We start from the raw sequence: 140,290 nt of genomic DNA, 5'->3' as shown, positions 1-140,290 counted from the left end.
TACAACTGAGAGACTGACCTAGTGATGTCTGGTGTTGTATATTGAGAGATGTTAGGTTTGGTGTAAGAGAGGAGAACTGAGCGTGGAATGCATAGTAAGTATCTATATAGTTGTGGCTTGTCTGGCATTGAAGAACAGATGTTCCTAGAGAAGGGTAGAGTCTGTAAGTAGGCCACACAGGTATTTTAGTCAAAAGACCTTTGCGGTGAGATACACAAGGGCATTGTGAAGCACATAGAGAGGTAAGTATATCATCTTTAAGATGTTTATACAGTCCCTCTACGGACAGTGGTAATTTAGCCAAGTCAAAAAGGTCAGTTATCTTTAAGGAGATGATAGGAGATATTTCTTAACAAATATTGTGTACACTAGACATTTTCTCAACAATTGTGTGGAAAGAAGAGCCCTTATTGATTTGTGGGTTTCTAATGAGTATAGCTAAGGGTTCAATTACTAGGACAAAAAGGATGGGTGAAAGGGGCATCCCTGCCTGGTACATCATGTCAAATGAAAGGGGGGGAGAAATACCAGTGACTCTGATTCATGTTGTTGGCTTAACCCAGGTGATACATTGCTCACCAAGGCCAAATCTCCAAAGGCCTTCCTAGAGGTACAGACATTTTATTGAGTCAAAGGCCGTGGCTGAATCGAATTTTGTCTTTTTTCAGTTTTGTAGGGGGATCTGCAGAAACTGGTAGACTGAGCCACTAAGTTTAGCAGATGAGATTTACTGTAAATGTAAAGCTATGTACCTGGGATTTAAACATGTGCAAGCATCCAAAGGGTCTAGTTGTAATTGTTTTCACTGGAGGCACTTAAGGGGGGATATGTATAAATATAAGGAGACCATATACAACTCTGATGGTTTATTCTACATTAAACCCTTCAAGCAGACACAAAGGCATCCATTAAGATTAGAAAAAGGGGGATCTGATCTTAAGATGTGAAAAAGGTTTTTTTTGGAATTCTCCCCTGAAGCATTTTTGCTGGCAGATACATTGGTTTCAAGAAAAAGTTACATGCCTTTTCAGAAAGTGAAAAAATACAGGGTTACAAAAATTAATTCTTAGTACATAGTTGATCCGGTTACCCCTTAACACATCTTCAAAAGGTCACAAATGCTGCACTACTTATATGTCTTAAACAATACAAAAAACTTATATTCCATACTAAAAGTAAAAGGTTAGCAGGTGGCAGGGCCCCCGTGAGAAAAATCCTCATATTACCTGTGGTTGCTGCTAAAGGCTGATGTCCCATGGAGAGATTTAGTTGCCCACCATAGATCTCTGCTACCAAAGGCGACTAATCTCTCCAAAAAGCCTTTCCACCAGCAACAATATGAATCGCTTCTGTTTTCCAAAGTCACACAAAGTTTCCTTCTGAAGGCAACTTTGCATGACTTGGGAAAACTGAAGCAATGCGTAAGCCTTTCCACCAGTGATTCATATTGTTGCTAGTGGAAAGGCATTTTGGAGAGATAATTGACCTACTGTGAGCAATTTAAGTTAATAGGGAAAAAAAGGAAGGCATTTAAGAAATAGGGGAGGGGACAAAAGCGGCATTTAATGAATATAAACACTATAAGTGTTGTAAAACAGTAGTCCAAAAGGCAGAAAATGAGGAGCGCCATTGCAGCAGAGGCTAAAACTAACCCCAAAATTCTTTTAAGTATATTAATAGTAAAAAATGCAGGTTGATAATGTGGCCCCATTGAATTGTGGTAATAATACGGTCATTCTGATACAGAAAAGGCAAATGTGCTAAACCAGTTCTTTTCTTCAGTGTATACAGTAGAGGAGCCAGAGTGCCAAGACCTACCCAATAGCTGCAATGTTGGCTCAGCTCATTCTATGGTGAACTGAGCCACATAAAGGTTTACTCAGAATTAATGAGAACAAGGCACCAGGGCCAGATGGAATACACCTTCGGGTACTGAGAGAGTAGATTCAGCATTACAGCAGCCTCTGTTTCTAAAATTCTCAGACTCGCTTTCATTTGGTATGGTACCTAGGGATTGGAAGAAGGCTAATGTCATTCCTTTATATTTAAAAAAGGATTACGATCTCAGCCTGGCAATTATATGCCAGTAAGTTTGACATCCGTGGTGGGCAAGTTATTTGAAGTCTTCATAACATACAAAATTATGCTCTGAAGAATGCGGTTATAAGCAGTAATCAGCATGGCGTTATGAAGTACAGGTCATGTCAGACTAATGTGAATGCTTTCTATGATGAGGTAAGTAGGAAGCTGGACAGTGGGGGTGCAGATGTGATCTATTTGGATTTTGCTAAAGCATTTGATACTGTGCCCCTCAAGCAACTGCTTTCTAAACTAAGGTCTGTTTGTCCTAGTGAAGTAGTTTTCACTTGTATAGGAAACTGGCTACAAGATCACATAGAGGGCAGTTGTTAATGGTACATTCTCTACTTGGAGTAAGGTTGTCAGTGGGGTCCCTCAGGGTTCTGCAATGGGTCCACTTTTGTTAACTTGTTCATTAGTAGCTGCAAGGGCAAACAAGGTTTTGAGCTGTATTAAAAGGGGCCTATATTCATGGGAAGAGGGGTTTTCTTCCACTTTACAGAGCACAGGTAAGGCCCCATTTAGAATATGCCGTGCAGTTTTGGTCTTGAGTGCTCAAAACGGGACATACAGTAAGTGAGGGTACAGAGAAGGGCAACCAAGCTAGTAAACGGTATGGAAAGTCTTAGTTATGAAGAAAGACTCACTAAGTTAGGGTTCCTTACACTGGAGAAGAGGTACTGAAAGGGTGAAAGATGATAACTATGCATAAATATATAAGCGGATCATATATTAATCTCTTACCAGTAGGTCCTTCCAACTAACACAAGGGCACTCATTCCAATTAGAAAATTTGGAAAGGGTTTTTTTTTTTTTTTAAGTGAGAGCTGTGAAGTTGTGGAATTCTCTCCCCGAATCAGTCATGCTGGCTGATACATTATACAGCTTCAAGAAGTGGCTGGATGGCTTTTTAGCAAGTGAGGAAATACAGGGTTTATTGGAGATAGCTCTTAGTACAAGTTGATCCAGGGACTGGTCCGATTGCCATCTGGATCAACTAGCAGTTAGGCAGGTTATATATAGGCATTAAAGGAGAAGGAAAGGCAGTGTCACTTGGGGGTGCCAAAATTTTAGGCACCCCCAAGTGACTTCAATCGCCTACCTTTTACCCCGGGCTGGTGCCCCTGTTAGGAGAGAACAGCACCAGCAGTAGCAAGGAGGAAGTGCTTGCTACAGGTACCCCGGGGCTGGTGCTGTTTTCTCCTAACAGGGGCACCAGCCCACGGTACAAGGCAAGGGATTAAAGTCACTTGGGGGAGCCTAACATTTTGGCACCCTCAAGTGACTGACTTTCCTTCTCCTTTAAGGTTGAACTTGATGGATGTGTTTTTCAACCTTTTGTTTTCTTTTTCAATATGACTTACTATGTGGGCAACTAAAATCTCTCCATGGTATATCAGCCTAAGAGAATCCTGGGAAAATGCTAGCACAGGAAATTACTCCTTATTGCTGCCTAAGTGAATTGTGACAAAGCCTAGATCTAGTTTGTGCTAATTTAACTGAGCAAAATATTAGTTTGCATTCAAATTTAAAATAAAAGGAGACAAACATTGCTTGTAGGACTTTATTAAAATATTATAGAGAAATGATTAGGAGACAAAAAGCTATTCTCTAACAAAATCATTTTCTAAGTACTACAAGTGGAAAAATTAAAGTATTGCAGTCAGACAAATAAAAATAAAAACAAGAAAAAAAAACAGAACACTTGTTTACAGACAGCTTTTCAATGTTTCACAGTTTTAGCTATCCAGCTGAAAAAAGGCATATTGTTCATTGTCTACAAAAATATATATTTCTGACACTCCGAGTAATTTATAAAAAGCTGGTCAGCTGTGCATAACCTGTAACAAACCAACACAAGATTGACCACACAACACTGCACCTTTAGGACACAGGGTCACGTCTCAGCTCAGTCCATGCAGGGTTAATACAAGATCACCCACTGCAGATGTGGGGCCACTGCACAGGGAAATATACTCTCTAATATCCTCTCCATGCGGATTGGGGATGCCACCAATGACAGTAAATTACACCAGACAGTAACCCAAACATAACTAAGTGTCCCTGTACAAAGAAGAAGAAAACAATGGAGGTGCAGAAGGGAGAATTAATGCAGAAAAATGTCAAGATAACGGAATCCCAGATAAACAGGGAACATAATGGAACAACGGCCTTTTTGTCTTCTTAAAATGAATTAAAGCTACACGCCAGGTATTTCATTTAGGGACAGCAAATGCACACATTATACACAATGGTTTCCCTCCCCTACTAAAACAACTTTTAATGGGATGTCCATCCAAAATCTTTTTTGCATAATGTAGAAACATGTAATCCTAAGCAATTTTTCAATATACCATAGAAATGTAATTTCTTTAAATGCAAATCCTATTAAAGAATGTATTTATTATATCAGTCTTGCTGGTTCTGACTTCTGACACAATCCAGCTGAATAGAGAAGAGCTGATTTCTGCTTCATTGTTTCAAGGGTCAGATCCAGAAAGGGAAACTCAGAATGATTTCAATTGCAAATACATCTACAAATACTTTAAAACCTTTCAATATTATTATAAATTGGAAGGTTGCTTAGAATTCCATTTTCTTTCATTATGCAAAAAAAACAAAAATTTTTGGGGAGGAGATCCCCTGTAATTGGCAACAAAAAAAATGTATTAAACCCCAGTTACGTGGAAATACAGTTCTGAAGAAAATGAACCTGTTTGCATTTTGAACCGAGGCACAGAAAAGTCTTGCGTTAAGCTGATTTATGAAGCTGGTTTTAACAGTATAAAATAAGGCTCCTTTTAAAGGAGAGCGGATAAAATACATGTCATTTCACAGGACGTGGAATTTTTTTTTTCTGTGTGCTGGGTTGCTGACCAACTGTAACTCCATTACATTGATTGGTGTTTTGCTTCCTTGACATCCCAGTTAGAAATCATTACATCCGCACTACCAACCATTCAACTTTGGAAACTTCTTATCAGGCGTGAGTAAGCCTGCAGTCCTCCAGATGTGAAACTACATCTCCCAGAATGCCTCTGACAGCCAAAGGCTGTGGAAGGGGGGGGGGGGGGAGTGCTGGTATAGTTCAAAATATATAGAGCACTACAGGTTGCCCAGCATTGGTTTACAACATTGCCCTCAACAATGTGCCACTGCCCTTTCTACAATACAAAAAGGAGGTTGGTGATTGTATTAGATTCTTAAACCATCTCCATTTGCGAGTGTCCTGTAGTTTATCTGCCAAACCCTAAGCATTTATTTTAACATTTTTTCAGTTCATGAAAATAAAAACAATCAAGTTATAATTATAAAGCTTTACACATGACCTTGATCCATCCCCCTCCTGTATAAGCTTCAAATGAAATCCTAAAAAACAGAAGGAATGACGTATGTATATAATTTATGCCTTCTTCATGAATATTTAAAAGACTGAAGTATGGCAGTGCCAGAGTATATCTCTACCTCTATCAACTGCAACATTTAAAAGGAAAACTATGGCTTAAATACATGGCGCACTTGTGTGTGCATTTTGGCTGCTCAGTTTCCCACAGAGGTAACTTTAACCTTTTGGTGCAATATTCTGCTTTATGACAGAACAAAGGAGCACAACTAAAAGGGGAATAATTACAAAATTGAAAGTTTAATAAAAGCCTTATCTTATGAAACTTTCTAATCATACTCAACTGAAAATGTTGTACAGTTTCCTAATTTATTATCTGCACTATTCCCCTCTCAGGAGTCAGAGAGTCCGGTACATCACTGGGGTTATCGACTAAAAGATGCAAAAGAGCTCACTCTCAAAATAACCGACTCTGACACAAACCCTTTCTTTCAACATAAAAGATTTGTGTCAGAGAGTAATTCTGAAAGAGTGAATGCTAATACAACATATAGGAAATGGAGTGCTACCCCCTCAAAAAAAAAAAAAAAAATCTTACTACTGCTCAAAGAGAAAGATTTCTGAGGGGAATAGTAAAGAAAAATTATTTCAGAAAGAGTGCAGGTTATTTTTATCACATGTTCATTTTCGCAACATAGTGCTCAACATCATGGATCAGTTCATCAGTTAATATGACCAGGCCACTGATAAAACTAAATGGCCTTAAAATATGTTTGTGAGGTAAATGTATTTAAAGTCACAATGATATCACCATGTCTAGCAATTCATAGCAATTTTTTGTTTTTACTTCCTAACAGGTGACTGATTGGGTGCTCCAGGTTACACTGATTTGGATAAACGCTGCAACTTTTACTACATATTCCACTTAGAATCCTGAGTATTCCTGCACTTCCTCTCTGGGACTGATAAGACAAGCTGAAGTCCTTCACAGCACAGAGAACTGCTGCATGAAATTTAGTGTGGATTTCTAAAAACTGCAGTGTGCGTGCCACTTTGCTCTGCTTTAATTTCCTGAGTTGTCATTGCTCCCGCAATATAAGGCCTAGTATTCATGAAGTCTGCACCAAGATCCCCAGAATTCAGCTTATTCTCTTACGCTTGATCTACACATTCCCTGATATGGCACATTGCAGTGAGAAGCTAATATAGAACTGCCTTAACGAGGATGGTCAAGGCCCCAACTCTACTGCCAGTGTTTCAAGAAGGCTTAAAGAGGTAAGCTTGCCTTAAAATAAAACTTTAAGCGTGGTATAGGCAGCAGTAATTAAAGGAACAGTAACACCAAAAAATGGAATGGTTTTAAAGTAATTAAAAAATATTGTACTGTTGCCCTGCACTGGTAAAACTGGTGTGTTTGCTACAGAAGTGCTACTATAGTTTATATAAACAAGCTGCTGTGTAGCCATGGGGGCAGCCATTCAAGCTGGAAAAAGGCACAGATAAGCTGTATAGAATATAACAGGGGTTTATCTGTTACCTGCTAAGTAACCTGTGCCTTTTTCTCCTTTGAATGGCTGCCCCCATGGCTACACAGCAGCTTGTTTTTCTAAAGTATACTAAGAACTTGAAGCAAACACACAACTTTTACTAGTGCAGGGCAACAGAACATAATTATTTTTATTCGCTCATTTCTTGGTGTTACTGTTCTTTAAGTATTATTTTTTTCTTTTTAGGTGTCTTTTTTCTGCTGCTTTAAGCCAATTTACACTGCTGCCAGTTTGATAGGGCAATAGTTTGAAAGTGAAAATGGGATATAACTATCAGAGGTCTGAAAATAAGTGCTTACAAACACAGCAAAAAAGCTGAGCCTCTTGGGCAAATTGTTTCTGATTGCTAGGGTAAGTGTACCCGACAACCAGACAGCAGATTAATTTGTAGACTGTAAAGATATAAAATGCTAGAAATGCATACTAAACATTAATTCAAGGGCCTGCTTCCCCTTTAAGATGCACACAAAATAAAGTTAGCTATACATGGAAAGATGTGTTCAATTGGCAAGAATGCCAACAAACAGATTAATGCCTGATTTGGTTACCTCAGGACCTATGCAGACTCATCAGTGGCTTCAATGGCCTGATGCAGTCCTCGTCTATGGGATTCTCAAATCTGTCAGACAGGCAACAACTTGGCCCCTACAGAGGCCGTTAAGCAGCTGACTTGGAGTCCCTGCGTTTCTATAAAAATACAATATGCAGCTAAAGCTGCCAATCTGGCTTCTCCTTTTGCCAAAACCTAATGTTGCTTAGCAGCTTTTAAAATTCATTTGTGAGCCTTTTATATTTCAATGTAGATGCTAGATTAATTTGACACACATATAAAATAAAGGAACAGTTTGGAATTAGGAATATGCCCATAGCCAGGCCTTGCTAACCAAGAAAGGAAACATTATATATTCCAAAGTGGTTTACTTTGATTTAGAGAAAAATATTCAATGCCACTGCAGGCATCCCTTTGGATTTACATTCCTGTGTAATGGTGCCAAACTAAATCAGTACCCCTCAGCACTTTACTATATAATCTAATATAATTTACCTTTTCCCATTCTTACAAAATAATGACTCATCACAGGCTAGCAAAAAATTACCAGCAACATTTTCCACTTATTTATATTTAACTGCATTTATGTCACATGAGGACAAATATGCCTTTAAACTTATTGCTAACAGTGCGTTAAGTGCATTGATGTGGTATGTGAAACCTTCTTTAGTATAAGCCACTGGTTTAGTCTGCAGTACAAAACCTTTACCTACTGGATAGCATTAAATAGAAATGTAACATAACATAATCCCTAGCTTGGCCTACAAAGTTCAAACAGAATAGTCACCAATTAAAGGATATTTAGATACAAGTGCTCAAGCCACCCAAATGCATGGCTGTGTTTCAATGGCAAATGAAAGCCCTGATACATATTAACTTTCAAGCACATTAAGCATGACACTAAAAGGCATGTTTACAATAAAATTGGTTGCCGATCCGTAAGCAGTTTGGTAATTTTCTAATCACAGCTCTACAATGATCTACAAGGTCTGGCTCCTAAAAACCACTGACTATTAAGCCAAATTCTACGCATGTATGGGGACATACACTATAGGCCTTTGGATTAGTGAACTAAACAGGCCTAACCACTAATATGCTACAAATCAATCCATGAGTCAACCAGATAACCTGTAACTTGTGCATGGCCAGCTGTAAACAATCACACTCCCATAGGAACAAAATCTAAGGACCACTTTATTCTATAAGGGACTATTACATTTCAGTATACTGACTAAATACACAGAAATGTGTTAATTGCATTAAACAAATCACTATTACATGAAAGCTTATGTTGTGCAATAAGGATTACCCATACAACCTAAAGCCTTATTTCTGTGATATTAACATCTCCTGGAACAGAGGGTTCCAGCACAACAAAATGATGCTGTCTTTTTCCAAACAGGTTAACATAGCTCACAAACACCAAAAAGTTAAATACATTTTTTATTTTCCCTCCATCAAAAAATATCTGCTGATACACTAAAGATCTTTATAGAAAAAACAGTAACCCCTAAAACAACATTTAACATATCAAATGCTGTAATGGGTACATATAACTTTTTTATGTTCTTATACAAGTAAAGCTTATGATTTATATTGTGTTGTTCAGGGCCTGAGTCTCTTCACTTAAATCACATCACAGGTCAAAAAAATAGAAAGATCCAAGCAGCTATGGGAAATCTGTCATCTTCTGGGCATGAGCAGACTATCGAATTTTCATATCCTGAGTGTGGATGTGCAGCAAAAAAAATAAAATAAATAATACCCCAAAAAGTTTTGCCTCAAGCTTCCTTCCAAGTAAACAGTCACTCGGGTTCATGCATGCCTGGCACTGCACAATGCACAGTGTAGTGTGCAATTATAGGAAGAGTCGATATATGAGCTGACATGTGCCTCCAGTTAAGTAACCAAGGAGAGAGAGGAATGGAATATGCACTGCAAGAGAAAATTATGCTATAATGGATTTAGATTGACTTCTTACCAACATATTTTTTTTATAGAACTGGTGATTTACAGTAGTAAGCTAAACATATATTATGTCTGCTTTACCGTGTCTTGTCAGTAAAAAATACCTGATACTTGTACTACAATAGGGAAATTTAAAGGGAAAGTTAATAATTTAGTATGACAGTTTCATTCTAAGACCTTTAGGTATTTAGTTCTATAGCTCTACAGTTACTGATAAAAAAATATATGGCTATAAGGCTTACTGCATTAATCAGGTGTTTGATAAAGTACAGTATGTCATGGAGAGTTAATGCTACAGTAACCACCTTCCTTTTGCTATATTTACAGCTAACTGCAACATTCAGCACTATTTCACTGACTCTAGTATAATGGCACACAAAGCATTTTCAGGTAATGTAGAATAGTTATCAGAGTGAAACTAGAGCTACCCAGAGTGAAATGTCACTGTTCTTGAATAGATTTTTAGGAACATATTTAAGGGTTATCTCTTAAGTGAATGGGGAGCTGCAGAATTTCACTCTGGCAGACTATGGTGATCTCTTGTTTCTGTCGTTGATAAATGTACTGTGTGTCTCTGACTCCTCCCCAAGCAAAAACAGGTGAAAAAGGCAGAGAAAAGTTTACGTGAAATCACCTTGGTCACAGCATATGCAAGTGACAACAATTTGATTTCAACATCTGGGATTTTTTTTTTTTTAATACATAAGGGTCAGCATGATAAAACATTGGGAAACACCCCGTGCCTTTAACCTTTGGAAAGAACAGAACACAACTCTTGTTTTGCTTGACCAATGTATGTAAGCACTACATACTATTTGACAACATAGGCTTTCATATAAGAGCAGTTTGCTTTTAAATATTACTGTTCCATAAAATAAGCATCTTTGTGCTTGTTACCATTCACACCACAATCACTAAACACCTTTAGTGAAATAGAAATAAATAAACTGAATTTTAATGTATACGGATAAATAACTCAGACACTATGAAGGTGACAAAGGAGTTATAAGAGGAAATATTTGCAATATTTTACAACCTAATGCTACGCAGTTGCCTCCCCTCCCCATTATATATTTTTTTGTTCTCTAGTTTAACCAGCAACTCCTAGAGAAAGGCCCGAGTAAGACAATCAAGTGAAACTGTGAAAGGGCTAAGGTACATTCTAGACAAGTAGACAGCTATTACTGTTAAAATTGGCCATGCCTCAGCTCCCTGAGACAACCGAGCCTGTCTTTATTAGCCAAGGGATGTCCAAACAGTGACTTTCCAACAAATGAACTACAAATTCCAAACTTCCAACTTAAAGAATTTCGAGATTCGTAGCAAAACAAAAGGGCAACAGGATGGACATCCCAAAACTAGTGGAAGCAAGTTAGATCAGCCTGCCCCCAGCACACAGAAAGAAGTATAACCCACCCGTATTGTATTTTAATTAAAACTAAATAGATTAAAAAATATTATCTGTTGAAAGGCAATATCTAAAGGTTTCCAGACACTGATAAGAACTTTCTCCTTTTCGGTTTTAGGAGAGATGATGCACCTCAGGGTTTGCAGCCTGATTCCATTCTTCACCACAGTAAAGCTGCTGAAAAGACCTGGATTCCTTTTCTCTCCCCAGAAGTGGAGGGGAGACAGCATAAATATGGGAGTGGTGGTTTGGATAAAAATAAAGAAGGAAAAAATGGGCAGGGGCAGTTCAGGAGAAAAGGGAGGGGGAATGGGGATTCAAAAAGTAGAGCTAATCTGCTACTGATCAGTAGGAATTTCTCTGTCTGGGTCAGGTTTGCTGGTCTGTCCAGGAGAAGGGGTGTGAGAGACAGAAGGTATAAGTGGATGCGAGGAGGCAACCAGCCCTTCTATTGCAGATGGGTGTCCGGTGGTTGTTACACCCACAACTCCTGGGGGAAACCTGCAAAAAGAGAACATAGAATTATGCAGAGCTACATGCGCAGACATTAGGACTTTGCAACACAACTTTGTTACTAGATGCTCAGACAAGTACAGACTTTCAATAATGCGGGCCACACATTTCTATCTACATTTAAAAATTAAACTTACATTGGTCCATATTTTCGGCCACCAAGAAACCTAATAGCACAAACAACTTATATTGGGTGAACATAAACCTGTTTATTTTTAAAGGGCTAGAAATACTAAAACTAAAATAACCTTTATGCATTTACGCTTAGTATTTATTAAGCATTTAGGAAATCTATCATTTATAAACAGGTCAAGCAATTATTGCTTGAAAATGCTAGCTAATGCATATTCAAGTGATAACTGCTTGACTTGAAAGCACAGTCAACTACCCAAGGAACAAACTGGGGAGATTACAAACATATTGTCACCCAGAAGGAAAATGCTCATGAGACAAAAGGCTATTCCAAGATTCCCATTTCACCCAGTACGTTATAGGAACCAAGGGATTCAGTGCATATGACGATGGTCAGGCAGCTCATCTGCATGTAGGAAAGTGGATGCGGAAGCACACACTAGAAAACCAAAACTATTAGCTACTTTAGGAAGGGAGTCTAAGCACATACAGCAAAATTAAAGAAAAAAAAAAAAAAGTACTTTACCTGTAACTGCCAGCTCCATTAAGTTCAGGATGAACGGTAGCCTGTTCCATCCCTGACCACTGTACAGCTGCTAGCAAATATTCCTTATTTACACAGTTTCGTAAAGCATCTGGAATTGGACCTGCACAAATACATATTCAATTTAAACAATATCCATTTAAATATGATCCAGAAAACTAGAGATTCAGATATAACTTGAATAATTTATTAAACAATAGATCTATAATGGTTAGAACTGCATATTTATGCTCACAAGAAGTTCCAAGATTGTCTTTAGTCATTATCATTACCTGCTATAGCCCTGCGGATTTCTTTAGCTGCCTCTTCTCTGGCTTCAATTGAAGCATGCTCACTGTACCAAGCAGTGTGAGGGGTGCATATCAAATTTGGAGCATCTTTCAGGGGTCCCTGAGAAAAACTATGGAGAAAAACAACAAGTTGTGTTATAAATATACTTAATAAAGGTTGCTAACATTTTTTTTTGTTTCCACAGAATTAATACCTGAATGGTTCAGATTCATGTACATCTAAAGCAGCCCCACGTATACGTCCATCTTTTAAGGCCTGAGCCAGTGCCTTCTCATCAACCAGCCCTCCACGAGCTGTATTAACCAAGAAGCAACCTTGGCGCATCTGAAAACAAAATCAAAATCTCACTAACATCTATGTAGATGCCATTAGCAACCTGGCAATTCATGAAGGATGACTGGAAGAACAGGAGAGGGCTTGAATAATGTTCACCAGTAAGAATGAAGAGATTATCACTGGGAAACATTTACATGCAGTGTGTAATGAATGCAGTGATACTTGCTGATGGTACGGCAGAGAAGCATTTGCCAAATGAGCGGACAGAATGCATTTTTTTGTCTGGCCCCAATTTCTCAATAGCTATCAGAATTACCAAATAATGAATTTGAACACTTACCTGTTTTATAGTGAAGTCATTAATGAGGTGATGGTTATGTTCATTCAGACTGCAGTGCAACGTTATGCAGTCACTGTGCATTAGTAGCTCTTGAAGAGTCGCCATCCTCTGCAAACCCAGAGAGCGTTCAACTCCATCCGGTAAATAAGGGTCATAAAAGATGACTGTGAAGTTAAATGCTTTGGCACGCAAAGCAACAGCTTGCCCTATCCGCCCTGAAAATTTAAAAATGAAAAAATGTGTTTAAGGAGCATGGCAATATGGCATGCCAGATAAGGATAATGGATATCATGCTGTTTTTGGTTTACCAAGTCCTATGATGCCTAAAGTTTCTCCACGAATTCTGGCTGCTCCCCCAGCTACTTCTCGGATCTGCTCCACACTTGCTGGTCGGTTACCCTCTCTCATAGCTTGGTGCAGCCATGTGACACGTCGGTACAGATTCAAAATATGGCATAGAGTTGAATCAGCTGTCTCCTCCACAGAAGACGAGGGAATGTTGCATACAGCAATCCCTAAATAAGAAAAAATCATTATTGTAAAGTGATAAAGAATTTATCCAAACTCATGGTAGAAGCGATAACTACCATACCTTACTTACAAAGCCCTACTAAAACTATTATGCATTTCTACATTTATTACTGTATACAGAACATCTGGGACCTAATTTTATATTTTTAAAATTTTTCTGCTGTCCAACTGGAAGCCCACAAATCTATCATGTGCAGCTTACACATTTAGGGTGAAGACATATGGAGCTACAAGCATCAGTTACTTGCCATGGTTACAAAAATAACAATGCTGATCATTTATGGATATTTGCCTCTATGTGTGTTTTAGCAGAGGCAATTCGTAGCATTGTCAATGGCAGGGTATTTTCTGATGGTTAGTAGCAATGACAAGTAGCTGCTACTAAGTAGCTCTGTGTGTATTTACCCTTAAATCTGTCTGATGTGACTGCTTACCTTGTTTAAACTTTAAAACTTATCACCTCACTTGCATAGTTAGCACCTCAGACAGACTGTAGGAGCAGGGCCGGCACTGTGTCACTGTAAAAATAGGTGTGATGTATGCAACATCACAAGCTTGCCTGTAAATGCAGCTGTCCCTTGCAACTGACAGCACTTGGGTGATCCTGATCAGTTTTCCTGTCTCCTGTTCTATGCTGCCTGTACACGCCTCTGACTGCCCTACCGCACACCTCTGAAAAAAACAGGTTAACCTGATCTGGGGGTTTGTGAACATTTGGAACGATTAGTTATAGTGGGTCCCTAAGGTGTTTCTTTGCATGCTGGGGTTGCTGTGAGCACTAACCATTTGTTTTTTCAGTGGTACTCCTAAGTAAAATCTCTTATTTTACTGAGAGGTGATTATAAAGTTATTACTTGAGAGAGCGAGAAAAGAAGAAAACACCTTTTAACTGTGTATTAAGGGTTTTACGGTATGGTCTTAAGTTTTTGTGTCAGCAAGGGCGTGGTTTAAAAACTGGGAGTGGTCAATACTGGCTTTCATTATCGGCCCACCACCACGTAGGACAGCACTGATTTAGAGTATAATGCCTTAAGTCTTTAAGTGTATGTAGTAGCTTTCAGAACATCAACAGATAGCTGCTTTTCCCATTGTCACATAAGGCTTAGAACTAAACAACTTTATTTGTGGTAAGGAAAGGGTTTTTTTTTTTCTTTACTTACCAATAAAAATAAACCAAAAAAATCAAACTTTCAAAAAAGTTATCCCCTTCAACAGAACATGAGCTTTATGAAACAGTATTGCCTTTTGTCTACTGTTCATGAAGTATTTATGGTTTTTTTGCACTAAAGGCCAAAATCTGAAAGTACAATTCTAACTGTACTGCAAAGCAGAATCAAAGCAAATTAGCAGTCCACTGAGAAGCCCTCTGTATAATATCTGCAGTAGTAAGTCAAATCAACTGGGCTTGCCACTTGAGAAAACAACCTATGTCCCATTAGCCTTAGTGCTAAGAAAGACAGCAACTGAAGAAAAAAAATATACTACGGAAACAATAGAAGGCAGTAAAAGACTGGAATGGAATAAAGCTATGCAGTAGAAGGAAGATGACATGTTCCAGATTTAACCAAATAAGTCATGCTCACTACACCTATGAAAAACAACCCAAGTCTTACGTTCTGAAAGTGACCACAATCTGACAGACACAATACAGCTTCTCCCAGCACTGTCTTGAGAGGCAAGTCTGGCTTGCAGGCAAGGAAAAAACATGACAGGTACTGTTCACATTTCACCTACAAACTATTGTTAATTTGCCAACCACACCCCCACCTCAAGTCCAACGTCACTCCTCAGAAAACACTTTGGAAAGCAGTGACACTGACTGACACACAGGTCAGTAAGGGGAGCTAGGGGTCAAATTTTGAACACAAGGAAATATAGGGAGAGATATATTGTATTTTACTACTTACCTAACTCAGCAGCTGACTTAATATCAATATTATCATATCCACTGCCAATCCTTATGATAATTCGAAGGGCTTTGAATTTTTCTAGGTCCTCACGGGAAAGAGAGATAGTGTGATACATTAAAGCACCCACAGCTTCACTTAACACCTGTTTTGAGAAAAAGGAAGTTTAAAAGCGACTCTCACAGACTCATTTTCAACAGTAATATCTTCATGCCTTTCACAAAAACTAGACAAATGCAAATACTTTGTGAAACTATGAAATAATGAAGCTAGACCATGCAGATCATCACTACCTACTTTCTCGTGTATTTCCTGTGTTGACTGAGCATCACAAAATGCAACTGTAGCAACATCCTTCAGTATAGGCATTTCAACTGTGCAGTCCCGCCCATCCAAAAGGGCCACCAAAGGACGGACAGGCATTGGACCATTCAGAATTGGTGGTCGAATTCCTACATAAATAAGAGTATAATTAAAAGACAACTGCTACATTCCCATTTGAATGGGTTTATACATGATGTGCACGAACCCATGCATCAACTTATAAGAATGCACAGAAGACAGGAATTCATTTACAGGGAAACTGCAAAAAAAAAAAAAACAAACAATGGGTTGACTGCAAATATTATATACTTTTGTCAATTATAACATTTTTCACTGCTTCATTGCAAAGGTCAAGCTTTTTTCCCAAACTTGAGCAGTAGTGTAAAATTCAACCAGACTTACAGAACCTCTAAAGCTGACTAGACACACTAAGTCAGTTACTGCTTAAAGCGATACTGACACAAAAAAACTACAAACCGGATTCCAAAAAAGTTGGGACACTAAACAAATTGTGAATAAAAACTGAATGCAATGATGTGGAGGTGCCAACTTCTAATATTTTATTCAGAATAGAACATAAATCACGGAACAAAAGTTTAAACTGAGAAAATGTACCATTTTAAGGGAAAAATATGTTGATTCAGAATTTCATGGTGTCAACAAATCCCAAAAAAGTTGGGACAAGGCCATTTTCACCACTGTGTGGCATCTCCCCTTCTTCTTACAACACTCAACAGACGTCTGGGGACCGAGGAGACCAGTTTCTCAAGTTTAAGAATAGGAATGCTCTCCCATTCTTGTCTAATACAGGCCTCTAACTGTTCAATCGTCTTGGGCCTTCTTTGTCGCACCTTCCTCTTTATGATGCGCCAAATGTTCTCTATAGGTGAAAGATCTGGACTGCAGACTGGCTATTTTAGTACCCGGATCCTTCTCCTACGCAGCCATGATGTTGTGATTGATGCAGAATGTGGTCTGGCATTATCTTGTTGAAAAATGCAGGGTCTTCCCTGAAAGAGATGATGTCTGGATGGGAGCATATGTTGTTCTAGAACCTGAAAATATTTTTCTGCATTGATGCTGCCTTTCCAGACATGCAAGCTGCCCATGCCACAAGCACTCATGCAACCCCATACCATCAGAGATGCAGGCTTCTGAACTGAGCGTTGATAACAACTTGGGTTGTCCTTGTCCTCTTTGGTCCGGATGACATGGCGTCCCAGATTTCCAAAAAGAACCTCGAATCGTGACTCGTCTGACCACAGAACAGTCTTCCATTTTGCCACACTCCATTTTAAATGATCCCTGGCCCGCCTGAGCTTGTGGATCTTGCTTAGAAATGGCTGCTTCTTTGCACTGTAGAGTTTCAGCTGGCAACGGCGGATGGCATGGTGGATTGTGTTCACTGACAATGGTTTATGGAAGTATTCCTGAGCCCATTCTGTGATTTCCTTTACAGTAGCATTCCTGTTTGTGGTGCAGTGTCGTTTAAGGGCCCGGAGATCACGGGCATCCAGTACGGTTTTATGGCCTTGACCCTTACGCACGGAGATTGTTCCAGATTCTCTGAATCATCGAATGATGTTATGCACAGTTGATGATGACAGATGCAAAATCTTTGCAATTTTTCGCTGGGTAACACCTTTCTGATATTGCTCCACTATCTTTCTGCGCAACATTGTGGGAATTGGTGATCCTCTACCCATCTTGGCTTCTGAGAGACACTGCCACTCTGAGAAGCTCTTTTTATACCCAATTAGTGTTATTTGGTCTTCCAGCTCTTCATTATGCTCAAATTTACTTTTTCCAGCCTCTTATTGCTACTTGTCCCAACTTTTTTGGGATTTGTTGACACCATGAAATTCTGAATCAACATATTTTTCCCTTAAAATGGTGCATTTTCTCAGTTTAAACTTTTGTTCCGTGATTTATGTTCTATTCTGAATAAAATATTAGAAGTTGGCACCTCCACATCATTGCGTTCAGTTTTTATTCACAATTTGTTTAGTGTCCCAACTTTTTTGGAATCCGGTTTGTACTTTTTAAAATATGAATCTACATAAAAAGTTACCTATATGTCATGTTGATAATTTTTCACTGATAGGGCTGCTTTTGTGAGTAATTGTTACTTAAAGTTCCTGAACCTGACTGTTTTGCCAACCTGACTGTCCCTTCTCAGCCTGTCAGTTATAGCTTCTAGTGCTAACGGACCACTGCTGCACAAATATGGCAGCCCGCTCACAGAGGAACATGGGGGATCAGATAGGTAATGTAAAAGCCTCAGGAAATACGTTTATGGCAAAAAAAAACAACTTCCTAAACGTAACAATTCATATGTTGGCATTAAAAGAATTTAGCACTGTCACGTGCCATTTTCTACACCAGAAAAAAGCTGATATGTCCCTGTGTGCACGAACTAGCATGTATAGCATTCACCTGTCACTGTGCACATGGGGAGGACTTCAGCCAGAACACATGGATTGGTAGGGTGCCGTGTGTTTTCTCCAAGAGCAGCCAATTAATTGGACAAAGTAGCAATGGCCCGCAGTTAACGCACTGAGATACAGCTTCTCTTAACAGCCAGAGTTTCTGACTTAGGACAGCCCTTTGGATAAACAAATAAAAAGTAAAAATGGAGCTTACCTTCACAGATTCTATCCAAGCGTTGCCTCTTCACTTTGTGTTTATCCATTATTCTCTCCTTGCTACCTAATAGGGCCAAAGTAAGCAATTTATTTGCCAGAAATAAGACAGACTGACAAGATGTGGAGTAAGGGAATGTAAAAAACTTGAGAGTAATGTCACTCTAAGGCAACAGACAAAGCATGGAAAATCAGCAACATAAAGAAATCTACAGTACAGATATTTAACCTAAAGCACAAATCAACTTAAAAAATAGCAGGCCCTTGACTGGTACATAAAGGGTTACAACAAAACCATATTTAGTACTGAAAAAAGGGAATATTTCAACTTTGGAAATATTTGCATATCGTACAAGCCAGTGCATCTGCTGTTGCACTATATTTGCACAGTAATAAATACACCCACAGATAAGAGAGGGAAGTTAAAACCTCGTATCAGCGAACAACTGAAAACTAGCATACTTGCCAATCAAGCATGGACAAAAGCAATATGGCAATGATGTTGCACAAAAATGAATGAAAAATATAACTGTGGGTGATTTAGTATCTGATCAAAGTTATGAGCACAACAGACCTGTCCAACCTATGTGAATAGATATATAGAAATGAGAGTATATTTTAAATGACAAGGAAGCCCTATTTCAATGTTTTCTTTTAAGGCTATTTGTAAATGATTTGGGTTTTTTTTTTTCATCACTGGTGGCATTGCCTCCACAAACAATGTGGCCCATTATCACAATATCAGACCTGGAGAAAAACTGACTTCTGCTACATTGTTTCAAGAGTCAGACCCAGGGAACAGAAAGGGATGAACAAATACTGCTTTGAATCACAATTACATTGTCACATAACAACTATTTCAAATGTTGAATATATAAAAGAAAGTTAAGTAACCGTATATTTTAATTTATTAAGAACCAATAACCCAATGTGAATAGTCCTAGAGTGGCGCAACTACAACTCCCCGCATATGCTCCATCAGCCGATATATGTGCTGTGGATGGAGGCAGCAGTAGTTTAATGAACAATTGCTGAAGAGAGTCAGGCTGATGACCTCTGCCCTATGCAGACAAGGGACGCGGGGGTTTCAGCGGAGCCATAGGCATCAGGGACGCCGCGGCAATACAACCACCATCACCCTTCCAATGGAGCGACTACGCCGGACTGGAAATTGCAGTTCGATGAGAGATGTGAAGCTGCCTATTGATGTACGGTGCGCTAAGCAAACGATAAACCGTGGTTACTAAGGAAGGCTAACAATACGCAGTGTAAATACGTACGAGTCCCCCTCTTTCCCAGTCACTATTTACCCCTCCTCCTCCCTCTTTTTCTATCCCTGACCTTCTTTCCACCACCCTACACTAACTCAGCCTACCCCTAGCATACTATCTGGTCTGTGTGAGTTCAAGCTGCTACCCTACCCCCGCACATCTCTCTCCTTTCTCACCTTCGCCTCCCCACCTCCGGACCCCGTCGCGCTCTCAGCCGCGGATGGAACAGGAAACAGGAACTGTTCGCTAAAAATCATCACTGAGTCGCTTGATTTACGCAAAGACCACGTTACACTTTAGCTATAGCGACCCCTGTCGAGCCGCCAGTGGAAACAACGCCTATAGACAGGCGAGTGGTGTCATTGCGCGCTGTAGTTTTGGGCTACAGCGCTCTCTAGCGGTATTTTAAAAGCACTGCCAGCGTCCGTAGAGATAAATAAGGCGGAATCCTAAAGGCTGTGGGGTTTAACCATTTAGTAATCTTACATTACGTTTGCGTCAGACATAGAATTAAACTCTATTAATATTTCGGCACAGTCTTGCATCACAAGGTCAGAACGCTCTCTAATCGATCTTCTGCTGCTGCTCCTCCCCTATTTACATAGTAATTTTAAAGGACCAGTAATATCAAAAATGAAAGTGTTTCCCATATATTAGAATAAAACGTATTTAACCCTGCACTCATTAAAAAATGTGACTGGTTCGAAAATGCAAACTCGAGCATTTTCTGGATGCAATCCATTCTATGTTCACACTGACATGTGAATGCTGTTCTGACTTGGTTAGGACTGGCTGGTGGGACACTGGGACAAAACCCATTTGGCCACAGCTGTCATGGACCCTGCCAACCCAGGCCCATTGTGTGCCTATAATATGTGGTAGGATTGGTTTTGAGGTTGCAGCCTCAGGTAAACCCCAGCCATCCCATTATAGCAGTGATTCCCAACCAGTGGCTATGGGGCAACACGTTGCTCACCAACCCCTTGGATGTTGCTCTCAGTGCCCCCAAACCAGGTAGTTATTTTTGAATTCCTGACTTGGTGGCAAGTTTTGGTTGAATAAAAACAAGATTTCCTACCAAATAAAGTCCCCTGTAAGCTGATAATGTGCATAGAGGCTGCCTAATAGCCAATCTTAGCCCTTATTTGGCTCCTCCATGAACTTTTATGCTGCTTGTGTTGCTCTCCAAGTCTTTTTACATTTGACTGTGACTCAAGAGTAAGAAAGGTTGGGGACATTATATAGTTCTGTAAATAATGGGGCCAAACCACATGTAATTCCTGGCACATGATATTGCCATATCACAGAATTACACAACAGAACGTTGTAATCCAGGGGTACCTATAAGGCTCAGTCTTTTTCATTTTATGTAGCCTTTGCGAATTGCTTGCATGCACGCCTCTTTGATGCACCAGAATCACCAATGTTATTTGGTGAATTTGAACTTGAATACTCTCAATAAAGAAAGAGCTATTGGCAGAGGAAAGGAACGAACAGCAAGGAACATGTTGTTTGGAATGAACGGCAGTGGGGTCTGCAGCAGGATGGAGGATTAAACTAGCAGGGTGCTGGGGTGGGGGTTGGCATTGCTGAATAAGTTCTCAAGGGTGCTAACCCCTTTGATAAATATAAAATTGCTTACAGGGCTCTTTTGAGATGATAGCAACTGTTGGTATAGTCGTTTCCTATAGGGGACTGGGGAGACTGAGATCATTGTGTGTCTCTTAGCATCTGGCATTTAATCTTTGTAAGTGTGCATATTTATTGCAGTGTTTGTTCACACTGTCTGTTCTATTAATGCAGTGTAAAGATATACATGCACAGATACTGTAGATGACAGATGACATCAGCAGATCGGCACATCTTCTCAGCCAACGTCTCCCTGTTATGGATCAGCGGAGCTGCTTAAGCACCCCCTGCAGTCAATCCATTGTCTCTCCCCTTTGTTGCTGCTCTTTGATTAGCACAGCTTCTCTCGGCATAAACGCAATACCTTCATAGCCAGCAACCTAAAAATTTCACTAACAAGCTCAGTGGTTCCTTCTTTACGCTAAATGTCAAAGACCAGAAAGCTTGGAATATTTCTATGTAGTTAGCAATTAAAGATAACATGTTACTATTGTTCCTGTTTTTGGAACTATATGTTGGTGGTATAGTGTTACCTACTTTGGGGAGTATTTATTAACATTGGGCACAAACATCACCGAAAACAGAAGCAAAGATCTGATTGGTTGCTATTGGAAGCATCACCAGTTGATGTTTGTCTCCAATGTTAATAAATACATAAGCAGGGATTTTTTCTTTTCTTTTTTTAAAACTCCGATTAAACTAATCTCTACGAATGGAAGTCATTTACTAAAAAATCAAAATTGAAAAAGCACAAACGAAAGGGTTATGGAAAAAAAGTGAACCCTGCACCTTTTTAGACTTTTTGCATGAAAAACGACTTTATTGTGCTAGCATCAAGAACCCCCAGAAAACCTCTAAAAGCAAGAAGCAAAGAAAGATCTTCCAACTGTAAAAGGGACATCTGCCATTGACTTCTATATGATCTGGACAGGTTATAGCTGGTGTATTTTAGCATTCAGAATTGCCTTTGTTTAGCATGATAAATTTGGGAAGACGGGCAGCATTACTTACCACCCAGCGGGCAAGGCAACTCAGCAAAGGCTATGCAAGCCATTTGCACCATGCCGTAAGCAGAACAAAGGCAAGGGATTGCACAAAGAATCTACCACTATTCATTTTTGTGAAGAAAGGAGGAAGCACACAGCTAGGCACCCACAAGTGCCATGAAACGGGGGTTATTTTTTTTGGTGCATTTGCGCTAGGGTTGCCACCTTTTCTGGAAAAAAATACAGGCCTTCCTGTATTTTTATCTTTCTTTCCCATTACTAATATTGTCATTAAGCATCACTTTTACCAGCCAGGCCAGTAGAATACCGGCAAGGTGGCAACCCTAATTTGCGCAGTGCTGAGGCCTACACATTAAATAAAACAATGCATTATATCGCACATATAAAAATGGCTTCATGTGCACGTAGGCAGACCATATGACAATGTAGCTGAGCACTCTAAAAACACGAGACTGCATTGTTCTCCAGTAGGTTATATTACTACGATAAGTTAATAGCATGTTGGCCCATATACAGCATGCTATTGACTTGGTGCCCAACAATCATGATTGCAGGGAGATCAGATGCAAAATGTCATGGTCCATTATTACGAAATACACATACCAGGTACCATTCTGTTCTGAAGATGCAGCTCTGCACAGCACCTAAATGTTGAAACAATAAATCAGTGAATTAAAGGTAAACACATTATGGCATTACAATAGAGTATTTTTTCACTTGATTTAGTTGAATGTTATTTGGAATAATAGTATAGGGTTAGACTTTCTGTAAATATATCAGTCACCTGAACACTTGGGTGCTGCTGCGAGATCAGGTTGTTGCTTGAAAATGTACTGTTTTCCATTGCTCTTTTGTATTTGTTTACCTCAGCTAAGCATCTAGCATCAAATTCCATTGTTTGATGATCTGTAGAATTGTATCAGGTGCTGTTTATGTGTGTGTTTCCTGGCTGCACACGTCATGGTAAAATCAAAGTTCTCATAAAGGGTTAAAGCCAAACGACTAAGGACTTGAATTATTCTGAGGTGGGTTTCAGCTGAATCCAGGATTCTGGGCCTCCCTATATTAAAGTGATACAGCTTAAAGGAAAACTATACCCCCAGAATGAATACAAACAGATAGATCATGTCATATTAAATGTCTATTAAAAAATCTTACCAAACTGTAATATATATATATAAAAATAATCAGTAAATATTGCCCTTTTACATCTTTTTCCTTGAGACACCATTTTGTGCTGGTCTGTGTGCTCCCTCAGAGATCACCTGACAGGAAGTCATTGTTTGTGTAAAGGACACAGCCCTGTCCATTAATTGGCTGATGTGACCAAACACATATGTGCACCCTTGGTTGTTTGTATGTGCCATGAAACGTATGGTCCCAGGGGGTGGCTCCTACTACTTAAAATGTAAATTTTAAATTAAGGATTAACCAATGGCACATACTACAAAAAAAGGATACTTATATATAGAGCAGGGTTTCACATATGAGCTATTTTATGCAATATATTTTTCTAGAGACCTACATTGTTGGGGGTATAGTTCTTTTTTAATAAAAGCTACAGGTATGGGACCTGTTATCCAGAATGCTCGGAACCTGGGGTTTTTACAGATAAGGGATCTTTCCGTTATTTGGATCTCCCCAGTTTAAGTCTGCTAAAAATAATTTAAATACTGAATAAACCCAATAGGATTGTTTTGCCTCCTATAAGGATTTAATATACCTTAGTTGGGATCAAGTACAAGGAGCTGTTTTATTATTACAGAGAAAAAAGAAATAATTTCTAATGATGCAATATGGCCTTTCTGTAATTCGGAACTTTCTGGATAACGGGTTTCGGATCCCATAGCTGTACCAGCCAATGTGAACTCCACAGGTCATCAGTAAAAGAGAAATCAATACATAATTATTATGATAAAAATATGAAATGTAGGGGTTTGTGTAGTGTAACATGTTGGGCTGTCATTAGAATGTAAGCTTTCAGCAAAAGCTCACAAGCAAAAGTTGTGTAATACATAAAGAGAAAGACTCCCCCCCCTCCCCATTATCAGGAGACAGCAGACACAAAGCACACAGTTACCAGGTAGAAAGAGACTAGAGACTAGAACATAAATAAAATATATATTATTTAGTTCAACATGAGTAAATGCAACACAAGGTTTAAAGACACACATTGTTTCTTCTTCTTTGATGGTGCCCTACTAAAGTCTTATGGGAATGAATAACCTCAGTTTTAAAATTACCTTTTAAATGCGGATTCAGCAGTAGTTTCCAAGAGTATAAATAAAAAGAACCAGATTAATACAGACTGATGAATTACTCCAATAAATTGATACACAGACAGTTAAATATTTTGATGCTGTTAATATAGACTTTCATATGTAATAACCCCAAAAATTAATGTGCCTAACACACCCAAACAGTACACTTTGAAGCTTGCTTTATTTTGTTTCAGAAGACCATTTCACACCAGAATCGGAGATAGATTTATCAACATTTTGGACTGATTTTAGATCAGTAATTGACAGTTTGTCTTTTTTTTGTTTTTATAAACCAAAAACTTTATTTTGTTCCAGTAAACACACTTAAGGTGTCCAAGATTTGAGAAACGTGTCATTTAACCACATACATTAATTTTACAGAAACATTTGTTAAAAATGCTCGATTTGCAGAATGTCTTTTTTGTCCCACAAAGACAATATTTGCTTGGTAGCCTGGCTGACATTGAAACCATTTCCCCTCCCCAAAATAAACCTATAGCAGAAGAGAAAGAAACCGCGGCATGTCTCCACACCACAGGGAAAGATGCCCCGCACAAAGACCAACAAAACATTTTATTGCAGATCTGAAACACAGATGACCAAAAATTAGGCTTAGAATTAAGTATAGTGGCATGTTGAAATACACTATCACCAAGGATAACACTTTGCAGAAGTGAAGCAGCTGTAATTCATATATTTGGGTATAATATGTTTCCCACAATCCAATGATCCTACTGGATTTGGCCAAGCAACTCTACATCATGCTGCCAACCATTCCAGCAAGCAACACATTTTAAAAGCACCTTCTTCCAGATGGAAACCCCCCACAAACAAGCTCACATATTTTTCACTGCAAATTAGTGACTGCTTTAGACTAGGAGTATATAATCCAAGGGTAAAATAGACATATACCACTAGATAGCACTGTGATTGATGGCTACAGTATACAGATCAGATTCCAATGGCTCTTTCTTACTGTTCCACCATAAAAGGAGGTTGTAACCCTCTACTTTAGTTGCATCTGCTCAAAGCTAGCCCCTGTGTATTTTTGCAGTTTACTTTTTTCTAATTCATGAAAACATTTCAATGAAAAGATGCCCATGAAACCTACTGGCACATGGAACAAGCATCCATTAACTCATTTATGGTGTCTCTCAGAACAAAAAACTTTACTACAAACATTGTGGTATGGCACCAGTCAGTCTGTTGCAATGCTGGGTTTAGTGGAGCAAGGGACTGACTGGGGTCAGACTGTAGCCTATGCACTAAGGCTTCTTATTGGAGTAGCACAGGCCTCTTAATCCCTGGGCCAAAGGTAGCTTTGCAATTAAAGTGTGAACATCTTAAGAACAGTTTTTAGCACTTTAATGTCATTTGTTACTATTCCTTTAATAAGTGACAAAAAATGTTTTCTCCAAAGCTCAAGATATACCTATTTTCTTTAGCTTGTTGCCTGCACAGACCAATTTTTATTAAACTTTGAAAGTCACTTTCTCTAAAGAGAACATTACAAACATTGTGGTGAATATGTGTAATGTGTTTGTGAGAGGAATTACATTTAATTACCAGGAGAACATTTGATTATTAGTAAAACATAATCATAGTCAAGTTCATTTTCCAGCCAACATACAGCTGTCCTCTGAGCTCAAATCAACAGCATGTCCCTGCACTAAAGGCCTGCAGCCATTGGCACCGGGAAATATTCATTTTAAAGCTCACAAAAGAGTCTCATATCAGAGAATAGCACTCTGCATTTTAAAATACACACTTTTTCATGTGTGCCATGAGGCCAATACTGACAACAAAAAAGCAATCGGCACCTGTTTCACCAAAAAGAATATCGCCACAGTTTAACAACCCCTTTGGCAAGTACCCTAAATATATTTCTGGATGGAAAGCATTGTGTAAAAACATATCCTTATGCAGGAATAATCTGAGGAATGATTTCTAATGCTGAATACTCAAAACTCCTGAATAATAACTTAATACATTTTAACTTCCAAATCAAATTTTGATATTCAAGAAAACACTCCTTTTTAAGATTGGGCTTTCTATATGCACAAAACATTTGTTTACTACATATTTCTATATCTTTACATTACAGTTTGCTTTCAATACTGGCATTTAGTCTTGTGTCAATTTTGATGCATTGGCTGCGATCGTAGCAGGCAATACATTCCCTGGCGACCACACTGTTGCTTGAAAAATGCACTTTGAGCACTGCACTTGCGGTAAGTAAACTGGTAGCAGTATCATTTAAAATCTGCAAGGCAGCATTTTGCTTTCTTTAGAAAACCCAGGGTTTATGTGAGGTGCAATGCTCTCATGCTCTAGAGTACTGTTTATATGTATACTCCAGCCTATATGAGGATGGTGTCTTCCCAAGCAACCAACAATTCTGGTGGAATGACACATTGATGAGGAAACAATTCTCCAACATGTTTTGACAGTAATGACACATTTTCTATCACTGCTAGTAACACATCACTCTACCTTTAAGAAAAAAAAACACTAATGTAAGTTCAAACATACCAGTAGGGGTTGATTACCCATCAAGAGGGAAACACACTTTGCATCTGAGCCATTAAGTGAAAAAGAAACCTTTGGTTAAAAGTACTATTACCTCTTATCCCCTAATTCCTGTTGGTCCCACAATGCAAATTATGTGATGCTGTCAAATTACACCTGTTGAAGCAGGTGCATGTCTGCATTTTTTTTCTAAACCCTAAAATATAACTTCTCAGTGGTCATTATGATTTTTTTTCATTTCCTAGTCAAAAATAACAATTCAGGTGCAAGTGCCATAAAAACTGAGACATTCTAGTGGTCTTTTTATATTATTGTGTAGGATAACCAATGGTCTCCAGAAAAATAAAGCATCTAGGCATTAATTTACAAATGAAGCAGCATGTTGTTTGTAATTTAGCATGAATATGTCTGCCCAAGAATATGCCTTGGTTCTGTCACTCTAGGCCTGAATAACCAAATATTAGGTTTCAAAAGTAACATCAATTTAGTGTGGGAAGAAGCATCCTTCAGCCAATCACTGTTGCCAAAGTCACTCTGCTGGAAGGGGTGGGAAGTCAAAGGTCTGCCCCTATCCTTGATGTAGTGTATCACTAACATTATGACAATACATGTGAAATAGAATAGGACCACCAACAACTATGTCACACTTAGGGGCAGATTTTTCAAAATGTGCGATAACAGCTTACTAACAAAAAGAAATCACCCAATTTATATTCATCCCTATGGGATTTTTAGAAACATATTTATCAGTAGGTGAAGTTTGAGTTTACCATTTGATAAACACGCTTCTAAAAATCCCATAGAAATGAACAGAAAAGTGGTTGAGCTTTTCTGGAGTGAGCTCTGATTTTACACTTAAATAAATTGGCCCTGTCATTAATCCGGCAAATCCTTAAATTCTAAAACCTGACTAAGTAGCTATTAAGTAATAGGTTCATACATGTATAGGGGTCCACTGTATGCTTAAAATTCTCCATGGATTTAAAAAACATGCACACACACAAAAAATTAGCCATTTGATACTTCCTTAGTAAAGCTAAATCTTTAGCACAGGTCTTTAATATACTCCAGCATACAGATTGATGAGAAGGTGCTTTGGCAAGTGTTTCTTTAGCCTGTAAGGGATATATATTATTTTGCATGAGTAACCTTAAATAGCTCTGAAGGTAGTGGATTCAAAGATAAGGACAACAGGACACTGAAAAATAGTATGCTGTCCTGACATGCAAAAAAGGACTTTGGGGGCAAACAACTGAAATGCAGCCGAGACATAAAAAAGTCAAAGTACTACGCAAACGTCACCTCCTGAACAATGCTACAAATCAACATAAGTTACAGAATGAAAAAGAAATTACCAAAAGGTGTGTGTTATTTCCAAAATGATTTGAGCACAGTTTAAGTTAAAAAAATAATAACAAAATTCATTACATTTTCCAAGCAGATAATACCCAAACCTCACAGAGGATGAGCTCAAAACAATGGAACAAAAGCTTGTACCAATGATATGTACAAAAACAAAATAAAGAACCGAAACATCACAAAGAAGAAGGGACAAGAAATTAACTCTAATGGGTATAACAATCTATGTTCTGTCTTGCAAAATAGAGCCATATGCATATTTAATACATAAAAAAATATACATAACACGCTCCAGAACCACTCACCAAAACAGTCACTGCTTAATGAAGAGTTACAGTTTGGCAGCTCCTAAATCACTGCATTTGGAAAGCATTGTGTGGACCCTACTTTAAAAGGTGGTTTTATTTTGTATTATTTCTTAGCAAGCAAAACAGTCGGAGGACCTCCACTGCCTCAACATGCTGCACCAATCTAAACATCAATTCATAGTTTTGTTTGTATTCATAAGAACAATGCAAGAGTTTGTGATTTATTTATTTTTTTTGGAAACAGGATGCAGAAGAGAGTGGTCTAAGGTATTGGAACTAAATATACTGATCTCTGCTATAAGGAAAATGAGGCATTTCAGCTGTAACAGCAAAAAATTAGATGCTGGCCAATGAAACCTGTTGACAGCAGAGGTAACTAACTTAATGCCAATAAATAAACAAACAGAGGGGCCTTTTGGGGTCATCCTCAGGCTTCATTTTGACATCTACAGAGAATATTTTGGTGAGGACTTTGCAGGTGGTATTTACACAGCAACAGTTGTCATTGAAACAATGCTGATGTGCATTCCTTTCTAATGATCAGAAGAGGATATCTGTCGATCAGATAACAGACTGTATCTCTATACACTGAGCTGGGAGCCCCCACAATTTAAGCAGGGATGTCACAGTTACTCACCTTACTGGCACAACCTCCTGTCCACTACAACAACCACCAAAGAGAAGTTAGCTCCTCACCAGAGCTTAACACATCAGAGATAGAAACATTTGTTGACTCAGGTAGCCTGAAAGAAAATGTTTGGGTAGTGAAGGGTTTTTACAAGCAGAAATGCCATAACATATAATAAAGAAGGAGCTAAAAAACTTCACACTTAACAGGGAACCTCCATATACAAACATCAACAAAACCAATCAATACCTAAGTCAGTGAACGGTAAGGAATTGGGATCATATTTTGAACAAGCATTGCCCTCAAGAAGCCTAATAGAGCATCAGTGCTTAGGAGCTGTTGGCAGCCTAACTGAATAATCAACTTTAAGGGAGTTAGTGAAGGTTATTCACTTTCAGAAATGATCTACTTTCAGCACACACTTAAGATACATATATAAAGAGGAAAAGGTTCTATGCCACACCAAAAATGAATTTAATAAATAAATTCCTATCATCAAAGTTTTTTTTAAACAAATCCACTATTTTCCTAACTGATTTAAGTGCCATGGCATTGCAATGCTTTGATCCAATAGGCATTGAGCTGCAACAGCAGCAGTCCCCAATCAACAACAATATTTCATTTAAAACTAATTAATTGGGCTGTACTTAAATTAAGCATCATTGAATATGTTATGAAGGAAAAAGATGTTGGTTAAAATTAAGCAGAACATATATTTCTAACAAAACCAGCAAAAGATGAAGCTCCCTAGGAAAGAGTCTGATTGGATGAGCACCAGTTTAAATCAATTGACTTTTACACTGCTAATTAATTTCAAAAGATTAGCAGAGAAATATATATATATATATATATATATATATATATATATATATATATATATATATATATATATATATGTGTGTGTAAAAAGACTGGCAACAAAAATTTAGAGTGTGCTAAACGTCCAACATTTCACTAAAAGTCCAACACAACCAAAATAGTTTTGTATTTAACCCCCTGTTGCATGTACATTCCCACACTGAGTTCAAAACAAATTAGGAGCCACACACACTGGTAACTGTAAGGTATTTCACCCATTTATTTTGGCCACATAGTGTGAAGGAAAAGTAGTGATAACACGACAGGTATCCAGGGGGCTCTTGCGCCACTCCCAAAGTAACTGCAATTAATTGTGCAGACGATACTACTTCTACATTACTGCAATCCCACGCTGACCAATAGACACTCCTTGATGCAGTTCAATATATCAGACAGGTGGTGGTTATAGTTGACCTGTTTAAGAAGCACTTATGTTAATGGCTATAGTACTCTCACCTAAGGGATACAAACTGCTCAGTAAGGTCAATGAAACACACATTATTTCTCCACTTTCAACTGTTTAAGATGAATGTTCTGTGCTCCTCCATACAGTGTTTCATACAGATGCAATAGTGACTGCCTGTTAGATTTTCTCCTGAATGGAAAATAACTGTCAACGCCTGTCAATGCCAGGCCTATAAACACACACTTACTCCTTTTTAGGCCTAAAAGCACCAGTCATGTGAATGACTGCTGCACCATATCAACAGAAACAGGACCTGTGAAGGACACTACTCAAACTTTAAAGAGTTTTTTTTTTTAAACCAGATTCCGTATTATATGGAACACCACTATTAGTTTTGAAGGCTGTCTAACCCGTGGCTAACTGTGGCTTCTAGCATCCTACCCATATGATATGAATTACGGTATTTAAGCTGCCTCTTGCTTACAAAGAAAGCTTGCATAACTCCATGTGACATGTTGTGGTTAGGAGTTGTCAAAGATATTTGCCATGATGGGGCTGGTAAAGCTAAAGGAGGAGGTTGTTAGTCACTTGGGGATGCCAAATGTTAGGCACCCTCCAGTGATTATAATCACTTTCCTGATAACCGGGGCCTGGGGTATTATTCAGCAAGCCCACAACGTGTCCTGCTTCTTCTTTCTATGAGGGTGCACATGTGTAGTAGAGTGAAAAACCTTATGTTAACAAAAAAGTTGGTTATTTCACTCTACCACGCATGCCTCTGCCCAGGAGCGATGCAGAAGAGGATCTCTACATGGTGCTCATTGTAAAGTACTTCAGGCTGGTACAGTTTTCTGCTAACAGGAGCACTGGCACTGAGTTTCAGGTAAGTGATTGCAATCTGAGGGGGTGCATAACATTTTAAACCACCCTGTGATTAACCCTCTCCTCTTATTAAATAGTATCTGACTATGGTATAACTAAAAATATTATTTGGGATTATTAGGTAGCTCTGCATAAGACTTATGAGTTTATGTTGCTGTTTCAGTATGTGTGTATTCTGGCAGTTTGTTACCTCTATCATTATCACTGTCATAAAACATCGGTATTTCAAATGTGCATATTTGTAATATGGCAACAGACCAAAATAGAATTATGGTAGAGTTAAATAAGCAGTTAGACATCTGCTCTTGAAGAAGAACATGTTTTGCCACATCTACTACTCCTTCTTTTCCTATATAAATTAAAGACTAGTTAAAATCAAGGTCACATTTGTAGAGTTCTTTGCTGGCTGAGAAAATGTCCAAACTGCCCTTTATTCCTGTACTTTTAGTCAGTAACATGAACGGCATCCACCTGTCAATGGTTACACAAGGTGAATTTCAGCCAGAAAATTCTTAGTTGTGGAATTTGATGGATGTGGCGTTTTCTCTGCAGTGAAAACACCACATTAGCCTTACTAGACTTATAAATTTAAAATATATAAACGTACAGATATTGAACAGAAATGATCACTTGGTAAATTAATGACAAACCAATTATCTTTTAAAAGCAGAACATTAAGAACTAGCCCCTGTTAATTGTTTTCATGGCTTTGATGCACTGGTTACATTTTAGTACTTAAAAACCTTAAATATTTAGGCTGCCTTCTTTTCCCTGCCTTGGATTCCGACAACAACTTAATCACAATGCCTTTGTGGCACCTCCAGCAGCATACAGCCTGTATTTAAAGGACCAGTAACCCCATAAAGTTATTTTTTCACTTTTTAAATTTGTGTCTGCTCATCTAGCACTTAATTATTCACAAAAAAACTAATTTCTGTGAAAGAAGTTCTCATTCTATAGTTTTGTAGTAAGCCATGAATGGCACTTAACACTTGTTTCCCTTTTCCACATGGCAGTTCTTGCCCAATACTGCCTGCTTAGTCTGCCATTGATTTTAATAGCAATCTCCTGTCACCACAGAGAACACCCAAGCATTCATTTTCCGGCAGTATGCACCGGGACAAGTGATTTCCCTTAAAGTTAATGGCAGTCTGCACAGGCAGTATTTGTATCTGCAGTGTGTGACATTAGCATTAGGTTTATGCCACACGGAGCGGATTTTTATGGGGATAAATGCAGGCCAATTATCTGCCCCTATGTTCTAAAAATCTTACTGATGTGCCTGCACCTGATCCATTGTATTGGCCTGGGTGCACGAATATACAGAGAATATGGGCTCTGAAATGCAAACTCTTGCGTTTCAGTAGTGGTATCCACTGCTTATGTCTGTACCTGGGCCAATGCATTGGTTTTGGGTGCAGTCAAGATAGAAGGTTGATGCCAGCGTAGGGGCTGATTATTGGTCTGTATTTTTCTGCAGGCTGAGAATCAGCCCAATGTGGTTGTAACTATTGTATTCTACACAGTTTATTTGTTATCTACTATGTGAATGCGTGCCCTATAGACCTCTTTCTACTTGCATGGATGCCCCCATGGCTACATAGTAGCTTATAATTTGATAAACTGTAGTAGTGCTTGTGAAGCAAATACACAGTTTTAATTAGTGCAGACTAACAGTACATTATATAGAAATTCATACATTAACTTTTTTGGTGTTACTGGTGCTTTAATATACACAACACAGACTTGTTCCTGAGAAACAAACAGAAAAGAAAAGTTGAAAGAAAGAAGGGTTGGATTTAAAAGATGTGGAATACTTTACTGTGAAATTCAGTGCAGTCAAAATTATCTACTCTATACAGGACTCTAGTGAATACACAGACAAAGGAGACAATAAGGAGGACTGAGAATCCCCCTTTTCACTGGCCACTAAGTGGGGGAGGAGGAGGAATAAGCCACACAATCCTACAACAAGAGAAAGTTTTTTGCTCTGGAATCAGAATTAGTTGGTGATTATTTGGATTTTCTGTAGAACACTGGTTAGGATCCAATGCTGTTTGTTACTAATTTGTCGAGGGGCCTTGTTCTGAATATAAAGCATCAGCTTTGTGCACAAAAAAACACATTTCCTAGTTTGTTTACATTTTCCCTCAATAGTCACATTTCTAAAATAAGAAGACATACTCACAAGCAAACAATTGCATGTGAACCCCCATCCCATAAGGTCAGGTCAGCACATCTTTCCAAAAGCCATCAATACAAAAATAAATCAATCCCACAGCACCCTTTGTGTAAAGTTCTATAACTCATTAAAGAGGTGGTTGTCAGCTCCAACTCTTAGTCTAGGGAAAGGAGAAATGTACTTCATGGTACACATGACCCAGCCCCAGGATTTTCTTTAAGAAAAAATAAATAAATAAAACACAGCTTTTTTTTTACCCTCCTCCCCAACAAAATTCCTATCTGTCATGAAGGTCAGAAGGTCTGCAGAATGCTCTTTGAGCAGGTCTCAGAGTTGGCCACCAGCAGGCATCCAAACACTCTCACCCAGACATCCCCTTTAGCATTAGATATCCATTTAAAGATTGAAGTTTCCTGAGAGTGCTAATTCTCCTCAATTAAATTTAAATCCAGGTCTGCGAAGTCATGCTGGAAGAGCATTGCCTGGGGACAGGAAGTGTGATCTCTCCGGCCTCTCTCTTCTTCTCTAAGTGCCAGTGTGCATGTAGTAACAGGACTGCCAGAAGTGCAAGGAGACTCCCTGTGACAAGCCATAAGGGAAGAGGAGCTGCCTTCATCTGAGTTGTCCAAAAAACACATAGCACCAGCATTCTAAAAAACACAACAAAATATAGTTTTAGCAATTTTATTTATCATGCATATGTTTGGAATGCTAGAGACAATTCTCACTATTTACCTGGTTCATCTTGTAGAAATCCAAAGAAGGACGATGCCATCGCGTATCCTCCTCATGCCTCCTTTTAATTCCACACTTTCTGGTATCCAAGTCACAAGGTTGCGACTGGCTGCGTGGGAGACACTGTTGCCGTCGGACCAACTCCGGCGTTGATGGCGGAGAGCTGCTGGTTGAAGGAAGGAACCGTCCTGCCTCTTTAATGAGTACAGGTGAAAGTGAAAACCGACGCTGCAATGGGAAGCAGCTTGGCCCTTCTGAGTTCTCCCAGAATACACTGGTTGGTGAAAGTGTATATGGGCCTGGTGACTCTCGGCACAATGCCAGGCTGAAGAAGGGGGGACTGTTGGCTTGGATGCAGCGTATAGAGGCACTGGGGTCATTTTGAAACCTGAGACTGGAGACCCCTTGGGATGGGCTTTGAGTCTGCACTGCCAGAACTGCTCCTACACCACCACTGTTACATCTCCTCTTCACAGGAGTCCACACTTTAGAGCCACTAGGCCGCCAAATAGGCCTCCAGCGAGATAAGTCCTCTGGCACTGAAAGGGATCTGCAGTGTCTTTTGGTAGGTGGAGCTGGAGGAGCCACTGAATTCCCAGCCTCAGGTATGTGGGAAGGGCTTCTACGGTGTGGTGAGCTTTCCCTGCTTAAAACAGGAAAATGAAGGCTCGAACTGGAATGGTGATGGCAACCAAGTCGGATTCCGTCTTCAAGTTCAATTCTTGGACAATGACTAATAAGTCCCCAAGAACGATCTTCTGTAATATAATAGAGATTAATTAGTACTAATTTCTTATGATCAGTGTGTATTTTATTATATTAAATTATAGGTTTTATTTTGGTATGTTTTCAAAAGTCTTCTCAGCAATTCTATTTTGCTATAAAACCCTCCCCTTACCATTATTACACATACATACAGTGCATTACAAGATAAATATTAACCAGATGTATTTACATCACTGTTGTTTAGATCAGTAAGTTTAGGTTTGAGCACCTTAATTTTCAAATAGTGTTGCAGATTCCCAGGAGGATTTAGATCAGAACTTTGAATAGAACATTCTGGGATATTTACTTTTGAATGTTCTAGAGCAATGCTGTCCAACTTATGTGGTACTGAAAGCTGGAATATTTCTGGAGGGCCTATAATGGAAGCCTGTTGTGACCACTACCTTTTTTAAAGCCACACACACTTCAAACCACACCCATGTTATCACAAGAGCTTTTAAGACCATACATACAATAATGGTGGTAGCAAATAACCCCCCCCCCTCCAAAAAAAAAAACCAACTAATAATTGGTGCTCACTGCAGGGACATCACCCATCACTCATATGTGAAATGTATAACCTTTTAATTTTATTACCCTTAAGCCTCCGTATGTCAATTAATATTCTCGGTGTAAGTAGAATAGCAAGCCATAAACCACTACTGCTTGATCTAAAATACTGATTGGCTAAAGACAAGCAAGAAGGTTCCTACCAGAAACAAGATTTACTTCATAGGCAATAAAAACCTGTTTTTTCTTACCCTTTAAAGGCCATATAATATATATGTTGGGCACATCTCGCCCACCCAAAGCACACCATTTGTACTGCATATATCCCATCTGCTCACCAGCACCATGACATTTTCCTAAAACAAATAGCAGTTTTCACCTGGCAGCCGTTTTCCTTCTCATGCATCTTCAGTGATATTTATATTTGCTAACAGCACATATATGCTGTAAAGTTCATGCAAAAGAATGCAGGCTTATACAGGCATAACTTACTTTGATAAAAAGTCCTGCTTAGATTAAGCCCTGTAATGGTTAAACCGAGCTCAGGACAGAAGGTTAGCAGAAAAAGCATGTTTCTCCAGCAGAATGCACAGCTACAGCACAGTTTTAATGGAAACCAGAAGTGCTATTTCTCCATTGGCTATGAAATCGCAGGGTGTGTTTGGTAACCTGAGTTAACATAAACTGAGCATGCTCAGTAATCCAAGAGCTAAAGCCAATTCCTAAGGGAAGGGGCCGAGTGAGTTACAGGGGGAGAAGGAATCCAGTGATTAAAGGGATCAAGTGATTAAAGGGATGCTGCAGCCTTACTATTAACCTTTGAACAACAGGAATGTCAGGTATTTAAAGATTTCAAAGATGCTGTTAACTGATGAACATTTTTTGTTGGGGGTTTACATGTCCTTTAAAGGGCATGTCAACCCACAAAAATAAAACCTAATTCTAAGCAACTTTGCAATATACAGTCATTACAAATTTGTAATGGTTTTTAAGTTATTTGTATATATAATTGCCATTAAAACCAATGTTTGTCATTTTCTATTCTCTGCCCTGGGGGCACTGACTTTGAAAACAATATAACACAAGTAACCAGATTAACAGACCTATCTTGCAGGAGGAGACTGACTTTGACAATATTGTTTAAAAGTCATAACCAGGAGCTAAGCAAATGCTGCTTTCAATAGCAATTACCAATTACCAATTAACCACAGTACAGCATTGTAACAGATCTTACTATATAGGGATTCAACTTTCCAAAATGCGACAGATTTTTCCTAAAAAATTTAAGTCAGGTACAGGATTTAAAACACTAACTGATTGTAATAGCGGCCAAATGCCTACAATTGGGAGGACCATGACAACCGAGTAAAAACCTTTGCCTCCAAACACACTTTCATGTTCTTTTCTGCTGATTCACAGTGGATGTTCTGGGTTGCTGTCAGTAACCTGAGATCAGGGACTGACACACAATATACTTTATACATGCAATGTCAAATTCATGATACATTTGTAATTATTTCAGATTCACATGGGATGGCAGAATAGCAGCCAGTGCACTAAAATTTCCCCTTTGGGCCTATGTAATTCCTGGTTGCTTGTGCTGCATGAGTTTAAAGCAGCAACCTATGGGGAAATTAAGAACTGGGGGGAAAGAATGGAAAAGGAATGTAGGGAAAAAGTGAAAGCAGAAGTGAAAAAAAAGAAAATAAAGGAAGGTGGTTTGCAGAGAAAAAAAGCAAAGATAAATATAAATATGTAGTGGACTAGAGGGAAAGGTGAGAAAAATGGAGAAAAGTAGAGTCTTTATGCAGCACTTGCTATTTAAATGTGTGCTCTATCATGCACTGGTAAAAATGATTCATCCCAATTTGGGAAAAAATGAATGTCACAAAACTTAAAGCTCTTCCTTTAAACAACACTAAAGGAGCAAATCTAAAACTTCCATGATCAGTTAGTTTTCATTTATAACATTTAACAGATGTAGAGTTAGAGTATCTGGTTATTTAAGATTTACTCTTGCTGTTGTACTTTACCTTAACACCTGATAAGGAGATATAGTTACATAATAACGTAGTTTAGTTGGGATGAAAAAACTCCATCAAGTTCAACCCTTCCAACTGAACCCAACAGGTTTTAAAAGGCATGCCATTTAAAATTGGCATGTCTTATCTTTCATGTCATGCTGCATGCACCACATTGTAACATAGTAAGTTGGGTTGAAAAAAGACATACGTCCATCACGTTCAACCATAATGCCTATTAGTGCTGGGCGGTATGACCAAAAATTTATATCACGGTATTTTTCAAAATTATATCGGTATCACGGTATTTGACGGTATTTTTTTTTCCCCATGCATGATTAGGTGACCACCCCAAACACCCGCCACCCCAAACACCCCCCCACCACCCCAAACACCCCCCCATCCGCACACACCCCCCCCCACCCCAAACACCCCCCCATCCCCTTCACATAAATATAACCCCCCATCCACTTCACATAAATATAACCCCCCACCCCACCCCAAACACCCCCCCATCCCCTTCACATAAATATAACCCCCCACCCCACCCCACCCCAAACACCCCCCATCCCCTTCACATAAATATAACCCCCCACCCCACCCCACCCCAAACACCCCCCCATCCCCTTCACATAAAATATAATTACTGGCCAGGCAGCCGCAGGCACCCCCGACAGCTCACATTGGTATCCGACTCTGAATGATGCGTCCTAGCGATGGCGCTGACGTCACGTGCGCGCTGACGTCACGCGCGCACCCGGAAGTATTTGGAAAAATTGCCAGGAAGCGCGCACACCGGTATGGGGGTATGTAAAAAGTTATATCGTTTTTTTTTTAAAAAACGGTGTTCGGTTTTTACCGGTATACCGCCCAGCACTAATGCCTATATATAACCTGCCTAACTACTAGTTGATCCAGAGGAAGACAAAAACCCCATCTGAAGCCTCTCTAATTTGCCGCAGAGGGGAAAAAATTCCTTCCTGACTCCAAGATGGCAATTGGACCAGTCCCTGGATCAACTTGTACTGAGAGCTATCTCCCATAACCCTGTATTCCCTCACTTGTACTGAGAGCTATCTCCCATACCCCTGTATTCCCTCACTTGTACTGAGAGCTATCTCCCCTACCCCTGTATTCCCTCACTTGTACTGAGAGCTATCTCCCATAACCCTGTATTCCCTCACTTGTACTGAGAGCTATCCCCCATACCCCTGTATTCCCTCACTTGTACTGAGAGCTATCTCCCCTACCCCTGTATTCCCTCACTTGTACTGAGAGCTATCTCCCCTACCCCTGTATTCCCTCACTTGTACTGAGAGCTATCTCCCATAACCCTGTATTCCCTCACTTGTACTAAGAGCTATCCCCCATAACCCTGTATTCCCTCACTTGTACTGAGAGCTATCTCCCATAACCCTGTATTCCCTCACTTGTACTGAGAGCTATCTCCCCTACCCCTGTATTCCCTCACTTGTACTGAGAGCTATCTCCCCTACCCCTGTATTCCCTCACTTGTACTGAGAGCTATCTCCCATAACCCTGTATTCCCTCACTTGTACTGAGAGCTATCCCCCATACCCCTGTATTCCCTCACTTGTACTGAGAGCTATCTCCCATAACCCTGTATTTTTTTACAGATGAAAATAAGAATCTTAAGTACAAGTATGGGACCTGTTATCCAGAATGCTTGGGACATGGGGTTTTAGGGATGAGGGATCTTTCCATAATTTGGATCTCCATAACTTAAGTCTGCTAAAAATCATTTAAATATTGAATAAACCCAATAAGCTTGTTTTGCCCCCCAATAAGTATTAATTATATCTTAGTTAGGATCAAGCACAAGGTTCTGTTTTATCATTACAAAGAAAAAGGAAATCATTTATAAAAAATTTAATTATTTGCTATGGGAGGTGGCCTTCTGTAATTTGGAACTTTCTGAATAATGGGTTTCCAGATAACGTATCCAATACCTGGGTACTGTAATTGTTGTACAGGGGTTAGTACTTTTGCCTTGCAATGCTTGAGCACTTGGCCTTCCTACCACACTCCAAAAACATATTGGCAAGTTTACTAATTCCTGATAAAACTGCCCAAAGTGAGAGATAGGAACCTTAGACTATAAGCTTCACTGGGGCAGGGGCTGATGTGAATGATGCTTAAACTGTCAGCGCTATTTATAGGCTAATACCAGTTACAAACAGGTACAGGGCAAATACAGTAGCATTACAAAAACAAGCAGATGCAAAGCACAAACTAATAAACATAATTTTTTTCATTAAAAAGAAAAACATTCATGATTCCTTTGCCCTCAAGCATGTAGATTCTACCTGCTGGAAAAAAAAGCAAGATAGGATCTACATTTTCTTTAACTTCAGCATTCTCAGTGCACCTGGGGTGGCATGTTCTTGCAACTGACAAGGCCCTAGGTTACAAGCAGAGGGGGCTGTCATATTACTCCTGGAAACCATGTTCCTGCTGTTTGGGAATTTCTGCAGCCTCACAGTATCAACCCCTGCCTTTAAGCTGTGTAGAATGAATTGGAAAGCCATCCTGTTGACCTGCCCACCAGATCAAATGGAACACACACACAAACATATGGACAAAACACATGTGTGAAACGTTGGTACATACACACTGAATTTATTTTTGTCCTTAGTGTCCTTGTTTATTGTGCAGGCTGAATAGCACATAAGGTGTATAACACTGCTAAACTGGTTATTTTATTCGACTGCCTAGATTTTATTGCATTTTTAAGTAAGCTTTGGAAACGAGAAATGGTGAAATAAAAAATTACTTTGCACGGTGCACATGTTGGCTCTGCACCTGATGAATTAACAGAGAACCGCTATTCCCATATAAATTAGATATTATTGTGCTCAGGTATTTTTTGCATATACTTGGGGCATAAACAAGCTAACCCAGGATTTGGTTCAGGATTCTTCCAAATCTAGCAGTATCCAAAGTGTTCAGCTGAACCGAATCCGAATTCTTTAAGTCACAAGGCTTTAAACCTCTGGAAAACATATTTTAATGGGACAATTTTTTGTTCACAATGAATGCATTTTTCCTCACATTTGAATATGCAAATTATGGTTCTGATTTAGTAGGGTGGTGCAAATCTTTTGTAAAGAATTCTGTATTCAGCTAAATCCAAACAATATGGATTGGGTGCATCCCTATTTAAAATTGTTAAAGTCAGAAAAGCTTCAAGAAAACACGCAAAGGTTCAAGACAATGGTAGACATGTCACTAGTTATTTAACTTTTACTTGGCTCCTAAGTATTGCGCATGACTAAAAAAGAACCTCTACACCTTCCCACCCCCACCAAAAACATTCTCTACTTTGTTTTGCTTAATGAAGAGCCTATATTTTACCTGACACAAAGTGGTAAGGGCTGCTGCACCCTTCAGGATCTGGATGATCAGGCAATGGCTGAGAAAGTATAAAAGAGAGAAAGCAAGACATCAGAGTTGCAAAAAAGATAACAAAAGACATATTTAAGTTGGCACAAATAGTGATGGGCTAAATTAATGGGACAGACAGGATGGTCTGGGACTAAACCCTCCCCATAACCTAATGGTGCCAGGCATGTATTAAAGGTAATCAGCTAGATCAAATTATGAGTGCATGAACATGCTATGTCAATTTAAATAGGGTAAACTAACGTTAAAATATTTATCATTTGACTACAGAATTGTCATGTTTGTAATGAATGATCTAAGCCAGTGATCCCCAACCTTTCTTACTCGTGAGCCACAGTCAAATGTAAAAAGACTTGGAGAGCAACACAAGCAGCATAAAAGTTCATGGAGGTGCCAAATAAGGCCTGTGATTGGCTATTAGGGAGCCTCTATGCACATTATCAGCTTACAGGAGGCTTTATTTGGTAGGAAATCTTGTTTTTATTCAACTAAAACTTGCAACCAAGTCAGGAATTCAAAAATAACTACCTGGCTTGGGGGCACTGAGAGCAACATCCAAGGGGTTGGTGAGCAACATGTTGCTCACAAGCTACTGGTTGGAGATCACTGATCTAAGCCATATTTCTAACTAACTTAACTATAAATAACTTTAGCTGATGAAATAATCAGAATAAAAACTCTTAGAACTATTACATCCAATAATCCACAAGTAAATGCTGGCTGAATTTGCCAACAGTATGACCCCAAAACAGCAGCAGCAGCAGCAGGAACAATTAGTAGCCTCAGCTGAGATTGGCACAATAGGGCCCATTTATACTAAAAAATCGTATTTTTTCTAAATTTTAGAACTGTGCGTATTTTCTGCAAATTTTTCATTAATTTGCGCGACTTTTTCGTACTTTGCAACAATTTATGTGACAAAATTGTATTTGTCACAACGAGTACGAAAGTTTCGGAATTCATTCAAGCTTTGGTATCGTGACTTTCCTTGGGTCAGGTTGCAGCTACAGAGAGTCACTGAGTCCTATGGGAGGTTTCAAAAAACATGCACAGAAGGTTCAAGGAAAGAAAGTTTTTTGCGCCTTTTACAGTCGTTCAGATTTTGGAACTTTCTGATAGTACCACGATATTTTCGTACAACCACGATCCAAAATTTTCGTACTTTTAGCGCACATCAGAAAATATTGAATTTAATCTGAATTTTTTGCGTCATACTTTTAGAAGTCCGAAATTCCGACTGTGATAAATGGGCCCCATAGTGACATAGTAACACTGAGAGGCAACTAGGGACTTATCTAGCAATGTCATTCTTATCTAATTTTTGCATCTACCAGAGTTCTACTAGTTCCTTTGATTTTAGCCATATCACCAGCAACGCTGGGTCAAGCACCTCCTGCCATGCAACTTGCAAAGCCATTCTATAGTAATAGTATTTTAATAACTGGAAGTATGGCTTTGGAAGGAAATATGGTTACAGATCTAAACAATAAATGACAATCTGCAAATGCAATTACAACTTAAGATATACAGATGATTCCTTTGAGATTCAAACTGGCTATAGACACAGCATGGCAAATTGCACTAATATGACCAGTCAGCATACTTATCGCTTTATCTGCAGGAATATCAGTTGCTATAAAATTGGAACCATTGTTTCTTTTGAATTGTTCTAAAGGCAGGAGTGGCCAGTGAATAAAGTCCAAAAAATAAATAGATTATTAGAATAAACAGGCCAATCTCCTTTCTCCTGAGCTTTAGGGCTCTGGTACACGTGGAGATTAGTCGCCTGCGCCAAATCTCCCTTGTTGCAGGCGACTAATCTCCCCGAAATTACATCCCACCAGAGAAAATGTAAATCACCGGTGGGATGGCATACGCGGCGGTGCGATTTGCGGAAATCGCTGAAGTTTCCTCGAGAGGCAACTTCGGCAATCGCGCCGCCGCGTATGCCATCCCACCGCCAATTTACATTTTCGACCGTGGGATGTCATTTCGGGCAGATTAGTCGCCCGTAAAAAGGGAGATTTGGCGCGGGCGACTAATCTCCCCATGTACCAGAGCCCTTAAAGGAGAAGGAAAGGCTAGTAAAGAGTTAATCTCAAGCTGCAGGCATACCTTCAGTTGTCTCAATAGTGCCCTTAAGTCTCCCCATATTTCACCTGTTCAGAACGCCGAGCTGGATAAAGAGGATTCCCATAATGCCTCGCTCCTGCATTGACTATTTGACCGGGACACTCTAGGTGGCGCATGCACATTGCTGGATTTTAGTGAGAGAAGCCGGCGCGCTCCACTCTGTGACACACAGTGAAGCACAGAAGCAGTCAAGGAGCAGGCAAGCGGGGAGCGAGCGGGAAGGGGGTGTTGCGGGGGGGGGGGGGCAGGGGGGCTGGCAGGTGCGAGCGGGGGTGTTTGATCACGGGGGGAATGCGAGCAGGGGGAATGCGAGCAGGGTGAATCCAGGATGGCGGCCGTGACAGGCTGCAAATACACTTAAGTTACAAGCAAATTTTTGGGAGATGCATAAGGAAAGCTCCTCAACAGGAACATTAAGAATCTATTAAAAAAGGGGTTAATGTGTTTAAGGTGTGATTTATGTGTTATTCTTCAGCACACCAGGAGAAATCAATATCCTGTAGTGCTGTATCACAGTAGATTGCAGGAGTACACTCATGACAAGTAGTAGGAGGGCAAAGGAAAAGGTATTTTCCAGGATACTAAAGGGAAAACCAGTTTCAGAACATTATATTTTACCAAATATTACCAATGAAGCCCTTAAAAATACCTACAGAAACGTACCTAAAGTTTTCTTGAGACCTAAGTTTGCAGCCTGTAAGTGCCATCAATTAGCATCTTTCCAGATCAGGGGCTCAAACCTGGTTGCCATTACAAGCAGGCACTGTCATGTATCAGTCAAAAGGCCTATAGACTCATAATAACCTAGGTACACCAGGGATAAAAAATCTGAAAATATTATAGCTGTCTATTCTTAAGTTCTATGGCTAAAAGCCCAGAAGGATATATTTTATCTAAAAAGGTAAAGTCCATAACTAGTACTTGACAAAAGATTACAATTTCTAGCTAAAAGCCATGCCACGTTTGCATCACACCTTGTGTCTCAACCCTTTCTCCTTGTAGATTGTAAGCTCTTTTGGGCAGGGCCCTCTTCACCTCTTGTATCGGTTATTGATTGCTTTATATGTTACTCTGTATGTCCAATGTATGTAACCCACTTATTGTACAGCGCTGCGGAATATGTTGGCGCTTTATAAATAAATGTTAATGTAATTAGTGAATAATAAAGCCAAATGCTGCGGCCCACTACAAGTCTCTCAGCTTTTAAAAGACGAAGTGACAATTGCATCGCAACCCCACCTTCATGGCAATGATATTAACAAGGGTCAGGTCACTCAGAAAGACCTCTTGTGCGCATTGTAACAGTGTATGTATATAATGCTTGCTAAAGGGACTGAACCTAGTACATTGGGGAAATGTCTTATATATATATATATATATATGTCATATAAGTCAATATTAAAAATAATAAAAAATATTATTGGGTTTCTTTCAGGTGCTCAGTTAAAAAGGCTATGGGGAGGGGAGGAAACCTCTGCCTTTTCAATTGGTCTTCAATGTTTAATTTTTATAGTGCTCGGAGAGGCTAAAATGTTGTTGTTATTTTCATTTTTTATAACTTATTTTTCTATTCTGGTCCTCTCCTATTCATCTTCCAAGTCACTTGTTTAAACTGCTGCCTGGTTGCTAGGGTAAACTGGACCCTTCATGGAGAAAAATCACATGGATAAATAGTATAGGCAGGCACTCCAATTCCACAGAAAAAATGTATCAAAAAGCATCTTTGTTTTAATAAAAACAGGGTACTTAATCATAGGCATGAGCCTAAGATTCAGTACCCTGTTTGGTACGAAACACATAAGGCTTCTTTTGTTTTATATATGGTAGGGCTGGGCGATATACCGTTTAATACCGAATACCGGTGTTTTTTTTTTTAAAACTATATTCATTTTTCAGATACCGCAATACCGGGGTGTCAGGGTACTCACCCGTGCGGGCCGGTCTCGCACGCCTCCTTGCATGCGTCAAAGCGCACATACATGTCAAAGCGTGCACGTACGCGACGCGCTGACAGCGCCGGTTCTGCGCATGCGTGGGGGGTATTTAAACCAAACGCCTCCTCCTGTGCTATGTTGTCTGCGGCCTTGCCTGGGAAACTAAGCCTGCCTGATTTTCAATACTGCAGTAATTATTTTCTAATTTATTAGGAAATGGGGTTAACACCTAATCATGCATGGAAAAAAAAAATACCGTCAAATACCGTGACACCGATATAATTTTGAAAAATACCGTGATATAAATTTTTGGTCATACCGCCCAGCTCTAATATATGGATTAAATAAACTTTATATACTTTTTTATTGAAAACATGGCTGCTTTTTGATACACTTTTTCTGTGGAATCGTAGTGCCTGCCTATACTATTTATCCTTGTGATTTTTCTCCATGATGGCTCCCTAAGCTGAAGGTCTGGGGCATGAGCACCCGGACCCACCATTACCACCGGTAAGATTCCTATACAAACAGCAAAAACTGTGATCACCTTCTTCTTGGTGTTTTAAACTGGACCCTAGCAACCAGATATCCGCTGAAATTCCTTACTAGAGAGCTGCTGAACAAAAAGCTAAATAATTAAAAAACACAAAAAATAAAAGATGAAATGTAAAGGGATTGTTCGCTTTTGAGTTAACTTTTATGATGCATAGATGCAGAGGGTAATATTTTTGTTTTTATTTTGAGACAATTTGCAACTGGTCTTCATTTTTTATTATTTGTTGTTTTTTAGTTCTTTTGCTTTTTGTTCAGCAGCTATCTAGTTACCTGGTTGCTAGGATCCAAATTACCTTAGCAACCAGGGAGTGGTTTCAATGAGAGATTGGTATATGAATAGGAGAGAACCTGAACAGAAAAATAAGTTATAAAAAGTAACAATAACAATAAAACTGTAAACTCATAGAGCAATAGTTTTTGTCTGCTGGGCCAGTGACCCCTATTTGAAAGCTGCAAAGAAGGCAAATAATTAAATAACCATAAAAAAGATATAATGAATACCAGTTAAAAAAGTTGCTTAGAACTAGACATACTAAAGATTACCTTAAAGGCTTTCAGGTGTCTGCAAAAATTATATCATTTTCGGATATTGCCCTCACATTTAAGTCACACCAAGAGCAATGTGAATGCTGTATATTTGAACACCAGGTTTTGTGAAGAAGTACCAAAAATTACTACTATGTATGGGGAGAAGAAAGTGCTGATGTATCATGTGACATGAAGCAGAAAAATGCTGAAAGTGCCTGTGACACGCCTACAATGTACAATGAAAACTACCTGTCACTGCTGGCACTTTTTTTCTCTTTGAAAACAATCTGTTATCTTGTCTGACATTAATCTTGTAAGAAGGGCAATTCCCTGGTTTCATTCTGTTAGCCATGTTTGTTAATTTATTGTAGGATCAGGCTTGCTTAAGGTGGCCATTAGGGATACACCGAATCCACTGTTTTCGGATTTGGCCGAACCCTGAATACTTCGTAAAGGATTCGGCTGAATATCGAACCAAATTCTAATTTACATATGTAAATTAGAATATGGAAGGGTTAAAGCGCTCCAGGCACGCAGCAAAGACATTTTTAACTTCCATGTTTATGTGACAAAATGTCAAGTGATTTTTAAGGATTTGGATTCGGTTTGGCCAGTGGAGTGTGGATTCCGGAACCGAATCCTGGATATGGTGCATTCCTAGAGGCCATACATGGGCAGATTTAAGCTGCCTATACAGGTCCTTAAGGGTGATTCGGCAGTTTATATGCCTGTGTATGGGGCCCTCTGAAAGGCTCCTAGACTGATACCTAAACAAATATTGGCCAGATGTCGACCGGGCAGGCTTGAGTTTTTTGACAGCTCATTTCGACTTTTCGTATCCAGTTCATTGTAATGGGATTGTTTGACCCTAGGCCCAAATGATCGCATAAGCATGATTTCGCCCACTCAAGATGGAAATATCAGGGGAAAGATTTGCTTGTTTGGCGACCTCAACAAAACGAGGTAAAATTTTTTGTGTATGGTCCAGGGCTGTGGAGTCGGAGGCGGAGGCAATTTTGGGTACCTGGAGTCGGCAAAAAATGAACCGACTCCGACTCCTACTAAATTTAAATGGGAATAAAAAAAAAAATAAAGCAAGTTTAAATGTCCCAATTCACAAACAGTCATAATTAATTACCTCTCTGCTATAAGAATAAAGCCCAATGCACGCAGTGCATAAACGAACACGTTGAGTGACCATGAAGCATGCTTTTCATTGACTGTATGAATGTATAAAATACATTAGCACATTAAAAACAGAGGAGTCGGAGTTGTGGAGTCAGAAGTATCAGAAACTGAGGAGTCGGAGTTGAAGAATTTATCTACCGACTCCACAGCCCTGGTACGGTCACCTTTTCTCAACATCCTACCCCTCAGAAGCCATGTTCCAATATCCTGCAGAACCAATATCCTCCTGCAGAAACAGGCTGTCTACAAGTCTAGGTTTAATCCTCTATGTGCACAATTACATGAACGGTTTTGGTTGAAGAGTTGTCCACAAACATAAAAAAGTAATTTGCATGTCTTCACCCATAATTCTTTAAGTGAATTTCTCTTTTTGGATGATTTAAGGCAACACTGTGAGTCATCGGGCACATAATATACATAAATACTAGCAAGAGGCAAAACAGATGCTACATGCTGGAAGGAGTCTAAATAAGATAGACAGCCACACATATATACCACTGCAATTCCAACATGACAAGATAAACAACAGTCAAGTAATTATTTACCAAGGTTTCACCTTCTGACTAGTTCGGTGATACCAATTGCTTTACTAGTTGTATTGGTGAGATTTTTCGTTTGTGGTCCACAGAGCACAGAAGTGAGACTTTGTAAGCTCTTTTAAATATCTAATATTAATTTAATAAAATACTCATTACACAGTTATTATAAGTGCTTCTACTAGATCATCACACCAGTTATACTTATGGTGAAGATATCAGAACTGTGGGTACTATTCCACCAAGGCTAACTAGGCAGGATCTAAGCAGCTCATCAGCTTACAGGAGGACCTTATTATAAATATATATATTAAATAATACTTGCCGGCATACTATTTTCCCCAGTGTATCAGTAACACTCTGCAATTAGTTTTAAAGGATAAGTGAAGTCTAAAAAAAGATTACAGTAGAAACAGCATATTTTATATACTGAACTTACTGTACCAGCCTAGAGGTTTAGCAGCTAAGCTTAGGGGGTCATCAAAAATGATCAAGGCACTAGAAGAAAGTTATATTACAACTGTCATAGAAGCTGAAGCTAAAGAACTGATTATAAATCAGTTCTGATGCAGAATTCTATGCTGTCATGTAAAGAAACTTTGAATTTGTAATTAATCAGCCTTATTTATTTAACTTTACACTATATTTATACTGTATATCAACTAGTGGCTCGCCACCCCCTTTAATGTTGCTCCCAGTGGCCTAAAAGTAGGGGCCTTTTTTAAAACTCTGGCTTGGAGGCAAGTTTTGGAAGCACAGAGACACAGTTTTACTTCAAGCAGAACCTTCTGCAGGCCAGCAGTCCACATGGGGCTACCAAATAGGCAATCACAGCCCTTATCTGGCACCCCCCAAGAAATTGTTTCATGCATGTGTTGCTCTCTAATACTTTTTACATGTGTGGCTCATAAGTACAAAAGGTTCAGGATCCCTGCTGTATATGATGAACTGGCCCCTAGGTTCAAGTAACTGATAGTAGCTAAAAACATGCACTGTGAATCAGAAGCAAAGAACTGGAGATACTGCGGGCATCTTTGGAGCACAGCTCTTAACTGCCAAATGTTGTGGTGATCTTGAGCTGGTACAGAAGTCCAAAACATATGCTGTAACATGTCTATTCTAATTCTTTTATAAAGTTCAGTTCTCCTTTAAGTAGCACTTAAATTCTTATGTAGAACACCATTTCAGAGTTGTGTATGGATACCTACTGCAGTCATTATTTTATAAACTTTCAAACTGGCAAGGCTGGAACACACCTGCAGATATCTGGACTACAGTAATCAGAAAAATGTCAATAAAAATAACATGAATAAAACTCTCAATATGGAAAATTTAGAGCATTGGTACAGTAAAATATCTGGAAAGATTTTGCATTTGTTTGTGTTAACATGCAGAACACCCCTAAAGCAACATTTTAATGTTCCACCCCTGAATTGCAAATTTTCCATTAGTTCAAAAACCCAACAAACTTATGGCTAGCTTAAACAAGTTGTTTTATTTGACTGGTGTTAATGCATTTCCTTAAAGGGCTATGGAACACAGAGCACTGATCAGGAATATCTAAGTTGCATAGCATGAAGCAGAATTTCACTGCAATTAGTCTAAATGGAAAGAAAAATTGAAAATAATTCTAATTACTTCTAATTACTTTTTGTTGAGGGTGGCAAAGTGTAATCTTCCAGAAAAGAAAACCAGAGTGCAAAAAAAAAAAAAAAAAATACTTGGGTTTGTTGTTGAGAAATCTGACACAAGATATAGTGTTAGGATACCTAACACTCACAGATGCTGCTGTTCCCTCACTCCCTAATCCCCAGATATAACCAAATGAATCATCTACATGACCCCCTAAATTATAAGTTTAGCTACTTACTAATATTTTCTAAATGTGCTAAATGTATAGGCTCTGAATTCTACTAGTAGCAAAGTTAAAAAAAGAACACAGGATCTTAAGAGGACATAAATCTACCATAGCAATGCTGCTCTAATACAAATTCCAACAACCACCAGTATATTATCAACCACAACAAGAGCTATGGTCCAGCAACCACAAGAGGTTTAATTCTTAAAGCAACACTGCACAGTGCACAAGAAAACTTCCTTAGCACAAGCAGCTCTACTTCTTCAAGATCTTACAATGTGAAATGTGCCTGCTGTGTTTACAACTGACTCTACTTCCTTATGTAGTCCGTGTTACAGTGGCATCTTCTATATTAAGGGACGATTTATAGTCAGCAGTAACCGGACCACCAGAACATTTTAACAAGTTTAAGTTATATTACATCATTCATGGTTGAACTGGTTCTAGGGCAGACCATGTACTGTAAAAAGTAAACTAGATTACGGAGTTTACATTAGTGAATTATGATCACAGAGTTCATATTTTATTACTGCCTTGATGAGTTTTAAATAAATGCACCATAACTAGTATAGTGGCAATAATATTTGTAAACCTACAGTGTAATACTGACAGGCTTGGGGTGCCAGAGAATCAGTTTTAGGGGTAGGTCTATTTCCTTTATGATGGTTTAGATAAGCTGGATAGAACATATAATTTCAGAATCTGGGTTTTTCTTACAAACTCACTGATTTTAAACACTGCATTTAGCACTTTCTACAAGAATAGTTTGCTGATATATATAGAAATTCCTTGACTTCTCAAGTTTAAAAATGCAGTATGGATATGGAATGGAAGCATGGAAGATTGATGGAACACCTTACCAGACTTATACTGAAAGACTTGCATTTTAGATCCTCCAGACTTTGTTTCTGCAATTGTTCCGTAATCATTGAGATCATGATGCCCAGGTCTGGCTGTTCATTTGTGTTTTCAGTAACGGTTATAGCACATGATGGCCCATTAAGTGCCAGGATCTATTGGGCCTGACCCAAGTGGAAGCTCAGATTGACCCCATCACTCCATCCTGCATGAGCCAAATACACAATCAGTCAACAGCTTTATAATTCTACACATTTAAAATCAATCACTAACAATCAGTAGCAACAAGAAATATTCTTGGAAGATGCATGTATTTTGTTGTAGCAATTTAGTCCAGAAACGTAACTGATAGCCAAGATGTCTAATTTACCTAAAAGTAATATCTGGACTGTAAACCAGCAGATCAGCAATGTCCAGCTTGTATCTTTCTTCCCCCTCTGAAGTACAGTTCCTAGCACCACCAGAGATACATCTGGCTGTTAGGAAAGCCACGATTGTAGTTAAACAAGAGTTGGAAGGCTGCAAATTGGACACCCCGTCAATGGATATTTTTGAGGCCCCATAATGTGTCAAATGTGTTCTGAATAAAACTTGGACATCATTTGCTTTTGATTCTTAACAAAATACAAGTTGGTTTATGAATAATTTCATTCATTCATGTACCGTGACCTGCTACTGACAAACTACCCATTCGCAAAATACATATATTGTCTGTGTATGTTATCCATGCCTCCAGATACCTGAACAAATAGAAAAATTGCACTGTTTAAGCCAAATGATTTTAGATTGCAAGCTCTACAGAGATGGGCCTTCTTTGCCTCCTGCATTGATCAGTATTTGTATGGAATCTGCATATTTGATGTATACACCCATCTACTATACAGGGCTACGTAATATGTTGGCAGTTTACACATTTCAATAATTCAATAATCATTTTACATTTTTGATCACAAGGTTTAGATCACCAAGACATAGGCCTTAGAAGCCAGGCAAACACTCAGTGGCAGAGCAGCATTAAAAATGTCTGTTTTCCAATGGGTACATTGCAAATATTAGTAAATGGCACCGGCAGTAGGTTTATTTAAAACAGAATTATCTGAGAACTACGCGAATGCTGTAGAAAGCTGACATGTTGTGTTTGAAGGAGGATGGGGAAATGTATGTAACCCATTTACACCAAGGTAGTTGGTTGCCTGCTCAGTAACATATTATTGGGCAAAACCGAGCAGCTACGCTGAGGGCAGCAGTGGGCCCCCCACCCTGTGACTGCATTTCTAAGTGTGGAAAATGAAGAGTTAACGGCTTGTTTATCTCCCTCCTCAGGAGATGGCCTGACCAGCGCCTACAAAAGGGGCCGCATCCCGTACCGCCCGATTTCCAGAGGCCTCGCTTTTCTAACAACCTCCCCGTCACCTTCCCGCTACCACCCCACCTGTTCTTCTTCAATTACCTGTTTCAGCAACGACCCTCCCAGCGACCCGGAGCAGCTCTGAGCCAGCAGCGGCCCTGCAGCGCCCTTAAATACCACCCAGAATATACCACTCAAATAGGGGAAGCTTGCTGTGTACAGCATTACAATTTGAGATGTGAAATTCACAATACCCGGTTTCTATAAGCCGATTTAATTATAAATGATTCCTACTTCCCTTACATTCAGAGATACAAGCACGGAGATGACGGTCAATGGATTTGCAGCATCCCGGAGTCGGCCCAATATCCCTCTCAGGTGAATGAGCTGTCCCGTCCCCATTGCGGGATAAACCATGAAGCTTTATAGACAGGGCAAATAGCGGTACACCTACCGACTACCGGTGAGGCGGATGACCTGTAAGCATCAGTACCAGTTCTTCCAAAGGTAATACTGTGTGCAAAACGCCTAATCACACCTTGTGGCCAGAGGCGCTCTAAGCGTGGGCGGTTCGCCGTAGCAGAAGCCACTCTTTCGCTCCCCCCACACCGGAGAGCTCATGCGAAAGCAAAGGTTGCTGGAATATGTAGTTTCCAGGCGTTTGAACAGTGCAGAGAGTATGCGGTTTTTACTGCTGTCTAGGAACTTGTAATCTGGGTTGTTAGTGGCCCTATATTTCAGAGGACGGTCACCCCTTAACTACATTCAGAGACAAACCTTGTTTCTGTGGTGTACTGCTTATTATTAGGGCCCCATCGCTCGGTATGGACGATCTGGTAAGTCAGGACCTATGTAAGGGGGAAAAGTTTATAGAATGCTGCGGAAACAACTACAATTTAGAACCAATGTTACGAATGTTAAGCTTTACAAAAGCACCAGATTAAAAAATTACATTAAGTATATTCAAAATAGAAAAAACCTGATATCTTCAGCCAAAGCTTTCTGACAAGAGGGAACATATCCTGGGAGCAGCTGCTAAGGTACCAGCATGCTTTGCATGAGAATTACATCACATTACAATTTTATAAAACTATTGTTTATAATTGTCACTGCTTAAAGCTGGCCACATGTAGTGATTTTCGATCAACAGATGGTCGCATGAAAGATCATTCCAACCCTCCACTGATGAATCGTCAGATATGGAGGTAGAAACAATAGGATTACTACCTCCTTCTGCCGATTCAGCCCTAAACAAATGGTGCCCAATCAAAATCTTTTAACCTGCCCAATCGGCAAGTCGATATCCTCAGCCTTCTGCGATATCGGTCACCTCACCGAGTTGCCATACACGCATCGAATATCGTACGAAACAAGGTTTTGTACAATATTATCGGTGTGTGTATGACCAGATTAACATAAATGGCAAGAAATATTTTATAGCTACGGGAGTAAATTACTCCTTCCTTTCGCTGAAGAATAGTAATAGCACACATATTTTTTGCTGCTCTGGGGTGGGGGAACAAAACTCTAAATCCCCCCGATAAATGGGATCCAACACGGTGCTTAATCTGCTCAAGACACTGCAAACAATAGTCATCTGCCATTAGAAAGGAAGAGGCTCATTTAATGTCCCTTCTTAGCTTTTGTGCTTCCATAAATTGAGGCCCACATGCTTGACATATTGTGGTGCACACAAGTGTAGAAACCAAAAGTTTTCAGTTCTGACACAAGCACGCCGTTTTTAAAAATACACACGCTTTGTTTTACCACACGAAAAGAAAAAGTTGTAAAAGCTAGCATTTTACAGAACTAGTTAAAAATGTACATAGGCAGGGGAAGTGGGGGAAAAAAAATAATTTTAGTAGCAGCCCAATAAACCAGATTTGGGGTGGGGGAGGGAGGGCCATTTGCTTTGGTACTTATTGAAAGACAGCCGAGCTGCAGAAGTTATGCAGCTTTTCATAAATGCTTATGTAAAAAATTGATGAGTACAAAAAAAGTTACAATAAAAATATTTATTTAAAAATCATATACAAATAGCCAACACATTAAACATTAAAAATTTTGACTGTGGGAGCTGTGTGACTATATGAACCAGATGTTTAGAAGTTTCTATAGTGCAACACTAAGTTTCCAACCAAACATAGAACTTTTCAAACACTCAACACAATTAGAATGAGGTATTTCTATATACCACATAACGTAAGGACAAGCGTACAACAAACAAAAGATTGGCACAACCACTTGCTTACTGCCAGACAGCAATACTAAAGCCAGTTGTTGTACAGCAAGTGCAAATAAGGCACGTTCTAGTGCTAAAAAAAAAAAAATTATGGTCAGCATTTGGAAAAAACTAACCTCCTTTAGTGCCAAAGATCATTTCACCCCTAAAGAAGAATACCGAGACAGTGCGTGAGGTCAGTCATTTATAGCATTATAAAGACACATTTATAATAGCAGTTAAGAAAGATGCACCAAGCCATTTATTTTTGTTGGTAGGAGACAAACTGTACAGTAGAGAAAGGTATGCAGACAAACTAGAAGAAGAACCCGTCTTCCAGGGTGCTCTTTTAAAGCCCTTTGCTTTCAACGCACGCAAAAAATAAATGTCGTAATTAAAGTATTGACCACATAAATCCTTGAAAGTTCAAAAAAAGATGTGACTGATTGTAGCATAATATAGGGTCTACAAGCCTATCCAATGTGGGTAGGTGTAGTTATTTGTGTGATCACGAAACGGCAGCCAATCAAAAGAATTTTGAATCTGGTCTTCACAGTAGCCCAAGTTCTGCAGGGCAGATAGCTGTGATAGGGAAAAAAAAAAAAAAAAAAAAAGTTAGCCCATGTGTCAGTCTTCAGATACATTATGAATCTTAACATCCAACTATCCTTATTCATTTACATATTAGCTTTATATGATTACTGGTATACAAACAAGCAGGGACAGCCAGGGCTTATCACACCACCACTTAGAGAGGTAACCTCCTTAAAGGAGAAGGAAAGGCTAAATCACTTGGGGGTGTGAAAATGTTAGGCACCCCCAAGTGATTTTAATCGCTTACCTTTTACCCCAGGCTGGTGCCCCTGTTAGGAGAAAACTGCACCAGCCTGGGGTACCTGTAGCGAGCACTTCCTTCCTCCGCAGCGAAATCCCTGGGCCGGCACATGCGCATTAGAGTGAAAAAACAATTTTCTTGTTAAAGTTCAGCTTTTCACTCTAATGCGCAGCATATCAACGTGGAAGGAGGAAGCGCTCACAGCTACCCCAGGCTGGTGCTGTTCTCGCTTAACAGGGGCACCAGCCCAGGGTACAAGGTAAGCGATTTAAGTCACTTGGGGGTGCCCAACATTTTGGCACCCCCAAGTGACTTAGGCTTTCCTTCTCCTTTAAAGATACAGGGCAGATAATCAACCAGTTCTAATGCAGAATGTGCTAGTTTATTCTGAGCCAAGTAATGTAAATTTGAATTGGTACCAGCCTGTTATCATTAAACTGTAAAAATACTGTATATTTTGAGTTAGTCCCTAAGCTCAGAGTATGTGTTGTGTACCAATTGGAGCTACTGGGGTCATCTTCGGAGATAGATCTTCACTGCTGTGGTAGACTTGGGCTGGTACCGAAGTCAACATAAGTGGTGTATATTTTTTTTTTTTTTTTTTTTTTTTTTTAAGACAGGGAGCACAAAGCATCACCTGAAACAAATAGGGAAAAGACTAAAGCATTTAAATACCTGCAGACCAAGCCAGTCCATGTCTAGGTTTTGCAAAGAGTCGCTTTCCTGTAGCCAAGAGTCCAGTAGCCTCTGTGTTGAATTAAATGAGCACTCCTCCCTGTATGGTAAAAAATAATAATAATTTCAATAGGCCTTGTTACAGTTACTATTCCTTAAAAGCACTGTGAGGTATCACTGCAGACCCTGAGCTGGCATTATTTTCATTACCCTTGAAAAAAATTAACAAAAACCCAGAACAAATTGACACTGCAGTTCATAGCACACTGCAGCACGCTGTGTGATCGCTTTGAACTGGTTGGCCCCACATTTGGCTAATATATACATACTATGCCTTATATTGCTGCTATATTAATCAGACTCGATTGACCAACATCAAGAAATCTCTGGGATGCCTGGATATCTTTCAGAACACAAGAACTCCAACACCAATCGATAACCGATACAAATGACTCTCCCCGACTTCTACCTGGATGCCCCTTTTCTCCCGCTGGATTTAAAGGAGCACCTGTCACTATATACACTATCCATTTCCATCATAACCAACCCCCCCCCCCTTTTTTTTCCCCTTTCATTTATACCAAGATGTATCGTAACCCATGTCACCAATATTGTTACCAATTAATATGTAAAAAATTGATAGAGATTATATAATGTGTGGAGAGCGAGAGAGCAGATAGATATAGAATCTAAACTTGTTAGAGACATGCAAGATACTTACTTTAATGAGTTTTGTGAAGGGGGATCCCAAGCATGCAGAGCACGTCTCCAAAGTTTTATCTGCATGTCCCAGGAGCGGCGACTGTATTTCTTATATTTGTTTGGGGTACGGGGGTGAACTCCTGGCTTCCTTTCAGACCTATTAAGAAAAATGCAAACCAAGAGCGCTTATTTACTAACAAAAAGGAGTACAAAGCCAGATGTCCACATTAAATGCTACCTGCTGATTGCCATTTTTGTAGAACTAGGAACAAGTGCAAAATTGTTGCAGCTTATTACCATGATTACCATCATTTAACAAAATAACTGCTGTACCTTTGTTTGAATGGATTTAGGTTTTAATGCATCTCCACTTTACACACACACACTTTGTAAATGTAGTTTGTATGATGAGGTGTACCTGTCCTAAAAAGTCTTCAGCTATGGAAAAACTGGAACATACCAAGGGAAAGAAGCCCCCCTTTTCCCTCATACGCACACATAACAGATCTATATAAATGCTCACTTGGGCACCTGTTGCAGGTAACACTGATATCCAATTGTGTTCTTCCCATAGTCTATTTGTTTCTGTCGTCTCTGCAGAGTGGCTTCATCCGTCTCATATCTGGCAGTATCATGAGATATGGTCATACTTCTTGAGAAGCTTAAGAAAAAAAAAAAAAATGAATACCACAAGAAAAATTTACATGCAAGTGCTTATTTTCTTAGCAAAGATTTTTTGCAATATTCGTGTAGGAAGAAGGAACCCAAGTTGCTACAAGTACTGTGTGAACAGTATAAGTTACTGCATTTGAGCAGATCTGCACAATACTAATTAAATTGTAATATTCTCAGTATTAAAAAAAGTAAGGCACCTATTTGTACAAAATTTTCAACACTTACACTGGGAACATAAAAAGGTAGCTTCACTGATTAATAAAGGCTGCATTCCTAACTTATCAGAAAAATGCCATCCCATATTATCTGGCTCCAGGAAAAATTTAGCAGCCTGAGAAGCAGAATAGCTCCAAAGGTGCTTTGTTCTTGCTTCAGTAGGATGATGACCTGAGCCAGGCAGACTCTCTACAGGCCACAAGTCAAATGTATCTTAAAATCTATTTGAAACTTAATCATTCCTGGATCTGGCTGAAACACTAGCCATAGCCAGGCTATGATATACCCCTTGCGTCAGCATGTCTAGTAAGGGTTGTTCTTCCTATAGAGGCTCAGTACTGTTCTATTGATAAGCAATGAGTTAATGAAAGTTAAAAATCCTTATTTGTTTAAAAATGCAGATTTCATGTGTTTGCAGATCTGAACCATAAAGCATGCTCTTACTTCCAGAACAATATTTTGTAAGGCTAACTCCTACGTCACCCTGTCTAGAGCTAATGCACTATATTGACAAGCTCACTACTGCAGTCTCTGAATAGCTAGAAGTTTAAAAAGCAAAACATCTACATTAAAAATATCTATTACATCCTGTTTGGCGGTGGTAATGTTGCAGGTAAACAGCTTATTTTAATGGCAGGAGACAAGCCTGTAGATGGGCAGCTATTATGTCTAGGTTCATTAGGAATCTAACATTTATGCTGTCCAGTCAAGTATCTAGCACATATTTATATGATTTTTCAAGCTTGCATGCTAGGAAACCAATGTGCCACTCAGGATCATCCATCTTAAGTATTCTGTATTTTAAAATTATATGCAAACCTGAAGTCTGAGTGGTCCAATTCCAGAAGGTCGAGTTCTGTATCAACACCAACACTAACTGTATTTGCACCACACATTCTCTCAGTACAGGAGATAGATTCAGGAAGCTCAGACCTGCAGAATATAAGTGTCCTACCGTAATGAACGATTGAATGAATTGAACGTACTGCAAATTTGTTGCCCCAAAGAGTTTAGCGCACATATATATATATATATATATATATATTTTTTTTTTTTTTTACTGCATATTTAACATACCTCGATTCATTCACACCCAAGTTCAGATGGCACTCTTCCTTTGACAACAAGCCAGGGGCACTAAGGAAACGGGATCTGGAAGGAACACTAAATTAAAAAAAAAAGTGTTATATTAGTATATGTACAATTTACATATGTATATGTCACACATATTTCTCTAACATAATACAGAATTGAGAAATATGTAGCTGTTGCAATTAAAGGAGAAGCAAAGGCTAATAAAGAGTTAATCTCAAGCTACAGGCATAGCTTCAGTTGTCTCAATAGTGCCCTTAAGTCACCCCATATTTCTCCTGTTCAGATGATCAGAAGCCAAACAGGAAGAAAAAACGCTGAGCTGTGTAAAGTTCCCATAATGCCTCACTCCTGCATAGACACCCAGACCAAGTGAACATGCTCAGTTAGGACTATAGGACACATTCATGAAAATGCGAGTTTGAATCCCAAATGGGATAAATTTGGATTGGATACGATTATTTCTTAAGATCTCAAATATCATGAATATGCTTACGAAAAAAATCTTATTAGTCACGATATCGTATTGGCGATCCGAAAGTCACGAATTTTTCATATCCAAACGATCGTAAAATGCAGGAAAACCTTTCCGACTTTGATCCATCTGTGCATGATTTTGGAAGCCTCCCATAGGAATCAATGGCACTGTGCAGCTCCAACCTGGCCCAAGGAAAGTCACGATAACAAAGCTTGAATAAATCCAAAACTTTTGTACTCGGCGCAACAATACGATTTTGTTGCAAAGTACGAAAAAGTCGCCGAAAATACGCCGAACGAATGCTTGGAGCGTTCGTGGATTAGTAAATCTCCCCCTATGAGTCAGCTTCCTGCCGATTGGGTATGATCCACATTCCTAAGGGGGGAGTGAGTTCTTAGCAATCTTGGGGGGGGGGGGGGGGACCAGCAGGAGAGAGCTGCATGTCTCTGGCGCAGGAATTACAGACACAAATTTTTTTTTCGGAGAAGTCAGTGCAGCATTTCTGTGAGTGCTTATGGCTGTATTTACATAGACCTTTCTGATAAAGCTTACTTAGTTTTTACCTTGCTTTCTTCTTTAAGGTGAATGATCGCAATGGACAAAGAAATTAAACAGTTTAACCAGATTAGACTTGGTATAAACTAGAGGCGATGTTCACATTTACAATAAAATGTTTAGTATGATATATATTAACGTTACCATGTGGCTTGCCAATTTTCAAATTTTTTTTACATTTAAAAATTAGTCTGCCTTTTAAATGTTTATTTTAAACCTGCAACCAACAATTAGGGAGAAAAAAATGGTTTTATTTTCCTTTTAAGGGTGCTGGAAACAAACAAGTTTAAACTGGCGGGACATGCAAACTCAAATTTGCAATTCTCAATGAAGTTCAAAATAAAGGCACCTTTTAGCTTTGAAATATTGTGAATTGCTTTTATAAATCCACACCCACCCCACCTCCAATAAAAAAAAAAAAAAAAAAAAACACACCACACACACACACGTATCTCAAGCAGATGAAACACTTTAATTTCTGCATTGCTTTGTTCTAGGGACAGCAAACACATTTATGTTAAGGGTTGTGGAGTAGTCACGCGGTTACTGAAATGACTTACTTTAAAAAGAGAAAGAAAAGGTAAAAACTTCATCAGACAGGTCTATGTAAATACAGCCATAAGCACTCACAGAAATGCTGCACTGACTTCTCTGAAAAATGTTGGTGTGTCCAATTCCTGTGCCAGAGACATGCAGCTTTCTGCTCTCTCCTGCTCCCCCCTCCCTCAAGAATGCCAAGAACTCCCTCCCCCCCTTTAGGAATATGGATCTGACCCGATCAGCAGGAAGCTGACTCTTAGGGGCGATTCATTAAAACACGAGTTCGAGGGGGCGTGGCCAGGACACTGATTAGGTTGGACGTGCGAGTGGAGCTCCGCTTCCTGAACCATTACAAAAACCGGCTATAAAAGGGAAAGAACCTGTGAATCCTGTGCGGTTTTCTTCAACTTCCCCTAGAGATGCCTGCGAAAGGGAATAAGAATCCCTCTCAAACCAGTCTGACCCCTTTTTTGGAGTTAACTACGCAGGAGAGCAACACCGAATCGGAGGACACGGAAACAGCAAATCAAGCTCCAGTAACCGTGAGTGTAATGAAAAAACTACTGACTTAAAAAGCTCATTAAATGCAGACATAAATGAAGCCATGCATCTTTTACGCACAAATGTGCAAAATATTGGCCAAAGCGTGAACAGCTTCGAATAAGCTGTAGATGATATACATAACACTCAAAACCAATATACCGATTGCTTGGATTCATTTAATAAGCAATTATTAGCTATGAAAGATAAAGTGGCTGACATTGAGGACCGCACGAGACGAAATAATGTATGCATTAGAGCAGGGATCCCCAACCTTTTTTTTACCTGTGAGCAACATTTCAATGAAAAAAGGGTGGGGAGCAACACAAGCACAAAATCTTTCCAAGTAGGTGACCAATAAGGACTTAGATTGGTCAATTAGTAGCCCAATGTGGACTGGCAGACTACTAGAGGTACTGTTTAGCAGTACAGATGGCCTTTATGCCTCCGAAACATGCCTCCAAATAAGAAATTCAAAAATGGGCACCAACTTTGAGGCCACTGGGAGCAACATCAAAGTGGTTGGGGAGCAACATGTTGCTCAGGAGCCACTGGTTGGGGATCACTGCATTAGAGGTATCTCGGAACAAACAGGGAGGATTTACCCTCATATTTTCACACTCTACTCTCTACAATTATGCCCCATCTTACTTCTACTGAATTAAGGATTGACCGAATCCACAGGATTCCAAAACCAAAAAATCTCCCTATGGATACCCCAAGGGACACGATCGCTAAAATCAATTTTACACTACTAAAGGAACTTTTACTTAACCATTTCAGAGCAAAAGCACAATTGCCATCTCAATACCAAAATTTACACATACAGTGGTGTGAAAAACTATTTGCCCCCTTCCTGATTTCTTATTCTTTTGCATGTTTGTCACACAAAATGTTTCTGATCATCAAACACATTTAACTATGTCAAAGATAACACAAGTAAACACAAAATGCAGTTTTTAAAGGAGGGTTATTATTTAGGGAGGAAAAAAAAATCCAAACCTACATGGCCCTGTGTGAAAAAGTAATTGCCCCCTGAACCTAATAACTGGTTGGGCCACTCTTAGCAGCAATAACTGCAATCAAGCATTTGCGATAATTTGCAATGAGTCTTTTACAGCGCTCTGGAGGAATTTTGGTCCACTCATCTTTGCAGAATTGTTGTAATTCAGCTTTATTTGAGGGTTTTCAAGAATGAACTGCCTTTTTAAGTTCATGCCACAACATCTCAATAGGATTCAGGTCAGGACTTTGACTAGGCCACTCCAAAGTCTTCATTTTGTTTTTCTTCAGCCATTCAGAGGTGGATTTGCTGGTTTGTTTTGGGTGATTGTCCTGCTGCAGCACCCAAGATCGCTTCAGCTTGAGTTGACGAACAGATGGCCGGACATTCTCCTTCAGGATTTTTTGGTAGACTGTAGAATTCATGGTTCCATCTATCACAGCAAGCCTTCCAGGTCCTGAAGCAGCAAAACAACCCCAGACCATCACACTACCACCACCATATTTTACTGTTGGTATGATGTTCTTTTTCTGAAATGCTGTGTTACTTTTACGCCAGATGTAACGGGACACGCACCTTCCAAAAAGTTCAACTTTTGTCTCGTCGGTCCACAAGGTATTTTCCCAAAAGTCTTGGCAATCATTGAGATGTTTTTTAGCAAAATTGAGACGAGCCTTAATGTTCTTTTTGCGCCTTGGAAACCTGCCATGCAGGCTGTTTTTGCCCAGTCTCTTTCTTATGGTGGAGTCGTGAACACTGACCTTAATTGTGGCAAGTGAGGCCTGCAGTTCTTTAGATGTTGTCCTGGGGTCTTTTGTGGCCTCTCGGATGAGTTGTCTCTGCGCTCTTGGGGTAATTTTGGTCGGCCGGCCACTCCTGGGAAGGTTCACCACTGTTCCATGTTTTTGCCATTTGTGGATAATGGCTCTCACTGTGGTTCGCTGGAGTCCCAAAGCTTTAGAAATGGCTTTATAACCTTTACCAGACTGATAGATCTCAATTACTTTTGTTCTCATTTGTTCCTCAATTTCTTTGGATCTTGGAATGATGTCTAGCTTTTGAGGTGGTTTTGGTCTACTTCTCTGTGTCAGGTAGCTCCTATTTAAGTGATTTCTTGATTGAAACAGGTGTGGCAGTAATCAGGCCTGGGGGTGACTACAGAAATTGAACTCAGGTGTGATAAACCACAGTTAAGTTATTTTTTAACAATCACTTTTTCACACAGGGCCATGTAGATTTGGAGTTTTTTTTCTCCCTTAATAACGTAAACCTTCATTTAAAAACTGCATTTTGTGTTCAATTATGTTATCTTTGACTAATAGTTAAATGTTTCTGCTCATCAAAAACCGTTAAGTGTGACAAACATGCAAAAGAATAAGAAATCAGGAAGGGGGCAAATAGTTTTTCATACCACTGCATATGCCAACTTATCGGCCCATATTTTGGCCCGCAGGAAAGAATTTTTGATGGCCACAAACATATTACGGAACCAGGGCATATTTTACAAATGGGGATTCCCTGTGAAACTTATTATTCTCAGAAATGGAACCCAATAAGCATTCTCAACTCCCAAGGAAGCTATGGCCTCTCTATCAGATTGGGGCTTAACGGATTTACAAATGGATACTTCTACACCGAAAATACCCAAAAAAAGGCTGTTTGACTGGTCAACAGTATCCCCCCGCAAAGATAAACAAAGACCAGTTCCTACTTGATGAAACTACTTAGTTTCTATTATGCACCGTGTATATTTATTGGGTAAATTTGTCCCACTAAATGAAAATGTGAACAGTGTTAACTTACTGATATGGTTCAGACAGTACCTTCTGTTTTATATATTATATACCTTTTTTTATTATATACCTATTATATATCTTTTTGGTTCCTAACCCTCCCTATCCGCTTTGCAATTTTTAATTTTTTTCTATTTGGATATGTTATGGTTAGGTCTTACTTGGTTTATCCCCCCCACCTCTGGCTGGATTGTGCAGCTACCATACCAGCCCGATTTGGCTGTAGAGATCGCCCAAGCAAGCCCCCAGTGCTGCAACTGGGCAGTTACCTACTTAGTGTGTACTGCAAGGTTTCTCTCTTCTCCTTTCCTCTATTTTTCTTTGAGAGGTTTGTTTTTAGTACCAGGATATAGAAATACTTCTGCTTCTCCCTTATATTGAATCTCTTAGCCTACCTTGATATATAGTTACATAGGGTTGAAAAAAGACCAGTGTCCATCAAGTTCAACCCATCCAAGTAAACCCAGCACACTTAACCCACACCTACCAATCTATACACTCACATACATACACTATATATACAACCACTAGTACTAACTGTAGATATTAGTATCACAATAGCCTTGGATATTCTGATTGATCAAGAACTCATCCAGGCCCCTCTTAAAGGCATTAACAGAATCTGCCATTACCACATCACTAGGAAGGGCATTCCATAACCTCACTGCCCTCACCGTGAAAAACCACCTACGCTGCTTCAAATGGAAGCTCCTTTCCTCTAATCTAAAGGGGTGACCTCTGGTGCGCTGATTGTTTTTATGGGAAAAAAGAACATCCCCCAACTGCCTATAATCCCCTCTAATGTACTTGTACAGAGTGATATGCAACTACACATAGTATCAGTAAATGTTAAAGAGCTTAATAGTCCACAGAAAAGGAAAACTGTACTTAATAGGGCAAGAGACTCTAAAACCGACATCCTTTGTCTCCAAGAAACTCACTTTAAAGCCCATTCACATACTATGCTTAAATCTTCTCTTTACTCAGAAGTCTTTTATGCCAACGCTCCTGTTAAAAAAAAAAAAAAAAAGGTGTCGCTATTTTGATAAAAAAAAAAAAAAAAATCCACCCCAATATCAGTTAAGGAAACATATCAAGACCCACATGGTAGAATCTTATTGCTAAACCTTGAACTGTATTCACATAAATATTCCATTCTCAATGTACAGTATATGCACCAAAGCCCTGAAAGTACTCCCAGATTCTCTTTTGGACCAAAGACAAGTTATAGTTTTAGGAGATTTTTAACATAGCGCCAGACCCTTTCCTAGATAAATTTCCAATTCCCAAAGGTCAAGCACTACATACCCCCCTGAATCCGGCTAAAGGCTTAAAGCAACTAATCAAAAAACATGGTTTATATGATACATGGAGAGCTGGTCATCCTGCTGAAAAAGATTTCTTATTTTTCTCATGTACATTTATCCCATTCACGAATTGATTTGATTTTTTTAGATCCTTTTCACTTACAATCCATGGATAAAGTTTACATAGGCATTGCCACCTGGACAGATCATGCCCCTGTAGGCCTACGCCTCAACTTATCTGCTGCTCCTTCTCCAAACATCTTATGGAAACTAAACAACTCAATTTTATCCAACCCAAAAAATATAGACTAATTAAACTCAGAGGATTTCAAATCCTTTAACCCCTCATCAGACTATAACCCTGGATTTATTATAGTGTACCTATAAAGCTTTCATAAGAGGCCATATTATATCCTTGACTTCCGAACAAAAAAAAAATTTGATCTCCACACCCATTTACTAAAGAACGATCCCAACTGAAGAAAAAAAATCTACAGAGGCCAATTCCCAAAAGGTGACAATGCTAAAACGAAAAATAAATGACATAAATGCTGAAAAACTTGCATACCAATTATTGATATGAAAGCAAAAATATTACTCAGATGATAATAAATGTAGAAGGCTGCTGACCAACAAACTTAGAAAAGCAAGAGCAAAAACAAGAATAGAATTTATGAAAACTACAGATGGTAAATTACTAACTAACCCAAAGCAAATTGCACAAGAATTTGCCAATTACTACTCTACTCTTTAGAATCTTAGTAATGATCTACATACCCCCCAACCGACACAAACAAACATTGACTCCCTATCTTTAACAACATTATCAGCAGATGAAGTTTTACAAGCAATTAAAATCCTAAAAAGCAATAAAGCCCCCGGTCCCGATGGGTTTACTAATAACTTTTATAAAAAAATAGTACCCAATATTTCTCCACTGTTAACGCAACTATTTAAATAGTTTAGTTGCCAACCCTTCTCCCCCTTTGGAATTATTCCAAGCCACTATAACCACGATACCAAAACCAGGAAAAGACCCTAATCTAGTAACCAACTATAGGCCAATCTCCCTACTAAATTCGGACATAAAAATGTACGCAAAAGTACTAGCTACAAGATTAAATCCTTTATTAAAAGACATTTATAGTAAATGAACAGGTAGGTTTCGTTCCAACTAGGCAAGCCCCGGACAATACTAGAAAAATAATTAACATTGCCCTCCATGCTAACTCTAATAGAATACCTTGCCTGATCCTATCTCTAGACGCTGAAAAAGCATTCAGAGTAGCCTGGCCCTTTATTAAAGCAGTTTTACTTAAGTTTGGTTTTCCTGACTTTTTCCTAAATAGTACTTTAGCCTTGTATACCAAACCCTCTGCTAAAATACATACAAACTGCTTTAGTTCAGCCCCATTTTTCCTAACCAACGGCACCAGGCAAGGTTGTCCACTCTCCCCGTTGATATTTGCTCTTATTATGGAACCCCTAGCGGAAACCATACGTAAATTTCCAACGATTCAAGGATATACAATTGGCTCTCATGTTTGTGTAACTTCACTATTTGCTGATGATGTAATCATTAGTCACAGACCCCACTAAATCTCTACCAGCCTTATTTCAAATACTTAAAGCAATTCTCCCTAGTCTCCTATTATAAAATCAACACCACTAAAACAGAAGCACTCCCGATATGGATTCCAAACCACATTCTTACAGATTTGAAGTCTTCATATAAGTTTGAATGGCAGCAGTCTTCCATAAAATATTTGGGCATCCATGTAAGTTTTTCTGTAAAAAACCTGTTTAAAGAAAACTTACTCCTATGCTCTCAATTTCAAAAACTCACCCAGGATTGGATGTATAGATATTTCATGGCTTGGTCGTCTAGCAGCAATTAAATGTAACCCGTTACCAAAAATGTTATACTTATTCAGAACCATACCAATCAATATTCCCGCTAAATTTTTCATCTCACTACAAGGATTATTATCCAAATTTATTTGGCAAAAACAGAAACCTAGAGTAGCATATAACTCCATGGCGAAATCAAAAAAATAAAGGAGGCTTGGCACTCCCCAATCTCAGGCCTGTCATCTCAACTTTTTGCAATGATTTTTTGATACGGACAATCCTCCCCAATGGGTACTTCAAGAACTCCGTTATACTGTACCTACCACAGATATTCCAATCACCTCTAAAATTTGGATTCCCCCTCAACTACGAACTGGACAAAAAAAAAAAAAATATTTACCAGCGACAGCCACAATTAAAATCTGGGACTCAATACATAATGATAATCTGAAGAACTGTCTCTACTCTCATTTTCCTATAATTGGGTTCCAAAAAGTAGTAGATAATCTGAATTTAACCGCATGGACACAAACAAACATCACAGTTTTTTCAGACCTGTTTCAAAAATTTATATTCCAGCCTTTCACCTATTTAAGAAATAAATGCAAAGTGCCAAACTCAACCTTTTTCTATCTACAATTATCCAGCTACTTAAGAACCAACTCATTACAGAAACTAAAATCCTTAACAGATCAAAAACGGCTTTCTACCTTACTACAACAACCTTCAAAAATATCGCAGTATTAAGCTCTGGTTTTGGACATAAACATACAAGAAACAAATTCTTATATGAAAAAATGGGAATCTGAAATCACTACTACAATTGACACTATAGACTGGAATAAAGCCTTTTCTATACTTTTCCCCCATCAATCAGCTCAATTCATCTCCTTGAATCCAGTGTGAAACTAATGTACAGATGGTATATGACCCCTGCAAAAATCTATAGAATCTTCCCAGCCACTTCAACAAATGTTGGAGAAACTGCAACCAAAATGGAACCTTCATTCAGATATGGTGGGATTGTCCTAAGATATCTCAATATGACCTCTCTTAATGGAGTTCTCAAATTAATATTTCAATATCTCCTAGACTTGCCCTGCTAAATCTTGACTTAGACCACATTCCTTGGAATAAAAAACGTCTTATAATACATGTACTAGCGGTATCCAGTTTAATGATAACAAGAAACTGGAAATCGACATCGACCCCCTCACTAAAAGACGCAATACTCTTACTCAACAGTACCATGGAATATTTCAATGCCAGAAATAACCATCTTTTGCACAAGTACCATTCAAAATGGGACTCATGGAACAATAGCAAATATGCCGAGGAAAACCCTACCAGAAATTTTATACGACTACTTTCGATTATAATGTTTAGGATGCAATTAATAGACAAAGTTAATTAATAATTAAGATATGGATGGTTCTTTAAGGTATTCTTTACCGATACCTATTCTTTCCAGACAGCATTTTCTTTATATCCTCCTTTTGTTCTACTGTCCCCTCTTCTTTTTTTTCTACTTTATCTGTTATTTACAAGTGGATAGTTATAAAATTGGTGAATCTACAATTAACATTAAACTACCCGCACAAGAAATGATGTAATGTCTTACTTTATTTTCCTGTTTATTTTATCTATTTTAATTTCTTTATACACATTGTATAATTTAAAAATACTGTAACATTGTTGCTGTAAACTTTATTCAATAAAACAAAAAAAAAAAACACGTTAAAAATAAAACACGACCTGAATGGGAAAAATTCGGATTGGATACAAAATGGGATCACAAATATCACGAAAATGCTTACGAAAAAATCGTATTAGTCACAATAATATTGTATTGGCGATCCGAAAGTCACAAAATTTTCGTACCGAACGATTGGAAACAGCGGCAGAACCTTTCCAAATTTTTCAAGCAAACGTTCGATAAAGTCGCGCAAGCGCAAAAAAAGATTGGCGAAAATACACTATGAGCATTCGTATCTTAATAAATCTCCCCCATAGTCTTACAAACTGAGCATGTTCACTTGGTCTGGATGTCTGTGCAGGAGTGAGGCATTATGGGAACTTTCTTTACACAGCTCAGCGTTTTTTCTTCCTGTTTGGCTTCTGATCATCGAACACGTGAAATATGGGGAGACTTAAGGGCACTATTGAGATAACTGAAGGTATACCCGCAGCTTAAAATTATACTCTTTATTAGCCTTTCCTTCTCCTTTAATATATGCTGAAAGATCTTTACAGTGCATCAGACCTGCAATTTTATTGGTGCAAGGGGAGGGTAAAAGTGGGGCCCACATTTTACATTATTTTGTTTGGTTAAGCTAGTACATGGGTAGTAATTGGGGTAATCTTACCTGTACTGCACCAAAGTTTACCTGCATGTACTGATTTTATGAACAGACAGAACTTGGTACTTTTACACTAGAAGTTATTAAGGGGTGACTGTAGCATCAGCTTTATATAAACCACTATCCTAGGCTAGAACATCATTGCCTGCACCTTTTACCGACATACAGTATGAACCAATGGTGGGGTGGTAGAAGGCCCCCACCTCCTGTATCAAAGTCCAGATCAATTAAAAATCGGCAATTTTTAAAAAGAAAAAAGTGTGGGGCGCCAAAGTTGCCATCTTAGGCAAGGTTGGTGTATTAACATACAGAAATATTATAACCCAAGTGGTCCTGACCGGTCCCAAGCACTGTTTAGCGAGTTGTCACCAGCGTGGATATTGTCATGGAAGCAACCTTAGTTATGCAGTTAAGTTACTTATGGCAAAAAAAAAAAAAATATATATAATAATTTTACTTTTCATCACTTTAGTTACCCAAATAAGTCTTCCATGGCAGTGCTGCTATTTATAAGCATCCAGGGCTCAGGGAGCAGGGTCTGTGGCATGCCATAGAGGGATGCTTGGGGATGGATCACAGGTGGCACACATACTTCTAGTTGAGGCACAAGCCTACAAAGAAAAAAATTTGTATAAAAGTAATAGGGCTATTGGAACAGTAACTCCAAAAGTGTATTAAAGTATTTAAACTATAAATGTAATGTTACCCTGCACAGGTAAAGTTGTGTATTTGCTAAAGTAACGGTACTATAGCTTATATAAATAAGCTGCTGTGTAGCCATGGGGGCAGCCATTCAACCTGGAAAAAAGGAGAAAAGGCACAGGTTACATAGCAGATAACAGATAAGCTCTGTAGAATATAATGGGGCTTTATCTGTTATCTGCTGTGTGCCTGTGCCTTTTCTGCTTTGAATGGCTGCCCCCATGGCTACACAGCAGCTTTGTTTATATAAACTATAGTAGTCTCTGAGGCAAACACACCAGCTGTACCAGCACAGGGCAACAGTACATAATATCGTAATTATTTTTATACACTTTCATTTTTTGGTGTTACTGTTCCTTTAAGACCATACCTACATTAATGGTGATAAAACCCAAATGGTAGATACTGTAGGGATATCACCCATCATTTTTATGTGAAAAGTTCATGTCATATTAAGACATATACAAGGCAAAGTACATACAGTAGTAACAATTCTGGCACTGCTCCTTCAATGTGGCTGCTTTCAGTCTGTTGTACATGCCATAACTCAGTGTCAAGGCTTAGGAGTCATCTAAATTCTAATACAGCAGTAATCTGAGAGCACTTGTTGCCCACCCATAGTTTCCTAGACAGCATGCAGGCTATTTTGATTTGTTAATGCAGGGACTAAAAAAAATAACCAATACTGATACCATTTAAAAGCTTACACAAAAGGTAGGCAGTCACAGCAGCCAGTTGGACAGCACTGGTATAAGGATTTAGGTTGGTTGGTTGCAGTACTTCAACATCTCTAAGGTTAAACTATGGGTGGGCCTAAGCCTTGAAACAGAGTTATGGGATGTACAACAAATCAAGACAAGATGTTTTTAAAAGGAAAGAAAGCCATCCGTTTGCAGAGCCATATCAAAGTAGCAGGACCTTCCAAAAAAAAAAAAAAGAAAAAAAAACGCATTTCCAAAACACGCTAATGTAACAAATACCAGCAGATAAGAATTTTTAGTAAGGGCACCACAGATGTAAGTGCTAATGCACATTACTGGTCTTTACTTCACCCCATGCCCCACTCTGCAAGTGAACAAGAACAGCCTGTGCATAAGCACCAATTCATAAAGCTACAGTATTACTAAAGATTGTAATCTTGGGCAGAAACGAAGAATCTGCATAAGAACAGACCTTTCAAATATTCTTGTTTATCATTTAAAATAAAATTAGCAATAAAGGTCCCACTTTATTAAACACTTTAGTCTTTACAAACTTCTTTGCCGACTCCTTTTCACCTTGTAACAAGTTTACAAATTTTATCTGAAAGTAAGTTTACAACAATGGTTCCTAAAAAAAAACAAACACAACTGGTGTAAATTTTTTTGTCCAAGTTAGTCAGATTTTGGTATATAAAAAAAAAAATGATTTGATACAATTTAGGTTGGGTAGGAAGCTTTGATGTTTTCATCAACACACCGAATCACTTGAGGGCAAAGAATTGTGGAAATTGAAGTTGGCTTGCCGACACTTGTAACAAAGCAAAGTAAAACAGACAAAAGCAGTGATAGATAAGGGGAAACTTAAACAGATTTTTGCATAATGGAAGAAAATTTCAATTCCAAGATACAAGCCAATGAAAGTGTATATAAAAGTTGTGTGTGAATGTAATTGCAGTTGAAAGCGGCATCTGTCTGTCCCTTTCTCTTCTGGAGTCTGACTGAACAAGGTAGCAGAAGCCAGCTCTTTATGTCTGTTAATTAGCTGGCGTTTACTACATGCTTTGACTCCTAAAACATTATTTCAGAGAATACCAACAGCCAGATAGGACAGGCACTTTAACAGCAATTGCCATGCTACTTATTATATACATACACATTATATAACATTTACACTTAGGCAAATGGGAGACTCTGGCTTTTCATTTCTCTGATGGTACACACACACTATAGATAATAGATGGAGGGCACACACCAAAAAAAAAAAAAAAAAAAAAAAAAAATTATATATATATTATATATATATATATATATATATATATATATATTGCCTGGGTGTTGAATAATCAAGTGTATGGTACAAGAAACAGAAGGACTTGGCACTCACAGAATTTTGTAAAATAGTAAAAAGTTATTTAATCTGGCACATTACAGAATTTGTTTTTTTTTTTTTAAGTGAGTGCCAAGTCCTTCTGTTTCTTGTATATATCTCCAAAATAGAAGAAGATTACCCATCTGTTGCCACCCGCTCTTTAAATGGTTAAGGAGTAAAATGGCAAAATGAGATAATAGCCACTATCAGGTAAACAAGTCAAATTATAGATGTACATCTATAATAGCAAATTGTGTCTTGTCTACCCACAAATAGATGTAAAGTTACTTATATACTAATATAGACATTTATACAGTGTTTAATAGGAAAGGAGAATGAAGGGGTACCATTTACATAAATTGATGTAAGCATGACTCGAGTGCCTGATTGGGGTTCTTTAACCCCTTTTTGGTTCATTATCACAAGAGTAGGGCTAATGCCACATGTAGAGTATTTTTGGCAAGCTGAAAAACGCTTGCCAGGAATACACCCCTACACTTAAAAGTCTACCTACCTGTGCAAAGTGAAACTTTCTGGCTGTACACATAATCCATCTCTTAAAGCATGGAAAATAATTAAAGCACTGTATTATAGGCTTGGTCATCACATAAGCGAGACGATTAATTTGTGCAACCAATGGCTAGACTGAGCAGATTTAAAAGGGAATAGTCTATCTTTAGCAACTTTTCACTTGGTCTTGATTTTTATAGTTTTAGAATTATTCACCTTCATTTTTCTCTTCCAAGATCTCCAAGTGAGCTCTGTGAGGCTACAATTTTGTTACTTTTTATTACATCTATCCAGACCTTGTATTCTTTTTTTTTTTTTTTTTCAGTCTCTCACTCAAACCATTGGCTGGTTGCTAAAAAAGTTGGACCCTAGCAACCAGAAAGCTGCTGAAATTCCAAACTGGAGTACTGCTGAACAAAACGTTAAATCATTTAAGAACCACAAAGAACATTTCAGGTTTGTCTTAGAAAATCACTGCATCATACTAAAAGTTTATTTAAACATGAACTACCACTAAGTGAAAAGGAAAAAAAATCTTTTACCCTTCTAGACATCAGGTTAACATTTGGGATCAGCATACCAAATGGATAGTGCCACGGTGTTATATATATATATATATACACAGGAAAGGGATCAGGCAAGCAGAATGACCGATCGATGCCTATATGGATACCTTTGTACAAATTACATATGTTTACATTGTAAGCATGGTACCTACGGTGACCCACTTAAAAGTGAAAATAGTAAATAAAATTAAGGTGTATAGCTCATTTTAACCAAATTCTACATTAGAAAAAGCTGGCTTAAATGATTTGGGTCCTCTGAAAAGGCCAAAATAGTGGCCATAAACAAATTTGGCGAAGTTACCGAGTGAGCGGATCTTTTCCCTATATGCCCACCTATGAGCGGGCAATATCGGGTCAATTCAACCTCTAGGCAGGCATAGGTGCCATCAGATCGGGGAATGCAACAGTGAGCCGATGCAATGCCTAAACCAACAGAAAAAACAAACCTGCCCAATTGAGATCTGGCTAATTTCAGGCCATATGTTGGTTGGGAAGGCCTGTGCCCATACATGGAGCATACAAGTTGTTGAATCGGTCTAAAGAACAGATATCGGCAGCTGAAGTCAGCCAGTGTATGGCCACCTTACTCGCAGCAATCTGTCTCTCTTCATGTAGGAATCATTTAGATTTTGATGGTTAGGTCAAATGTGTGTTCCCTTTGTCTAAAGTTAGACAGTGTACTACAGTGGTCTTTCACAATAACTGACCCTGACACAAAGTTGCATGTAGAGAGAGGTCAATTTCTGACATGGAGACAGTGAACTTGATTTCAGTAACTGTACAGGAAGTGTCTAATTTCTATGAGATTAAACACTTCAATAAATGTTCCCCTTTAAATATGCAGCTTATTTTGGGCCAAGTCAAGAACATCTAGCAGTCTAAGGCTCAACTGAACCCTAGAAACAAGCTGGTGATTTGCTTAGACAGGTAAGAGATTGCAAAAACAGTAGTAAAACTATGTAGGCATATTTTCGCCACTGACATTAGCTTTAATGTAAAATTTTCTTCCTTTTGGTTTAGAACAAAAAAAAGTTTGCTGTGATAATCAGCTCAAATGTAGCATAATAAATGGTACACAAATCATCCATGCAGTGAATTTATATAAAGTGCGATTTTAAACAGTGACAATGCAACCTGCGCAGCAAAGATATACATATACAAAAAGTTTTAGAGAAAATGGTTACAATTCCAGGTTAAGCTTTACTGCCCCTATTCCTGAAGGCCATCAAGCTTTTTACAGGTCCTCCCTCCCTAGATAATGCACAAATGTATCCCAGAAGTATTCCAGTTTCTTAATACATGCCACATTATTAATCCTTTCTGATGCGTATTATATTCTTGCTAGAGAACCATTATAAAACGTACAGCATACAACAGGGCAGAATTACTAACCAGTCATGCAGCATGAAGATTTTATATGGAACCTGTATTAAGACAGCAACAAGATTTTAAGCACAAAATTGAAGTTATGTGTAAACACTGAGTAAGTTTGCACCTGGGCAGTAACCCATGGTCAATCAGATGATTGCTTTTAGTGTTTAACCTAAAGCTGGCTAATTACTGCTTGGCTGCTATGGGTTAATGACCAGGTGCAAATTTGCCAAGTGTTTACAAATGAGCCCCATAGATCCAAACAGAATTAGAGAGAACTCAAGATGTTTCCATGTAAAACACTGAAATAACCTGACAGCATTTTCCACATTTGAAGTGAATGTATTATTACAAAACCAGATACATTTTTTTTTTTTAATACCAAAAGCAGACTTCTAATAACTGCCAGGAGCTACCAAATACAAAACGATTACACGTCAAATCCACACTACTCTAAAGCCCTTCAACCAGCCAGGCAAAACAGAGCATTAAGCCAGTGGGTGAGCATAACCACTCCAGCATAGGAAAGCTACAGAATTTCCAAAGAACGGAGGAGAAAAAGCAACACAAGCTCATCGTAGAACACCAACTTCAAACAGCACGCTTCCCTCTATTACCGCTGCATGGCTCAGACAACAGCTGACTAAAGCTACTCAGCCATTGCTCTTTAAACACCCCGCCACAGCAAAGTGGGCGCGCCCTGCATGCATAATACAAACGAGATAGCGAATCACTGAGCGCAACAGGGACCAGGAAGAGCTCTAAAACAACTAAACCAATCTGAGACTGCGCTGCCTGTGACGCGCTCTTATCAGCCAATTATTACAGATATTTGTTTCAAACAGCTTGTCTTGTAGCCTATCCCAACGGACCTCCCTGTCCTACAGCCTTTCTAGGTGCTTTTGTGAGTTGTGACCCGGATGCTCTCTTGTGATTGGTTAGTTGTTCTAAGCGGAAGATTTTAATTTTGTGTTCGGTTTTTTGTTTTTTTTTTGCTACGTTGTATCTGTAACTGGTATCGTAGTAGGGGTTCGAATGGTAAAATAAAAGTGCACGCAGATGCTGTAGGGGTAGAAGGGTGTTCTGGACACATGATAACTTGCTTCAGACGCAGACTACTTGGCGATGGAGAGTCGGTTCGATAATTAAGGAGCGTGTAACCCCCGAATGTAAGCAGTTCTTATTAAACTTGTCATTCTAGTGACCTCTGTTCAGTAGTGATGATCTGTGCCCTGCTTTATACATGCATGTTGTAGCCTTTTCTCAAATAATATTGCCCTGATGTTATCAGGTGGAGTGAGTATTGCACTCTAGTGGATATTGTACTTAGAGGTACTTAAATAGTATATAATAAGAGTCATAAATAATCTTTAAAATGTACTCTTTGACGCATGGCCGTCCCTATATACCAAGGCTAATTTTCAGTGCTTTAATAGCTAATTGTAATTGCTATAGAAAGCAGCATTTGCTGAACTCCTGGTTGTTACTTTTTAAACAATATTGCAAACGTCAGTCTCCTTCAGCAATACAGGTCTGTCAGGCTGCTGCCTTGTATCTGCTAAATTGTTTCAACAGTCAAAGCCACCAGGGCAGAAAATAAAAAATGACTGACAAACACTACTTTTAATAGCAGTTATATATACAAATAACTCAAAAACCATTATACATTTGTAATGAATGTATATTGCAAAGTTGCTTAGAATTTCTCTTATTAGGCAAAAAATTATATTCTGGGTTGGCTTGTCTTTGAGCGTTTCCTCTTCCTTATTTCTTCTCTCTTTGGAATCCCTGGGCCAGAGCATGCGCAGTAGAGTGAAAAAGCCCACTTTCTTGTTAAGGTTTGGCTTTTCACTCTACTGCACAAGCGCACAAAGGAAGAGTGAACACTTGCTGCAGCTACGCCAGGCTGGTGCGGTTTTATCCCAACAGGGGCACCAGCCCGGGGTAAAAGGTAAGCGATTAAAGTCACTTGGGGGTGCCTAACATTTTGGCACCCCCAAGTGACTTAGCCTTTCCTTCTCCTTTAAGTCTACTAAAAAAAATCAATAAAACATTAATTAAACCCAATTGGATTATTTTCTATCTATTTAAGTCACATTGAATGCCCCAGACCAGGGTAGGCTATATTTTATCTCAACGCAGATCTTTCTTTTTTTTGGCAATACTGTTCTTTAAAATTGCTTAAAATTTTTATGAGGCATCTGAGGTGCCCAATCGGTGGTATTAAACATGTTAGTCAGAAGGAGGGCTCCAAAATGCACGTTTGTTGTGTGAGTTGAAATAAAAGATGTTTGGGTATATTAATAAAAACATGGCTGTAGAGTCAAGCTTTATGGTAATAACCTTCATTGTTCTCATAGAGTATATGAAAGTTTTTCATAACAAAATAAACAGATTTGTGAGTTTTGTATAAAACACATGTTTGCAGATCTTTCATTTTTATTTTGTGCTATAACTATGTATTTCATTTGCACCACAGGTTCCAGACAAGTAGTGGAGGCTCGGCTGAAGTCATGGCAGAGAATCACATAATGTCATCAGAAGCACCCCCAAAGTCCAACCAAGGCCTGCATTTCCGTACAAATTGCAGAATGATATTAAACCTCCTTCGTGAAAAAGATTCCTCAGTTACATTTTCTCCTGAACAGCCTTTGACACCTGTCACTGACCTTGCTGTTGGATTTAGTAACCTAAGTACCTTCACTGGGTAAATATCAGCTCGGCATTCTAAAGCCTGCATGCAGAGAAATTTGCAGAACTGGTTATTTTGTGCTCTGTATATGTTTTAGGGCAGGGGTCCTCAAACTTTTTAAACAGGGTGTCAGTTCTTGGTCCCTCAGACTGTTGGGGGGGGCTGGACTATAGTTAGTCCTCGAACTATGCCCCCGCTGCATCCTCACCCCTGGCTACTACCTGTCTGCCTCAGCATTGTCCTCGGCCCCAGCGTGTCACCGCATCACACCAGTGGGGGCTGGGTAAATGATCTTGGGGGGCCGAATCGACCCGCGGGCTGTAGTTTGAGGACCCCTGTTTTAAGGGCATCACAAACTGATGATTTCAGATGCTTGGGAGCCATTGCCAGTTTGCCTCAAATTGACCACCTTCCCCATTACCTGCTATGGTGATTACCTAAAAACAAATGTGCAAGTTGCTGAAGAGTCTCAGAAACATTAAGCTTTTGAATTATTTGAAGTGATTAGTGGTCATAATAAAGGTCTTAGCAAAGAAGTTAGAGTACATTGTAAAGTAGAATTTATCAGTTGGTGAGGTCAGCTATTTTTTTTTTTTTTTAGCATTTCTATTTTGTTTTTTGCTTCTCTAGAGGCTCAATATAAAAGTAAGGTCTTTGGAGGAACCCATACACAAGCCAATAAGCTGGAGGGCCTGAAACAGGAGCTTTTATCTGCACATGTACTGTCTGTCTTAAAATATAACTGGTAATTTTTAATGGCTGCAAGGGAGCAGGAATGCTTGGAACCTAGGAGCTTCATGACAGCGTGGACATGCTATGTAAAAAACGGCAGAGAAAAACATCACCTGTTTATTGTGTGTGCAGCATTGTGACATATGCTGTATATTCTTTCCTTTAAGAAACCGTCCATATATTCCTTTTTCCTAATTTTCTTCAGTGCACTGTTTATAACATGGTTTTGATTGTACTGGAAGATATACTAGTCTGCTCTCACTATTTTGCTCTTATTGCTAAAAAATAGTTTTTCTCTTCCCTAAAATCTTTATTTACGCATGGACAGTTATTTTCTTTTTTGTTTTTTTTGTTTCTTTGCCACGATCAGTGAAACTCCCAAACGCTGCCTGGACTTGTCCAACCTTGGTGATGAGACTGGGCCACTGCCAACAGAGTCCCCTGACAGAATGTCATTAGGTATGAATTCTTTAGTTTCTGCTGAGTAAACAAGAACAAGGTACCTATGTATATTCATTTTATTTAAGGGCTGCTGTAGCATTTAGGTAGTGGATTGTTGATAAAACAATAATATTGCATTTTCAATTTCAGAATGGGACTGACACAAAATAATTTAAAATATAACACAATAGTAGACATTTTAAAAGGTTAACCTTTTAGATGCAAATGTCTCTTTACTTGTGTGCTGACTACCACAGTTGAGAGAGATATTTCAGATAGAATTTAGTTGAAATACTTAAACAAAAAGTGCTTTCATCAAGTGTGTTAATTTCAGTCCAATAAGCTCATCATGGCAGTATGTTTCTTATGCATGTGATTATCAATTTTCAGGCAAAGTGGAGTCACCAAAGACACAATTTGTCCAGTTTGATGGCCTGTAAGTAATCAAAACTTTGGCACCAGATGTTTTTTTGCATGTGATTTGCCGTTTTGTTGCTCCAGCACAGACTAAGATAACATTAATCCTTACTGGAGGCACAAGAATCCTATTGGGTTTATTTAAAGCTTAAGGGAGAAGGAAAGGTAAAAACTAAGTAAACTTTATCAGAAAGGTCTATGTAAATACAGCCATAAGCGCTCAGAAAAGCTGTCCTCTATCAAAAGAAACACAGGATTTCTTGTCTCCTTTTTTGTAAACATTTTCTTCACGTATCTGACTTCCTCTCTCAGAAAAATCCTTATATTTTTATCATCTCACTACATGCTTCACAATTCCCAATCTGAGTCACAGTCACTTCACTCAAGCTGCATGTATAATTGCACATATCTGCTTGTTTAAAGACATTTTTGTTCATATTTAATACATATGTGAACATATCAAATACCATACTGTACTTTAACATAAATTGTCCTTCTCTGTTAGCCTTTAAAATCTTTCCAAATGTGTGTTGGTATAAATAGGCAAACAGCGGTGATCTACAGTGGCTTGCAAAAGTATTCGGCCCCCTTGAACTTTTCCACATTTTGTCACATTACAGCCACAAACATGAATCAATTTTATTGGAATTCCACGTGAAAGACAAATACAAAGTGGTGTACACGTGAGAAGTGGAACGAAAATCATACATGATTCCAAACATTTTTTACAAATAAATAACTGCAAAGTGGGGTGTGCGTAATTATTCAGCCCCCTTTGGTCTGAGTGCAGTCAGTTGCCCATAGACATTGCCTGATGAGTGCTAATGACTAAATAGAGTGCACCTGTGTGTAATGTAAAGTCAGTACAAATACAGCTGCTCTGTGACGGCCTCAGAGGTTGTCTAAGAGAATATTGGGAGCAACAACACCATGAAGTCCAAAGAACACACCAGACAGGTCAGGGATAAAGTTATTGAGAAATTTAAAGCAGGCTTAGGCTACAAAAAGATTTCCAAAGCCTTGAACATCCCACGGAGCACTGTTCAAGCGATCATTCAGAAATGGAACGAGTATGGCACAACTGTAAACCTACCAAGACAAGGCCGTCCACCTAAACTCACAGGCCGAACAAGGAGAGCGCTGATCAGAAATGCAGCCAAGAGGCCCATGGTGACTCTGGACGAGCTGCATAGATCTACAGCTCAGGTGGGGGAATCTGTCCATAGGACAACTATTAGTCGTGCACTGCACAAAGTTGGCCTTTATGGAAGAGTGGCAAGAAGAAAGCCATTGTTAACAGAAAACCATAAGAAGTCCCGTTTGCAGTTTGCCGCAAGCCATGTGGGGGACACAGCAAACATGTGGAAGAAGGTGCTCTGGTCAGATGAGACCAAAATAGAACTTTTTGGCCAAAATGCAAAACGCTATGTGTGGCAGAAAACTAACACTGCACATAACTCTGAACACACCATCCCCACTGTCAAATATGGTGGTGGCAGCATCATGCTCTGGGGGTGCTTCTCTTCAGCAGGGACAGGGAAGCTGGTCAGAGTTGATGGGAAGATGGATGGAGCCAAATACAGGGCAATCTTGGAAGAAAACCTCTTGGAGTCTGCAAAAGACTTGAGACTGGGGCGGAGGTTCACCTTCCAGCAGGACAACGACCCTAAACATAAAGCCAGGGCAACAATGGAATGGTTTAAAACAAAACATATCCATGTGTTAGAATGGCCCAGTCAAAGTCCAGATCTAAATCCAATCGAGAATCTGTGGCAAGATCTGAAAACTGCTGTTCACAAACGCTGTCCATCTAATCTGACTGAGCTGGAGCTGTTTTGCAAAGAAGAATGGGCAAGGATTTCAGTCTCTAGATGTGCAAAGCTGGTAGAGACATACCCTAAAAGACTGGCAGCTGGAATTGCAGCAAAAGGTGCTTCTACAAAGTATTGACTCAGGGGGCTGAATAATTACGCACACCCCACTTTGCAGTTATTTATTTGTAAAAAATGTTTGGAATCGTGTATGATTTTCGTTCCACTTCTCACATGTACACCACTTTGTATTGGTCTTTCACGTGGAATTCCAATAAAATTGATTCATGTTTGTGGCTGTAATGTGACAAAATGTGGAAAGTTCAAGGGGGCCGAATACTTTTGCAAGCCACTGTATTTCCACCCTGTTCCAGTGGATCTTGATTGTTGAAGAACTTAAAGGGAATCTGTCATAATTTTTATGGTGTGCTTTTAATTTCTAAATTACACTGTTTACATAGCATATAATTCACTCTACCATTTAAAATTTTATTCTTGGACCAACAAATTTATTTTTTTTTAGTTGTAATATTGGTGTGTAGGCGCCATCTCAGTGCATTGTGCCTGAGTCTGAGCTTTCAGTAGAAAATATTAGAACTGCTTTAAGATAACCTATTGTTTTTTCTGCTCCCATGTAACTAGAGGAGTCCCAAGTCAGACTTGGATTTCCTACTATTGAGTGCTACTCCCATATCTACAACTTTTAGCAATACAGGAGTCGGATAGCTGCAATCTTAAAGGGGGTGATATCACTCCAACTTGCAGGAAAGTCAGCAGTAAAGTGTGACTGAAGCTTATCCGAGCACAGGTCACATGGCTGTAGCACCCTGGGAAATGAAGAATATGGCTAGCCCCATGTAAAATTTCAAAATGAAATGTAAAAATAAATCTTTGTGTTTTTTGAAAAACTGATTTCAATGCAGGATTCTGCTGGAAAAGCTCTATTAACTGATGCCTTTTAAAAAAAAAACATGTTTTCCCATCACCGTATTTCTTTAAGAAGGGTTTCATTCCTAAAGATATTATTTATTTGCAGCTTTTCCTTTTGCTGCCAATCCTATAACTGCTCTATGATATTGTTGATAGCACCTTTAATGATAGAGGTCACCATGATTGTCAACAAAAAAAAAAAGCACTTTTTTTTTTTAAATGCAGACATAACCCAGTGTCTTGGTACAAAAATTCAGGAGCTGTCTGCCAGAGGAAAATAGGCTTTAAAAGGGTGGGTCATCTTTAAGTTAACTTTTAGTATGTTATAGAATTCCATTCCTAGCAATGTTGCAATCGGTCTTCATTTTTAAAGTTTTTGTTATTTTATGAATTATTTGCCTTCCTCTTCTTCATCTTTCTAGCTTTCCATGGAAGTTACTAACCCCAGCAGCCAAAGTTGCTCTGCGAAGCTACAGTTTTATTATTACTTTTTATCCCTTATCTTCCTATTTTAATGTTCTCATTCAAATGACTGGTTGCTAAGGAAAAAAAGACCTTAGAAACCAGCTGCTGAAATCCTAAACTGGAGAGCTGTTTAACAAAAAGCTAAATAACTGCAAAACCACAAAAAAAAAAAAAAATAAGACCAGTTGCAGATTTTCTGAGAATATCAATGTCTACACTACACTAAAAGTTAATTTAAAGGTAACAAAATATATTTATTTCTGCTATGAGTATTCACTCTGACCTCCAATATGAAATTATTTGGCATGGGGCTTTCAGTGGTCAGAGAATGTTGTACTTGTGAAATATGCTCCGTCCCTTCAAAGCCAATCTATTAATTTAGCTGGCATATAGAACTGGCTCCACAGGGAGGCATCAAACTGCAATTTGAAAGTATTTATTTTGCTTCAATTTTGTGCAGATTTACGCCAGATCTAGGATGCAAAGCCAAGTAAGTGTAAAAAATAAATTTTTGTTATTTTAGTTTAGCAGCTTTTTTTTTTTTTTTTTATAATTCTTGTAAACTTGTTTTAATTATTGTATTTTACCTTTGTGGAGTTGTGGGTGTAAGATGGTTGATGGTGGTAAAAGTTTGCTTGAAGGGATTACACTGTTTACATAGAAAATAATTCCCTGTACAATTTAAAGTGTATTTTTTTTTTTTTTTAGTTGCAATATTGGTGTGTAGGCGCCATCTCAGTGCATTGTGTCTGAGTCTGATCTTTCAGAAGGAGCCAGCGCTACATTAGAACTGCTTTCAGGCAGCTATTTAAACAAGCTATTGTTTCTCCTACTCAGTATAACTGGAGGAGTCCCAAGCTGGACTTAAGGTCCCCATACACGGTAAGATCCGCTCGCTTGGCGAGATCGCCAAGCGAGCGGATCTTCCCCCGATATCCCCACCTACGGGTGGGGGATATCGGGGAGCTTGAAGTTAAAAAAAAGAAATAAATAAATAATCCGATCGTTTGGCCCTGGGGCCAAACAACCGTATTATGTAGGCGGCAATGGGGCAGTCGATTCGGGGACCGCATCAGCGAGCCGATGCGGCCCCCGATCCGACTGAAACTTTTAACCTGGCCGCTCTTTTCTGCCCCTACACGGGCAGATAAGCTGCCCAGTCGGTCCTAGGGACCGATATCGGCCCGTGTAGATTTCTTACTATTAAAGGAAAAGTAACACTAAAAATTTTTAACTAAAAAATGTATTTTACCCTGCCCCAATAATTACCCTATCCCACAAACCATTTATTATTTTGAATGCTGTAGTACAAAATACCTGTTAAAAGTTGGCTTCCGGTCATTTGAAGAAAGGTGATACGGCGATGCAGGTGAAGTATCAGGGGAAGCGTCCACTATGCGGCGATCGATTGATCTAGCCTTCCTTCTGTATAGGAAGGAGTCAGGCTAGGCTTGATCAATAGTTTTAGTTAAAAAATTTTTAGTGTTACTTTTCCTTTTAAGTGCTATTCTGATATCTACTGGGAGCTGCTATCTTGCTGCCTTCCCATTGTTCTGCTGATCGGCCGCTGGGAGGGGGAAGATACCACACCAATTTGCAGCGTGGCAGTAAAGTGTTTATCAGAGCACAAGTCACATGGCTGTGGCAACCAGGGAAATGAAGAATATGGCTAGCCCCATGTAAAATTTTCAAGTTAAATATAAAGAAAATCTGTTTGCATTCTTGGAAAACTGATTTCAATGCAGGATTTTGCTGGAGAAGCATCAAAACCGATGCGTTTTGCAGAAAACATGTTTTATTCCTTTAATATCTTGGCACCTCGTTATAAACAAGTTCTTTGCCCCCTTCCCCCAGGCTGCTTTGTGGCCCCCCCTTTTGATGTTGGAGAAATTGAGCGTCTAGTCTTCTCTTCTATCTGAAGTGTAGTACCAAAAATTGACTTGAATGATGTGAGTTAGCATTGATGGGTAGACCTATTAAGGTACAATAGTCTTAGTTGCCTAACTTTGATATCCCAGGGACCCACCTTCAGATTTGCCATAATGGGTGTGGCAAACTTGCTGTGGTCTAATTTTTGCCAAATATTGTGCCTTAAAATCCCCCTCTTTCTCTTTTCAAAGACTGCCTTTTAATTCAATGATGTATGACTGGTTAGTACTGCAATTCAATTGCTTATGTTTTTGCTTTATTCCTGGACCTACAAAGAAACTGAATAGGTTAAATGATTTAAATTAGTGGAAGTGTGTCACCACTGCTTGCCTTGGCACAACTCCGCTTTCTCTGGAAATAGATTATGCAGAGGAGCACCAAGCCACATACTTGCTCATCCTGCTCTTTATCTGCCATGGTAACTTATATCTACAGGCGTATTTATTCATATGGATTTGTAGATCTATAGATAACTCTTCTTTTCTTTTCACAGAAAGTGTCAGAGAGGAAACATGAATTCTGTTCTGGTGAGTGGCCTTGTATAGTGTAATTCCTTAGACAGAGACAATTATTTTTGTCTATGCTGTTTGGTTCTTTATATGGGTACATTTGTTTTTGGCAGAAGTACTACATGCGGGACAGCGAAACCTTCATTTTTATTATTATATATTTTGTCAAGGTTAGAGCATGTATAGTTTTTTTAGTTTGCTAAATGAAATAAAGCAATATATATTCTTGGTTTGATTTGCCTTTGTAGAGGTTCTGCACTTTTATGTCTTCTCTGCTGGTGCCTAGTTAGCCAGTTATCCTTGAACCATTGAAATGTATTCTTCTTTTCATTTGCTCTTTCTGGCACGAGCTGTAGTCATTTAATTCACTTTTGTAGTGATTTTTTTTCATGTATCACCATCATATAAATACATGCATTTTAAGACCCTCTTACTAAACAAAACATGTTATTTTCTGCCTTACCCAGCCTCGCCTTCTTTGTAGTACTCCAAGTTTTAAAAAGACCTCAGGAGGACAGAGAAGCATGTCCAATAAGGAAAATGTAAGCGAGATTGAGAAATTTTGGACCTCAGGAAGTAACATGTGAAAGCGGTTGGAAGAGGTCATTACTGTAAAGTATTAGTTTGTGTGTCAAAGTGTATTTCTTTTTAATGGTTGCTATTTTCAGGAGAGTGAATTGTTTAAAAATCCAAACTGCAAACCTGTTGCTTTGGTGCTGCCACAAGAAGCAGTCGATTCACAATTCTCTCCAGCACCAGAGGACAAGGTAAGTGCCTCAGTGCAGTGCTTCCCATCTCAGTATTTATATGTATTTAAGTTCTGTTGCTGGCACATACATTTTCTGTTGAGTTACAGCAAACCAGAAACATACATTTTCTTATATGCTGTCAATAGCCGCAATATCTACTAAATAACTGATGTACATGAAGTACAAAGTTTTTGAGACTTTGCAGCCTATCCCATTTTATAGTGTCTGATTTTCAGCCTGAGATGAGTTAACTACTGATGTTGTTGTATTATATTTTCTTGGGACTGTTATAGGATGATTTTTTTTATTAGTTTATTCAGCTTTATCAGTTGACACAAACCCATTTTAACCAAGTCAAGTAAATATTTGGTAATATTATATTCTTAAGTGGGTGCTGTCATGTTACTGCATCCAAGAACTAATTCTAGCCTTTCTGTGTCAAACATGTCAGAGCAAACACATGGGAAAGAACAAAGTGCTTATAGTTGTGTCCTGGCAGGTTGATATCTCCCTAGACGAGGATTGTGAGATGAATATCTTGGGTTCCCCAATAAGTGCAGCTGCCCCTTGTTTGGAGGGACCACATGATGACATCAAAATGCAAAATCTTGATGGATTTGCAGATTTTTTTTCAGTTGATGAAGAGGAGATTGAGGTTAGTATTTTTGGCTTTCTAGTAACAAATTGCAGTGTGTAGAATGCACTCGTATATTTTGAATGAGCTACTGGAGCAACCTTTAAACCCTGCGTGCTTGTTTTAGTAATAAAGTGGATATATCTTATAAAGATCTATTCCTGGTTTTTGCTAATACATTGTTTCCATTGTGCATGTAGAATCCCTCTGGAGCTGTTGGTAACTTGTCCTCTAGCATGGCAATTCTTCTGTCAGGACCTCTTTTAAATCAAGAAGTAGAAGTCAGCAATGTAAACAATGTAAGTAATTTAAAGGGAATCTAAATCTAAAACCCAAAAATGTATATAATTAATTGATATACACTTACTCAAGGTGCTTCTTTGAGCAATTCTGCAATTTTAAGCTCATTTTCTATTTTTAGTAGTGTCTGAGCATTTTTAGCCTGTTAATGCCAGGCTTTTGACTCAACTGACTGTTGGCAACCCTAGGGTTAACTAATTCTGCACGATTTACAACTATTTCTTTGCCCAAATTCAGTATAGTTTTTGTGAACATGGAAACTATTTAGTGACCTCCTCTGCTAGTGGAAAAATTGAGAGTTTTATAATTTGCTCCTGTGTGCAGTGTACGTTTTAAAACTTCCTGCTGAAGTAGTTACTGTTTTTGCAACAAAGTAGCATGTCACCATTAAGTAGACAACAATGTGCAATTAAATTAGCATTTTTTAACACTGCCTAGTAAAGAATATTACAGTGTGAAATTTTTGTTCTTCATGCATTTTTTTTCCTCTTTACAGAAAATGTACAGAAAATAATTTCGTAGAAGATTAATTCAAATTGCAATATTGCTCAGAGGACCACTCTGAATAAATTTACACCATTTAATTTTCCTTTACGAAACAATCATCCCAGGAATATTCTGTAACCTTGCCTTTTCTGAATTAGTTGAAGTTTAGACTTAAGGATGTGAAACGTATAAACTCCACATCCTTTTAATGAACTGAACGCTCTGTGTTGATCCGTTTTGTTCCACAATATACATCGGCCAAGTGAAAAATACAAAGTTCACTGGAAAGCAAAGCAAGTGCAACTTCTGTGTAGTTGAATTAGAGATGCATAGCACTACATGTTTTAGACCTCACAGGTCATTCTTCAAACAGAAGAGATTCATAGTACAGGTATAGGACCCATTATCCAGAATGCTCGGGACCAAGAGTATTCCGGATAAGGGGTCTTTCAGTAATTTGGATCTTCATACCTTAAGTCTACTAAAAAATCAATAAAATATTAATTAAGCCCAATAGAATTACTTTGAATCCAGTTAGGATTAATTATAATTTAGTTGAGATTAAGTACAAGGTACCATTTTTATTTTTACAGAGAAAAAGGAAATACATTTTCAAAATCCAAATTATTTGATTAAAATGGAGTCTATGGGAGACAGGCTTTCCGTAATCCGGAGCTTTCTGGATATTGGGTTTCCGGATAACGGATCCCATACCTGTACTTGCTTTGCTCTGCAGTGAACCTTGTTATTTTTTATGGTAATGCAACGGGAACCTGGTGAACCCAAGCCACTGTTGGTTTGAGCACCTGACATACTTCAGCAACTTCAAATAGATGTTTATGATTTGACACATTAAGTGAACCTGCTCTGCTTAACAAGTTCTATGGTGTGCTCTGTTTTTCTGCTTTCTTGTGTTCAAATTAGTAAGCAGCACTTGATAGTATCCACTAAATTCTGCATTTCCCCTATACTCTTTCTATACAAACCTGATAAACATATGGCCTACTGTCAAAAACTTTGTTTTGCAGTAATCATTCCTTGGGTGGCCTTTGCCATCTTTCCCCAATGTTTTTCTTTACTCTGTGGCTTCTTATAGTTTTCTGTCCTAAAGAAGGGCAGTTAGATCCAGATCTTTGCTGTAGGAGAACACATACAGAAACTTACCCTTCCTCGAGTGCCAACACACCTAGTTGTCCTGTTGCTAGAAGTTGTTTTTAGTTTTACATCAGTGTGTTTTAACTGTTGTGTACTAGGTTTCCATTTATTTTCCAGTTAAATTCCCCTTTAGACATATGACACACAATAACATCCCAGCCTCCCTGTCAAGTGATCAGCATAAAAATATATCTTATTTCTCAGCTGTAATCTACACAGATTAAATACCACTAAAATAATTTACTCTTAAACAGATATCTTTAAACAGAAGCCGTCTTTACCGCTCACCATCTATGCCAGAGAAACTTGACAGGCCGATGCTTAAACGCACAGTGAGGCCACAAGACAGTGAAACACCTGTCAGAATTAAAAGGAGACGCAGTACCAGCAGCCCCCTTCAACCTGAGGAAGAGAACTGCCAACCAAGGAGGAGGGTAAGTCATATTCTGAAGTGTTTGCACACATAAGATAGCAAAGGGTGGGAAAACCTGGTGTGCAAAGCATACCAGTGGCATTTTCTTGCTCTTTAACTTTATTACACTATATTAGATTGCAATAAATATGGCAATGTTGTCCAATTGTAGTATCAGGGGCTGGAATTTTTCTGGCCTATGTGGTGGAGGGCAAATAATGGAAGCCAGTTGTGACCACTCACATTTTTTAAACCATAGAGTATGGTACACACAGGCATCGTAGGGCAGGCAGAGTAGGGAAGGAGACAGGGAAACCTATAATCTGTAACCTGATCATGGCCACTCCAACATGAACAGAGTTTGTACTGTACTACATACAGTGACAATGCCAGCACTCCTCCTACAGTCTGTCTGAGGTGTGAACAATGTGGGAGCCTTCAGTCTGAGCCTGAGGTCTTACAGGTGTGAACAAATAAGGGACTTACAGTTGAGCACAATACAAGGGCTTACAGCCTGGGCAATGCAGGGACCAGTTAATCTCAGTACTGATACCATTTAAAGCTTACACAAAGATAAGCAGCCAGACATGTGTCACTCGGGAGGAAATTCAAAAGAGACTTGAACATGTAAAGGTAAACAAAGGTCCAGGACCGGATGGGATTCATCCCAGGGTATTAAATGAGCTGAGCGCTGTGATTGGCAAGCCTCTTCACTTAATTTTTCAGGATTCGTTGAGGTCTGGCATGGTGCCGAGAGATTGGCGGATTGCTAATGTGGTGCCGTTATTTAAAAAGGGATCCCGTTCTCAGCCTGAAAACTATAGGCCTGTTAGTCTGACATCAGTAGTAGGAAAACTTTTGGAAGGGGTAATAATGGATAGGGTACTTGAATACATTGCAGTTCACAATACTATTAGTTTGTGCCAGCATGGTTTTATGTGTAACAGATCTTGCCAGACTAATTTAGTCGCCTTTTATGAGGAGGTGAGTAGGAACCTCGATGCTGGAATGGCAGTTGATGTCATCTACTTGGACTTTGCTAAAGCGTTTGATACAGTACCTCACAGAAGGTTAATGATCAAAATTACGGAATATTGGCCTAGAACATAATATTTGTAATTGGATAGAGAACTGGCTGAAGGATAGAGTACAAAGAGTGGTCCAATTAGAAAATGTTCCATTTACCACCAGTGTGGTTAGTGGAGTACCGCAGCGGTCAGTCCTTGGTCCTTTGCTTTTTAACTTGTTTATTAATGACCTGGAGGAGGGCATAGACAGTACTGTTTCTATTTTTGCTGATGACACAAAATTGTGCAAAACTATAAGTTCCATGCAGGATGCTGCTGCTTTGCAGAGCGATTTGACAAAATTGGGAAAATGAGGTTCAATGTTGATAAGTGCAAAGTTATGCATTTTGGTAGAAATAATATAAACGCGAACTATCTACTGAATGGTAGTGTGTTGGGGGTTTCCTTAATGGAGAAGGATTTAGGGGTTTTTGTTGATAACAAGTTGTCTAATTCCAGGCAGTGTCATTCTGTGGCTACTAAAGCAAATAAAGTGCTGTCTTGTATAAAAAAGGGCATTTACTCAAGGGATGAAAACATAATTTTGCCCCTTTATAGGTCCCTGGTAAGGCCTCACCTTGAGTATGCAGTGCAGTTTTGGGCTCCAGTCCTTAAGAGGGATATTAATGAGCTGGAGAGAGTGCAGAGACGTGCAACTAAACTGGTTAAGGGGATGGAAGATTTAAGCTATGAGGTTAGACTGTCAAGGTTGGGGTTGTTTTCTCTGGAAAAGAGGCGCTTGCGAGGGGACATGATTACTCTGTACAAGTACATTAGAGGGGATTATAGGCAGTTGGGGGATGTTCTTTTTTCCCATAAAAACAATCAGCGCACCAGAGGTCACCCCTTTAGATTAGAGGAACGGAGCTTCCATTTGAAGCAGCGTAGGTGGTTTTTCACGGTGAGGGCAGTGAGGTTGGGGAATGCCCTTCCTAGAGATGTGGTAATGGCAGATTCTGTTAATGCCTTTAAGAGGGGCCTGGATGAGTTCTTGAACAGATCAGAATATCCAAGGCTATTGTGATACTAATATCTACAGTTAGTGTTGGTGGTTGTATGTGTGGTTTGTGTATGTGGGTGTGGGTTGTGTGTGCTGGGTTTACTTGGATGGGTTGAACTTGATGGACTCTGGTCTTTTTTCAACCCTATGTAACTATGTAACTATGTGGGGGGCCCACACAATGGGGGGCCATGGGCCAGATGTGGCCTCAGCTGCTAATGCAGAATATATAATTTAGAATTAGAAATAATTAGAAATGCTAATAAACTTTGAAGTATACATTAATTACTGTTTTCAGAGGACTTAAAATTATTTGTAAATGTTGTTACAGTTGAAAATAACTTTTGTTCATCCATTTCTGTTCTCTGGGTCTGACACTTGAAAGAGTGTAACAGGAATTAGTTTTTTTTACTAGGTTTTTTAATCTGCTGGATTTTGCTACATTGTCAGGAGCACAGAGAATATAAAGAGCCAGGCAGATCATACTTTCAATAGAAATTACATTTACAAAATTTTAACCAGACAACATTTTTAATAGTTATATAATGGAGGGTTGCTTAGACTTTCGTTTTCTTTTATTGTGCCAAAATAACACTATTTGGGAATATAGGGACCCCTTTAATGCCAGGGTTAAATCAATGTGCTCATTTACAATGGGTGGCATAGATTAATGCACAAACAATTAAATGAAACATTGCAGCAGATTTATCAAAGAGCAAATATGATTTCCTAGAGTAAATCTCCTAGCATGTTGTTTCTATTTGTTCTGGATTTCAATTTTCACAACAGTTTTATCGCTATCATATAGTTGAGGGAGTTGCCCTAAGTATATGTTGAGTTTAATAGGTAAAGACCTGCCATTGACTATTCTATCCGGTGGGTCAAAGTCTTGAACATTTTCTCCAAAGTCTGTTATTGATTTGAAAATAATTTTGTTGTACCTGAGAAAAGATGCAGGAAAACCATAAAATGTACTTTCTAAAAAAGTGTGCTTGTCATCCATGTAAAAAATAGCTGTACATTCCTGTGTTATTGATTACCCTATGTTGTGGTGCTGTTTTTAGGGTACATCTCTTAAAAAGACACTTTCTCTTTGTGACGTGGATATTAGCACAGTTTTGGATGAAGACTGTGGTCACAGACAACTTATTGGAGATTTTTCAAAGGTAGGTTTGTCTTGTCTTTAGTAGGCTTTGTTCAAGCCTACAAAGTATGGTTTTATCTCTCCTGGAGATACCTATGGTGGTCCCCCCCACCTGTGGATGTCCTAAAACTGATTTTCCTGCAGATCAGAATTTATAAGGCAGCTGCTTTGTACATTGCACCAACTGCATGGAGAAACTGTCACCAGCCAGGACAAAAAGTACCTTACAGATCAACATCCCAACAAATCCTTGTGTCTGTTACAAACATTCCCTTGTTCCAGATTCCATTGCCCTTTGTATGGCACCCGATTGATGCCTCCAGATGTGTACATGGGCATAAGCAGCCACCTATTGTCATACCCGTTAGTATAATGTTTGGACCTCATATATTGAAGTCCACCAGTGTGCTCCATAGACAGTTTGCACAAGTGGACAAATGACCAACAAGATATAAAGTTCTATGTGCCCCAAAATCCCAGCCTCAGTAGTTTTGGTATAACCTATATGTGCATATTTATTGTCCCCATCTTTCATTGGCCCCCCCCCACACCATTTTACATAGATATCTCAGGGCCCTGCAATTGTCAAATGTCTTATGTTACCTTTATGACTAATGTTTAGTCTAGCAATTGGATTTCTCCAGAATATAATAGTAAGCAGGAACTAACTCGCACAAACCACGGTGCACTCCATGCTCAGGCTTCCAGTGTGCGTTCACATATGGATCTCCTGAGTTCACCAGAGTTCTCTGAGATCTCTGAGTAGCTCCAACCATTGTATCCACATTTACTTCCAGCAGACTCCCAAATTATGTTTTCATCCCTGGAATCAATGCCCTTTTTTATACAAGACGGCACTTTATTTGCTTTAAAAGCCACTGAATGACATTACCTGGAATTAGACAAATTACAAAAATCCCCAGATCCTTCTCAATTAAGGATACCCCCAACACACTACCATTTAGTATATAACTTGCATTTATATTATTTATACCAAAGTGCATAACTTTGCACTTTTCAACATTGAACCTTATTCTCCATTTTGCTTCCCAGTACAAACTTTTTATTTTGTGGCACAGGTTTATGCTTTACCCACTGTAACTGGCCGACACCAGGACCTCCGCTACATCACTGCAGAGACTGTGAGTACTGCTTTCTGCCTTCACTCTCAGAAAAGAAAGTAATGCTACAAATGTTAGAGTACAAGTTTGGGTTATGCATACAGATCTATAGAACGATAACCTCTTTGTTTGCTTGCATAAGTGTATTTGCTTATATTTGTGTAACTGTTGTTGCTGCTGCTTCTTTTCTGGAAAAAATCAGCTGTGTCTTGCCTTGCTGCAGAGATATTAACCATACATGTTTAATCATTGGTGCTAGTGTGTGATACACACTGGTTCCGAATAAAGGAGAAGGAAAGTTATAGTCATTTGGGGAAGCCAAAGCTTAGGCATCCCAGAGTGATTAGAATCACTTTCTTGATATCTCAGGCCAGTGCTCCTGTTCACTCAAAACTGTAGGAGCTCATTCACTGTTATATTCTTACACTACTTTCTTCTGGCCCGAGGCAGGCGCATGTGTAGCAGAGTGAAAAAATTCAAATTTTATTCCTCTGCACCTGGAATCAAGAGAAGGTGATGAGCTTCTAAAGATGTACCCTGGCCAGTGCAGGTTTTATTGAAAAGGAACACCGGCCCAGGGTATTAGATAAGCGATTATAATTACTGGAGGGTGCTTTATCGTGATTATACATTTAGTTTTCCTATAAAGGCACGTGGGGGAAGTATAAGGTCATGGAATGCAAGCCCCCATATGTAATAAAAGGCACTAAGTTTGCCCAGGAGCAGTAAACCATAGAAACCAAAAAGATATTTGTTTTTTTTTTGTTTTGTTTTTTTAAACAACTTAGTGCCTGTTATTATATAACTCAAAGACTTTTGATTGGGGGTAGATTATTTTCTTTTTATAATACACAAAATCCAATGGGTCATGTAACTTGAAGACCTGATTATGTTTCAGTTATGACTGATCACAATTGTAAGTGCTATTTACAGTGGCTTGCAAAAGTATTCGGCCCCCTTGAACTTTTCCACATTTTGTCACATTGCAGCCACAAACATGAATCAATTTTATTGGAATTCCACGTGAAAGACCAATACAAAGTGGTGTACACGTGAGAAGTGGAACGAAAATCATACATGATTCCAAACATTTTTTACAAATAAATAACTGCAAAGTGGGGTGTGCGTAATTATTCAGCCCCCTTTGGTCTGAGTGCAGTCAGTTGCCCATAGACATTGCCTGATGAGTGCTAATGGCTAAATAGAGTGCACCTGTGTGTAATCTAATGTCAGTACAAATACAGCTGCTCTGTGAAGGCCTCAGAGGTTGTCTAAGAGAATATTGGGAGCAACAACACCATGAAGTCCAAAGAACACACCAGACAGGTCAGGGATAAAGTTATTGAGAAATTTAAAGCAGGCTTAGGCTACAAAAAGATTTCCATAGCCTTGAACATCCCACGGAGCACTGTTCAAGCGATCATTCAGAAATGGAAGGAGTATGGCACAACTGTAAACCTACCAAGACAAGGCCGTCCACCTAAACTCACAGGCCGAACAAGGAGAGCGCTGATCAGAAATGCAGCCAAGAGGCTCATGGTGACTCTGGGGGAGCTGCAGAGATCTACAGCTCAGGTGGGGGAATCTGTCCATAGGACAACTATTAGTCGTGCACTGCACAAAGTTGCCCTTTATGGAAGAGTGGCAAGAAGAAAGCCATTGTTAACAGAAAACCATAAGAAGTCCCGTTTGCAGTTTGCCACAAGCCATGTGGGGGACACAGCAAACATGTGGAAGAAGGTGCTCTGGTCAGATGAGACCAACATGGAACTTTTTGGCCAAAATGCAAAACGCTATGTGTGGCGGAAAACTAACACTGCACATCACTCTGAACACACCATCCCCACTGTCAAATATGGTGGTGGCAGCATCATGCTCTGGGGGTGCTTCTCTTCAGCAGGGACAGGGAAGCTGGTCAGAGTTGATGGGAAGATGGATGGAGCCAAATACAGGGCAATCTTGGAAGAAAACCTCTTGGAGTCTGCAAAAGACTTGAGAATTGGGCGGAGGTTCACCTTCCAGCAGGACAACGACCCTAAACATAAAGCCAGGGCAACAATGGAATGGTTTAAAACAAAACATATCCATGTGTTAGAATGGCCCAGTCAAAGTCCAGATCTAAATCCAATCGAGAATCTGTGGCAAGATCTGAAAACTGCTGTTCACAAACGCTGTCCATCTAATCTGACTGAGCTGGAGCTGTTTTGCAAAGAAGAATGGGCAAGGATTTCAGTCTCTAGATGTGCAAAGCTGGTAGAGAAATACCCTAAAAGCCTGGCAGCTGTAATTGCAGCAAAAGGTGGCTCTACAAAGTATTGACTCAGGGGTTGAATAATTACGCACACCCCACTTTGCAGTTATTTATTTGTAAAAAATGTTTGGAATCATGTATGATTTTCGTTCCACTTCTCACGTGTACACCACTTTGTATTGGTCTTTCACATGGAATTCCAATAAAATTGATTCATGTTTGTGGCTGTAATGTGACAAAATGTGGAAAAGTTCAAGGGGGCCCGAATACTTTTGCAAGCCACTGTATAAGGATATGTTTTACAGGTTATTCTTGATCTGTATGTATTATATAGGGGCTTAAATACCTCCCTACTGTAAAATATTTAGATTGTTAGAAGCTAAAGAGAGTTCTATGTCTTTATAAAGGTATGAGGCTTAAGGCCAAGTTCTTTTATAAAGCTTATGGAACTCCAAAGTGATGCCTAAAATGCTTAAGTACATTGCATAAGTTTCAGTGAGCTATATGATTAAGCACTGTTTTTATGTTTATATATTACAGGATTATTACATGATATTTTAAAGGAAATTAACGTCTATTTTGTATTATAAAGAAATATTTGACCGTATGTTTAAAGATTTTAGTTAGAGGAGAATACAGGTATGGGACTAGTTATTCAGAATGCTTGGGACCTGGGGTTTTCTAGATAAGGGTCCTTCTATAATTTGGATTTCCATACATTGTCTACTTAAAAATTCCTTAAACATTAAGTAAACCCAATATGATTGTTTTGCCATCAATAAGGATTAGTTATATCTTAGTTGGGATCAAGTACAAGGTACTGTTTTATTATTACAGATAAAAACGAAATTATTTTTAAATTAGAATTATGTGCTTATAATGGAGTCTATGGAAGATGGCCTTCCTGTAATTCAGAGCTTTCTGGATAACTGGTTTCCAGATAATGGATCCCATACAGGTATGGTATCCCTTATCCGGAAACCGTTATCCAAAAAGCTCTGAATTACAGAAAGCCTGTCTCCCATAGACTCCATTTTAATCAAATAATTCAGAATAAAACTGATTTCCTTTTTCTCTGTAGTAAAAAAGCAGTACCTTATAATTGATCCCAACTAAGATATAATGAATCCTTATTGGATGCAAAACAATCCTATAGGGTTTAATTAATGTTTTTTTGTAGACTTAAGGTAAGGAGATCCAAATTAAGGAAAGACCCCTTATCCGGAATAACATTGGTCTCGAGCATTCTGGATAATATGTCCTATACCTGTACTTATAAACATAGAATGTAAAGCTGAATTAAGCTACACATTGGGTAGGGATGGTTATGACTCCCAGCATATGTGATAGCTTTGAGCATTTCTAGCATACAGGGAGTTTTAGCCCTGCTGGAGGTGCACAAGGTGAATTTTTATGTACTGCACGAAGATTTAGACAAAGCACTAACGTATGTCCTAAATAGGAGGATTGTAGGGATTACTGTGGGCTTTTTTTTTTTTTGTTTTATTTTTTCTAATTCCACTAAGCACTAAGTTTTCACTCTGCAGCTGGCAGCCTTAATTCATGGAGACTTCAGCAGTTTAGTGGAGAATGTCTTTATAATAGATTGTCGTTATCCTTATGAATATGACGGCGGGCACATCAAGGTGAGCTGATGATAGTTGGTGGCTGATGATAGTAAACCTGAATCTTCTGTTTGTTCCTCTTCTACTTGGCTCACTCTTTTTTTTCCTTTTAGAAGAAAGTCTGTGGTTTTATTTCCTTTTTTATTTATTTCTCGCAACATTTCCCTGCAACTAATACTCTTATTTTGGTGTCACAAGGGTGCATTAAACCTCCACCGGCAAGAGGAAGTAACTGACTACTTCCTGAAACAACCTCTGGCTCCATCGGTGGCACAGAAGCGATTAATTATAGTTTTTCATTGCGAGTTCTCTTCTGAAAGAGGCCCAAAAATGTAAGTATTCATAAAGTTTGGATAAGTAGTGGAATTCTGAACACGACTCCATAGTCAGCCTCTTAAAGCAAATAAACTGGGATTTCTATTTTCAGAAATCCATAAGAGGGACATTAGTTTTTTTTCTGCTGACTGTATATGATGACTATATAACTTATCAATATGATCACCAGGTGGAGCAAGCAGTAAGTGCTACAAACCAGGTTTCATATGATTTTTCAGGACATATGGCCAAGGAAGGGTCTGTTTTCTATACAAGTTATAGCCACACAATCCACAATTTACTGCACTACATACTAAAAGGAGCCGCACACAATCTATTTTTATGCAGTCAGGGGGCTTTCCCCATTTATTGTGACCATCTGTGCATCAACATTTCAGGGGAGCAAGCAACATTTCATTAGGATCACAGCATGTGTGAAGTGTCGCCTAGTGGTGATTGGCAGATTTTCTCCAGAAAAACGCATGAATGTTTCTGGGCCAAAATCTAGCAAAATTCATGCCCTTCCCCACCATCATAATCCATTCTTTCCTTTGAATGGAAGAATTCAGTATTCTGAACACCAGAATTTGCTTCTGATTTGTAAAGACAGAGCCTTGTGTTTTTTGGAAAAAGAGCGAGGGGCAATAAATCTGCCCCTAAATATAATGTAAAATTAGAAAACCATTTTTGTATAGGAGCCTTGTTAGCAACCAGCAATCAAGACTCTTATCAACACAATGAGTGGGTTTGTGTACCATATAAATGTCACTGAATGTAAATATGATCTAGTAAAAGACGTATCAGAGAGTCTCCACTCTCATGCTTCTGTCAGTTCTTTCAATGTTTTATTTTAGGTGTCGCTTCCTTAGGGAGGAAGACAGAGCCAGGAATGAGTACCCAGGCTTGTATTACCCAGAGCTTTATCTCCTTAAAGGCGGTTACAAGGATTTTTTTCCTGAATACAAGGTACTAGTGTGTTTTGTTACTGTCTGTATACAATTTATTGAGTTTAGTGGTGTATTTTTTTTTTTATACATTATTAGCATACCACCAGTAGTGTTAACTGCTAGAAGTCAGCATTGTTGCACTGGGTCACAGAATAACCAGGTGTTATTGGGCTTGGTAGAAATTATACAAATGTATACCTCAACTAACTATTGTTAGTTATTCAGTCATAATTTCAATAATATCACAAACTGCATATACATATTTACCTTAACTGGCCTTCAACCTGGGGTTTCAGATTTATCTAGGAGAGCAAATAGGCATCCTCCCCAATTCCATTCCTTTAAAGCACCCCTTGGGGTGGGTGCAGCCCCACTGTTGGAGCCACTGGTAGAATAATGTCATACAAGCTTAATGTAAACTGACTGAATTGGAAAAAGACAGTTTGCTTCAAGAATACCAGCTTCTTTGTTTTCTAAGTAAAGGAGTCATATTTGATTTCCCTCCAACAGGAGCTATGTGAGCCACAGGGCTACTGCCCAATGCACCATCAGGATTTCCGGGAGGAGCTTCTGAAATTTCGGACAAAATGTAAGACATCAGTTGGTGATAGAAAGAGAAGGGAACAGATTGCCCGCCTGATGAAGCTTTAATCTCAGGGCTGCTAAACTCCGTAAAATTTTAATTTTCCTATACTACAACCATCAAGACTGCTACAAGTTGACAAAAAATTACCTTGTTTACATCTTTGTCACTGTGAATTTCTTTTTATTTTTTTTACTGTGATCTCTTTAATAACAGTATGTAAGAAAGTAAGTGATGAAAAGGTACCTGTACTGCTAATTGCTGGGAGTTCTTGTATGAATTAGTTCACTAGGTGGTGCTGTATATTTATCAATGCATTGTACACTTTATAAAGACATTAGTGTGACTGGCACTCCAATCATTGAATGGGCGTTAAAATGGAAGTGAGCCAGTGCAATCAATCTTCAAGGATAAACATAGTAAATCAATGGATTATTTGAAAAATACGTGGTCTTATGTCTCATTATTGGATCAACACCTAATGCAAGAAGAAATGAGCACAGCTCCTGAATGTAAATCCTGCCACCAAATGGTTCCATGGTGCAATTCTGCCATCCAGTGCCAACCGCAGGTATCTGGGATTCTCTAGGTTAGGGGAACTTTTGGATGCAGTGTGACATTTTTTCACTCACAATGCAGTGTCTTTCATATAATTTCAGTAACTGCTACTGAAGAATTAAAACATGTGCAATTATGCTTCACTGCGAATTGGATGCAGTGAAGGCGAATAATTTTGGGGCCGGTATCGCTTTGAGCGTTCAGTGTTTCAAAGACTTCATGATCCTTTAGGTGCAACTATGCTGCATCAACATTTCAGAGTGAAACTAAGATGAAGTCCAAGGAGTGGATTTGGGTATAAGTACCTTTGATTGAAATTATGACGGTTTGACTGCATCCATTTTTTGTAAAAATTAATTCAGTTTGGATTGAGTTAGGTAGGAAGATTTTTTTTTTTTTTTTTTTTTAACTGCACCAGAGCAGTTGCTAATGGCAAACAATCAGCAACAGTTTATTATCTGTTAGCAAATTAAATCCCCCATGTTGCATTTAAGAGCTCAGTTCCCTCACTCATATCCCCACATAGCATTGGCATTATAGCACTATTCTCTTTGAACACTAGGTGGAGCTGATGTATTTGGGTTTGTGCTTTAAATGTCTTGATTTCCCTGTTTTCCCCCTCACTTTATAAGTATGCATTCACGGCTGTACGGTATATCAATAGAAAAAAGTTCCAGAGGTACTTCAGATACAAAAGAAAACAAGTGCTCAAAATGGCTTCTGTGAGGGTTGAAACATCAACTTAATAAATAAAGCACTTTTTTCTTTTTTTTTACTTCAGGTTCTTATGGAGCATTCCATTTTTCTATAGATGCATTATTTTACTCGCATGGTAGCACCGAGGATTTCTTTCATTTATGGAATGTACCATATAATCGACATTATGTCAGCCAGTGTTTTACCTTAGCGTGATAAGTAGTTTCCTTCTCATGGTCACAAAGCTTCCACTGGACAATTGGGCTGTACCACTGGGAGAGCACTTTAACACTGAGCATGTGTTTAGACCGAGGTACTGTATATATACAATAACTGTTTAATGTAATGATTTGGCCAAGGTGGAAATAGTTTCCTAGAAGTCTGTCTAAGATATCTCCGGTATGGAATAGTTCTTGTCTTAATATACATATCTGTGTATTAAAATTAAAAATGTGGCATGCAGCATCTCGGATAAAATGCTTTCCTCTGTGCTCAGTGTTAAAGTGCTCTCCCAGTGGTACAGTTCCAATTGTCCAGTGGAACACATAAAAAACCACCCCATGGGATTGCACTTATAAAGCCTTTTGTAAGGTGCCCAACTGACAAAGCTCAACACTGATTGGATTGTAAAGAAACATACAAGATGCAGTTCACCTTTAAGTTAACTTTTAGTATGTTACAGAATGGCCAGTTCTAAGCAACATTTCAATTGGTCTTCATTATTTATTTTGGATAGTTTTTTAACTATTTCCCTTCTTCTTCTAACTCTTTGCAGCTGTAAAATGGGGGGGGGGGGGGGCAGCCAAAAAAAAACTATTGTTCTGTGAAACTACAATTTTATTGTTATTGTTACTTTTTTAGTACCTCTTTTAATATTCAAGACCTCTCCTATTCACATATTAGTCTTTCATTCAAACCACACTCTGGTTGCTAATGTAATTTGGATTCTAGCAACCAAATAGCTGCTGAAACTCCAAACTGGGGAACTGCTGAAAAAAACCTGAAATAATAAAAAAAAAAAAAATCTGCAAATGAAAAATGAAAACCTATTGCAAATTGTCTCAGAATATTACTCTTAACATCCTACTAAAAGGTGAACGACCCCATTTAAAAGAACTTGTAGTGTTGTAGTGATAAGATAACATTTTGCTGTCTGTGATCTACTTTTTCCATAGGGCCCAAAAAAACAACCAAAATGCTAATATCCTCTATTCTCTAATGAATATACGTTGCATCGTGCAAATGAGAAGGTGCAGTGAGAACAAGGCAAGAGACGTGTTTAAGAACAACAGCAGGTGGACTATGAATAGGCTGGAAATGTGCCTGTGTATACACTCAGCCCTTTATAAATACAGCAGATATAAATAGGCTGATAAGGGCAATGAAATATGAGTCTGTGTATGCAGACCAAAGCTCACACTATTTCCATACATATTTGCTTCTGCCTATCTTTTATTTACCTAATTTAATTGCAAAGAAATTGATAGACTGCCATTGTAATTAATTTAGCTGTATTCCTCGGGGCTCTGTATTGCTTACTGCACGGGTGGTTATACCCTTTGTGTGCCGAGGGATGCAGATTCTAAGGCAGTGTTCCCCAACCAGTGGTTTGTGAGCAACGTGCTACTCACCAACCCCTTGGATGTTGCTCCCAGTGACCTCAAAGTAGGTGCTTATTTTTTTGGCTTGGAGACAAGATTCGGTTGCATAAAAACCACAGTGCCTTCAAAAGATTTGCGTAACGGCAAAAAAATGTCTTGCATCGAAAAAAATTGTTGCGCCAGTTTTTGGACACGCAACAATTTTTTTTGTGGCGCATAAACTCGCCACAAATCCATGCCAGGTAAATAATTTCACCCATCACTATTGGTGGTGGGCACTCAATGCTGAACACTACCTGCTAAATTTAAAGTAGCGGCAACATTCAGTTGCAAGAGTATACAACCATCTATACTGAGCAGTGAGATTTATTGGCATAGCCAGCTATTCTAGATGGGTTGACAGTATAGAGGTCTCTTGTGTCTGGTCTTGCTGTCAGTAAACCAGCTCATAGCTCCATACAGAACAAGATTTTAGGTTTTTAAAATGTTACCTGCAGTAGCTAAGATTTATCACAGGTGACTGATCTCCCTGAATTGTCTTCCCATTGGCAAGAATGTGAATCGCCAGTGGAATGGCATACACAGTGCCCTTTGGGTAAAGACACATGGAGCTACTTGTCGAGGCTACAAAAACAGACAATGCTGATAAATTACTGATAATTGTCTCTATGTGTGTTATAGCAGAGACAATTCTCACTATGGTCTATGGCAGGGTATTTTCTGGCGTTTGGAGCAGTTACTAAGTAGCGCCGTGTGTCTTTAAACTTACCTTTGTGTAATATTTAATTGGTATCAGTACTGTGATCAACTTCCCCCCTGCATTGTTCCACTTCAGATTCAGGCTTTAAACACCTGCATTGTTCACACCTCAGACAGACTGTAGGAGCAGTGCCAGCATTGTGTACTGTAGTACAAACTGTTCATGTTGGAGTGGTCATGATCAGGTTAGACATGATAGGTTTCCCTGTCTCCTTCCCTATTCTGCCTGCCCTGCTCTACGCTGCCTGTGTGTGTCATACTGTGCCTGCCCTATGCTGCCTGTGTGTGTCATACTGTGCCTGCCCTATGCTGCCTGTGTGTGCCATACTCTGCCTGTCCTACCCTGCCTATGTGTTCCATACTCTGCATGCCTACCCTGCCTGTGTGGGCCATACTCTGCCTGCCCTACCCTGCCTGTGTGCACCATACTCTGCCTGCCCTACGCTGCCTGTGTGTGCCATACTCTGCCTACCCTTGTTGCCTGTGGGAAAAGAACCTGGTGGGGGTTTGTTCTGGGAGTTTAACATTTGAAAATAGTTGTTAGGGGACACTTAACGTGTGTTATTATGTGCTGAGGGTTGCTGTGATATCCCCAGAGAGGAGGTGCGATATGGATTTAAGGGTGCGGCTTAACAACATGATAAACTCCTGTTACATCTGAGTAATGGGGGATATCCCTGCAGTGGTATCAAGTAGTATATATGCAGTTTAGAAAAGGGTAGGGGTCAAAATGGGATTCCATGAAGAGAGAGAGGATTTCTAGAGATTTTAAAAGGCTAAAGGAGCAACCCCCCCCAAATACTGTATTAGACCTACCCGTCAATTAAAATCAGACTCCTGACTCCTACATAAAGAGAGTTAAGAGAGACAGGTGCTGAGAGAGGGATAGTGGAGAGTTTATAAATATATAGCAACTGCAATCTATGAAATAAATACTTAGCCTGTACCTGACAACTGTTCACTCTTTCCTGGGATACTAGGTACAGCCAGGCAGATAAAATGGAATCAATTAGCTCAAGTGCTTATGTGTGCTCAAACACATGTCAGATGCACAAACACCACCCATAATAAGATCCCTTCCACACAGACAGCTAAACTGGGGGCTGGAATAACTCAATCAAGGTGATTAGTGTTACAGCTACTTGGCCTAATTAATTACTGAAGATGTTACTTTGGTTCTACGTGTATTTCCCAAGATATTATTATTATTTAGTGTGTCATGTTAGTGTGGCCTCATGGTACATTGATACACCCTGCTTTTAGCTGCTTGACATAAGGTATATTCCAGAAAGCTTTCACCAGAATTGATCTTATTGTGACTCTTTTTTTTTGTGTGGTATACTACGGAGAAGCCTTTATTGCATCAGTTTAATTAGATTAGTTTTTACATTTTAAATATTTTCTTTATTAACTGAAGATAATATTAGATGCACGTGGCTGTGGACATTTTCATGTGTGACCCAAGCCACTATATTCTCCTTGTGCCTCAGTCAAGGCCATTTATCAGTGTGCCACTGTGGAGATTTAAAGGTCACAAGTTAACATGGGATACTAACAAATGCTATACTGTATTTTGTACAACAAAAGACACCACTGTATTCACATTGGCCATTGATATATGAATTGGATACCATTGCTCTTCCGCTTCACTCATTTTGCACTCACCCTTTGATGCTCTTTTTCCCCTTGGGCATCTGAAATGACAGATTTCTCTGAAAGAGTGCAAATAAAAGTGTTCAATGTTACAGAAATCACAAGGGAAGTTCATCGACCCCTGCTGCAAGGTGCCAAGCGCTCCGGAATTATCTGGGACCCACCCAAGTAACAAGAACTCATTTATGGCAAAATCTATTCAATCTGCAACTTCATTAACAATCTTTAGTCAAATTGTAGAAAATGATTTGGCACTAGCACCAAGCAAACAAAACAAAACACAGCAGACTATTCCCTATCCCCTTGAATGTGTAATTAAATTGTAATTACGTTTAGGCAATCTATTCAGGGGATCTGAGGAGTGTGATGAGTTTAGTTTAAGGGCTCTGGCACACGGGGGAGATTAGTCGCCCGCGACAAAACTCCCTGTTCGCGGGCGACTAATCTCCCCGAGTTGCCTACCCCTGCCATCCCGCCGGCGAACATGTAAGTCGCCGGCGGGATGGCACACGTGGCGGGGCGATTTCAGGAAATCATGTTCGCCGGCGGGATGGCAGGGGTAGGCAACTCGGGGAGATTAGTCGCCCGTGAACAGGGAGTTTTGTCGCGGGCGACTAATCTCCCCCATGTGCCAGAGCCCTAAGGGCTCTGGTACACGGGGAGATTAGTCGCCCTTGTTGCGGGCGACTAATCTCCCAGATATGACATCCCACCTGCGAAAATCGCACCGCCGCGTATGCCATCCCACCGGCGATTTACATTTTCGCCGGTGGGATTTCATATCAGGGAGTTTAGTCGCCGCCGACAAATCTCCCTTGTCTAAACTCCCTCGTGTGCCAGAGCCCTAATGAGAGGAGTATATCCCTTTAAAGGGACAACATACACTTCTGTACAACACAAGCCAATAAACAGATCTTGAGTTAAAATTAAACAAATGCCCAGCAACTCACAAAAAAGATTTTCTGTGTATTTAAATAAAAAACACAAGAGCCAGGAGTAACCTGTACAATATACCCATATATACCAGTAGGGTGCTCCGACTATTTTTGTTCTGTAACCCTTGTTGGGTAAAGTGTAGTAAGAAACCTGTTTGTTATAAATTAATGTAAAGCTCTGTGTAACTTGCTGGAGTTATAAAGATAAATGGTAATAATGGTGATGTTGTAATGTAATTTATTAAATGACTGAAACTTGTATATTATTGTATATTATTCTAAAAGAACTGCACCCAGGGGAGTTCTTGCTCCCAGAAACAGCCTATTGGATGCCACAATTGGTATTTCATCTCTTGAAGTTACCAGGGGTGGCAAAAAAAACTTGTGGACTGCTGCCGCCTGAATCGGGTTTCTCAGCTTGCTTCATGGCAGCAGTGCCCCTGACTGCCCTTGTTTTAAAATAAAAGGATATTGAAATTCATCTTGTAGTTCCATTGCCTGTATTAAAGCACTTGGCCTTCAGCCTTGTGCCTTTATTTGGTTGTGGAAATCTTTAGTGACTTCTAATATCTTTCTAATTAGCTTCTTTTACAGTTGGAGGCACATTATACCCTATGTAATGTACTGTTACCCTGTACAGATAATACATTGGGGTTTGGCACTAAATGTGGGTAAATGTGTATCTGGACAGTAACCCATGGCAACCAGTCATATTGTTGCTTTCACTGCTCTATCTGCAGCTGGCTGAAAAAAAAATCACTATGAGTAATTGAGTAATTGCTCAGGTGCAAATGTCGCCTAGGTTTAGAAAATGAGTCCCATTTTGTATTTTATAGCTCTAAGCCCTATGGCACGTGGGCATTTGACAGCTGTCAAAAACTGTCCTCAATGCAAAAGCACTCACTTGAGCATATTTAAAGTAGAGGTCTGACTATCACTCCTCTGTGTACCTGAGGCAGGGCTTGATTCATTGCAAGCAGTGGCATGATGATGGGTGATATGTTTTTCTCTTGGGTGGTTGGGCTTCAAAATGGCCCATGTACTGTTAGCTTAAGGGCCATGACAGACGGGGAGATTAGGCACCGGCGATTTACACTCAGGGAGTTTAGTCGCCCGCGACAAGGGAGATTTGTCGTGTGGCAACTAATCTCCCCGTCTGCCACGGCCCTAATATAGTAAATATAAATAAGCTACAAAGTAGACATTGAGGCAACTATTTAAGTTCTAAGATGGCTGGAGGGCTCACTTTTACATAGCTGATAAGAGATAAGCTGTTCAGAATGCAGTGGTTTAAGTACATACAGTAAATGAGTCAAATGGTGTTCAAGGCACCTATACTGACACAACTGTAGGATGGAAATATCTCATATTATTTAGGACTTAAAAATCTGTATTTTTATGCATTGCATGAAATGGCAGAACAAAGAAAAGCACTTTTATTTTACATTTGGTCCCATCTGCTAAAGCAATTATGAGAGGAGGAGAGGGTATTTAATTACATTATCATTTGTTTACTAGTTAACTTATCTGTAAAATGAACTGCAAGTAGCAAAAAAGGGAGGGCAAAATTTGAGGGAACGGATGGCACATCCAGATAACCACCAAAACTAGTAGACAGTCCTTGGTTCAAACTATACAGACAGGCTTTAGGCTACTCATGTATAATTGTGTATAAATAATAATACATTTTGGAATGCTTTTACTTTAAACCAAGGACTGTGCACATTAACAGGACTGAATTCTGAGTGCACACAAGCATTTTTGGGCCAAAATCTGTTCCTTGTGTGCACTAAAAGGCAGATTCCAGTTTTGTCAGTGCACACAGATAGGTGGCCAAATTGGTGTTTTCTCCTCTGGCATTTTTACCACAGAGAAGAAAATGTGACATGTACCATAGGCCTAAGACCCATCTCCTCTTTTTCTTAGCACAGCCTTTTCTTTTAGCAAAGGTGACCAGCACCAACTGAAAAAAATAACTTTCATCTGCAGAGAATTCTTTATCCTTATTTGTTTTGAACTGAAAACATAGTGAAAATCAATATTTTAATTTGCAGAAAAAGCGAAGAATTCTTGTGTTCTTCAGACGGACTCCAATCTTATTACTAGGTGCAATGTACCAAATCAGAGCTTTCATCTGATGCTCCTTCAGGCTACATAGTGACTATGTATCCCTGCTCACATGAAAGCTATTTGTGTTCTGCCCATCAGCAAGTCAAGCACAGAGGAAACACAAACAAATTTCTTTACAACAAATGCCCTTAGATTTTCAAAGGAAACTATTGCAAATTAAAAAGGAATTCCTCAATATAATCCTTCATAATATATGGTATAATGGCACTTACCTGTTTAATATTATACCTGTTATATACTCTGGCATATGTATAGGTAACAAGGACAGATTAACGTTGGAAAAAATGGAGCTGGAGCTTGGCCCCTTTGCAAATAAAGGGCTCAATTCATAGCTGCATTATAAACAAAGTATGTGTGCCTTGGAGAGCACAATGTAGCAAACATCACTTCCAGAATGTTAATTCTGGATCTGTTAAATTTCATGTGGATACTTGCTCCTTCTTAATGGTGATAGCTGTGGCTCCTTCTTTATATCTACCAGTCAGCAGGTAGAATTTACTGGGTACCTCTGACTTGTAGTTATGGGTTTACTAGACCTGGCGCAACCTTTATGCTGCGGTACCAAGACAGAAAACTGGAAAAGAATTTGAGCTATGTAATGTAATAGGGACTTTTACAATTCCACTTACAGCCAACAATATATTTGTCCTATCAATTAGGGGCACCTCTTGCTCTGGATAATGATAATGTTCAGTATGAGTCTTTTGTTTAAAAAAAAGTAGGTTCCTAGCACCTTATGGATAAAGTCAATATGGAATAAACATTAATCATCTAAAGAACTTTACAGGCCATTTTGAGGGATCATTTTCCATAAGTCTGTGTCACCCAATGGGCTATATCTTGCGATTATTTTGAAATGCTTATTTTGATTACCATTTTACACTGGCTGACATTTTTTTTACTTTAGGGCTAAGTAGATCAGACACATCAAAGTACACACTAGGAATATTCATATTCGAGCTCAGATAGCTAGGGGAACTTGTATATAGTGACAAATTTTGTGAACCCACAACATTCCTGGGTATAAAAATATCCGATTAGAATAACAAAAACAAAGGAAGATGTGAATATGTCAGTGCTTTATAAATAATAAGGTATTAATAAAAAGGGAGAAGTGATAATGATGTGTAGACAACCCCCTTTTTGCCACCCACTGTGACATTACACACTGTGACAGGAGGGTCCGTACCGAAGCACTGCACTGCAATCTGATTGACATTCGGAGAACTTTGCAAGCACATAGTTGCCAAAGGCATCTCCTATAGGCGAATGTCTCCATTAATTCATTTCAGGCTTCTTCATGTGTGAAAGTTTGCTGGCTTAAGAAGGGCCCACTCAGAATAGGGAAAAGATTATATTTTAAAGAAATGTTTCAGTAAACAATACCCAGAGTCATGTTTGCAAACACAAAGTTTTAAAGGGAGAATTGTCAATCTGTTTCAAAACCACTCATCTCCGAAACCCAAGGGAGGAGAACAATGTGGGATACAACCTCCCAGGGCAAGTAAAGTATAGCAGACACCCCTGTATTTATTTTCCATAAGTCTGTGTCACCCAATGGGCTATGCAATTTCTTGTGCTTATTTTGAAACGCTTATTTTGATTACCATTTTACACTGGCTGACAATTTTACTTTAGGGCTAAGTAGATCAGACACATCGAAGTACACACTAGGAATATTCATATTCGTGCTCAGATAACTAGGGGATAGCTATAGTGACAAAATTGGTGAACCCACTATGTTCCTGGGTATAAAAATACCAGATTAGAATAACACAGACAATAAAAGTAGCTCTTCTTTTGACAAATCAGTGGCGTAAAAATTTGTACAAGGAAAAAGGTTGGTTCACAAACAGGCTTATGAGCTTGCTGCATAGTCAGGTCAGTAATTTACTATTTAATAGTTTACTATTTAATATATGCAAATCTAGATGCTACATTACAAATATATTTAAGGGTACTCCTTCCACACCCTAAAAACCTACATGCAGGTTACTTGGTTCCTGATTAAACTGACCACAGTGTGTGTGTGATAGGGACCTTGTAAGTTCCACTGGGGCAGGGACCAATGTGAATGCTGTATAATCTGTGTATAATCTGCAGAATGTAAATATGTCAGTACTTTATAAATAAAAAGGTACCGGTATTTAAAAAAAGGGAGAGCAAGGTGATAATGCTGTGGAGACAACCCCCTTCTCACCACCCACTGTAACATTACACACTGTGACAGGAGGGCTCCCTACCTATTTATTTTGCCCCACATAATTATCTGTCAAGTAAGAAAGAGTTGTGACACAAGTCAGTAGACCTCAGCTTTGCACTCTTTTAACTGGTTAAATTTCTCTTTTAATGCCCGAATCACACAAGTCATACAAGCCAATAAGTCATGGGAAAAATGTACTCAAAAGGATCTGATCTCAACTAGTGATGGGCGAAAAGTTTCGCCAGGCATGGATTCGCGGCGAATTTCCGCGTTTCGCCATTGGCGGATTGTTTTGCGAAACGGATGAAAAATTTCGCCGCGGAAAAATTCGCCGCACGTCCAAAAATTGTCGCCGGCGTCAAAAAAGAATAGTCGCGGGCGACAAAATAATAGCCGCGGGCGACGAAACAATAGCGCGCGACGAAACAAGAGCCGCGCGACGAAACAAGAGCCGCGCGACGAAACAAGAGCTGCGCGCGACGAAACAATAGCCGTGCGACGAAATAATAGCTGCGGGCGATGAAACAAGAGCCGCGGGCGACGAAACAAGAGCCGCGCGACGAAACAAGAGCTGCGCGCGACGAAACAATAGCCGTGCGACAAAATAATAGCTGCGGGCGACGAAACAAGAGCCGCGGGCGACGAAACAAGAGCCGCGCGACGAAACAAGAGCCGCGCGACGAAACAAGAGCCGCGCGCGACGAAACAAGAGCCGCGCGCGACGAAACAAGAGCCGCGCGCGACGAAACAAGAGCCGCGGGCGACGAAACAAGAGCCGCGCGACGAAACAAGAGCCGTGCGACGAAACAAGAGCCGCGCGCGACGAAACAATAGCCGCGCGACAAAATAATAGCCGCGGGCGACAGTTTTTTTTGTCGCACGACATTTTCGCCGTTTCGCGAATTTTTCGCCGTTTCGCGGATCTTTTCAAAGATTCGCGAATTTTTCGGCGAAGCGAAACGGAACAGATTCGCTCATCACTAATCTCAACCGATTGTTAAGTTGAGAAACTGGCTAAGTATGAATTTTAAGCTGCATTCTTATTCCTTGTTGAGTCAGAGAGTTAAAGCACAACCATGTATGCAATTTTGAAGGTTTAAGTGCCCATGGTGTTACAATAGTGTTCATACAATAAATATTAAAACACAGTAATGTACATTGTACTCACAAAAATGCATTCTATGAGTCCTCTGTTTATTTTAATAGATACACACTAAAATGTTCTTGTGTAAGTGCCCTCACTGGCAAATGCTCTGCAAAAATGGTATTATGATAATTGAAATTGTGACACAATAAGCAAATATATGTTTTGAGAAGTTTCAAATGAAATTACCATAGAACATACATTTCACATGTTTTTCAAAAACAAATTTGAATACATTCACTGCTACATACAGAGGGCACTGACCTTAGAGTGAAGAGGCACAAACTCCTACTCACTTCCCACTGACTGCCAGAGCTCAGTAGAATGGCGTATCAGTGGCCTTCACTAGCAAGAGGGTCAGAGAACTTTCTAAAAGAGAAACAAAGATCTATTTTATCTTTAAAACAGTATGGAAATAAAAATGAATGTAAAGAGTGGCCTTGTATTGCTTTGTAGTGCAATCTAGAATATAGATCACCTTTGTGGGCTGCTATTCCCACAGTTATGCCATATTAGGCAATAATAGGCAATACTATAAGTCCATGTTTATATTTATATATATATATATTTGTATAAGTAAACGACAAAATGTCTTTATTTCACATATCACTCGTCACTCATGTCCAACATTTTGGTCCACATTTAGTCCCCTTGGTCCCCTTTTTGAAACCGCACCCACTTGAAACCACACCCGTGTTATCACATGACCATACCCATATTAATGGTTGTAGTACAGCAAAAACTTGCCATACTCTGCCTTCCCTACCCTGCCTGTGTGCCATACTCTGCCTGCCCTACCCTGCCTGTGTGTGCCATACTCTGCCTGCCCTACCCTGCCTGTGTGTGCCATACTCTGCCTTCCCTAACCTGCCTGCGTGTGCCATACTTTGACTGTGTGTGCCATTCTTGGCTGGTTTGTGCCATACCCTGCCTGCCTACCCTGCCTGTGTGTACCATACTCTGCCTGCCCTACCCTGCCTGTGTGTGCCATACTCTACCTGCCCTAGCCTGCCTGCCCTACCCTGCCTGTGTGTGCCATACTCTGCCTGCCCTATGCTGCCTGTGTGTGCCATACTCTGACTGCCCTATGCTGCCTGTGTGTGCCATACTCTGCCTGCCTTATGCTGCCTGTGTGTGCCATACTCTGCTTGCCCTATGCTGCCTGTGTGTATGGCACACACAGGCAGCATGCAGTGACACAATGCTGGCACTGCTCCTACAGTCTGCACAATAACTATATATTAAAAAACTTTTTAATTGCAGTACCACCACAGTAAATGTTCTTTTAGTAGTGTGCAGGGATTATTTGTGGGTTTCTATTGCTCCTACAGTCTGAGGCGTGAACAGGGGAACAATGTGGGTGATTACACCTGAGGTGTGAACACTGCAGGGGGTAAACAATGCAGAGATTAAAAGGTGTGAACAACACAGGGGATTACACATTTAAACAATACAGCCTGATTACAGCCTGAATCTGAGGTGTGAACCATGCAGCGGGGGAGTTAATCTCACTACTGATACCATTTAAAGCTTACACAAGAGTAAGCCATCAAAGCAGCCAGACAGGTGGGGGGCCACACAGAGGGGGGTCGCGGGCCGCCAGTTGGACAGCACTGGACTAGATAACCCAGAGATTGCCAGTGGCCCACCCCTCTGATGTTGCTCCCCTGGGCCTCAAAGTAGGTGCCCATTTTTAAATCTAGGGGCACATTTACTAATCCATGAATGCTCCGAAGCCATCCGAATGCGTTTTTTTCGTAATGATCGGTATTTTTGCGACTTTTTCGTTGCCATCGTGACTTTTTCATATTTTCCCTGACTTTTCGTCACATTACCGAAATTTTCAGATTGAACGACAGAACGTCCGTTGTGCAACGAACGTTCTTTCGTGCGCAAGTGCACTGATCGAGCTCATGCAGACATGCACTGAAGGATCAAAGTCAGAAAGGTTTTCCCGGCGTTTACGATCGTTTAATACGAAAAATTTGCGACGAAAAGTTGTGAAAAATACGGAAAAGTCGCGACGATGACGAAAAAGTTCAGAAATTTTCGTTTCCAATATGAATTTTTGCCATTCGGGATTCGGATTCGTGGATTAGTAAATGTGCCCCTATATCTAGGTCCTTGTGATAGTTTGCGGCACATTTACTAAGACACGAATCTGAACTGAATTGGAAAAATTCCGATTTGAAAACGAACATTTTGCGACTTTTTCGTTTTTTTTGCGATTTTTTTCGGCGTCTTTACGACTTTTCGGAAATTGTCGCGACTTTTTCGTTACCAATACGATTTGCGCAAAAAAACGCGAGTTTTTCGTAGCCATTTCGAAAGTTGTGCAAAATCTGGCGATTTTTTCGTAGCGTTAAAACTTGCGCAAAAAGTTGCGCCTTTTTCGTAGCGTTAAAACTTAAAAGGTGCGACGTTTCGCGCAAGTTTTAACGCTACAAAAAAATCGCAACTTTTTGCGCAAGTTTTAACGCTACGAAAAATCGCCAGATTTTGCGCAACTTTCGGAATGGCTACGAAAAACTTGCGTTTTTTCGCACAAATCGTATTAGTAACGAAAAAGTCGCGACAATTTTCCGAAAAAAACGCAAAATACCGATCATTACGAAAAAAACGCAATTGGATGCATTCGGCCCGTTCGTGGGTTAGTAAATGTGCCCCTAAGTGTTTGTGCACTGCACGCATATAAGCAAAAATGTGCAAACGAGCAAATGCATGTGAATGACCCACGGCAGGGGGCAAGATGGCCAACTGGGTTGCCTAGTGCGCCCAACCGGCTTGTTTTCAGCAAACAACTTATTTCAGAGGTACAGGGTCAGATAATTCACAATTCAACTGGTCCAGTTGATCACTGACTTGTGCCTGCAAATTTATGTACCAGATTTGTAGATGTGCCATACTGATTTCTATTGTCTACAGTTACATAGTAATAGTAATGCATGTACTTTGTGATCACTACCCTCCCAGCCAGAAATAACAGCAACACGACAATAATGTTAATGCCTTTAAGAGGGGCCTGGATGAGTTTTTGAACAAGCAGAATATCCAAGGCTATTGTGATACTAATATCTACAGTTAGTATTCCTGGTTGTATATATATAGTTTATGTATGTGAGTGTATAGATTGGTTAGTATAGGTGTGTGCTGGGTTTACTCGGATGGGTTGAACTTGATGGACAATGGTCTTTTTTCAACCCTATGTAACTATGTAACTATGTAAATATCAAGAAATTTGGCCCAAAAATCCCACTCTTGATCAGTCACAGTAACATTCTAGCAGAAATACACTGGTGGAGAATCTGCCAGGTGTGCCCTAGCACATATACAGAGGTTGTTTCACAAAGTGGGTAGTAACACCTTACACTTGATTTACTCAAAAATTTTATTGTATTTCCTCTTTCCATGAAAAAGCATTTCAGATTTGTTATTATATTACGTGCTGTTTGCATCTGCTAAACATATACTTGTTTGTCACAAAATTGAATCCAAAGCCCAGACCGTACAAACTGTGCATTGGGATCCACAGGGGGGAGACAGTGGCTGTCACAGATTTCTTGACTACTGAACAATGTTATCTGAATAGCCTTTATGGTAGTGATTGACTGGTGCTACTGGCTCTATACCTCTGTAACCTTTTCCATCCAAAACAACAGAACGACAACATACAAGGTTGAACATTTCCCATAAATATTAACTAAACTAAGCAGTTTGGTCTCCCTTCAGTTGTCACTCAGATGAGAGGCCCAGTGTTGTTAGTTCATTCATTGTCACTCCGTTTGTGACAGGATCCTGTGAGTTAGTGAATGCTTGTAGGGCAGGGGAGGAGGGGACATGTTTTCTGTGAGGTTACTAAAGAGGTGCATTTCCAGAAGGGCTTTAGCTTTCCTTTTAGGGAGGCAAAGGACACCCAGAGCCTTTGTTATTCTTGGTCCATTGTGCCATGACTTAAACCAGTAAGAAACAACTGGAGACCCTCTAGATGTAGTTGATTGTATATATGTATATCGAGGACATATTCTGAAAAGCTTCACAGACTAAACATCTGGAGGCCATACGTAACCCAGTAGTATGTGCAAGATATAAAATTAAATACTTATGCCAGTTATATGAACATCAGGTATTTAAAGCCTGAGTAGAGCATAGTATTTCTGAAACCAAGTTCTACTGATACCTGCAGCTTAGTCATGCAGCCACAAGCCAGTACCCACAGCCAAACTGGGCAAATGACAACTCAAATACCCCTTGAGGGCTCTCCAGGCAAGAAGATTGGTGTCACTTAAATATTCTATGCTTAAGCAAAAAGACAATCCCTTTGCTGGCTGTCATTTAACTTGTGATATACCCCAGTTAGATACGGAATGTCTGGGACAATGTTGCCCCTTAATAGGTACCTTCTGTAAACAGTAACAATGACAAGCTCATAGAGTATCTTCACCTGGACAACTTGTGCTTTCAGTGAAACTTCCTTCTTTTAGATCTTCTGGACCTGCCCCGGAATCATTATATTCTGGACAGTAGTAATGAATTTTGCAGAGCAAAATGTTAAATCTCACGAGGCTTGCCTCTCGGGGTTTGTGGAGCACATATGACCAGGCAGATACTAGCACATATTTCTAGGTTTTTTTTATTCTTTTATGTCACAAAGGCAATAGTACTTACCTGGAGATTACTTTTGCTACTTTGGCACACTGCCTCCCATACTTATTTAAGTAGAGGTTGGCTAGTTTAGCCAATTTTAGTGATTCTGCCCTTCCCACAATCATGTCTGAACACAGATGATGTGTGTTGTTTGAAAATGTCAATGCTAATGTGCCGTGTTGACCAGCACAGGGTGCATATGACACAAAATATGAAAAAGTGGCTGAGGAAGTGCCACACAGGGAGCCACAGATGCTCTTTACTTCTTGCACTTCCGATCGCTCTGAAAGTCAGCCATGGACATGTATGGGCACTTGCATCTTTTTCCCATGAGTCAATTCATCTGATTCTGTGGTGGATTGGCCAGTTTTTGGCCACCTTTACTCTCTGCAGGTAATGATAAATGTCTTCATTAAGGTAGATTGTTCCTTTTTAAAATTAAGAATAAAAAATTGCATCAATCTGTTGGCAATCTTAAGGCTGACGTTCCATGGAGGAATTTAGTCACCCATGATAGATCTTTTTCTACCTCGAGCGACTAATCACTCCAAAATGCATTTCCACTGGCAACAATAGGAATCGCTAGTGGAAAGGCCTACTCATAGTTTTGGTTTTCCGCAGTCACGCAAAGTTGCCTGCATGAGAAGGCGATACATAGGCCTTTCCACTAGCGATTCATATTGTTGCCAGTGGAAAGGCATTTTGGAGAGATTAGTTGCCTGTGGTAGCAAAGATCTAATCACGGCCAACTTAATCTCTCCATGGGACATCAGCCTAAATGATTTTTTACTGACAACAGGGTTAACATAGGAACTAAATCTATGAATTATGGGCTGCTTATTTCATAGGATCTAGAGAATCAAATACCCCAGTAGTGCTATTGCCCTCCATTGTGTGTGTATTTTGTAGCAAATTGTACATATGGAAGTCTGTGTGGCGTCACTTCCAGTGTTGGGCATGTGACTGATGCCTCCACCTGATTCTTTAGGCGCAAGTGTGTTGGACCAGGACCCTGGAGCTAATGTCTGGTTAGGAGGTGGTGGTAGATCAAGGACTCCCCTGCATCAATGGGTGCAGCAGGGCTAAATTCAGAATGGAAGGCAGTAAGGACTGAGTGGCACTAAGTCCAACTTTACTGAAGTGCAAGGAACGCATAGTGATGCAGGTATCATTAATGAAAGGGCTTAACCCACAACTCACTGCGGGGAAGCACAACATGTGGATGTAAATGAGCCCTAATGTATTTGTGCACCATAAATCATTTTATAGCTTCAAAGTAGATCAGGCTGAAAAAACACATCCTTCAGGTAGCGTTGATCATGGGAGTCAGAGCCATGAATTACCTCAGCACATTTACTGAAAATACTGCATGTTTGCTGAATTATTAGACTTAGCAACAAAAATACCAATCTTTGTTTGGTGTCCTTAATGAAAAAGCAAGGTTAATTTTATTTCTGGAGAAGCCCATAGTCCCATTTACTTGCCAGAACAACTAGTATGGCAGCTCCTATTTATATAAATAAACACAAAAATGTACCCTGAGCATAATTTATTTTAGGAAAAAAAGACATGAAGTATATAACTGAATGTAACCATTGAGACGACTGAAGGCTGAAAGGTGCTCATAAGAACAAGTAACCCAAATACTGCCATACAAATAAGATATCACTGCATTCTGTGGAGTACATGCATCCAGACAGCACAGCCAAACACTTTAAAAAAGATTGATGAGGAGCTGAAATGGTGTGTGAGGCAGGTTGTGAGCTGAACGCTCTGCTACTGGGCTGCCTTTTGTTCTGCATTCAGCCACTCCATAGAGAATTGTTATTTGCTAAGTGCTCACAAAAGAAATAAGTAGTTGGGTCAAACAAACAATTAGAGAAGATAGCAGCCAATCTGTACTAATTCACACTGCTTGAGCGACAGCCACAACCTGTATATTTCATAACTCTCATCTGACAGATTCCTAGAAAGACAGAACACGTCAGGTGCTGTACATTTTTCTTATTCTCACTTTCTGACAATTCTGAATGAAATAACATGGCATCCCAAGGAGCCCTTGCCTCATGTGCTGATGTTTCAGAAAAAAGAGACTCCTGCCAGTGAAAGGACATTAGTACAAGCAGCTCTGTGTGAGTGTGTGAGTGTGTGTCTGTGGGTGTGTGAGGGCGGAGGCAGGACACAGACTGGGAGGGATCCTCATCACAAAGTGCACAGCTCCGCTGCCCCAATGACTCTCACAGAAGGAACAGGGTACATCAGTGTGTAACACAGGCATAGCTGAAACAAGTCCAGTTATTGCTGCAGAGGATACTAGCCTTCCATTGGCAATGAAATCTGGGACTCTCTGTAGAGGGTGAAGGAGTCGTGGGTACTGGAGTGCCAGTGTAACTTGGGGAACTTTATTTTTGGATTGTTTAACACCTGCTCTATCCTGGCTGGATCTGTGTAAAGTGTATTAATGGTATTTGCTGCAAAATTTATCAGCCCTTTTGTGTGATGAGAAGATTCCCTGGGTGATCATTCAGGGGCTGCAAGCGACTGCTACCCACCTAACCTGGAGCTGCGGATAAGGTGACTGGAGGAGGCTTGGTTGTTTCTGTCCAACATGAAGTTTCTGGAGATCATCTTGCTCATTGCAGGGACTGGTAAATGTCTATTTTAAACCATTAACTGGAATTTGCTTTGAACAGTCCAGTCAAAAGCTAGAAACGTATTTGGGTTAGCAAGGAACTAGAAAAGGATTTAAACCTGCCTGGCCTTAGGGTCTCTGTTTTGAATATATTTTTCAAGGAATTTGAATCAATGAATTGTAGTCTGGAAAAGTTTTAAGTAATGCTTATTTTAGGATCTGATCAAGAGAATCAGACCACCTGCTTTGCAGGAATAGTCTCCCATATGAACAGGCGGATCAGTCAAGGACTGGCACTTTGACAGTTCCACCTGTGCTGCAGGGATTGTAACCTGTGTTGCTGTCACACTTTCCCAGCACTAGGCAGGCATCTACTGATCCGCTTTGTAGGCTAGGTTCTCAGCAGTTGGCAAACATAAAATCTTATGCTTAGTAGTATAGTAGCAATATAAGTAGTAGTAGTATAATTTATCATTAACATTTAAATGCCACTCAATCTCTGATAGTAGCAGCTGTGATGTAGATGACTTTGAATTGTTGTAGGCACTGGCAATCAAAATGCATAGTGTTTTATAGCTATGATACAGTGGTGCCTAGTGTGCTATAGCTGTGATACAGTGTTGCCTAGCGTCCTATAGCTCTGATACAGTGGTGCCTAGTGTCCTATAGCTCTGATACAGTGGTGCCTAGTGTCCTATAGCCCTGATACAGTGGTGCCTAGTGTGCTATAGCTCAGATACAGTGGTGCCTAGTGTCCTATAGCTCTGATACAGTGGTGCCTATTGTCCTATAGCTCTGATACAGTGGTGCCTAGTGTGCTATAGCTCTGATACAGCGGTGCATAGTTTCCTATAGCTCTGATACAGTGGTGCCTAGTGCGCTATAGCTCTGATACAGCGGTGCATAGTTTCCTATAGCTCTGATACAGTGGTGCCTAATGTCTTACAGTTATGACTTTTTTCAGTTGTAGAAGAAAATTTCACTGTATTCAGGAAAATCATAATGACCCACCTTAAAGAGGGGACTTATTTTGGGTCTCTAACCATAGGTTAGGAATCCCCAACAGCGATCACCAGGGATAAAAAGCGATTGCTTGAATAAAATATGCATTACTATTAATATATACAGGTATTTAGAATACGCCAAGATATTCTTCAGCATTGTACATCAAATGGTTATATATATTAAACACACAAGAAAAATACAAAAACAACCAATACAAGAGGTAAAGAGACCCTGCACAACAGAGCTTACATGTTGGGAGTTTTGATGCCCAAGATAACATCATTTGGTGTTGCCCTACAGGTTACTTGTTGAGTATAATGGTTGTAAAGGAAACGGCACATTTGTTACAAAATGCTTTTCATTACAACAGCATCTGTAGCAGCTCAGTGAGCAAGCAACAGGAATTGCTTTCCTACTATACCTGTATAAGAAAAAACATACACTTGGTATAATGTAGTTTTGCAGACAGTTAATTTACCATTCAGCTCAAAACCTGTAGCCTACTATACCTTGCATCCCATAGACAGCTAAAGGTTAATGAAAATTTTAAGAGTTGTAGTTTCCCACTAAGAGTTGCAGGCTGCCCGTCCCTGCTCTACAATGAGCAAAGCATCTCATCATTTTTAACATACTGAATGAGCTCATACAATATCACACTGTGCCCTTTCACATTCAGTAAAAGGTAAATTAATCTATTAACAGACAGTTTAGCTAATCACATTTGGCACTAGGAAATGTGATAATATACTGCCAATATACCCCATGAGGTTAGATTGGCGTTTCCTTTGCTTACAGAAGCCAGGATGTAGTCCCATGGGTATTGTTTCCTTTAATTGCCAGTGGATAATATGGAAGATGTACCGTGGAGCTAAAACGCCCCGGTGGGAATACCGCCTCCAGCTACTATGTTATTGTGTTTTGTCAAGCAACACATGTTAGAAGTTGAGAATGCGGATAAGAAGATGCCCTGGAGAATAGCAAAATAGATTGTACAGTATAGGAGTGTACTGGTGGCACTATATCAATAAACATAAATACACAGGTAATAAAGAGCTTATTGTAGTTCCCCAGAACACTTGGATAATAAGAATCCCAGGCAGATAGGAGTTATTCAATATGTAGTTTGTGGCCAGACCTCTAGAAGTGGATGGGGGGGGTGGGTAAATTTGTGTGGATTGCCTGCTACTGCCACTGCTACTAATTGTTTGACTTTATGAATTTAACAATGCTTTGTGGAGGGGCTGAATGCAGCATGATAGCTAACAGAGTAGCGGAGCATTCAGCTTAGTGAATAACCTGCCCAGCACACCATTTCAGCTGCTTTTTTAAAGTGTATGATTGTGCTGTCTGAATTCTTGCACTTCACAGAACGCCACCATTAACATGTTTGTGTATGGTTTTTTGTGTGATATCTGTACATTACACTTATAAAAGATGCTTAGTATGAGGTTAAATGGATATTACTTTTCTAAGTTTTGCAGATGTTTAGTAAAACATATTGGCAGAAGGTTACTATAAACAGGGCACCTTTTTATCTGGACTTTTGTTTTTATTCAAACGAAAAGGAGCTACTTTACTGATTTATCTCCCAAGTAAATATAATATCTCATCCATACACTCTCCCATATTCATTTTCCTTTTTACTTATAAGAGCTTCTATATGTAAGAAACCATATTTATAGAGAACAAGGAGAACCTTTTGCTGCACCTAAAAGAAAAGTAAAAAAATAATTTCTAAATCCATTACTGAATTACCAATCCATATGTTTTGCAGGGCTGTCCAACCTGAGAACTGGGGGTAAATGAGGCTATTTTAGCTCCTTGGGTTTTTTATATCCTCAAACTTTTTTGTATGAAACAGACCCAGGCCAAGTAGCTTTAGTACCTAAAGGCAGAGGTTGCCTCCATACCACAACACCTTTACCTGCTGTCTGGCAGTATAAGTGAAGAACACGCCAAAGAAAGGGAAAGGAGAAACAAGGGGCTGTTATTCACAGATAATTGTATTTGAACCATGATTTACAATTTCTGACATTTCTCCCAACCTTCCCAAAATGGTTGTGCACTAGGCACATGCGTCTATTAGTTGCACCCCTATGTGGCCCAACAATATTTGCTGTTATGGCTTTTTTGGTCCATCCTGTATAATAGTTTGGACAGCACATGTGAAAGACCCTTACTGTTCCATAATTTGACACTACACCCCATGTTTCTTTTCCAACATGCAGTGGTTGTGTTACTGAGTTTAAACTTGCAGAATATCTTGCCTGAAAATGATCCATCTAAAATATAGATCAGGTAAAATATAGGTCAGCTGACCTGTAGGAAAGCCCAACTTGGTGGTTGTTCTATTAAAAAGAAACCTAGAAAGCCCATGTAACACCGTCATGCCTCACCAATAAAAGGAAAATTAAGAGAAGATCAATGTATCTAGAAATTTCATAACTGCTAGAAAGAATTTCTAATAATGAAATTAGGAAGATGTAGAGACTGATAGTTTTATTGATCACGTGTGCATCTGAAAATGGGGCAAAATACCTCAACCACAGTTTTATGGTGATTATAAAGTCACGAGGTATGCAGGAATGTATGTTTAGTTGGAAATCATCCCTCACAGAATGAATAGGGTGCTGTGTCAGTGCACTCCACACCCAGGTATTGCTGTAAAACACCCCCTCCTCAAGAAATTGCTTTTAGATAGAGTCTGGGAACCTCAAGTTCCAAAAAATTGCCATGATTTATCCTGAGGGAACCATAGTGATCAAAAGACACCATATGCCATTTCCTTTAGAGGGTAATAATGTGTGCATTACTTTTGTGGCACAAGTGCATCTTGCATCATTTAAACAACTGTACTTTGTCCCTTTTTTGCAATATACTTACCTAAAATAAAAACTACATTTCCATTTTATACTGTTTAGGATAATGTGTCCTTTAGATGGACCATCCATTTAATAAAACAGTTCTCATTTCATATAACAAGTATTGATTTAGTGGTGCTACATACATTTCTTACCCATACTCCATCCACTCCCACCTATTTAACATTTCCATGTCCTTGACCTCCTGCCTACCAAATGAAGCAACAGAAGAGCATGGTAATTACTTACCTCATTTTTCTATGAGGTCATTTGAACAGATTTACCTTGCATAATAACATTTTTGTCCTCTATTACAGCTCCTCATAATGTATTCTGTAGATTGTACAGTCCTGTCATTGGCACCAGTGAAATGTACGTACATGAAAGATCCTTATGAAAAGTACAAGACATGAGCCTGAGTAGCCCACCAGGATTTAAGGGCCACTGTACTCTTATATCGTCCTGCAGAAGGAAATATCTATGCTGATAAAGCATATCTCACTGCAGAGGCTTTTAAAAGTGGTGGCAGCCCCATGCAGCCAGAGGTAGCATAAGGGATGCCGCCCCCTCCCACCCCTCCATGCTCTGTTTTTTGCAGGGACGAGAGGAGTTGCATCACTGGTGCAGATAGTTCAATAGTGCTGTTTACAATAGAAGAGTCGAAATTCCAATTTGAGCTCTTGAAGTTATCAGGATTGGCTTTTTTCCACCCCTGGTAACTTCAGGGGCATTGCCACACCTCATGGCAGCAGCACCACTGCATCTGGCCACCAATTTTCCTTTACATACAATACCTCTTGGGCTATGCCACCACAAGCAGCACTAAGTAGCTTTTTCTAATGATAGTATTATAGACATACTTGTGACTGGTAATCTGTGGATTCTGGCAAATTCCAGAAGGGCTGCTGTAAGATGCCATAGACAGTCACTATTTATTGGGCTGGTGGGAGGTTGTCTGGTTACAAGAGGGCTGTTTTACTGGAGTTATAAGCTTGTGACTAGCCAGAGCCAATGGTAATTTAGAACTAAAGCTGGCTATACAGGTATTTTGTTTGGTACAATTTCTACTGAACAGTGCTGCGTACATAAGTAGCGCTTTATAACTAAAGGTATACATACATACATACATACATACAATTTGGTACTTGTATTCTGACCTGACAATTTCATCCAGTATCTATGTATGATGAATATATGTTAACTGGTTGATAAGTAAGGTTTGAAAATTCTATATGTCAAAGCACCAGATGAGGATGTGAGGACCTGCCCCATATATTCCTTACTTTCTGCTGTTCTGATTATTTACTCTGTTAGCCTAAATGAATATATCAAAAGAATGCTATTTATGGCTTCTGTATCTAGAGGCCAATTGATCACATACCATATGGGATTTGGTCAGTAAATGATCACCCTAATATAGTGTGAAAATAGTAACTGTTGGAATTGAGGTGGAACCAATAAAAGAGCCTACAGAAGAAAATTCCAGATACCAACAAGCCCAAATTCACTAGGGGAGGCTCACTAACTAGCAAGATGTTTTTACTCTGAGTGAAAGCTCTCCAGTGCTTGTACAGCTCCACTGAGACTCTTTAAAAGGTGCCTGAAAACCTTTTCCCTTAATTACAAACAATAAAGAATTGCACTCGCTGACTGTCTTTGTTCAGTTCAGTGCTTTGCAACTGCCAGTGCAACTGAAATATTTTCTAGGATTATAAATGGACTTAGTGGAATACTAGAAATATTTTTATAATTTTTTTTTATATAAAGCCAATGCAATATACAGAGCTGCAAAGCTGAAATTATTTTTGATAATACATTTGTGTAGGTTGCTTTAAATTGGGGAAGCAACCTTAGTAAGGATATAGAACATGCTCAGCCTTGGAGGTTAATTTACACTATATTGTTTGATCTAGCCTACCCAAGAGGTTTGACTCATCAGATCACAATTTTCCATAGTTGGTTGCATGTAACAACATACAATTAAATACAAGCAGCTGTATAGGGCAAGAAAGGATCATTTGTATACAATAAGCTGCTGCTCAATGATGGGTAATATATTGTACTGTATATATTAATAACTAACTTGGAACAATACCTTATACGCTATTCATCACTAGTGCAGAGAGCCAATTTAAAAATTGTAATTTCAGCTGTTGAAGTTTAACAGGATCAGTTTTTTGCCACCCCTGGTAAAGTCTGGCTGCTGCCACCTTATGGCAGCAGCACCCCTGGTTTCCCCTTCTGTCTCCCACCCATCCACTAACTTGCGTGTCATGCAGATACGGATAGGGTTCTGATTATCTGAAAAAATCTGGAGCTTGGTGCAGAAAGCAGTGTTCCCTATGGCACAAGTGCACAGTAAGTGAACTAAGGGGTGCCCTATTGCACCCACCCTATAGCACCCTACTTGCGTCCCAGAAAATAAAAAAGGATGCCATCTGGCTGTAGCTCAGGTTTCTTTACCATTATCTCAGAGAACCCAGATACAGGGGGGAATTCACCAAGATGGAGTAAAGTAAAATTGAAGTAAGAATGGTTTTTGGTGTTAAATTGTGAAGAAAAAGCAGCAAATTTAGGGGCACATTTACTAAGACACGAATCTGAACCGAATTGGAAAAATTACGATTTGAAAACGAACAATTTGCGACTTTTTTGTTTTTTTTGCGATTTTTTCGGCGTCTTTACGACTTTTCGGAAATTGTTGCGACTTTTTCGTTACCAATACGATTTGCGCGAAAAAACGCGAGTTTTCCGTAGCCATTCCGAAAGTTGCGCAAAATCTGGCGATTTTTTCGGAGCGTTAAAACTTGCGCAAAAAGTTGCGCCTTTATCGTAGCGTTAAAACTTAAAAGGTGCGACGTTTTGTGCAAGTTTTAACGCTACAAAAAAATCGCAACTTTTTTGCGCAAGTTTTAACGCTAATGAAAAAACGCCAGATTTTGCGCAACTTTCGTAATGGCTACGAAAAACTCGCATTTTTTCACACAAATCGTATTAGTAACGAAAAAGTCGCGACAATTTTCCGAAAAAATCGCAAAATACCGATCATTACGAAAAAAACGCAATCGGACGCATTCGGCCCGTTCGTGGGTTAGTAAATGTGCCCCTTAGTGTGTACAGCTTTTTTGGAGGTTAGCATTACATATTTGTTTCAGACAAAACTGTCAGAATAACGTACAACAATTTGAATTTGGTGTAAGTTTTTAGGTGTTATTATCAATATTTTGTGTTATTAATGTGAAATTCAGAAATATGGGGTTACATTGTCCACATTACATTACCCTTAACTTACTGGGGCAGAAGTGGTGATATTGAGCTTGAATAAAACTGATTTGTTGGCTTTCATAACACATTCACAAACCATTATCACCACTTTTGTGCATTTGTCTTTTTAAAAATACATTTTTTTTTTTTACATCTTGGGGGGTAATTCACAAAGGTGGCAAAAAGTAAACTCTATTAAGGAAGATTAATGGCATACAATTTCTGTAATGATAACATCATATTTACAAAAGCTCCAGTGTATGCTTTTCTTGCACGCATGATGGTAAATTGTCATTCTGTGGGCCACTTTGATACAGCTGTAGTCAAATGCTGTAATAAAAAACAAAACAACTTTGATTTGTTACGGCACATAATCATAAATATTAAGATACTTCAAGCAAACTATCGCCTGCTGCTCCAAATGTCATATCAGCAAAGGTCACTTATGCTCAAAGCTTAGGACAAATATGCACAACACGCAGATCACAGGTTATAAATTAACCCTATTGTTTTCCTGATAAGGGCAGTTTAACCAATATATATGAAGGCCACAGATGATTACTGTTAAGCAAATGAAAGCTTCTCCATCTGGAGTGATGTGGTGACTGATCCTTCCATCTGGCCTCGTGTGTGGGGAGTGGGTGGTTTGCAGTCCAAGGGACATGAAGCCAGAACGTGGATCATGCAAGGTGCTTGTCACCAGCTTATAATGTTATTTACATAGCTATTAGGTAAAGGGGAGATCTGCCCAGAACATGATGTCCAAAAGCAGCAACATTTGATTTTGATAAAAAAAAATTGAAAGCACCTAAGCACAAATAGGCATTACTTCTCTCACTACTTTCCCCAGTGTGCTGGAACAAGCATTAAATCCCTAGCACTAAAATTGTTGTAGAATGCAGTGATGGGGAATAACAAAAATAATCTATTTACTAACTGGCCACCAATGCTGAATTTTAGTAGTTATGTATTTGTAAACTTACAGCAAAACCTTTGACTACTGTTAAATGTTAAAAGCAAAAGTCTCGCTGGTTGCGGCTTTTACTGGGCCAAGGCAAATGTTATCCTTAATACCAAATACTCCTGATTTTAATTCTTTTCATATCATTTCTATTCCCGGGGATTTTCATTATAATCTTTCTACAAATAAAATGCACACCGACGAGGTCTCATGTTTCAGTGAAAAAAATCCACCTCCATGTAGGTCACCCTAAAACTTGAGGTATGTACAAGGCCTTGGCACCTCACTATATTCATCTAAATTCATGGTTTACTATCTGCCATAGACAGAGCTAACCAGGTGTGCACTGTGATAGACACATGGGACCCCAGTGATTTACTGACCAGGACCAGAAATTTCCACTGTGTCAGTGGAATGAGTACAGACAAAGCTTACTGCATAAAATACATTGATCTATGGGAGATGAATGTCTGCACAAGGGTACAGGCACTGAGCAGATATCACACGTGTCTCCTTGGTTAAATTCCCTTAGTGCTTTGGGACACAAGATTTTAAAGCGTTAGTTCTCAATCTTTTATTTCCCAAGGCCTCACATGTCATACTCAACACTCAGGCCCTGATGTTTAGCATCATAAATTACAATCAGAGTTACAGATGCATTATCAGGTGCTATATACGAGGAACAAGGACTCCTTTCAGGCATTCTGGTATAGCTTAATTTCTTGGTCACTTATTTCAGCATACAAATATATGCTATACAATGGTATTATATTGTCTAGATATGAATTTGTGCCTGCAGAAAGAAGAAACCCTGATTATAATAGGACAATTTATCAGGAACAGTTCAGTGTAAGAATTAAATTGGGTAAAATAAAAAATATTTGTAATAGTTCAGGAAAAATGCTTCAGTTATCTAGGGGTTACCTAGACCCCTCCCTCATTTTCTGAGCTCACATTGGATCCCTGACCAGGAAATGCCATTTCTTTCTTTGGAAAGACTAAAGTCTATTACCTAGCTCCCTGTCAAGTTGTACATAAATAAATTGTTGTCTGTCCTTCAAAGTCCTACGTTCCTTTGTGGTTCTCTATATAGCTGTCCTCATCTCCCCATACAATGCATCAGGGTCCTTATGTTTAACTTGAGACAATCTATTGACCATACAGTTCTTCACGAGAGCTCGCATAAAACCATTCTCTCTGATCGTACCACACCTCTGGAGAGATTATCATCTTGCTTCAGGAAAGCTTTTACTCTATTTTTAAACCTTCTTAACAATCTGTTTCTAGAGCTAGTCTTCTTCGGCAACAATACACCCCTGACTTAAGCACTTGCACCACCTTTATAGATTGTAAGTTTGGTGGGTAGAGACCTCATTCCAGTTGTAAATTAACACTCCTAGCACTTATGTATTTATTTTTACTGTTTAATTTACAATAATTGTGTCCATATTTTTGATTTATAAAACACTGATGTACACACACACATATATATATATATACATATATATATATATATATATATATATATATATATATAATAGAAAGAGTGCCGCACACACAGGGACTTGATACAAAAGAAAAAGTAGTTTTATTGAAAAAATTCCAACGTTTCGAGCACAATCTGTGCTCTTCCTCAGGTTTGTCCCTGAGGAAGAGCACAGATTGTGCTCGGAACGTTGGAATTTTTTCAATAAAACCACTTTTTCTTTTGTATCAAGTCCCTGTGTGTGCGGCACTCTTTCTATTATATTTTTGTTTTTTGACCTGCACCAAGGGCATTTGGACTTGTATAGGGTGTGCTCCTCCCTGTATACTATATATATATATATATACCATAGAAGGCCATCCGCCTTATGTGTCCATCTAATTAAAATGTGTGCACAGCATTTGTCTTAAAATGTAATCAGGGATATGTGTTTCTATTACAGTTACCATTTTGTATGCAACTACACCAGCACAAAGTGATTGCTTACAAGAAGAACAAGCTTGTCTGCAAGATGTACAGTGCAATTCCAGTTACCATATTTTCCAGGACTGCTCAAGTGGAGAAATGTCTAGTTCTAGGTGTCAGAATGCCGCTTTGGTTCTTCAGGAAAGCCCTTTGTTGGGCTGCAAGTGCCAGCATCGCATGAGAAGGGAAGAGCATTGCCTGAATGTCTACTGGACTGTCCATCCTGTACAGGGTAATTTGGGCACAAGTTCTGCTTCATACCAATGATCCAGTTCTTCCCCATATTGAAATTGCTACATATCAGTATTAATGTATCACCTCAAATAGGAGGCTCTTGTTTTTGGGGGGGGGTTTAAGTTCCCTTTTGTAGTCCAGCATTTGTTTAGTCCCCCATGCACACAATACCAGGTTTTTTTCTATAGGTTAGGACTATACCACATGGGCATCATGTACCTTACTGCTTGTAGCAGCCTATTCTTGAGTACATACCATAGGGCAGTGAGTCTATGCTAAAAATGTGTAGTCCATTGGTGTTTCCCAGAAAATACAGTGAAACCCACATCACCTGTATTGTACATGTCACACCTGTATCTAAATATGACTTTCTGTCTTCTATCACTCAGATGACTTGGTCTTTGATGAGTCTCCTTATGAAGAATCAGAGTTTGAAAACATGTTGACTTCAGAATACAGTCGCGTCATTGAGGATGGTAAGTTTATTTTCAGTGAAGAATTTTAGTAATATTGTTATACATGCAAGCAAATATAGAAATTAAGGTCCCCATACACGGGTCCCTTGGACCGATTCGGCAGCTTATCTACCAGTGTAGGAGCAGAAACGAGGGGCCTGGCCAACCGATATCTGGCCTGAAATTGGCCAGCTCTCGATCGGGCAGGTTAGAAAATTCCGTCGGATTGGGGACCGCATCGGCTCATTGACAAGACGACCAATATTCAAGGCTGTTATGATATCAGTCATCTCGTCGATCCACCATACACGCACCAAATATCATACAAAACCTTGTTTTGTATGGTAATATTGGTGAATGTATGGACAGCTTTAGGGCTCTGGCACATGAGGAGATTAGTCGCCCGCGACAAATCTCCCCGAAATGCCATCCCACCAGTGAGAATGTAAATCGCCGGTGGGATGGCATACGCGGCGCCTTGATTTCCCTAAAATTGCAGAAGTTGCCTTTAGAGGGATGGCATTTCGGGGAGATTAGTCGCCCGCAACAAGGGAGATTTGTCATGGGCGACTAGTCTCCCCGTGTGCCAGAGCCCTTAAGGTCCCCATACACGCTGAGATCTGCACCCGATATCCCCACCTACGGGTGGGCGATATCGGGGAGCGTGTAGTTAAAAAAAAAAAAATTTGATCGTTTGGCCCTGCGATTGAATTATACTGGCGGCAAGGGGCAGTCGGTTCGGGGACCGCATCAACGAGCCGATGCAGTCCCCAATCCGACGGAATTTTCTAACCTGGCCGATCGAGATCTGGCCAATCGTTTCTGCCCCTACACGAGCATATAAGCTGCCGAGTCGGTCCAAGGGACCTATATCGGCAGCTACAATCTGCCTGTGTATGGGGACCTTTAGAGCCCTGAGGGAATTTGCACTTAGGTTAAATAAAGACCAGTCTGGGAGACAAAGAACCGATTGAACAGAGAGTTATCTGCTTATTTGGTAAGAAGCCTGTCTCTGCATCTTATCTCTCTCTTTACAGACATCTGTGTTTGTGTGCCTTCTTGATAACGACTATTCCACAGACCTATTTTCACTTTCTAGTGCTATCTATTAGGTACGGCCACATGGGGCAGTTTTGTGGCCTGCGTATAAGCGCAAACAAAAAACAGCCTCTCTGCTCCAATTACCTCACTGCTGTGTCTCCACTCATTGATATTGTGTCGGCCTAGTTGCAGACACACTGAGTGGATTTTTAGTATGCATATGTGTACTGAAAATTCACTGTGTAGGTCTGCACCAAGGCTGACACCTTGTTTCTGGGTGCAGACACACCAGCGTGTGGATCAGAGGTGATGTTTCTTGGCCTATGATTATGTGGCAATGGCCTTAGAGTCTATATCCCTCACAATATTTCACCCATTATCTGCAGGCTGAATGGATGGGTGCAAAATGAGTTGCTGTACCCGGTGCATGAGCACCTTCGATAGTACCATTTATTCAATTCAGCAGCCCGAACAGATGGAACTGTATGAAATGAAGAGAAGCTGTGACATGTTACACTGGCAGATAAAATTCTGTAATGGGACAAATCATTTGAGATCTAGTAGGATTGTGATGCTCTGAGGAAATCCACCCCAGAACCTGGCATATGTGCTCATACGGTTAGGCAGTATAGCCAAAATTGTCAATCTCTCTAACCAAATCTGGGCATGTATGACTAACTTAGGGCTGGGCAGTGGCTCCAGGTGTAGTCACAACGGTAGGCTGAGGCAAGCGTGGGGGCTGATTCTTGGCCAGAATTTATCCTCAGGTGGATCATCAGCCTGATGTGGCAGTAGTAGCTTTAGGGACAGTCTACTGTAAGAATACCTTTGGCATTGTACTTTCATATGGTCATGGAACTCCTAGGATATTTATAATATCCTTAAATTTTAGGGGTATATTATTTACTATATAATACACAAGAACCATGAATCTCTTGTAAATTGTATCCTTAAAAACAGTGCTTAGTAATGCGCTAATAATGTATTAGTGATGCTTAGTTATAATCGGTGCTTAATAATGTAATTTGTTTCACATGATTCACTGAAACTTGTGTATTAATGTACCGCCTGTTTGTGGGTGTAGCCTCACATTGTTTTTCAAGCGCCCTTGCTCAGGGTCAGACTGGGCCGCCGGGACTCCCCCTGCCCGACCGCTCCTCCCCTGACGCGTTAAATGTACGCGCTCAGGGGAGGACTTCGGGTGGGGGGCCCTGTGAGGGGGTTAGGGGGGCCCCTGCAGGGGGGTTAGGGGACGCGGCCGGCGGGGGCACCTCCTGTATTGCCTCTTATTGTGAATCTGTTTCCTCTATAGCTACATCACTGCCCCTGTTGCAAAATATGAGGATATTATAAATCATCTTGGAGTTTCATGACCTGGTACTGTACAGAAGCACTCAGTCAAAGTCAATGGGCAATTTTTCTTACTCAAAGTCAATGGGCGTTTTTTGTGACAATTTCTTTGTCTTTTTTATTATGGACAATTTTTTTGCCAGTGGCGAAATGTGCAATTTCGCTGTGCATTCATGCCTGGTGAAAAAATTCTCTCATCACTATTTATTAGGTTTTATTAGTCAGAATACAAGTTTCTGCAAAGATTTCCAGATATCCCCTTGAGCCAAGAGTCCTCCTACTCTGACCCGGGTAGCGGTTATTGCTTTTTTACACCAGTCCTGAGGTTACTTGTACCTCTTGGAAATGCATGAAAATCACCTGAAATGAAGGAAGGATGACACTTGTTTATACAGAGCTCGTTGTCTAACTCCAGGGAGTGGGAAGCAGTTTGGGCAAAGACACATGCAGCAATTAGTCGCTGAGACTATGGTGGGAAACTTTTTAAAAAGTTGAGATGACTAATCGCCCCACGTGTATTCACCCTTAGGGTAGAAACAAAGCAATTTATTAGCAGTTTATGATAAAAATATAATTAAAAATATATAATTTTGGATTAAAAGAATAGTCAGAATACAATTTCAGTAACAGTCTTGTTTATTTGGCTCATGTTAACCATAAATGTGCATTGCCCCTTTAAGACTGATTTTGATTAAAAGCATAATCCTGAGAAACCAAGCAGCAGAGCAAAGGAAAATATTTTAAAGTGTTCAAATGGGATTGTGGGATGCGTGGGAAGAGAGAATAATAAACAGAATAATCTGCCAATAAATATGGTTAAACTCTTGGAAGATCATTTTTGCACATAATTCATTCAGAGCTGTCTGATGGGAAAGCATAGTTAATTGCTCTTACGCAGTGAGACCACCAGTGTTTCAGTGAAAATAAATTAAAGACAAACTTAATTTATATATAGTGTATATTATTATCTTCTTGCCAACAGGCCTGGACTGGCAATCTGTGGATTCTGGCAAATGCCAGTGCGGCTGCTGAAAGATGCCATAGCCAGTCACTGTTTATTGGGCTGGAGGGGGGCTGTTAGCGCCTCTGTGTACTTGAAATGCCAGGCAGGGCCCGGAAGTAGGGGTAGGCAGAAGAGGCACCTGCTTAGGGCGCAACAGTGGGGGGGGGGACTAGTCAGGGCAAGGTGGCCAGCCGGGTAGCCTAGGGCGCTCGGCTGATTTGGCCTGCCTCTGATGCCAGGGCCCATTTTGAACCCTAATCCTTATTATTACAGATCCCAGCCTGCTCAGCATGGACACTGATAATGTCTGCTTGCAACAAGCCAATATTTGTAGCTCCAACAACAAGTGCAGTCGCCATAAGACCTCCTATGCGAGCCTCTGCAACCAGCGAAATGCCGACGGGTCCTGTGACAGACGCAAATGCCACCGGCACCTAAGAAATTTCTTTGACAAAGTCTCTGAGGAGTTTACAAAGCGTCTCCTCTTTTGTCCGTGTGAAGAGAGTTACTGTGCAGAACGCAGAAGGCGAACTATCGTACCTGAGTGCTCCTTTGAGGAAAAATCCAAGAAAAATTGTCTGCAGCTCCAACACTCCTGTGTGGCAGACATAGTATGCAGGTAAATCATAGCTGGCACCATCTGTAAACATTGTAGAGGTATACCTTGCTGATGGGAAGCTGCCTACAATATGAGTCAATCATATACTGTATATATGGGCAACCACAAATATATATTGCTCTGTGAGGCTACATACATTATGCTTTTGTTACTTTTTAATGTTTATCTTTCTGTTCAGGCCCTATCCTATTAATCTTCCAGTCTGATTTAAACCACTGCTTGGTTGCTAGGGTACATTGGATCCTAGGTAGCTGCTCAAATTCTAAACTGAAGAGACCCACTGGAACAAAAATTTAACAAAATTATAAATAATAAAAATAACATTAATAACAAAAAAAGACCATTTACAAAGTGAGTCAGTATATTACTGAAAATAAAAAATAAAAAATTAAATTGAAATTTTGTGGAGAAATAGGACCCACAAACATCAATTCTACAGTATTTGCAATTACATAATATAAAGTCATCATTCTAGATAACAAATTCTAAGACTTAAAGTATTATTACAGGCAGGATCGGACTGGGGGGTGCCCATAGCCTCCCCCCCGGAGGGGCCCCCCTCGCAGGGCCCCCCACCCGACGTCCTTCCCCGAGTGCATAAATTTAATGCGTCAGGGCAGGAGCAGTCGGGAAGGGGGAGCGCCGCAAGGGTCGGGATTTTTCCCGGTGTCCCGGCGGCCCAGTCCGACCCTGATTACAGGCCAAGAGAAGTGGTAATAGGCATTTGTTTCATAGATACGAGGGTATCAAGCTAGTAAAATTATAATTTTATTAGAATCCTTGAGACTCACAACAGTACATCAGCCCACGAAGTGAAGATTTGCTTTGGATTCTCACACCGCTTGTGCTTCTTATTGACATAATTTGTTTCATGATTTGAAAGCCAGCTGCTTCAATTATTTCTGCTAGTGAATATTAAATCCTTAAAAAACAAAATCCTTGGGGTAAAGTTTCCAGCAACAGCCATGTTACAAAACATTATTAACAGCTGCTGGAAAATAGCAAATGAAGTATAATACCACTAGTATACACAGTTTATATAGGGGGAGAGGATAGCCAGAGCTACAGAGGTGATATAAGTGAGGTTTTTCCTTCACAATAATAAGCCCATCTCCCATAGACTCCATTTTAATCAAATAATTCAGAATTTTAAAACTAATTAAAAAACTTTTTCTTCGTAGTAATAAAACAGTACCTTTTAATTGATCTCAACTAAGATATAAATAATCCTTATTGGAGCCAAGACAATCCAATTGGGTTTAATTAATGTTTTATTGATTTTTTAGTAGACTTAAGGTATGGAGATCTGAATTACAGAAAGACCCCTTATCTGTAATACCCTTGGTCCCAAGCATTCTGGATAATGGGTCCTATATCTATATAATATATATATATTATACTGTGTACAGCTATCAACAGTATCACTCACTACTTTTATCCTTTTAGATCACATTTGGCGGATTTCCAGAAAAACTGCTTTCTGTCTGACAAAACCTCAAAAGAGTGTCCCCCTGAAAAGTATGGTGCTTGTCTGCAGTCCTATATCAGGATGATCGGTAACCATTTTCTTCCTTTTATAATATGAAAAATAACTTCTGATGAACGAATGAGTATTACATCTCCATACAGCCTAAGTGCGTTCATTTGTGCACAGTTATCCCCTCTATTGGCTTCCATCGTTCTCACTCATCTACAATAGGAATGTGTAATATGGATGATACTGTCCAATCCTATGCACATAAAGCCAATTCCTGATTATTTCATGGATTTTCAGTGACTTGAAATCTAATAGTAGTGTTGTCTATGATTGTGTTCATACATATTACCAGATTTACCAGAAATTATCAGAATTCTTTAAATCAAAAACAAAAAATTCAACCTATGAGTTGGTTAGTCTTAAGGAAAACTCCATCACCCCAGATCCAAAAATATGTGATATTTCAGTTCCCAAAATGACTTTCTATAAAAGGTACACATTCTTTGCCCACATTTTTCTAGTATTTACACGATCCATTATTAAAGTCTGAATTTCTTTAAATAGGTACTGTGATGACTCCAAATTACATTAACAACTCTAGCATGGATGTGTCTCTGTGGTGCACCTGTGATGGCAGCGGCAACCAGCGAGAAGACTGCAACACAGTGCTTGGAATGTTTGCCAACAACAGGTGCTTCAGTAAGTCAAACCACCAGCAAACTCTCACTCATGTACACACACCAGTCTCTTTAGAACCTTTAAAAAGAAAGCCATTGGGGAGGAGCTTCAGTTTATGATCTAGCTGTTGAAGAGATGCAGAATGTTGAGAAACTGCATTACAGTCTGGTCTGCTCAGCTGCTGTTAGCCGCAGTTACATTCCTACTTGTCTGGGAAAGTCTTTTTGAAGCTCATATAACAATGACAAGTAAACTGCAAAAAAACCCCAAAACTTAAAAATAAATTTGTTTACAAAATGGCACCTACAAATTTTAGATCGATTTCTTGTAGGTTTCTGGATCTTGCATTATCAGGGCCAGTGTACCCTATTATCTGTAGGGACTTTTGATTTTCTTGATTGCTGTTTTAATTTTAATAGACCAGAAATGCATAGTGGAAAAGGCTGCGCAGCTGTTAATGGCCAAACATTCATGTCTAATAAAGTGGCAGCTGTGCTATCTGAAAAATGAGACAAAAGTAACTTAGACTTTAGAGCCCTCAGCCATTCCTTGTGGCATTTGTAATTCTGCAGATTTATGTCTCATTCTAGGTAACAAAATATTTGGTATTTAATGAGAGAAGCAGAATCTTTAGGAAAGTATTAAAGGGGCAGAATACCACCTTCTCAACATCAATAAATATGGCTTGGCCATGTTTAGGCATACTTGTCGCCTATTGTTTAATCACAAAACAAATAGTGATTTTCTGTTATTTCTAAACCAGGAAAACAGGTAAATTAAACTCCTCCTCGACTGGTCCTTGTGAGGGAGATAATTAAATTAACAGGAGATAATCCCCCTGCATAATGGACTTCTGTTTTTCTGTGCTCTTGTAATCTGATTATCTACACTGGTGATCCCCAACCAGTGGCTCAGGGGCAACATGTTGCTCCCCAACCCCTTGGATGTTGCTCTCAGTGCCCCCAAACCAGGGAGTTATTTTTGAATTCCTGACTTGGGGGCAAGTTTTGGTTGCATAAAAACAAGATTTCCTACCAAATAAAGCCCCTGTAAGCTGATAGTGTGCATAAAGGCCCCTAATAGCCAATCACAGCCCTTATTTGGCTCCTCCATGAACTTTTATGGTGCTTGTGTTGCTCTCCAAGTATTTTTACATTTGACTGTGGCTCACGAGTAAGAAAGGTTGGGGAACCCTGATCTACACAGTAAGAACCAAACATGGAGCAGCTGCCCCATTTGTCCTGTTCAAGAAATAGCAAAAAAATATTTTTTTTTTCATATTTAAACAATAGACAGAACGTATGCTTAGCAAAAGCCCTAATCAATGAAAGGAACTGTTTATATTGCACACACAAGGGGCATGGGCAAAAGTCTGGTACACTTGTATTCATGGGGGGCCCATATAAATAACTTGTGCAGGACCCCAAAGTTTTTTGATGGCAGCCCTAGGTAGAAGTATGCTAGAAGCTTTTTTAACTAACTGCATAGCACCACTGTTGCTCACCCTGGCATTTGTATATATTTGTGGAGACATACTATCTGAAGTCTTTTGTTTGAGTTGCCATCTGACCACGGTTGGGGAGAAGAATTGTTATCACATAAGGAGCCCGCTGTAGGCGACTTTCTGATTATCTATACTAACAGGTTTGCAGGACAGTTTCTGTAATAGAGCAGGTTGCATTTTTAGTCTCAAACATATTTATAAAGAGCAAGCATTTAATCTTTTATTTCCCATACTCTTTCATCCACAGGAGTCAGGGGTTACAGCTGTTACAGATCATACATTTATCTCATCTTGGCTAGTGTACAGGACATTAAACCTGTGTCAAGATCTCACACTGTGTAAATTATTAGAAACAGACTACATGAAGCATCACTGTGAATGCCTACCCTTCTACAGAAATGGAATGTATTATGATTTGGATATTTCATGACTATAAAAAGCTTCCTTTCTTCCTTTTAATTTCTGTCCTTCTCTAGCAGTAACAATCTATACATTATAAAATGGGTGTGTAATGTGCTGCGTGAAATGTAAAACATTTATTAAATGACCACATTATTCCCACTTTATGTAGAAAGTAAGAAAAATGATCTGTAGCTTTTAATGAAATGTGATCATTATTTTTCTAAATTTTTATAAAAGAACAAAAGTATCAGAATCTCTAAGACCAACATGTTTTAGGGGTGAATTCTATGAATATAAAAATGTCATACAAAGATGCCAGTGGAGTCATGCAATGTGTGGAAAATGCCACAGGGGCTGCTGTAAGATGCCGGACAGTCACTATTTATTGGGCTGGCGGGGGGCTGTTTGGGTCTCTGTGTACTTGGAATGCCAGGGCCTATTTTGAATTCCAGGCAAGGCCGTGCTGGACCAATGGGTGGGCAGTGAAAAAAAATCTTAATGAAAGCAGAAGGGTAAAGTTCTCTGTCACTTTCACTGAAAAACATGAGCAATGTGGTATTATGTAAAGAAAGGCAAGCTGCTGTGAAATGGGAAACTAGGATAAAAAACTGCCTCCTGCATGAAGGCCAATGGTAGTATAGTATTTTTTGCTGATAAAACCCTACTATTTGTTGCTAAGGGGGATTGGGGATGTATGCCAGTCATGATAATTTAGTCCACTTGTCTCCAACTGATATGAATTACTGGTAAAGCCAGTTTTATTTGCCAGGGCATGAGTTACCTTGTAGAATGCTAGAGGGGTTCTCATTTATAATTAATTGTCAGTCACATTCACATGATCTGGTAGATTATAACTTGTTAAAATTATGAATTCTCTTTTCCTACAGAAAATGCCATTGCTGCTGAGATAAATCGTTATACTCAACCACAACCAGAAGTCATACCACAACCTAGTACAGTTGTTATTTCAGCACCTGTAAAGGTAAAAATAAGCCAAATTGTTTTAACTTGATATTCTTACTCTCTGAAAGAGAATAAATACTGTTAGGCATTGGGAATAATAAGGATTAGACAGAGGGATATATGGATTACGCATGGCAATTAAGTGTAGCAATGCAGATGCTAAGGTCACACTAACTACTAGAAATGTGTGTCTGCCCTATAAATGCAATGTTGATCCAAATATGTTAAAATGTGACAATTGTATCTTGCTAGTATGAAAGCTGTTTTGTAGTCTTTGTCAGGGAATTATCTAGGAAGATGCATTGTTTAGATGTAGGTCTAAGAAATGGGTTTTGTATGCTCAAAAGTGCAACTAAAAATCATAAATACCTCCATTTTTATAGGCAACTGATCAAGATAACTTTGAGGTGGATGGCTCAACAAAAGTGCTGATTCCTAACATAAATGATGGGGCTGATAAAGCATCATATGGAAAGTCAAATACAGCATCGGGCGTGTCTTGTCCATCATTGGCTTTGACCCTGCCAATACTCCTTTGGCTCTCAAACGTGTTCTATATGTTGTAAACCAACCCAGACAAACTCACATTCATCCGTAGCACAATGTTATCAACTTCATCTGATTCATAAGAATATGGTCTGACCCAGGACATTCCCGTTTGAGAAGCCTAGTAGAACGTTGGAGATGTCATTCATAATTCAGCTTTATTGCTGTGATTTAGGTACACTAATAGACTGATGAAAGCTGCCTGTCCAGCAATGAAAGCCTTAAGCCATGTAGCTTTGTAAAGGAACACTGATTGCCATCTTTCTTCAGCTGCAGAGACTTCTGGTAAATAGATAGAGATTTAAGAAGACAAATAACTGTCTTTCATCACAGGAACATTCAAAACGTAAGACTACAATGGATTGGGAATGAAGAGATTATTTACATGCTTATCCTGTCAGTGTAAAATGCTTCTCAGTACATTGGAAAAGACTGTTGTGGTTTAAATGTTCCAGAAATAGCCAGATTTTTCAAAATTAAAGCCTACATAAAACTGATATCATTTAAAAATGAGCCCTTAATGGCATACATATTTGGGGTTTGTTGTAGCTTTCCAGTCAATCACAGTGAAACTTGTGTAAATAGTTGGCTGTCTCTTGTGTGATGTGAGCTGACTGGCTGCGGGCCGGCCAGTTGTATTGTTTTTGATTTGCAGGCCAAGTGAATCACACGGGAAGCTGAAGGGCAGTTCAGCCCTTATAACAAATTGTAACTGCAGTCTGAGTGCAGACTGATAGACACGTCAGTCCAAATTGCTGAAGGAAGGGCCCCTGCATGGAGCTATGATTACAGAAGATTTGGATGACTACCTTACTCCATGGGTGGCTGGGATAAGCAAAGTCAAAATATGATTATTTCCTCTAACCAATGTACTCATTACAATAAACTTGTATGGTGTTATGTGACAAGGAACCAGCCAACTAGTTTCTGAATTGCTATCAGGCTTCTGTTGGGGTGGGTTGTATGCCATGTAAGTAAAACCATATTTATATGTTTTACCACTGTGGCTTTTGTGCATTTTGAACACTACATTCCTGTTTAAAGTGAAAATACACTCTTTTTATAGGCTTTTGGCTTACTTTCACCTTATTTTCCTTTAAAGCTATTTTTCAGTTAAACCTAAAGGGATAGGTTATCTTGCTGAACAACCCTTACATCTGTACAGTGTTGGACTGGGGTAGAAGTGGCCCACCGGTGCTGCAACTTCAAAACCCCCCTCACAATCTCCAGGCCCCCCCGACATACGCATAAACCCCATCCCTCGTGATCTTGCACGTTGATAACTTTTGCCTCTGTACAGCCAAATCTTTCATAGTCGGTACAGGCAGGGGTACAGGCAGGGGGGCTTGCTGGATTAGCGGGGGCTCATGAGGGCTGTAGCCCACTGGGTTTTCTCCCGGTGCCATGTGGCCCAGTCCAACCCTGCTAGTGGTGCTTCTGGGCTACCACGGAAAACTAATCTCTCCGAAAGGCTTTCCCACCAAGCAATAAAGTAAAACGCTGGTGGGAAAACATATGCAATACTTCATTCACCTAAATCACTACAAGTTGCCTCGCAAGTAAATTTTGGGTGACTGGGAAAAATAAAGCACTGCACATATTTTCCCACCGGCCATTTACATTATTGCCAGTGGGAAAGCATTTTAGGGAGATTAGTTGTTCGCAGTAGCAAAGATTTATCGCAATTGACCAGTCCCTGTGTGCCAGTACCTGTAAGGCTGTAGGGACATGAACATCCAATATTGGTAAGGAATAGCTGTCAATAGACAATGGAATATGGTTATATTGTAGGAGCTATTGTGATGTTATAACTATTAAATCACCCAGGACCAACTCCTTTGGAGTATAAAGCACAAAGGGTAGCTCTGTACCTAACACTTGGCTTCACCAGGTAGTAAGTACAAGTTTCCCCAATGCGTATAGGCCCTTGCTGTTACACCACTTCCACATGCAAGAAATGACAAGGTGTGTTAATGTGTGCCCAATGTCCTACCCACGTGCAACCCCTTCCCTCACAAGGGAGGGAAATGCTTTAACAAAAGTACTTATGTCACAAAATGCTTGTGTGTATATTGCACCTTGCGTCAAAGCGGCAGTTAATAGCGCTTTGCTATATTAAGGGCAGGGTACAAAGTACAGAACACACATGTAATGGAGTGAATTACGCTAATGTAATTTCCAGCACCAGGAGTATCTCTGGAAATGGCACTATTTGCATACATATTGACGTCAGAATCACGTGTAAAACTTGTGGATACTGATGTGCCTGCATTGGTAAAATGCCAGCAAATTGCAAAACAAGCTATTTTGAATATTTTAAAACATAACAGGACTGCTGCCTGGTGAGAGAAAAGAAAATAACATAACCATTATGTTCTATTTCCCGATGTATTACAAACATGGTTATAACATTTCTCCCTCAATTCTCTGGAGGAGAGCTGACTTTGGCTACATTTGTCAGAACAAGTCATGCAGAGCACAGAAACAGCTGACAGGTACTGCTTTCAAAAATTCAGGTTTGCTGTACTTTGCCCTGTCCAAATTGTATGTTTAGCCCTGAGGCACGACTCTTTGCACTCCTAGAATGCAGCACGTGCCCCAGTGTGTATGCACTATGCAGCGCTGCCATATAGGAGGGGAGGTGGAATGTAAAGTTCCTCTGTGCCCATTTGAGCTGCTTGTGATGGACTTCTTATCCAGCAGATGGTACAGGACTTATACCTATTGTTGCTGCTGGTGCAAGTGCTTTGTGTTGGCCAGTGACTTGTGCCTACAGCATTGGCGAATGAGCCCTATAGTGTTATCTCTACTAAAGTTTCTTCAAAGCAGAACAGACCCAGCCTTTAGCATCCGTCATGTGCCGAAAGCACTGCAAGAATCAGCAGCACTAAGTGGCCAGTTTTTCCTTTAAGCTATTGTTGTCACTGTCTGGCAGACTATGCTTTGTTACACCCCCTCTCCACTGAGATGAGAGGACAGAGGTTATGCTTAACATCTGTTCATTCCCTGAGCAGGCAGACAGCAGTGGCACCCCTAAGGATGGCCACAACCTCAAAACACAGGTCACTGCTCATTGTACTGACAGCAGCACATGAAGTTGAAGGCATATTGTGACCCCAAGCACCATGGTGTCTTGA

At 39.4% G+C, this 140,290-nt stretch overlaps 5 protein-coding genes across 18 annotated transcripts; 2 read left to right on the top strand and 3 right to left on the bottom strand.

The window, feature by feature from the left end:
• Positions 1 to 8,949: 8,949 nt before the first annotated feature.
• Positions 8,950 to 19,940, bottom strand: ctbp2l (C-terminal binding protein 2 like). 2 transcript variants are annotated; one of them, XM_012959050.3, is made up of 10 exons: positions 19,843 to 19,940; positions 18,397 to 18,462; positions 15,727 to 15,881; positions 15,430 to 15,574; positions 13,300 to 13,506; positions 12,992 to 13,206; positions 12,569 to 12,699; positions 12,357 to 12,484; positions 12,067 to 12,187; positions 8,950 to 11,396 (listed from the first exon to the last, which is right to left on the bottom strand). In XM_012959050.3, the coding sequence occupies exons 2-10, from the start codon at positions 18,443 to 18,445 to the stop codon at positions 11,234 to 11,236; spliced, it is 1,314 nt and encodes a 437-aa protein (XP_012814504.1). In that variant the 5' UTR covers positions 18,446 to 18,462; positions 19,843 to 19,940; the 3' UTR covers positions 8,950 to 11,233.
• Positions 19,941 to 24,404: 4,464 nt separating this feature from the next.
• fam53c (family with sequence similarity 53 member C) lies at positions 24,405 to 52,705 on the bottom strand. Of its 7 annotated transcripts, none has more exons than XM_004912886.4 (5): positions 52,562 to 52,705; positions 50,762 to 50,964; positions 41,122 to 41,179; positions 34,451 to 35,208; positions 24,405 to 34,365 (listed from the first exon to the last, which is right to left on the bottom strand). In XM_004912886.4, the coding sequence occupies exons 2-5, from the start codon at positions 50,837 to 50,839 to the stop codon at positions 34,138 to 34,140; spliced, it is 1,122 nt and encodes a 373-aa protein (XP_004912943.1). In that variant the 5' UTR covers positions 50,840 to 50,964; positions 52,562 to 52,705; the 3' UTR covers positions 24,405 to 34,137. The 7 variants fall into 7 exon arrangements, with proteins under 7 accessions (XP_004912943.1, XP_004912942.1, XP_031754711.1 ...); XM_004912885.4 differs by lacking the exon at positions 52,562 to 52,705 and adding an exon at positions 52,411 to 52,519; XM_031898851.1 differs by lacking the exon at positions 52,562 to 52,705 and adding an exon at positions 52,210 to 52,335 and having other exon boundaries at positions 34,451 to 35,205.
• Positions 52,706 to 54,107: 1,402 nt separating this feature from the next.
• LOC100487104 (oocyte-specific histone RNA stem-loop-binding protein 2-like) lies at positions 54,108 to 74,854 on the bottom strand. 3 transcript variants are annotated; one of them, XM_004912881.4, is made up of 8 exons: positions 74,787 to 74,854; positions 69,427 to 69,561; positions 58,509 to 58,595; positions 58,251 to 58,364; positions 57,064 to 57,201; positions 56,560 to 56,697; positions 55,839 to 55,938; positions 54,108 to 54,910 (listed from the first exon to the last, which is right to left on the bottom strand). In XM_004912881.4, exons 1-8 carry the CDS (start codon positions 74,792 to 74,794, stop codon positions 54,794 to 54,796), a joined length of 837 nt encoding a protein of 278 aa, XP_004912938.2. In that variant the 5' UTR covers positions 74,795 to 74,854; the 3' UTR covers positions 54,108 to 54,793. The 3 variants fall into 3 exon arrangements, with proteins under 3 accessions (XP_004912938.2, XP_004912937.2, XP_031754710.1); XM_004912880.4 differs by lacking the exon at positions 74,787 to 74,854 and adding an exon at positions 74,191 to 74,219; XM_031898850.1 differs by lacking the exon at positions 74,787 to 74,854 and adding an exon at positions 74,191 to 74,219 and having other exon boundaries at positions 54,108 to 54,895.
• An 80-nt stretch (positions 74,855 to 74,934) lies between these two features.
• Positions 74,935 to 98,330, top strand: cdc25c (cell division cycle 25C). 5 transcript variants are annotated; one of them, XM_031897530.1, is made up of 17 exons: positions 74,935 to 75,338; positions 76,649 to 76,876; positions 77,964 to 78,052; positions 78,425 to 78,470; positions 82,118 to 82,147; positions 84,080 to 84,113; positions 84,563 to 84,637; positions 84,764 to 84,862; positions 85,344 to 85,499; positions 85,679 to 85,777; positions 87,674 to 87,853; positions 90,963 to 91,064; positions 92,122 to 92,184; positions 95,962 to 96,060; positions 96,238 to 96,371; positions 97,209 to 97,320; positions 97,812 to 98,330. In XM_031897530.1, coding segments are annotated over exons 1-17 (1,689 nt in total). In that variant the 5' UTR covers positions 74,935 to 75,336; the 3' UTR covers positions 97,953 to 98,330.
• An 18,093-nt stretch (positions 98,331 to 116,423) lies between these two features.
• gfra3 (GDNF family receptor alpha 3) lies at positions 116,424 to 138,221 on the top strand. Its single transcript, XM_002936849.5, has 8 exons — positions 116,424 to 116,855; positions 126,859 to 127,113; positions 127,505 to 127,591; positions 131,238 to 131,583; positions 133,030 to 133,139; positions 133,625 to 133,759; positions 136,532 to 136,626; positions 136,991 to 138,221. The coding sequence occupies exons 1-8, from the start codon at positions 116,816 to 116,818 to the stop codon at positions 137,171 to 137,173; spliced, it is 1,251 nt and encodes a 416-aa protein (XP_002936895.1). The 5' UTR covers positions 116,424 to 116,815; the 3' UTR covers positions 137,174 to 138,221.
• The last annotated feature ends 2,069 nt before the right edge of the window (positions 138,222 to 140,290 follow it).

This window comes from Xenopus tropicalis, chromosome 3 (genome assembly GCF_000004195.4).
Source record: "Xenopus tropicalis strain Nigerian chromosome 3, UCB_Xtro_10.0, whole genome shotgun sequence".
Taxonomy (NCBI): Eukaryota; Metazoa; Chordata; class Amphibia; order Anura; family Pipidae; genus Xenopus; species Xenopus tropicalis.
The sequence above is the reverse complement of the archived record's forward strand: the minus strand, read 5'-3'. Positions and strand labels throughout refer to the sequence as shown.

Excerpts from the sequence above, each read along its gene's own strand:
- fam53c (XM_004912886.4), bottom strand. The coding sequence starts at position 50,839 with ATGATCTCAATGATTACGGAACAATTGCAGAAACAAAGTCTGGAGGAT. Across the intron at positions 41,180-50,761 it reads AGTCTTTCAGTATAAGTCTG|CCATTGCCTGATCATCCAGA; the intron begins GTAAGGTGTTCC and ends ATACTTTCTCAG. Across the intron at positions 35,209-41,121 it reads CCCTTACCACTTTGTGTCAG|AAGATCGTTCTTGGGGACTT; the intron begins GTAAAATATAGG and ends ATTATATTACAG.
- gfra3 (XM_002936849.5), top strand. The coding sequence starts at position 116,816 with ATGAAGTTTCTGGAGATCATCTTGCTCATTGCAGGGACTG. Across the intron at positions 116,856-126,858 it reads CTTGCTCATTGCAGGGACTG|TTACCATTTTGTATGCAACT; the intron begins GTAAATGTCTAT and ends TTTCTATTACAG. Across the intron at positions 131,584-133,029 it reads GTGGCAGACATAGTATGCAG|ATCACATTTGGCGGATTTCC; the intron begins GTAAATCATAGC and ends TTATCCTTTTAG.
- LOC100487104 (XM_004912880.4), bottom strand. Across the intron at positions 56,698-57,063 it reads TACCTGCAACAGGTGCCCAA|GTCTGAAAGGAAGCCAGGAG; the intron begins GTGAGCATTTAT and ends TTTTCTTAATAG. Across the intron at positions 54,911-55,838 it reads TGGACTGGCTTGGTCTGCAG|CTATCTGCCCTGCAGAACTT; the intron begins GTATTTAAATGC and ends TCCCTATCACAG.
- cdc25c (XM_031897529.1), top strand. Across the intron at positions 92,185-95,961 it reads GCTACATCACTGCAGAGACT|CTGGCAGCCTTAATTCATGG; the intron begins GTGAGTACTGCT and ends TTCACTCTGCAG. Across the intron at positions 96,372-97,208 it reads TCTGAAAGAGGCCCAAAAAT|GTGTCGCTTCCTTAGGGAGG; the intron begins GTAAGTATTCAT and ends GTTTTATTTTAG.
- ctbp2l (XM_012959050.3), bottom strand. The coding sequence starts at position 18,445 with ATGGATAAACACAAAGTGAAGAGGCAACGCTTGGATAGAATCTGTGAA. Across the intron at positions 13,207-13,299 it reads TTTAGGCATCATAGGACTTG|GGCGGATAGGGCAAGCTGTT; the intron begins GTAAACCAAAAA and ends TTAAATTTTCAG. Across the intron at positions 12,485-12,568 it reads CATGAATCTGAACCATTCAG|TTTTTCTCAGGGACCCCTGA; the intron begins GTATTAATTCTG and ends TTTTCTCCATAG.